General features: G+C 35.5%; 1 pseudogene; it reads left to right on the plus strand.

Moving 5' to 3' along the window:
* The first annotated feature begins 99,916 nt into the window (after positions 1-99,916).
* LOC114048043 lies at positions 99,917-101,297 on the plus strand (annotated as a pseudogene).
* The last annotated feature ends 42,882 nt before the right edge of the window (positions 101,298-144,179 follow it).

A 144,179-nucleotide genomic window follows, 5' to 3' on the forward strand; every position in this document is an offset into this window, starting at 1 on the left:
GGAGGGAGGAAGGGAGAAAATTTGGAACCCAAAGTTTTAAAAACACATGTTAGAAAAGATGTTTTCACATGCAACTGGGAAATAAGAAATACAGGAAATGGGGTACAGAAATCCATCCTGCCCTACAGGAAAATTGAAGGGGAAGGGGATAAGAGAAGAGGGGGGAGAGATAGAAGGGAAGGCATACAAGGGAAGGGGTATTCAGAATGCATGCCATCTTGGGGTGGTGGGATGGGTGAGATGGGGTGAAAATTTGGTAAATAAAAGTTACCATAAAAAAAAAATTAAAAAATAAAAAAAAAAGAATGGCAGAGATAACAAAACCCCACAACACACAAACACATCTATGATTCAGTGACCTTTCTGGGTTTGGGTTCCCTAACTGATAAATCATACCTGCCACTGGTACTAAAGGATCAAATGAGAGAATGTATGTAAAGTGCTTTTTGAGAGAGAAAGAGAGAGAGAGAGAGAGAGGGAGGGAGGGAGAGAGCAACAAAAAAGGAAAGTAGTTATTTTCAGTAGTGGGAGTAATTTAAACACAGGTATCAGGTTATCCCTGTTTTCTTTTTATTTATTTTTTTTTTTTGGTGAGGCAATGGGGTTAAGTGACTTGCCCAGGGTCACACAGCTAGTGAGTATCATGTGTCTGAAACTGGATTTGAACTCAGCTCCTCCTGACTCCAGGGCCAGTGCTTTATCCACTGTGCCATCTAGCTGCCCACCCTGTTTTCTTAATAACTCACTCCTTTATAATGAACCTTCAAGATGTTATTTCATTAAAACAAAGGCTTTCTGAAAAAAGAACTGATGATGTATGTAGGGTAAATATTATTACACCCATATGATAGAAGAGAAAATTGAGGTTCATAGACACTAACTATTTGATGTCACAGGCACAATGTAAAGCCAAGTCTCCTCTGTCTCCAGGTCTGAAATTCTTACTTGTTTTTTTCTTTTTACCCATGAAAAAAAAATCACATTTTCAATATTTGGCTTTTCTCTCCTGGAAGTTGGTTTGTATATAAAAGCTTTTGATAATTCCTATTTGACCATTTTGACTATAAAGCAGCCCATCAATGTCAGATATTATTGATTTGTGAGGTTCCCAGCTTCAATACTGATGTATTCTGGGTTTTCTCCAACTCTATGAGAAATGCCACTAAGTTGCTTTGCAAATGGCTGAAGGCTCAAATTTAGGCTAAAGGGAATGCCAAATTTCTAGACCAATTCCATTTATATAGAATTGTCTCACTAAACATGGTTGGCATAAGAACATGTTGATGATGTTACTCTTCAAACATGTGAGATATACTCTAACTACCAACTCCATAACTTGGCATGAATCTAAATAAATTTATTTGAATTTTTTAAACAAGTCTATAAGAAAGTTCCTTTCTAAATGTTACCTACTCACTTCATTCCTTTATTTGAGGGGGAAAACATGCCCCCAATTAGTGAATATTTTTCACAACCTACTATACATAGACTTACTCACCCATAGAATGAAGAGTGTAAGTTCTTTCATAGAAAACAAACTCCTTGAGATCAAATACTATTTGATTTATGTCTTTGTATCCCCAAGACCTAGCACAGTGAATTATTGATTGATGGCCCTAGTAAGAATCTTCAGTGTATCTATGTAACTGTATACAAGAACAATATTCAAAAAAAGTAACATTGGTTTCCAGTACAGGAGGTTATAACAATAATGTCCTATCATACTAAGCCATTTAGACGCGAACGTTTCCCTAGCAAGGAAAAAAGGGAAACAAATTAGTTCTTCTGTTCTTATTCATTATACACTATTGTGGTCTATCAGTCATTTTTAGCATGCTTCATAATCATCCTAATAGGTCACCCTTATAGAGTTCTTTAACATTTACAAATTACTTCTACTTGACCAAATATAAAACGGTAATTTTATGAGTTATCAAAGATGTAGCAAGAATAAGACATGACAGACAGAATACTTCTTAATTACCCAGCAGTCGATCTCCAGTATCTTGGGTACAGCTTTGATTGGAGATTTATGGAAAATATAAGATAGAAAAAGCATAAACAGAGTGCAATCTACTTTAGTGAAGGGATTACCCACTTCTATACAAGCCATTAATTATATGGGAATAATAATAGTCTTCTGAATCATAGTTTGAATTATAACAAATAATACTTCAATCATTCAATCAACAAAAAATATTAGACATAAATATGGTGCGAATCAAAGACAAGAAGAAGGACACAAAGGGAAAAATGAAACAGTAGCTGCCACTGATAAGCTTAGATTATATTAGGCAACATCACATGCACATATATAGGCACATACACAGTATATATAAAGTATTTTTTGAGGGACAGTATTAGGAGCTTGGGAGATCAGGTAAGTTTAATTTGAAAGATGGTATCGTTACTTAAACTGAATCTTAAAGAAAATTAAGGATTCCCGGAGACCAAGGCTAGCATACTTTAGGCACATGGGATATTCTGTAGAGGCATAGGAAGATAAAATGGGTCCTAAACAAAAAACAGTAAAAACAGTGTGATTGAACCTTAAAATGTGTGATATACAGTAATGTGTCTCACTCAAATCAAAGTCAATTGCAAGTCATATTATCATCTCCCTGATGTGATGGTCCTCTTCGAGAATGAAGGACAAACCAAAATAAGGCTGGAAACGCAGGCTAGTGTTGATAAAGCATGTTCTCCAGGATGGATTCAAGATGCAGATTGAGGTATATTTTCTTAGACAAGGCAAATGCAGGAATGTTTTACTCAGTTGTGTATGGTTGTTACAAGCATTTTTTTTTCTAATTTGGGGAAGGGGAACCTGCAGGAGGGAACGAGAATAAATTATGTTAACTGAATAAAAATTAAACCAAAGTCAGAGAAAAAAGATAGGTTTTAAATGTCTAACAGTGGAGTTTCTATCTGCTTCTAGAATTAATAGGGGCCCACTGGAGTTTATTGCTTAATATATAAATATAAAGTACATGGAGTATGCTGATGTGGCACAAACAGTTGACAGTATATACTCATTTTTTTGGTTCAAAATCCTTTCCTACTTCCATGAAAAAAAAATGCACTAGCAGACTCAAGTTAGTCATCTAACATGGCCTATCATCTTTACTTTTTAAATGGAACAATAGATAACAACAGTTTGCCACCTATCCACATATTCTTGTCATTTAAAAAAAGAAAGAAACTCAGCTCTGCATCTGTCTCAGTTTGCAATCAATACCCCAGTTATTCTAGGCACACATTTTTTTAAAGAAACATTTATTTTATTGATTTCCTCTGCTCTTTATAACTAAGACCCATCTACAATATACTTCCTAACAAAAGAGCATGTTTACTGGTATCCATACAACAATGCATTTTATAGGGATTGTTACTGAATAGAAGGGTTAGCCGTCTCCACCATGGGATGAGGACTTCTACTAGAAAGAAAAAGGGAACCCAGGGGACATTTGTATATTTACCAACTGAAAGGCTGATTACTTTCACCATGAAACACACTATTTCGGATCTTGTAGCTTTTTAACAGCTAGTTAGTTTTGATTAAATAATATACCCAATGATAATACTTATATGAACAGGAATTTCATTTAGGTCTGTTCTTGTCATCAGAAGTTGGGTGGGTGGGAGTTTTGAGTTCTGAGTGAGTTGAGAAGTATGAGGAAAAGAAACATCTTCATTCCCTTTGTAAATACCCCATTTAAGTTAGGAGACCTGCCACCAGTGATGAAGGCAGCCTAGAGTTGATCTAAACAATCAAGCCATCTCTTGATTTTTATACTTCAGCAAGTGACTGGCATTGTCACATTTCAGAAAATTGAATTCAGCTTTATGAAACATATGTTAAAAAGCTGTACACTTTCAATAATTATGCTATAACATCCCTGTTTTTATGCAAAGCTAACTAGATATTGTCATATTAAAACAGCAAATCCAATTCATTGCTTATGAAACACATGTTTAAAAAAAATAAAAGGACCACTTTAATTATTTCAAGAGTGTTCAGGCCAGCTCGCCAGTCGACTGGATATTGCATTTGTTTAAAACTCAATCATGCAAAATGAAGACTCGATTTGAAAAATTTTAATAAAGATAACCAGCCTATCATTATATCATTTGAATGCTAATCGGCACTTTCATTCAGTGGAGGGAGCACTGATAGTGTCAACTTTGCTGGAGGCTCTTTATTTTGCAATAAAAACATTTACATTCTAATGATTTTATTAAAGCATAGTAGCTGTCAGCAGCCCCAGATGACTCACTGGCAAACTGTATCAGTTATCAACTCATATTGCCTTTATCAAAACCACCCAGTGGTGAGCCTGGGCCTGCCACAATGAGATGTCTATTGCTAGGAGAGCTGGTATTTAATCATTTCTTCCACAGTATTGTTCTGCTTACAGTGCATAAATAAGTGCTTCAAATAACCCCAGAGTGCTACTGACAATGAAACAAAGTATCGGCCCTATTTATCTTTCTTTCTCACATTCTTCAGAAACTGCCTTCTCCTCCTCCCCCGCCCTGTTTATTTTGTTGTTGTTGCAGGCACTTGTCTCTCTCTCTCTCTCTCTCTCTCTCTCTCTCTCTCTCTCTCTCTCTTTCTTTCAATCTCTCTCTTCACTAAACTGATCATCATTCAATAGCTGGGAATTTCTTCCTTGACAAACAGTAGGACTCAGAGATAGAGTCAGAAAGGTGATGTTATTTGTTCCAGAGAAGCGATATAATGAATAGTGGAAACAACAGAATTAGAGGTGAGGTGGGCTGTGAAGAGATGTTGACCTTAACATGAATGGTAAGAGAAGCAGGAGAGAAATTGGTGACTGTCTTTTTATTTTACCCCAGTCATACAGAGAATGACCCCCTTACTGAAAGAAAGGAAGAAAAGGAGAGAAAGATCACAGACTTGTAGACCTTCTGTATGGGGCTTGTCAGCTTTCTGCAAAAGGCCACTTTAAAAAAAATGCTCTTGGAAAAGTGTCAGGATGTCTGACTTTCCCCACCCCCACCCATGTCTAAATCTGGAGTGAAAATGTATTTAATTCAGTCAGTGTAAAATTTTTCTAATCCTAAAAGTAGGGTTGTTTTACTTCAAAAATATAATCAATTATTCTCTCAAATAATTTTTAATCTAGATGTTGTCAAAAATTCTTTTCCATTGTAATCATTTGTTCCTAGAACATGCGATGTGCAATAAGTACTCTTCTATCTGCTATGATTTGGAAATAAAATGTTCTGCAAAACTTAATTTTCTACATAATTGAAGCCTATTTCTTCAAAGGCTGAAATATTTAAGCAGGTTTACAGGAACCTTTTAAAGATTTATATACTTCTTTACCTTCTTAAAAATATCGACTGCAATTTTAAACTTTTCTTGATGAATTGAGTTAATAATTGTAAACATCAATTACTGCATTATGTATGAGACTGCATTATTACATTATGCTATATTATATTATTATATTAGGCTAGCTATTTCTGCTTTTAGTAACTGGCCTTAACCTTCACAATTCTGATATGTTGTTGTTGTTATTGTTTAAATAGCTTTCCAATTACATCCAGGTCTCTGCTATGGAGGTAAATTGTAAAGCAAAGCTTTTGTGCATGGGTTTTGTGAAAGCTATTTTAACAGACTATTTCTAAAGATGTCATCAAAAAAATGCAAGACCACCCCCCCCAAAAAAAGGGAAATGGGCTATCATATAGCAATAGCAAACAACAAAAAACAAGCCCATTACATAGATCCCTGTGATGGATTTACAAGAGGAAATGGAAAAGATTATAGCTGAGAAAGTATGGCTGGGAAATATAGTAGGTACTTAATAAGTGCTTGTCGATTGATTTATTATGGGTTGCAACCTATACCCTTAAAGAAGTACACACAGTAAAGAGATCACAAAATGTATGTCCTCCTGGTCCTTGCCTATCTGAATGAATGATCGATTCAAAAAGCATTTATTAAGCATTTTCTATTTGCCAAGCATTTTGTTAAGGACTGGGGTTAGAAATAGAAAAATCAAGACAGTTCCTGCTCTCAAGAAGGTCATACCCTAATAAGAAGAGACAATACATTTGTTTTTAAATTTCTGCTCCAGGGCATATGGAAAAGTCCAAAAGCCCTAAGGGTTTGGCAGAGGGGTAGATGGCAAGGCCCAGGGGTCCTCAATTTATGTAAGTACGTCAGATGACAGTGAGTACATCAGATGACAGTGATCTAGAATAAGGGCAGATGTCAGTCAATAGACATTTAAGTGCACACTGTGAGTTAGGCATTGTGCTAAGCACTGGGGCTACAAATACAAATTTTATTTTTGTTTGTTTTTGTTTTTAAAGACAGTCTTTGCCTTCGAGGAGTTAAAGCCAGAAATACCTTAGGAGCCAGATACATGATAGACACCTGGTGGCTTCCCATCTGGCTGGAAGGACTGTGGACTTTCATCCAAGATTTGTAAGTAATTAAGCAGTCTGTCATTGAAAGCTGAGGAATGGAGGCAGGATACCCCAGGTGGTGGTGTTCTTTCAATTACCCAGCTGTATTCAATGTTCTAGGACAATATAGAGGCAGAGGATGGGCCAAAGGAGGGAGCAAAAGAGAAAGTCAAGGACCCTGGTAGTGGTTGTCCTTTCCCCCATCTCTGGTCTATTGACTGTTTTGAGCCTTCTAGTTGCTGAATGTGCTAGTTCTGGCTTATCTCCCCAGTTCTGAACCATGGCTTTGTTCTGATCTGTGCCTGCATATGAGTAAGAGTTTTGGGAAATGTGTTTTGTTTTGGTTTGGTTTTGGTCTGTTAGCTTTACTTTGACCATTAACAAGTTCTTACTTGGATCCAATCAGTGCCCACTCTCAAGACTTTGAGCCTAGATTTCTATTCATTCCCTCAATCTTTGTTCTTTCTCCACTCTACAGAGGCTAGGGATACTAAAATAAATCAATAAATCAATAAATAAATGAATGGAGAAGGGAGAGTGTGGGGTTAGGGGGTGGACAGAGTAAATGTAGTCCTTGCCCTTGGGGGCATATTCTAATGAGTGAAACAACATGCAAATAACTGTACATGCAAAATGTGTACAATAAAATTGCAAGTTAAGCTCAGGAGGAAGGCAGGGGAAGGGAGGGGTGGTGTTTGAGTTTAGAAGATTAGGAAAAGCCTCTTGCAGGAGGAGAGCCTTGTGCTGAACCCTAAAGAAAATCAGGGAAGTCAGGAGGTGGAGGTGAAGAAAAAGAGTTCTGCTGTAATGGGGAATATTGAGCAAAATGACATGCTGTCAGGAAATGGAATATTGATTACAAGAACAGCAAAAAGGCAAGTGTGACTGGTTAGCAATGTGGACAGGAGTAGAAAAGTAGGAAGGGCCTAAGTTATGAAGGATTTTATATTTGATACTGGAGGTAATAGGGAAGTTCAGGAAAAGGGAAGGTTTTCAGGGAAAGATGTATAAAGATTTAGGTTCAATCCTTAATATGTCACTTACTACCTGTCTTCCCTTGGGCAAGTTGCATAACTCCTCTAAACCTCAGCTTCTTTATTTGTAAATAGAGGGAGTTGGTACTGCATGACTTCTAATTGTCCTTCCAGCTCTAAATTTATTGTCTTAGAATAATAGATTTGGTAACTGTTGGCATAGTGGATAGAACCCTAGACCTAGAGCCAAGAAGACCGAAGTTCCACTAAAGACTCTTATTAGCTGTGTGACCTTGGGCAAATCACTTCACCTTGCTTTGCCTCAGTTTACTCAGCTGTGAAAAGTTCTTCTAGGAGGAACTTAGATCTTCTGAAGGAAGATTTACATGAAAACAATTATAAAGAAAGGCAAAAAAGATAATATAGTAGAACAGTACAAGAAAGTGCCATAGGAAGGCAGTAATGAATGGTCCATTAATTTTACAAATGAGAAAACTAAGAAACAGGTAGTTAAGCTTCTTGACGAGCATAACACTATTCTGTTGTATCTCCTCAACAAGAATACAGACACATGATAGTTGATCAGTAAGGAGTTAATTAAACCAGTTGGAAAATGTCTCTAATTATTGGATTGGATGTTTGTTTGTGGTTTTTTTTTTTTTTGCCATTCATTTACTTGCTATGGGATATGGCTAGCTGGATAAGGAGCTTCTGTGGCTTATGTATAAAAGAAATCTGGCTTCTGTTCTTAATTACCCACTCATTCCCTTGCTGGTTGCTGTGCGGAAGCTATTTAATTTTCTCTAAGCTTTGGTTTTCCCATATTTAAACAGAATGGTTGAACTTGTTTCTTATTGAACACTAGTCTCCCAATGGTAAGAAAACTGTGTCTATCTTAGAGCAACCAATTACTGAAGAAAATATTAATCGGCTTTTTGAGGCATATTTAATCAGAAGTTAATCATTAATCAATTACAATGATCAAGCAAAGAAAAGGCCAAGCCCCTCCCCCCAAAATAACCCACTATTGCAGTGATTCAGTCACAATACATAACTATACTATTAAAATTAATTCATTATCCAAAAAAAGCAAATAATTTAGTATTACTGTTTAAAGATAACACCTAGATATGGTGATTCAAGGCAAGTATCTTAAATTTACTTGAACCTCTTATACTGTTTGGAAAATATAGCTTAGCTTTCATGGTCACCTAATATTTTGGCATCTCTTCTCAAATGTGACATCTTTCTTGCCACTCAACTTTCTGTCTTTGGCCTTTTATTACTTAAAAAAATGCTTTGCATATGTCAAGACAAAAGATAAATATCTCTGCCTACTCAATTTGTTATTTATGTATTTCCTTCAAGCAGTCATATATCAGATCACAATGGAAACAGAAAAGCAAACCTGTACTGAAAAGTATTTGAATCTATAACATTATATATTAATATAGCTTTCTTCAAAAGGAACAAAAAAGAATTTACAAGCATTGTGCCTAATTCCTTCCAATTCCTAGGGCTAATCTACATAGAAGGACTTAAATGGATAATTAAAAGGTTTTCAACAACATTTTCAGCAATTTTCAATAGTCAATTTATATATAATCATTAAAAATTACCATATCAGATGTCAGAACAGACTCATAACATGATCAAAATAATGAGAACCAAGATTTGGCTAAATTTAACTTGAGGTGCACAGCAAGAAAATTATTCTTATCAAAATATTTCTGTTGCTTCTGAAACTATCCGCAGCTTCTCTTCTATACCTCCCTGCTCCGTCCTAAACTATTTATCACTTATCCATCCTTTAATACACAACTCAAAGGACACCTTATTCAGGAAGCCTTCTGTGATATCCACCTGACCCCATAGATAATGACCCTTCCTTCAGGACCGCACATAGTAATTCACTTTGTAACTCTTTAATACACTGATCACGTAATGTAGTACGGAATATTACAGAGTGTTTGTGTCAAATCCACCTTCCAGATTATAAATTCCTTAATAATCTGAAAAATCTGAAACTGAGCTATTGAAACTTTATTTCTCCTCCAGAATATAACACAGGGCTGTCCATGCAGATATTTAAAAAAAATTTGTGTTATTCTGTGATATGGTATAGTATGGTATTGTATAGTGAGATACTGTATCATGTCATATCATTTAATACTATGTATTCAGTAATTATGTTGCCCCACTATAAATCTACACAATAGTACTTTGGGAAAAATGAAGTACTCTAAACTATCGCTCATACCTTGATGTTTTTGCTCAATACCTCTTGTCATAAATCAATTTCTGATTTCTAGGCACTTGATCAAAAACTTGCCCATTCAGATTTTCAATGCCATAGAGAACCTGACTGTTCTCTATCATGTTCCCTCCATCAATGATCAGATGAGATAATATTTTTAAAATGCTTAGCCCAGTGCCTTACACATAGTAGGTACTTAATAAATACTTGTGCCATTCCTTTCTCCCAATCCTCAAAAACAACCTCCCCTACTGCACATCTTCACTTGTCTTGATTACTGGCATGCCTACTGAGGCTGCAAATTGCAAACTAAACACAGATTTTCTTACACAAGTCACCATGGCTCCAAGATCCTCACATTACTTCGCATTCACTAGTTCTTTCAAACCACCTCTGTTTCTCTTGAATGTACCATGATTCTTTCATATAAATTAACCACTTCCAATGAACATTCTCAGTTTTCCTCACATAAACTCTGACACTGTTTCTTAAATCCCAATGCTATCTATTAGGCAACCTTGTGTTAAAATTGCTTTCACATGCACTAAAATTACTTTTCATATTTAGCCAGCTAAGTGACTCAGTGGCCACCTAGGATAGAGAGTAGAAGGCCTGGAATAAGGAAGACCTGAGTCCAAATCCAGACTCAGACTAGCTGTATAAGTATGAACTAGTCACTTAACCACTGTTTTCCTTCACACACTGGAGAAGGAAATGGCAAAACACTCCAAACGCCAAAACATTTTGCCAAGAAAACCCTGTGGACAGTATGGTCCATGGGGTCATGAACAGTTGGACACAACTAAATGGCTGAACATCAAGGACTAATTTCTGCCAGAAGAGCTAACACCTTCTTCACTAACAGTCTTATATCCTGCCCCTGTTCTGTGAAGTTTGGCTTCAGTCAAAGAACCATACTTGTGGCCTTGAGGCCACAGGTTCCCCACCCCTGGAATAGAGACTTGTTGAAGGCAAGGATTGGCTTGGTTTTGTTATCTCTTTTCAAAGTCACTGATTCTTCAGATTTTCTGGCCATAACCACTTTTGATGGTGTCTTTTACATAGCTTTGTGAATGTACTTCATTGTTCACAATGTTGCAGGCTATTGATATACATCACCTGCCCACAAAGTGTGACAAGTCTTCAGTTCTCTATAAATGACATGTTTATATCAATTACAGTAATGGCAAATTTGGGTGTCGTAGAAAGAATACCATGTTCTCATTTGAAAGAATGGAAAAAAAGTATTGTCTTGGAAATCAGGATTCCTGGGGTTCTTATCCCAGCTGTACCACAAACTTACTCTGTAATCTTGAGCAGGTTACTTAATCTCTCTAGGCCTCAGCCATCAACTCTATATCCCTGCCGTAGTTACCAGAATATAATATACACTTTTTGGAATAACTCAGTATCATTATTATGCTATGATGTTATATACTCCGTCTTTTGAAGTGTCTAAGAGACAGCATGGCCTTTCACTAGATACCTCATGGATTGTACAGCATAACTTAAGAGGTCTTCAGCATGGACCTACTGAAAACATGGAGATGTGTTATCAGGCTACTGAAGGTGATGGTTAGCTTTTCCCTTACACTGAATGAATTCCAATTCTCAACGGGTTTATGTTGTTGCTGTTGTATCATTGTTTGCTTGTTGATTTCTTGAGAGGCCAGTTCTTTCCCACAGTCACTTTGCCCTGCTGGTACAGGTCCTACTTCTTGATGCCATCACTGTTATAATCACTTCAACTCTATCTCGCCCCTTTCAGGGCTTCTCTGATCTCTTTCTATTTTCCTTTTTTACCCTTTCATTTTCTAATATCTCCTTCCTCCGATCTCTGCCATGACAAATGTTCTCCATTTTGGTTCCAGGAGACTCAGGCATCACCATTCAGTAGGAAGAGTCTGGAGACACCATGGCACAGTGGTAATAGCACTAGATTTGGTGTCAGGGGACTTCTGTCAATAGCATTCTGTACTTTGGCAAGTCACTGAATCTCAGTTTACTTCTCTGTAAAATAAGGGGTTGAATTAGACAACTACTAAGTTGCCTTTCAAGGTCTATGACTAGAAGCCTATAATTTTATTGTTTTGTGAACAGGCAAATCATATTGTTCTTTTTTCTCATTGGTTTCTGTTTAAAGGCCCTCTATTTTTGATATTTGAGCTTCCCTGAAATGTGATTATTATAACAACGGGGTGTATTCTGATTGTACAGTGTCTTGGCTAAGAAATTATTATTTGAGCTTTTTGACAATAGGAAGCCACTGAAGATTTCTGAACAGAGTCTGTGTATATTATTATGGTAAGAGTCTATATTTTCATGCTGAGTTTTGAGCAGCATCAGGTGGAAAAGATTAAATGTAGAGTAAAGAACAGGGAAACAAACCATATAAAATGTGGATGCCAAGTATCAATGAGATCAGAAGCCAGCTAAATAACCTAAAATCAAATGGAAGCAGATATTAGCAGGCAAACGGAAACTGGGAGTCTAATGTTCACACAAAATCAGAAACTGTAATATGTGTAGTATTTGAAACAGTAAAGAAACATGTTCCTATCCCCTTAATTGTCATTCATTGATAAATCTCCTTAATAAAAGGATTTTTTCTGTGAAATTTGGATTCAGTCAAAGGGCCACATTTGAGGACCTTGAAGGCCACATGTGGGCCTCAAGGATATAGGTTCCCCACCCCTGAACTAAGGGATGGTCAGAAATGAGGAGAGTCTCAGAAGACCTGGAGTAAAAGGGTTAATGCAGACCAGAGAAGAGGTGAATGGCATTGGTAACAAGGAAAGGAATGGAGTGTATACTGGCTCATTGATTTAGGACAGCGAAAGGATCAGTGAATCTCTGAATGGAGTCATAAGAACTTTGTAATGTCTATCAAACAAGTTTATTCCCATCCACCTCACCTCCATTTACTTGAAGACATTTTGGTACCAAAATGTCTCATACCAAATAAGAGAAACAATCCTACCTCAGTATAGAATGCCTTGGTGATCTCCGAACTCAGATTGCATAGAATGTGTTTTTTGAAATTCAATGAGGTATATGAGATCTCTTCTATTATATTTATAATTTTTTGGAACTCTTCTGATTTCAGTGAGATAATAAGTTCATTATTTATTGTGAAAGAAAGTAAGGAAATACATTTTTGCTTTTTGGTTGTATCCTTTTTACAATGAATGATCACATGATCATAGATTGAGAGTTGGAAGGGACCTTAGAGGTCATCTCTTTCAAATATTTATTTTACATCTGAGGGAACTGAGTATCAGAAAAGTTAAGGGATTGTCCCAAAGTCACACAGGTAATGAGCATTAAAGCAAGGACTCAAAGCTCAGGTCTTCTGACTCCAAATCTAACACCCACTCTACCATGCTAGATATCCATTTTCTCTTCTTATACACAGAGTGCAGTGAGCAACTCTAAGCTCACATTCTCACATTAAGAAAAGGATAGGACCCAGAGGATTTAGCAATCTCTTAGATACCTCATGGATCCGTGAGTTTGATCATTTTAGTGTGCTAGATTCCTTATTAAATTATTTTATTTATTTTGTCAAATATTTCCCAATTCCATTTTAATCTTGTTTTGGGTGACACTGGGAGCATTGTGAGCTACATATAGTTAGTGAGGGCTGAGTATTTAACACTTCTCACCTAAACTACATTTGCCTTAAGGTAATCACATTTTGTACATGAGTGGTTGACCCTATAAAAGGGCACTCATCTTATCTAGCCCTGCTTGAAAGCAGGTGTCCCTAGTCTTTTACTTAACTTTTAATGTTACACATTTGTAGGACTGGAGTTGGTACCAGCTCTAATCAACTCCTCAAATTCCATTAGAACGCATATATTTTCATTGTTGAATTCCTTTGGGTATCTTTTTTTTTTTAAAGAAACAATGCCCAAACTTACCTGAGAATTATCATACCTACCTAGATGATACTGAACTCTACATTTTTCCTCAAACCAGTCTCCCCTTTTTGTACCTCCCCCCCATGCTAATCTGACTTTCTCTCTATTAACTGTCAATTTAAAACCTCAAATTCCCTTTAATGACTTTGTTCATCACACCTTAAAACCGTCGGTATGTTAGCACATGCAAGCAGCACCTTGCAGCCAATTCTGACCTTCTCAAATATAATATAATCTCAGCAACCTCACCGGGACCATATCAGGCTACTATACTTTCGAGTCACTGGGAAGATCAATGCTAACCTCACATGGTTCACATTTTGTCTGACTAGCACCTTCCATTTATAATATGGTCACTAAGGTATTAACAGCCCCTGTAATACTGTTTAATATAAAGTTGTGGTTTTCTGGAACAAATTAGCAATGTTACTTGTGATAATGTTATGGTATCATTATAACCTGCTCTCCTTAAGACACAATTATAATCTAGCCAAAATGCTTCTTGCTGTTCCTCATACGTGATGTCCTATTTTCCATTGCCATATATTTACCTAGCCCAAGCAACATCTTCTGTTTGAGGTCTTTCTTCATCCACCCAGCTGCTAATGCATCTTCCTATCAGCAAAAGAAAAAAAATAAAACTGGAATTTGCTTTGTATACATTTTCTATGTGTGCATACATAAATACATATATGTACGTATGTATTGTTTACCTCCACAGAATTAGTGATATCCTTGAAGTCAGAGTCTATTTCAATTCTGTCTTTGTATTTCCAGTTCCCAGAAAAGCAACTAACACATAGCAGATGCTTAACAAATGTTTGTTGACTGATTGATATACTTATTGATTGCTTATATGCAGAAAATTCCATAAAGAACAGGGAAAATTCTTTAAAATGGGGGGTTAATTATTAGGCCTGCATCATCTAAATTGAATGCCTATGTTATGATCAAATCCTCCCAAAACCTTCAGAACCCTTCGTTTTGTGTTGAGACATAATTCAGACTGTAGGTTTTCATTGTAAATATTATTACTAAATAGGAGAGGAAAAGTTGAGTATTGGGAATTAAAACGTATAGCATGTCTTGGTTCAGTGCACAAGTTCAATTCACCCCTTAGCATTCAAATCAATACCAGCAAGTTGTTTGATTTATAGAATGATGGAAAAGCAAAATTTCAGAGTTGGAAGAAACCTCCAAGACCATCACATCCAACCTATACTTCAACAGGGTGGGACAAGGATATTGGGGCTAGTTGTCAGGACTCCATCTATCATTTCTGATGAGTTGAGAACAGGAGAACTAGTCTACATTAGCCATAAATATAATTCTTGGGCCTGTTGGACCTGTTGCTGTTTCCTGGCTAATGGGGCATAATGCCAAAAGTGTAAAATGTATAGGAAGTCCATTCAAATGGCAGGGAAGGGAAAAAAAAATATAAAACCTGAAATAGTATAAGGGAGACATATGGAAGGTAGAACAAATCAATTAGGCAAGTGAAAAAACAGAAGAGAAACAAAATTCAATGATACTAGGAAAGATTCTATGGAAAGACATAGCTATCAAAGAATCACGAAAGAGACAACACTTAACTGTGTAGCATTATTGTTATACATTAACATATAAGGTCATTTGGACAAAAATATTTGTTCTTTCTGGTCAGCATGGCACAGAAAGAAATAAAATCATTTATTTGGAAATAAATAATTTATTCTAGACTATACAACACATAGAAAGTTGAATTGTATATTTAAATATGTATGTATGTGTGTGTGTAGTCCCGATCTATACTCACCTGAATTATGAGAAGACAATCAAATTAATTAGCCTAAATTGTCCAGGAAATGGACATCACATATTCTTTGTGTTGCCTTTGTAGATTTTGAATGTAGGCTATAATAATAATAATAAATTTCACCTCACTAAATGTTGGTTATACAAAAGTAATTTGACATCTAATGAATTTTGTAAACCTTAAGAATAGAAATCTCTATTTTTCTGTTAATTTCATTCTATCAAAATTTAGCTTTTAAGAGTCAAGTTCTTATATATTTGTTTGTTTAAATTGTCAGCTAGTGAACAATCCTCTTTTTAAAATAGAGAAACAATTTTATTTATTGATGTGTATTAAGTTAAAAATAACAAAGACTCTCTTTATAATATATAGATAATATAGAGATAGATACAGATAAGTATAGAGGTTTGAGTGGGGGATAGTGAGGTGATATTAGCTCCTAACATAAAACAGGAAGTATATGATTCTGAGTCCACTATCTGCAGTTCATTTTTTCTCTACCATAATTTGACAACTTCCTAAAAATGTCCCTGCCTCAGAGCTATAACTAACAATTTTTCTAGCTAGGGCAAGTGGCTAAAAATGGGGCTATGTGTGGTTGGAGCAGGAAAGAGAGTACAAGAAGAAAGCTTACTTGGGGTCAACTGCTATGGGGAATAAGTGATTCCATCTGCTAGCTTTCCTTTTAAACTAATATTTCCCTTTAAGTTAATTATTTGTATTAACTAGAGGCCAAACTGTTCATTCTAAGCTGTGGAAAAACTACGAGCCATCTCAGCATTTTTCAATTCAATGCTCTGGGGCAAAGCCCTAGTCACCCTCATTTAGTTATGGGTCTGCCCTCCCTACTCCTCAAACCCCAACAAAATTTAAGGTCCACTAAGATGACATTGTTATGGGATGAACATCTCCTGAGTTCCTGTGATGGGTAACTGCTGCCGAATATATATGTTTACCACAATTTGGAAGTCATGGAGGTAAAAACTTGGGTTTTATTATTATGCTCAAGTATAGGTTTATGCCTCATAGAAAACCTGAACAATCATGAGAATTCTAAGAAGGCTTCTTATAGTCAAAATTGTGTCAAGTGACAGAGAAATAATTCCTTTACATATTACAATCTTGTACATCCCTCTTAGGTCATAAAAGTTAAAGAGAAGATAGATCCAGAACCATAGTCCTACACTTCTTTCAATGTCATCAAAGTTGGACTAACTTTTATCTCATATATCCCCTAAGGTAACAAACTTTGTCCATAGATAAACTAAATCAGGTTACAAATTAAACTACATTTAGAAGATTCACAATAGCCTAATTGAGGAGGAGGATTTATATATCACCCAGGAGTTAGGGACAGTTCAGATTCTTCTGCTAGCTTCTTATCTAAGGAATACTTAAGGCTTTTAAGTAAATTCTTACATCCTGTGGGACAGCTTTTGTTCAGTTGAGGTTAATATTAACCAAATTTGCAGGAGGAATTGCCCTGAGTCTTGAATAATAAAACAAAATCCAAAATTTCCATAACAATACTATATTCACATTCCATGTAATTCAGTTTTTGTTTATGAGCATATATGAATAACTGAATATATATATATAACATATATAACTATACATGCAAGAATTTCTATATACAGACACATATACACATACATACTTACAAACATGGATACATATGTATTTACCCCTTTTCATTCAGGGCTCTTATTCCTTACTATTTCTATGAGAAAAGGAAATAGGAACACAGGAGGCAATAGGGAAATAGCGATTGTACGCCTAATGCTTTACTTTGCTTCTCCATCTGTGGTTACTTTTATTCCCATGCTAATACCATATATTCTTTAACTTCACCTACTTCTTAACACCTTGGCTTTGATCCTTTACACAAACAGCACCCGAGTCAACAAATAAACAACTCCTGTCTCTACCACCGTCAGAAAATCAATCAGCTACTGGTGAATGTACTTCACATTTTTCCCAAGGTTTGTAGAACAAGGCTTTGAGTTTCTATTTGAACCTGTCCTACTCACTTTATGTTGCAGTGCTATTGGCCTGACCTTTTTGATATATCAATGTTGGCAAGCATGCAACCTGACAAGGCTCCGTCCAGATAGAGAGTCTGTCAGACACAGAAGCTGTTACTCCAGTCTATTCCTCTCCACCTGTTATTCAAATGAAGACATTGGCATAGAAGAACACATTTTTATAATGTGAAGTAAATGTCACAATGAAAAAAAATCCCTATACACATGAATAATAGAGGGAGAAGCTTCAAAACCAGCATAAATCATTATTTTGGCAGGTAATTTTTTATATCTTTGTATGGTATCTTTTTCTATTGATAAATTTATCAGTATAAAATATAGAATATTTTTATGGAATGAATACATATGAATTTAAAACAAGGTACAATTATGAAGCAAGAGCATCACACAAGCAATGCTAAAAGTACATTTGAAATGAGATTTCTTTTTCCTATTTAAAGGAGCCTATCACTTTCCTCTCTAAATTTTTTACATTATGACTCATAGTATTTTAAATTTCTTCAACTATAAAGTAATTTTGTGTGGATAAAAACTGAAAGGTGGAAAAGATAAGTGGTGGTGAGAAAAGGAGAGAAAGATGCAGAGAGACAGAGACAGGACAGAGGCGCCAATGGAAGAAGGGATAAAGGGAGATGGAGGAAGGGATACAGAGAAAAACAGAGACAGAGGCAGAGATAGAGAGAGAGACATATATGAGGAGAAGGATAAAATTTTTAGTTTGTGGAACTGTCTTAGACATGAATTCTACTGTATTAACAAAAGTAAATCATATTGAGGTTAAAAAATACAATTAAATGAGTTACAATCAAGAATTCTCATGTAATTTGCTTTTTCTTCCAATTTCTAATACGAATCATGAAGCCATATCTATACATGGAAAATGAAGTGGAAAATCTCCTTGCATATGATATGACAGCCCTTCAAATACTGTTAGATACTCACATGATCTCCCTAAGTCTTTTCTTCCCCTTCAAATCATCATGATATGGCATGAACTCCAAATCATGATTGCTTTAAACTCAGCACTTCCTAACTTTTCAACTTCCCTACAAAAGTATTTTATTAACTCAGCTAAACATTCTGATTATTCCATAGTATAGTCTTAAGTCCTTACAATCCTCATCAATTCCCCCATGTTCAAGCCAAGATATCAGTGTTATCCCCAAAATGTTGTGTCCATAGCTGACCATGACACTTTGGGTCTGACCTATCATTACAACATACAGTGAGATTGTCTGACACCTCTCTTCCTCTGGCAATACCATATTGTGCTTTGGCACATTTGGCATGTATCAAACTTCCAGTCCTCTAAAAGTCCCAGGTCTGTTTCAGATGAACTCTTATCTAACAATGTCTTTACCATCATTGTGCAGTTCACTTTTAGAACTCAAATAGAAAACTTTTTTTTCCCCTTGTGATCTTCATTAAACTTAATCACATGAGATTCAACTAATCATTCTTATCTATTGAGGAATCTTTGAATCTGAATTCTGTTGTAGAATATGCTAGCTATCCCTCCTATCTTTGTTATCTGCAACACACATACATATACATAATATATGTATGTATGTATGTATATATATATATATATATGTGTGTGTGTGTGTGTGTGTGTGTGTGTGTATAATCTATGCCTTCATTCCGGTCATTGATAGAAATGTTGAACAGCACAGGGCCAAGAACCTATCCCTGGAGCACTTTTTCCACTTGATATCTCTCTCCAGGTTGACGTGCATCCACTAATCACTCCTCTTCAGGTACAGTAATTCAAGCAGCACTGAATCCACTTAACTATACTATCATTTTGTCCAGAGAACACTTCCTTTTTCTACCTTTAAACACTTACTCTTGTGGCCTATGTGTCTAGAATGCATCCCACCTCATTTTCCCTATTGAAATTTTTATCTGTTTTTCAAGGCATGACTTCACTGAATCTTCGTCCCTTAAGCCTTCTCTTTTTTCCTCAAGCTGAGGGAAATTTATGAAATCACCAGGATAATTTGGGCCAAACTCCCTCCCAAGACAAACCAAAAACCTGACATATACACCTTACTTTGAAACCAAGAAGATTATTGATATCAAAACACTTTAGGCAGGAGAAAGACAAGGAAGTAACCCTGGGACCCAAGGTTGTCTTTTTTGCTTTTTTTTTATGTTAGTTTATTTGTTTTAATATCCTCCATAAGTCAGCTTTTCTATTTGTAAGTACAACTTTGGGAAGCTTTCAGAAGGAAGATCATAGAGAGTTTTTGGACTATGTCTCTTTCTACTTCAAGATCCTATGACTCTATGACTTCATAGATTATGAATAGAGAGATTTATCATCACATATTTGAAGGCTTTTCATGATGAAGTGGACATTAGTTGATGAGATAACCAGATGGAGATGTGAACTATGGAGATGGAGAAATACAGCTGGTGTCAAGGAAAAAAAAAACTTAAACCTAGAGAAACAGATATATGAGTCATGAACATTAGTTTAACCACTAAAGAATTGTATGACTGTGGGGAAGTTACTGTATCACTTCTAGTCTCAATTTCCTCATCTCTAAAATAAAAGGGTTGGACTTGTTCAGGGTTGAGGAACTTGTGGCCTTTTAGGTCCTCCAGTGTGGCCTTTTGATGGAGTCCAAGTTTTAAATTCCGTAAAACTTGGATTCCATCAAAAGGCCACACTGGAGGACCAAGAGGGCCACATGTGGCCTTGAGGCCACAGGTTCCCCACCCCTGGACTAGGTCGTAGCATTTTATGATTCTTTGACTTATGAAAATAAACCAAGATTATATTTTAAATTACAAAATTTGATGACATCAGCAAGAATATAAACGTACCAAAGGAAAAGAATAAGAGCAGGACTTAGAGGAACTTTTATTAGAAGAGCTAGAGGAAGAAGAGGAGCCAGAAAAGGTGAGGAGGAGCCAAAGAGATCACAGGTGAAGAAGAATTCAAGAACTGAGTCAATGCCATGAAGAAGGGAATGATCCAAAGAGAACAATTCGCAAAGTGGGCAGATGATGAGAAATAAAAAATAATGCATTGTATTAACAATTACAAATTACTGATAATCTTTAAGAAAGTGGTTTGAGGTAGAGTGGGAAATTAAATATAAATAAAAACTTCTAAGAAAAAGATGATAGGACACAAACAGCCTCCAATGTGTCAGAATGATTTGATGGTTACAAAACTTTTATATTTATTATGGTTGACCCCAAATAAATGAACTACGAGCAATGGATAAAAGTTATAAAGAGTTAAAAATTTAGACTCTTAATGACTACATACTTCAGAATAGTTAGAAATATCCCAAAATAGAATGGGAAGCTTCAAGGGGAATTGGAATCTCTTTCATTGTTCCCAAGCAAAAAGTTATGTGGCTACATGTCAGGTATGATATAAAAGGGATTCTTACCATTCAAAATATCTTTCTTCTTGACTCTGGGTAATGTGAGTATTATCCCCATTTTACTAATACGGAAATAACAACACTGAGAGTTAAGTGACTTGCCTAAATTCACAGAACAAATATCCTAAATTTCTCTTCTTAGTGTTCTTCTTTCTGTCTGCAATCATCCCCTTGTTGGATTCATTAATTATCATTATTTTGAATATAATATTTGCTTATAGCAATCATTCACAAAATTGTAGAATTTTTTTTTGTATGGAAAGGACCCTAAATATCATGTATTCCAGAATTCTCACGCATCCACTGAAACTTAGATTTTCTGACACAAGATCTAACTCTTAGTTTTTTATATATTCCTTGTTAGAAGGACAAAGGGGCTGAGGTGGGGGGAGGAGCTGCAAGTTTAAAAAAAGTGCTAATTTCTTCATGGATATTTTATAAAGTGAAGAACTGTTAAAACATAAGATATGCAATACCAGAATTAAAAAGTAAAAATTAAAAACAACACATTTTTATTGTACTATTATGGAAATGCTTGTTTTATTTCATAAATTTAAAATAAAATAAATTTAAAACCAAAACAAAATCAAAATAGTGATAGGCAGGTCATGTAGCAAAAAGCAGGAAAGAAAGATGGCATAGCTTAACAATTGTCTACTTGGGGGCCCACAAGTGTCTGCTTGGAACACCAAGATAGGTTTATCAAGGGGGGTAAATGGGTGAATGCAAGAGAAAAGATCAAACCTATAAGGTCAAAATGTTGGTTTGTATTCATGGCAAAAGAGGAGGCAACTAAGGGGATAAGGGACATAGTCCATAGAAATTCAGCAAAGGAAAGAGAGATAGCGGAGATCTTGACTGACATCTTTTTTTTTTTAATCATGTAGGAATTTGATCAGCCTGACATCTTAAAATTACTATCTCATTGCCTGGTAATACCTATAAGGGAGAGATATGAGAACATATCCCATTGACAATAATATTATTTCCTTAGCAACTTGGGTTCATTTTGGCAATTGGTTAGTCACCCCAATATACCTGAGAACTTTTGATTGGTAGATACTACAGCTTGAACTTTCTAGTCAATGAAGTCAATGAAAAATAATTCTGTTTGAATATCTACACACTATCATCCATGTTAGCTGTCACTAACCGATTTTTGAACCTGGTCATACATGGAACACAAATCATTATTTCTTTATTTGTAAAATGTGGGATCCTTGACAAGACGATTGCTATAAATAAAAATTGCTCCTGACAACATAAAGGGATGGATGTACTAGTAATATATTACCAAAAGCATTATTTATAACCATGATGGCATTCTTGTTATGTGGATTTCAATGTACTCCAATGTCTTTTCTGTACTTCAAAAGATCTGATTTCATTAATGCGGATACACCCTCTACTGACCTATAGCCTACCCCCTCCTTACCCTTGTAGATAATCTTCAAAGTTTCTGTGCTGAAAATATTCATCACCTAGGGGCATGTTTCTAGAGATGTGCCCATCTGAATTTAGCTAGGTTAGTCCTTGGATGACAGACACATAGTACATTGTTAGACCCCTTACTCAAAGTCTTTTCAACTTGATAACAGCTGCCAGATTTTTCATTCCACTGGCATAACATTCAGTGACCCCAGGCCACCTATACTCCATGATGAAACATTGGAGTAGAAGTTTAGTGGAGGTAATTTCAATATACTAGAGATCAAATCACCTCCACTGAAATGTACTATTACAGAGGGTAGAGCCTGATCTAACACAGCTGACCTATAACATAGGTGTTATTTTTTTCTCTCAACAACAGTGTAATAAAAGGAACTTCTCTATTTCTAGGGCAAGTATTGTCCTTATAATAATAATCTGCTGTAAGAAAAGGAAAGAAGTTTTCTTTAGGTTAAGCTTCTAGCAAAACCACTAAGATGATAATTTTCTAGAGATATCACACCATAATATGTACTAATAATACATTTTGCCTTGCATAGAAGCAAGCTCACAAAGTCTTCCAGAATTTAGGAACCTCTTGGAAATTATTTGTGAATATCAGTGAAATGTTGGATCAGCATGGTGTTTTCAAGGGAGAAGAGAATTAAGTATTGAATTTTGAAATTATACTAGAGAAATAAAAATATTCCTGGTGATGTAGAAATAGTTTTCTTTTCCTAACTATCTACAATGCAAAGCTTTACCTGTGTGCCTTACTGGATAGAGAAAAAGATGATATATTCTTCACCAATACCTAAATCCTATAGACCTCCTTCAAAGACTTCAATTTAGGAATACTTATGGCTGGGGGAGGGGCCTGGGAAAGACCAGCCTGAGTGATCTGATTTTTTTTTTTTGGGAGGGGGGGATAAGGTGGGCAAAAAGTAACACAATGCTGATTATTGACCAACCTCCAAGCTCACACAATTGCTATCCATGTTGTAGCAGTCTACTTCTCAGAATCATAGAATATCAGAGTTAGAATTATATTGTCAAACTCCCTCAGTCCACAGGAAAATGAGAAGTCAAATAACTTTCTCAAGGCGACTCAACTAGTAAGCAGAAGATTTGGTTCCTAAGTCAAGGCTTTCTGATTCTTCTGACTCCAATCCCAATGCTTTTTAATTTTTTTTTTACCATTATACTATAGTGAATATTCATTACCCAGGCTAATATTCCACTCTCTCAGTATATCCGCTTACAAAAGAAAGGCTAAATTACTATTCCTTACTTTTTTCACATAAATGATTCCATTCTTCCTCAGTAGCTAAGTGTCTATTTTCATAATCTGTGATATTTATTATGATATCTACTACTACAAATGCATTCCACTCTCTTACATTCAATCTTTTTTTCATGAAATTTGATGCTTTTCCTCCCACTGTTTTACCCCACAACTCTAATAAAAATGTATATCTAACAAAGTATTGCATTTTTTTGTACTCATCAGCAATACTTTTTTTTAAAAGTTTTTAACTTTTAAGATGACTATATTCCCTATGGGAGCTCAGCATGAATAAAAGCTACTGTGATAATGAGACAAATGAACTACCACCATCCATCACCAGATTATATTTTATCACAGTTTTAGCTTCTAAAGAATACAAAACCTGATTAAAAGTGGCACTACTTAGCTCCAGTTTCATCATCAAAATGCTTAGATAATGAAAGTGGTACAAAGCATTGGGCTAAAGAGCCATTTTTTTTCTGTTTAAAACCTCAAGAAACTAAAAAGTTGAGATTATATTTGACTTACAAACAACAACTGCTACTATATATCTACTACTACTGCTACTTTTACTACTGTTACTACAGATACCCCAAACCATGTCAGTAATTAATTAATTTAGGCTATTTTCTACAGAGTTGGCATGTATACCCATTCTTTAAAGTGGCATTAGACTTTGTCAGAGTTTAGAAAATATGGGAGGTTAGCAATTAAGTGTAAAGAATAACTTTAACAATGATCAATTGACATAAAAAGAAAGGAAAATATTTGACATATGCAGAAAGTAATGTGGTAACAAGTAAACTGTGTTTGAAAAAGCATGTTTCTGAGATCAACCAAGGCTTTGGTCTCTCTGACTAAAAGCTGCCTGTCATAGGTTAGCATACTGGAGAGAGTGAGGACAAATGTATCTGTAGTCCAGATGGCCCATTTCTGCTTGCACAAATTGATTTGACTGGCTCCGCATTATTTTTTTGTGAGGCAACTGGGGTTAAGTGACTTGCCCAGAGTCACAGAGCCAGTGAGTGTTATGTATCAGAGGACGGATTTGACCTCAAGTCCTCCTGACTCCAAGACCTGTGCTCTAGCCACTGCGCCACCTACCAACCCCTGGCTCCACATTTTCTTCTTAACCAACATAACAGAAGAGATGGAAGCAAAAAAGTCACATGTAGAGCTGGGAGGGATCACAGGATTACAAGCTTAGAGCTCAAAGGTCATCTAGTCCAATCCTCTCATTTTATATCTGAAGAAACTGTGTACCACAGACATTATGGGTTTTGCCCAAGATCACATGACTAGGTAAGTGGAAGAGTTGAGGGCTCCTACTCAGATCCTCTAACTACAGATTCAGCATTCTTTCTACTGTTTTAAGCTGCCTCTTTAGAGGTAGATGTTTTCATCTTACTGAGTCTAAACGTGTCGATTCATAGGATCATAGATTGAAGAATGGGCTTAAGAAATGATCTAAGCCAATTTTAATTGGCTTTTAATACAGAAGAAACTAAGGCTCATGAAGATTGAATGACTTCCCCAACTTCACACAATAGGCAGAGTTAGCATTTAAACCTGAGTCTTCTGACTTGGAGAAGTCATTTAATATAGTTTGTACTATACAGTTAATATGGTTTGTACTATGCAAAAATGTAGAGGATGCCAAGCAATTATTATCTTCTTGGGTCTCATTTACCTCATCTGTGAAATGAATGAGTTAGACTACATATTTTAAGAAGCTTTTATTGTTAACATTCTATAATTCGACGAACAGATTTTAAGTGCACACAGACATAAATGTGTGAAAGAATTAAATTGATCGTGTGTAAGAGTTAAATTTATGCAACTTGGCTGAAAGCAGATATTATTTATCTTTAGGAATAATTATTCTTAGGAATTACTCTCAAGTAATATTTTTGAGAAAACTTGAAGTGAGCTACAAAATTCCTCTTAAAAGATTGAATTAGAAAATATTATTTGAAGAATCACTAATATTTAGAAGATGCTGCTTTGGAGGAAATATTCTTGTATGCATATACATTTTTAAAATGATTTCTTAAATGAATGAAAAAATGATATAATCTAGGATGTAAATCTTCTATATAAATTCATGATTCTCCTTAATGATTCTCTAGGGCAATGTTGCCTTTGATCTTTGAAAGCATAATCTAGTCAGATACACCTTCCAAAGTCATACTGCACCTTTTGGCCCAGGAATAGCACTTCTAGGGCTATATCCCAAAGAGATCATACAAATGCAAAAAGGACCCACATGTACAAAAATATTCATAGCAGCTCTTTTTGTGGTGGCAAAGAATTGGAAATTGAGAAGATGCCCATCAATTGGAGAATGACTGAGGAAGTTATGGTATATGAATGTGATGGAATGCTATTGTGCTATAAGAAATGATGAACAGCCTGACTTCAGAAAAACCTGAAAAGACTAGTATGGTCTGATGCTGAGTGAAGTGAGCAGAACCAAGAGAACATTGTACACAATAACAGTCACGTTGTGTGATGACTAATATTGATAAACTTGACCCTTCCCGGCAATACAAAGATCTAAGATGTCTCTAGAGGTCTTGTGATGGAAAATGCTATCCTCATCCAAAGAAAGAACTATGGAAGTTGAATTGCTTTTTTTCCTCTTCTGTTGTGTTTTGTTTCCTCTTTCTGATGGTTCCTCCTATTGGTTTTAATTTTTACTTATAATATCACTAATGTGAAAATATGTTTAATATGAATGTAAATGTATAGCCTATATCAGATTGTGCACCATCTTGGGGAGGAAGGGGGAGACAAATTTTAAACTCAAAAGCATATGGAAGTGATTATTGATAAATCAAAATAATTAATAAAAAAAGAAAAAAAGAACAAAGTCATACTGCAACTTCATGAAATCAAATTAAAGCAAAATACTGGACTGCCACTTGAATTGAAGATCCACAAGAGTCTGGATGACAAAGTGTATTTAATTGTCCATAAATCAAGTGCTTTCTGCCACCTTTGTAGTTACTAAATGCCACAGTATGTTCTCAGCAACTAGGCAAACAAAATCTGATTAGAAGCACAATTGCTAACCCAACACCAAATGACTGCTCAAAATGTTCCTATACAAAGCCTAGGCACGACAGCCAAGCAAAAGGAGGGGAGCGTTGGGCCAAGGGTCTATTTATTTTTATAATTTAAAGTTATAAGTCTGAAGATATTAAGTACTTGTTAATTCTTGTTTCAAAAAATGCTAACTTGTTGAAAAAATAATTAGTGAATAATTCCTTTAGCTACTTTACTTTTTTCTTGCCCATTGAACTTGACCTTACTGTCCATAGGAAGCATTATAAATTTTGAAAATCTCCTATGAATTGGACATTTTAATGAACTCCTCACAGCAGTCACCTGTCAGTGGTCGGCATATTGGAGAGAGTGAGTGAAAATTTATCTTGCCTGCACAATATGTAACGCTGCTTTTCACAGGGATCTGGACTAATTTAACTCTGCAGTTTTCTGAATTAACAAGGCTTGTCTTCAAACCTTTTGACATTGGAGCACTCTGTTCTGTTATTATTTTATTGCTCTCCTTCCCACCCTCCCTCAGGACGCACATTATTTAATCCACCTGGAGCCTCAGTAACCAAGTTCTTTTATCCCTGACCCCTGTGATTTATGTTTCATATTTCATACTGTGGTTGGTCTTTTACCATTTACATTCCCCCCTCCCCCCACCCTTTTCTCCTCTTCTCTGGGTCAATTTTCCTCTTTTTTTTAAGGGGAAAGGATAAATATTTGACATGTGAACTGTTTGTCATGCAAGCCCTAACACAGTTACAGTTAGAGAGGAGAATAATTCAATCTGCCAGGACCTAAATGCTGATAGATCATTGGCTGCTGCTTAGGCCAAGGGTTGTGCCACTCATAATTTTTTCCACTGATACAACTATTTTATGGAATATGACATACATCTTTAGGTGTTAAATCATCCCTATTATAATTTGTCTGTCAAGATTCTAAGTGAAAGGAAATAAAATACCCCAGCAGCCTCAGTGTGCTATAATCTCTGGTACAGAGGCTGGTCCTCAACCCTCTGTGTGTATGTTTCTTTAAGAAAGGAAAAGGAGAGAGAGAGAGAGAGAGAGAGAGAAGTGAGAGAGAGAAATACATTTACATTATGAACATTGGGCTGGCAATCAGTCTCCCTTCATTCTGTGCATTCCTTGCTCCATGTTCATATCCGTCTTATCAGATTTCACATTTAATACCCCTGTTCCCCCCAAATCTGACTTCACACAATAGTGCTGATAAAACGGAAGCAAATTTCTTCTATTAGTGACTGACAGCAATTTGAGCGAAATGAAGTTGTACCACGATATGGTTATATATACAAGGTGCAAATAACCTAGTTTGAATAATCACAGCCTGTGTCCTTTTAAATGATTTTTCTCCCCCATTTAAAGGAAGGCCTTTGATGTGATAATATTAATTCCCTCTGTGCTGGAAGAAAAGTGGGGGGAGCTCAGAGAAGCGGAAATTAAACGAGTAATGCGATGTCAGTCAATCTTTTAAACCAAGGCCTTATTAACTGCTAATCATTTTGTCATTTTGTCGCTCAAAGTAATGAATTTGATAGGAGGGGATGGGAAAGTCTTATGTTTATTTTTATTAGTTTTAAACAGAAACAGTTGTGGAAATATTACATTATCAAGTCGTGTGGTATTTAAGTGGTTTCTGTTCAGCATATCACCATTTTTCTTCCTTGCCAGTATCTGATTGCCGTAATTCTGAATAATCTAGTTGCCTAGAGGTGTGGGATGTGGGGCAGAGAACAGAAAGAATATTCTATCCAGATCTTTCCCAACATCCTAGCAGTGGAGTTCATTAGGATTATACCAGGTTTCTGATTAGATCTGTTTTTGTTCAAAAGTAAGTAGTCTAATCACCATCAAGGTGGTTTTATTCTCTGAAATATATGCTGCTGCATAAGTCCAAGAGATCTCTTACTGATGTTCAAACATAGCATGCTTATGCCATCATATGAAAATGAATTAACTTTGGAAGCACTTCAAGTTTTTCAGTAGTCCTAACCAGGCTGGAACCTACCTTGGTGGCCTCTTATAAATAAGGTTTGCCAGAATGTTGTATCATATGGATATTCTCCAAGAATGTATCAGATACTGTTTTGTCTAGACATTAGAATGGTAAAATTATAGGCTACACGTACATCATGCAAAGGCTTAATGTTCTGTCTAATGTGTGCAGGTTGATGTTCCTATTTGATAATGCATTGGCTGAGAACATCTATCTCACTGGAATCCCAAATTGAAAGTGCAGTTTTTAAACCTCCATGCCAAGAGTCCTGATTTTATTAGAACACGATAAATACAAAGCAACATCTATGGACCTCTTCTCAATATATGTGGCAACATTCATGTATCTTATACCAGGAACAAAAGCTCCAAAAAGGCACACCAAAATCAAAGGTTGAATTGAAATTCAAGATGCATCCATAAGTTTGAACACTGTCTCAAATTCAACTGAGAACTGAGACTGTGGAAAAAATGGATTTGTTCATCAGAGTTTGGATTGGGCACTAAATATAGATGATATACTCATCAGCACATTCTGAAATATTTCAGGATATGACTCTATCATTCCTTAGGTCTAGGCTGGAGTTGGTACATTTTTAAAAGAAAGTTTTAATCAATAAAATACATTGAGAATCAATGAAAATGCCAGGTTTGTAATAAGAGGAAATGGACTCAAATCCTGGCTCTGTCACTTACTGTAAGACCTTGGGCAAGTCACTTAACCCCGTGAGTCTCTATTTTTTTAATCATAAAATAAGGGTGTTGGACTATATGAAATTGAAGGGTTCTTCTATCTCCACATTTAAGACCTTATGACCTTTATCTATGTTACTATCCTATAATATTAAATGAGAAAAGATCTGTGTTGCCATTAGTGTATTCTGGGCTTCCATGTTGTGTCCAAGATGTTGCTAGGTGAAAATGCTGGGAATACCAGGCATTGATCTTTATTTGTTCTTTTTATGTTATAACTCAGCTCCACCCAACCCTCCCCTCCTTACTCCTTCTCTCTAGGAAAAACTGATTATATTCAAGATATTAGTGTTCAAAGATATTTATTTGAGCATATTCACTGTTTAGGATGTTAAGGAATTATGGGGTTAGACGCTGGCAAACTTTTTGCAAGTTTTTCTTACCCTTTAGAAGCAGGGGTCCCATGTGTAGCAAATACATATGGGTATTTTGGGTCAGTCTTTCCTCTAGCAGAATCAGTGCAACAAAGAAAGGTTCCCTTCATTTTGTAATATTCTCAGGTTTACAGCTTTATAGAATAACTAATTTTTCTGACAATTTGAAAAATCTCTAGTATTAGACCTTTTTTTTTTCTTATATTCTACAAGTTCCTTCAAGTTTAATGGGAGCAGTGATAGATGAAAATTTGAAAAGGCAGAAGCAAGATAAAGAGAAAGTTTGTTCCTTGAAAGTAGGAATTATTTAATTTTTTTGAATTTAAATCCTTAGTGCCTTGCATAGTGCCTGGAAAATAGAAGACATTTAGCAAATGTCTGTTGGTTAAGTATAGAGTGATGCTAATGGAGGCCACTTCACATCTGAGGTGCTTTTCTAAGAAAAGGAGAGGCATGGAAAGCTCTCATTTCAGCTAAGCAAAAATATGTGAGCATGTATATGGAGAAGAACTTGGAAAACGATGTCCAGGTGCAATTTGTCTTGGTGGAAACACTTAGCTCTCTTTGTCCCCTTACCTTTCTCACATACAGATGATATAACCCTAAATACCTCACTTAATCCTTCATGGTTCTAGGTAACTCTGTAAGGCTAGAAGTTGCAGAAAAGTTGCAGACTTGCATCAGCAGAGGGAGTTATCTTACCTTGGAGTTCTCTATAATAATGAAATCACAAGCACAGTCCCTTATCATAAATTTAACTTAGAAATTCCTTTTCTAAATGACTGACTTTATGTCAAATGAAGTTGAAAGACAAAGATTCCCCTGTTTTCTAAGGTGCAGTCTACCTGTAAAATTAAACTCTAATCCTGACCTCATGGAATTTTCCTACCATAACTACTTATATTTTGGTTGAATAACCCCTATTTCAAGTCTATGCTTTGGTCTGAACACTTTCAGTCATTTGAAAGTCTTCAGATGTAAATGTGAAGATATTTCCTCTTTACTAATGTACTCAGAGGATGGAAAATTGTATGGGTGCTAAAATGGGACAAGTTGCTAGGGGAAGCATCTTGACTAGCTCTTACTTGTATAAATACTAGCAGTTAATACCACAGATATCCTATTTGTGTGTGCATTGCTCAAAATTGCCTATCATTCCCCATTGTCAAATCTGAGGAAGAAATATAAGAATTTCCTATTTTGCATAATGACTTCCCTAGCAACCCAGTCAGCTGGTGTGTTGCCAAAGCAGCTGAAATGTTAAATGTGATCTTATTTGCTGAAAGGTCAAGGAACGGTATTAACTACTCTTCACATAACTCTGAGTTTTCTCTCTGAACCTCCATGGAATCTCCAGAGAGAAAAATTCTGCTCTAGATGGAAGCACAGTCTTTGAGGAAAGTGATTACAAAGGTTTTTCAGGGATGACTATGTCAACCACTCACGAGAAACAATTTCCCATCCAATGTTCTATTACCCTAAAAAAGATGTTGCAAGATTTTATATAGATATAGATAGAAAAGATAGTTAACAAAACATCATGCAAGTAAACGTGAAAATTACAGATGTGGAGATTTGTTTGAGAGCATTCTGAAGTTCTCATTTTGGCCCAGGGAGGGGATTATATCATAGGGTTTTTATAAATTACGTATGAGAAAGTATGGATCAAGTGGTATACAAGTTAGACTAATTATTTAAGGGAAAGAAAAGGCAGATGAAAGAAGTTTGAAGAAGAAAAGACACAAAGAAATAATTATCCCCGTAAACATGTCAGCTCTGACTGTGGCTGAGGAAAACTATTGTATTTGTAGATATTACTCATTAATGGGACAGTAATTAGACAAGGTTCAGTGTTACTTACCATACCCATCTCTCAGTTACCTGAAATGATTTCCCTAGTAGGAATCAAAGCAAGTCTTTGAATAGAGTGTGATCATCCTAAAAAAAAAAAAAATGATGACTACCTCAATAAAAGATTAGAGATATCTTCTTTCTCCTCAAGGTGAGAGTGAAAACCTGAAATCTTATAGCAACTTGGGTGCTAAAATTTTTCCTGGACAAATTTCAAGTGTTTCTAAGGCTAGCGAAGCCTTGTCACAGAAATCTTATGTAGGTGGCTGGGTCAAAAAATATAAAAATGGTCTGAATAGCGACCCATTAAATTGATCATATGTTATCCTGTTTAATAGCCTGGGTAGGGGGGAGTATCATTTTGCTTTCAGGCCATACCTCACGCAAATATCACAGAGAGTGGAAATAACACTTTTGTAAAATATCATACGTAACTATAATGATATATACATAAGCATATAAAATTACATATATATATGTAACTATATATAATGGTTATATCTAAGAATATATAATGTTATATATACATATATGTGTATTATATATATTTATATTTGTATGTATGTGTATATGCATGTGTGTGTCTGTATGTATAAATTCCAACCACACATTCATCTGCCTCATTGCATGACAAGAACCTTATCCATGTTATTCTTTAGAAAGTACTAGGAAGGGACTCACATCTATCTTAGTTAAATGCTTGTTATAGCCTTGGAGTCGCATTGCTGCACTCTCCTTGTGAATTATTACTTGAAGCTTGGTTGCTTAAAAACCTTTTATGTCCCTGTGCCACATTCAGGACATTCTAAAGCTTTTGTAGTTTGCACAGATACAATGAGACCCACATTTGAGGTGTGCTGCTGTTTTTATTCACTGAGCAACTTATTTGGCTATTTTGACTGCATAATTTTTCACTACAAACATTTCCTTCTGCCCACTTTCTTTTCCATTTGGCAGATGATGATAGGACAACATTTCAAAGTATTCTATTCTATTGTATGTACATAATTTAAAATTTAATTTAAATAATAGCAATGCTAAGCAGTGTGTGCTACTTAGCCCAGATGATAAAGCACTCAAAAAGATATGTATATCAAGCTTAAAATTTGTATGTGAGCAATAGGATTTCTTCCTTCCAAGTGGGAAAACTGAGGCTCAGTGAAATAAGAAAGACTCTAAGTTTCCCTTCTCTTTCATAATGGAGAGATGGAGTAGTTTCTAAAGTTAAATAGGAAATCTACATACTAAAGTTGCCAAAGTTTTTAAAGTTTCTTAAAAAACTACCTTTACTTCAAGTTTAGTATTCAAACTGTCTCAACTTTTAAATTGTCATTTGTTAAATTTCTATATAACGATCATTGAGTATGATCCTCAGGGCACAAAATGGACTTTCCCAGTATAAAGAAGAAAAATTCTCTGTTGGTTCATATGGAATGAAGGTGGAAGAGTGAAGGTGGTGATGGATATGGTTAAAGAATGAATATATAACTTTATACAGGAACACAATAGTCTCCCATACATCTGCTTCACTCCTATTTTCTGCATTTCAGATGAACTCATGTTCACCCCAGGCATTACTTAAAAGGTTGAGGAACCGCTCCAATCTTTCCCTGCACAATTTTTATTCTATGTCTTACATAAGAGCCAACCAGCATATCAGTTCATACATACTGTTCACAACCAGTTCTTCCAGAGAGGAAGCACTAGGTAGTGGAGAAGTGACTAATTTTGGAGTCAGGAAGACTTGGCTTCAAGTCTTGTGTGTAATGCATCCTATCTCTGTGACTATGGACAATGCAACCCCCCCTGCCCCACCCCACACACGTCTTTAAATTTGTAAATTACAGGTGACTGCCCGAACTGCATTGGTGGATGGCATTTTCCCAATGGGAGTTCCTTTACTAATGGTATGGTACAGTAAAATGAGGACTGCATTTGGAGACAGTAGATATCTATTCCATTCACCTCTCTGCTATTTACTACCTGGATGACCATGATCAAGGTACTAACCTTCTCTGATCCTCAGACCTTCATCTATTAGAGTTTATCTAGAGGCTCTGTAAGGTCCCTCCCAGGTCTAAAGCTATGAACCTATGTCATGAGAGGCCCATACCTCAACCCTTGCCAAAATTAAACAAAATATTAATAAAATAAATAGATGTTTTCCAAAAGTTCATTAAAAATAAAATCAGTCAGAATGACTGTTAGTCATTGCATCAATAAAAAAGAAAATAAACTCAGCCTTCAAACATTCCTCTCCCATTTAGCCAGAAGTCATTTATCCTTCTATAAGACAACACTTCACATATTCTACTATAGGTATTTGTGTGTCACTTTTATACCCCCCCCAACTGTATGTACTATACCAATAGGTTACATGAAACCAGGGACTATAACTACTTTTTATATTGTACAATGCCTAGGAAAATGGCTTATACCTAGATGATATTTAATCAACATTTCAATTAAATGAATGTTTTCACTTTTTCATTGATTGTTTTGGTATTGTATAAGCCTGTGGAAACACTTGAACCCCATGGCACAGGGACAGTTTAAGAGATATTTTCACTGCCAAGACAATAATAACATCACAACACTAACAGTGAAGCTAAATTGTACAGTGTCTTATTTTATAAAGTGTGTTCCTCACAACAAGTCTTTGAGAAAGGCAGTATATTTGTATCCATATTTTATGTAGGAAGAAATAGAGGATCAGAGAGGCGTGCCCACAGTCCCATGCATTAACACAGGAATGCTCCAGAGATATTGCAGGTTTGGTTCCAGACCACTGCAATAAAGAGTCACATGAATTTTTTTGGTTTCCCAGTGCATATAAAAGTTATGTTTACACTATACTGTAGTCTGTTAAGTGTACAATAGCATTATGTCTAAAAAATAAAAAAGTACATACCTTAATTAAAATACTTTATTGCTAAAAATGCTAACCATCATCTGAGCCTTCAGAGAGTTGTAATATTTTTGCTAGTGGAAGGTCTTGACTCATTGTTGTTGGCTGCTGACTGAGCAGTGTTTTGGTTGCTGAGGGTTGGTGTAGCTGTGGCAATATCTTAAAATAAGACAACAATGAAGTTTACCTCATCAATTGACTCTTTCTTTGATGAAAGATTTCTCTGTAGCCTACAATGCTGCTGGACCACATTTTATCCACAGTAAAACTTCTTTCAAAATTGGAGTCAATCGTCTCAAACCCTGCCACTGTTTTATCAACTAAATTTATATAATATTCTTCAATATTGTTGTGTCTAAGGGAATAGGGAGGCCTGAAGAGATGGAGAGAGAAGGACAATGGCTTATAGGTAAAGCAGTCAGAACATACACAATATTTATAGACAAATTCATCACCTTATATGGGTCCATTTTGTAGTGCCCCAAAACAATTACAGCAATAACATCAAAGATCACTGATCACAGATCACAATAACAGATATAATAATAATGAAAAAGTTTAAAATATTACAAGAATTATTGAAATGTGACACAGAGACTCAAGTGAGCACACGCTGTTGGAAAAATGGTGCTGATAGCTTGCTCACCTCAGGGTTGCCACAAACCTTCAATTTATAAAAGAAAAAAATGCAATATCTGCAAAGTGCAATAAAGTGAAGGGTAATAAAATGAGGTATGCATGTGCATATTTGTTGAATGAAATGAGGGAAGTGCCAGCGGTAAGAATTGCACTTAGCACATCTGAGTCCAAGACCCATGTTTCTTTCTACTACACGACTTTTTTATTCCTGATTTCCCCCACTTAGAGGTACCCCAACTCTTTTACTTTTGTGAAAGTGGAGTATAAAGTAACCCGAGGATTCAGCCCTAGGAGGAGTCAGGGCTACCTGATCATGCTGCCAGGACTACATCCTCATTTGATAGCGGCCCAACCCTTACATTTTGTCATATTTTGTATCTATTTACATTATCTATTTTGTATCTATTTACAAAGTACTTTCCCCAGTAGAATGTAAGCTCCATGAGGTCAGGAATCATTTAGTTTTTGTTTTCATATCTTCAGTGTCTTTAACAGTGACTGGCAGATAGTAAGGGCCTATCAAGTGCTTATTGAATAGAATTAGTATACCATAGATAGAATTCCATTTTCTTCAGAAAGAAAAACAACAAAGCAAGTTGACTCTTACATGTATACAATATGAAGACAATTCTAGTAAATATTGGAGTTTGATGTATATTTCATCATGCTGTAGTGAATTTCTGCCATGAAGTATGCTGTTGTTCTGTTAAATGGTTGTTTTAAGAATCAGAGTTTCTAAAATTATTTATCCCCTAATTAATACTAAATTATAGTTGGCATTTTAAAAAACATGAATAAATAGTATCATTTCATATAAATACACAATTTATGCAAACAATGATTATCATAAATTGCACACATAATGAGAGAAATATGTACATTTTCCCTAAGAAAGATATGGATCCTTTTTTGAATTATCTACAAAACTATAATAGTAATCTTCAATTCATTTTTCCTCAAAGAATTTTATTTTGTAAGTGTATATATAATCATTATGTATCTTATTGCTATTACTAATATAATAGGACTCTATTATTCTTTTTCCTTCTATGGACAACACTAATAGCAATCATCTTCATTTTAAGTATAGGGCTTCTTAAGCACAAAGCAATTAAAGGATTTGCCCAAAGTTACAAAATGTGTCAGTGTCTGAGCTAGGAATCGCATCTAAAGGTGATAGTTCACTTTCTGTTACCTTGTGGATTCTGGCCTCTGGACAGATCCAAGATCCAAGGTGATTATTAATTGATTGATATTTAACAAAATCAAAAGTCAAAACTGTATGTACTACAAAGGGGAAAGAGGGAAAAATAAAAATGAAAACCAGCATAGATATCTGCATGCATATATACTAATTCAAATTTTTAAAATTAATTAGAAATACTTTTTATCATTAAACATTCTTCACTAGGGACTGAAAACTTTATTAATACCTTATTTTATAATTAATGAACGTATTTCTACAACAACTAATTCTGCTCAATGTTTCAATATTCTAATGAGAATTGGATTTTTTTTCCAAAAGCAACAAAAGTATCCATAATATACTAAACGTCATTACTTCAAACTGGCAGTAATGTACCCTCGACATTTAATTTATAGATAGTAAGTGCTACTATAATGTCTTTGCCCCCATTTAACCTACTTAACCATTGGTACTGTTTGCTACTTAATATGACCTTGGATCTGTATGATAAAGGCTGTGGAAGAGCAGTTAGATCATCATAAGTATTCTGCATTAATAAAGACGGGAGACGTGATGTTTCTCTTACAGGGCATTTGCATTCATCATCAGCCCTGTTGTGGTATGAATGTGTGTGTCTACGCATGTGTGTGGGTGTGGGTGTGTGTTTGTATGTGTGTATGTGTATGTCCTCTGTGTGTCAAGGCACTTCATTAACATCTAACCTCATTACAGGGTAAGTTAAAAGGTATGATGAAGGTGATATCTGCTTCCAAATGTGATCTTCACGCTTTATGATTTATTAGAGTAATATAGCATAGAGAAATATCACACAAACATAACATATTTAATCAAAATTATCTAACTAGCTTAACCTATGAGCCCAAAGAAATGAAATTTATATATTCACATTAGACTATTGATGCTCATACAGTTAAATGTCACTTGGGAGACGTTGCTGAGATTTTGATATGAGAAGGGGTGATGGGGAATGTGTGTCTTTGTTAATGGAGATTGGGGTAAGGTTTTTTTTTTCTATTCTCTTGAAATTAGTGTTTTCTCTTCTTCCTTCTTGCCCTCACTTCTCCAGACCTTTCACAACATTCCATCAATACCTCCTACTGATGTAATTCAGTGCAAGTAACTTTACATATTGTTCACAGATATATGGAGAGGGGGAGAGGAAGGAGGGAGAACAACTGGGAAAATGGCCCCGATACAATTTTTAATTGGTTGAATATGCATTTTAAGTATTTGTTTATGCTGCTTTAATAGATTACAAAAGTCTTGTAAACCTTTGGTGAGAAAGACTGATGATAAATTTCATACGTGGCCTGAATCTGAATCTTGGCACACAGATAACAGGGATTTTTAGGATCTTAAAAAAAAAGTTTTGCTCTTAAGAACACAATTTTCTCCTTCCAGGGTACCACACAATTGCTAAAAGCTTGTGAAGCCTTTGCACTGTAACCTCAAGGCCTAAATTAAGCCTTACCCTGTGATGCTTGTATATTTATAAATAGTTTTTAGCATATTTCTGACATCAGTTTCTCATTTGTCTTATAAAGTCATAATATAATATGGAATGAGAGAGTCTCAGAGATAATCCTGAGTGGCCTTTGGAGTCATATACCTCTTTGCTGTAAAGAAAAAAAAAAGGACCTTTAGCTAAGGCCTTCAAATAAACATATTAAGATAACCAATCCTTATACTTCATCACTTGATTCACCCTTATTGCATCTTGCTTTAATTTCTTATGGGGAAAAAAGATAATGAAGTATATTTGAGTAAAAAGACTTGGCTCTTTCTACTTGACCTGAACAAGCAATGAGAAGTAAATGTGTGAGATCCCTGGCTCTTTTAATGTTGCATTTTTTTGTCGTTTTGCATTGGATATACATTTTGTTATACACTATCACTAGCCCACTTCTAGTACAACTAGAAAGCCCATTCTCTTCTCCCAAGACTGATATCATTCCATTTGCCATCATGATTAAGCTATTAGCAAATCTATCCAAGTAACTTGTGGCTTTGTTGAAAGACAACTTTTAATGTTTCTCAAATCCTCTCTTGCTTGATAGGGTTTTAACATTTTCATTTCTCAATAAAAGTTGTCATGACCTCCTTCCTCAATTGCTTCCCTTCTTCTGTTTGCTTGTTTGCTAGAGAGACTACATCTCTGGGCTGGGTACATGACAGTCATTACTACACAGCATTAGATTATAATGTCACTAGTTTGGGATTGCTTTTGACTTCATTATAAAACCTGACAGGAAAATAAGATGGATTACATGGCAACCAGCTGAGCTAAAGTTTAGATTCCTTCTAAGCATCCAAGGAAATAGTGTCCCCTCTAACCTCCCCCAACAATTAAAAAGCAAAGAAAAAGGAAATAATCTAATGCATTATCATCTAATTTTGAATTTCTGAGTGGTGATTAGAAAATTAGTTCCTTGAAAACATCAGATGTTCTTTAAAGCTAGCAGAAGATGTCACAGTGGTGTGGGTTTTCAGGCATTAAAATAGGCAGGTTTGAATATTGATCCTTTGAAGCTCCATTAGCAATATGCTGAGCATTGCTGACATCATAGATTGATGTCTCTTTAAACTGGGTCTCAGACTGAACCACTTGGGAAATCCAGCTATTGACTTTGGATGTTTGTACCATGCTTCCACAGAATGCTTTCTCCTATGGCTTCCTGGGCCTCCTTGTATTCAGTCTCTCTCTCTCTCTCTCTCTCTCTCTCTCTCTCTCTCTCTCTCTCTTTCTCTCTCTCTTTCTCTCTCTCTCTCTCTCTCTCTCTCTGTGCCTGTCTGTCTGTCTCTGTCTGTCTCTGTCTCTCTGTCTTTCTCTCTGTTTCTCTCTCTCTTTGTCTCTGTCTCTCTCCCCCTTCCTTTCTTTCTCTCTTCCCTCCCTCTTATTCTATCATATTTTAACAGAAATTTCACAAGATGAGTTTTTTTTCGGTTGGTTGAAATTGTTATTCTCAGGTAAGGCATAGGCTTACATGTTTTCTGTTGTCTACTAGTTCTATTCATAATAACAATAGCAATCACTTCTCAACTCTTTATCACTCACATTTTGTCTAGAGCTTTGAAATTTACAAAGCACTTTCCTTATAACAAACAGCCCTGTACCATTCCTGTTATATTGACTAAAAATTTCCCCAGTGCTAAAAATTTCTTAGTGCTAAGATATAGAAATTACTTTTTTTTCCTTTTCAAAGCTATAGGGACTTTACTTTGTGACTGTTTTAAATTGATTCTTAAAGAACATTGGGCAAAGTGTTCCCCATAAAAATAGTTGACTTTGTTGTAGTAGTGAACGTTAAGAAGTGTCTTCATACAATTGTTTGGAAGATGTGAGTTTGTGTATGTCTATATATACAAGCTAGTGAGGGGCATTACCTGCTCCTGATGAAGAAGAATGCAAATGTGAGCAGCATTGATCAGGGCTCATCTCTGCCTCAACCTCATGCCCTCTGCTCTATCAATACATTGGAAACATAATTTGTATCAGCAGTTGTTTCTTTAATTAAGATCTCTCCCAAATCTTTCTCATTGATTCATGCCATTAACTTATTGACTGGATTTGCTTTGCCTGAGAAGGTATTTTTTGTTGAGGCCACATCTCGATAGATGATGCTGGAGTATGTAAAACCTCTGGAGCCATGCGATTTAGAATAATGTGGCAAAGCAGATGACAAATATATCCTGTGTGCAACTGGGAAAACAGTGTCCAGTAAAAATATCTAAGTAGTGTCTAAAGTCCAAATTGGAACGGATGATCTCTAAATATAAGGCCTAATATAAAATTGTCATATTGTTAAATGAATGATGATGAGGTAAAAGATTCCATTTTTTTCTGAGTTGAATGAAATCAACTAGGAAGTGGAGAATTTTGCTTTTGGAAACACTATGACTTTTGGGTAAATGTACAGTCACCGAATCTGAGGTAGGACTAGTTAGCACATTTAATTTAAAAGAAATTTGAACTAAATTTTGGGTGTCAACTATGTCTGAGAATACTGCTTCAGAAATTGATGGAAATAGGAAATTTAGCTAAAAACTATTCTTTGTCCTCATGAAACTTACAGTCTAATGTGGCATAGAACACATACTCTGATAATTGAACTTTTTCATCAATTTGGGTATATGATATCATCACTATAGGTACTCACTCCAATGGCACATGATTCAAATTATCCATTCTGCACTGTGTGTAGCTTTTCTCCATATCTCAAATTTTGAGTTCTCTGGAAAAGGTCATTACCTTGGCAGTTTACTTTCTAGACATGTCCATATAGATGACAATGTTGATGTATGCATTGCCAGAGCTAATTTAGTGTTTGGGAGGCTCTAAAGGAAAGTGTGGGAAAAAAGAGATATTAGACCACCTCCCAAACTGTACAGAGCCATTATGCTGACCTCGTTGTTGTATGCCTGTGAAACCTGAACAGTATGCCACAGGCATGCCAGGAAACTGAATCTCTTCCACCTGAATTGTCTTAGGAAGATTCTGAAGATCACCTGGCAGCATATGGCACCAGACACTGAGGTCCTCTTTCAAACTGAACTGCCAAGCATTCAAACCCTACTGCAGAGAGTGAAACTCTAACGGGATGGCCACATTGTTTGAATGCCTAACAGATGTTTGCCTAAAAATGTATTGTACAGAGAATGCAGACAAGACAAACACTCACATGAATGTCAGAAGAAGCAATACAAGGACACTCTCAAAGTCTCTCTGAAGAACTTTGGTATTGATTGTGACACATGGGAGACACTGGCACAGAAACATCCAGCCTGGCATGCCTGCATCAAAAAGGTGCTGTGCTGTTATGAGCAAGGCAGATTGCAGTAGCTCAAAAGAAATGTGAGATGCACAAATTTAGAGACATCTCCATTCTAAATGTTCATATGGACAATTTGTGTCTGACCTGTGGTAGAGCCTTCTGAGTTTGTATTGGTCTGATCAGTCATAGTTGAACACACTGCACATTGACACTAATGTGGTGATGTCATTTTGATCCTCTTTGATTACAAAGGAAAACAACCAATATCCATATCTTCCCACAAGTTCTCCATAAGAGATCCCTTCAATAAGTTAACATTACTTGCATACAAGTGCACCATCTATCCCTCATATTCTCTTCATGGTTGACCCATTTCATTTTCCTAAATGTGTAGTTTCTGAATTTTATCCTTTTTTTGCAAGTCATCACTTGCAAAATGCACTACATAAAATGCTACATTTCCATTCACTTTATAATAAACTGCAACTTATTTATAGTCAACAGATGTTTCATATACTGTGAGGCAGCTTTGTATAATGAAAAGGAAATTATCTGAATTGAGTAAAAACCTCAGTTCAAATCCTGCCTCAGATACTTATTAGCTGTGGGACTCTGAATAAGTCATTAACTCTGTGTACCTCAATTTTCTCATCCAGAAAAATGAGGATAATAAACGTACCTACCTGATAGAATTCTCAAGTGGACACAAAGAGATAACACACATTAAGTAGATTCTAAACCTTAAAGCATCACATACATGTTAGCTATTAGCTCTCTGTCCATTAACCGTTAGATCCCCCACAATTCTGATTCTTTGGTGAATATGTTGTTTCACAATTCTCAGTCTTGTAGTGTTGCCAAATAACATCGGTACTAAAGAGTTGTGAAGTTGTCTGGCTAACAGGAACTGTTTCCCTTTGGCCACATGTGTTTCAAAACTTGAGCCCCCTTTCTCTGGACTCAATATTTTCTTGTAGGAGAATATGTTCTCAATTTTTTGGGAGATGTCTATTTTGTACTATTTATACTATAGCCTTGGTAATATCCGTTTTTCTAAAAGTCAATTGTGTCTATCTAATTGATATCAAACAATAATCAGTGAAGGAAAGCAAATTGATGGGTGTTCATGATCAATTTTACTAGAAAAACCACCTAAGCTCTCAAGGTTACCTCCTAGAACCCTGAGATTCTTTGATTCTTTGTAATCAAAATTAGCTGAGCTCTGAGGACCTAGCATGCTGGTGAAAGGAGGTTGCAGGGAGAGGGTTGAAACAGTAACTCCATGCTTGGGCTACACAAACACGGATCCATATAACCTCCATTTAAAAATCTCCAAGGTGGAGAAATCTTCTCAAGGCAGCCAGCTCCCCTTTGGGTTTTTCTAATTGTTGGAAACTTTTTTACCCCCTGACATCACAACTAAATTTGTCTCAATGCAGTTTCAAACTACTGGTCTTGGTTCTGTCCAGAACAAGTTTAATCCCTCTACTTTAATCCCTGTAGCCCAGGGGTGGGGAACATGCAGCCTTGAAGCCACATGTGGCCAGGAGGCTGCAGGTTCCCCATCTTGCTCTAGCCGTTCAAATACTTGAATACACTTGGTATGTCTCCCCAGTGAGGCTTCTCTTCTTTATGTTAAATATTTCCATTTTCTTTAACCAAAACTCATGTGACTTAGACTAAAGTAGCTAGATGGTGCAATGGATAGAGAATAGGGCCTAGAGTCAGGAATATGAGTTCAAATACTGCCTCTGTTTGCCTCAGTTTCCTCAACTGTAAAACGGGAATAATGGCACCTCCTACCTTGCAAGGTTGTTGTGAGGCTCACATATTTATAAAGCTGAGCACAATGCCCCAAAAGATCTGAAAGAAATGAAATATAGAGAGACTGCCATTTCCTCATTCTTATAAAATATGTCTCTCTTAATTCAGCCCAGTTCACATTAACTTTTTTGGTGGCCATATTATATCCCTGCTCCATCTTCAGCTCACAATTCATTAAAATCCTTAGATTTTCTTCAGACAAAACTGCTGCCTAACCAGGTTTCCTTATCCTGTACTTGTGAAGGTTATTTTTTGAACCCAAGTGTAAGACTTTACATTTATTCTTAATAAATTTCATTCAATCAAGTACCACAAAATGCTTGGCCTGTCAAGATCTCTTTGGATCCTGACTGTGATCCAGTATAACAGCCATCTGTCCCAGATTTCTATCATCTGAAAATTAGATAAACATAGCATTTGTTTATCTAAGTTATTGATAAAACTTTTTGAACAATGAAGAGCCAAGAACAGTTCCCTGGGTCTTCTACTGAGTACTTGCTGCTACTCTGAGAGTGTATCTCTAATAATATGAAGTGATGCAGTGGTTAGGATGTTGGGCCTAGATTCAGAAAGACTTGAGTTCAAAATCTGACCCTCCTTGAGAAAACTACTACCTATGTGACCCTGAGAAAGTCACTGAACCTCTTTTTGCCTCAGTTCCCTCATCTGTAAAATGGGGATAATAATAGCACCTACTTCCTAGGATTTTTGTGAGGACCAGATGAGACAACATTTGTAAAGTCCTTAGTATATTGTTTGGCATGTGCTAGGTAATAGATTTTTTTTTTTATAATTAGTCATTTACTGTTATTGTTGTTGTTGTTGTTGTTGTTACTACTACTACTACAAAAATGACTGCCATGACTACTACTACTATTCTTCAAGTCCATGCATTCTAATACCACTCAATCTTTCTAATTATATATTTCTAGTCTCTCTTTTTCCATCTTTTCCAAAAATGTTTTAAAAGATTCTATTAATTGTTTCATTGAAAATCTAAGTATTGTAAACTATATCTGCAAAAAGATGGTTAGACTAGGCTATTTTTTATGAGATCATACATATCTCATTCATTTCCACCTCAAATCCAGGTACAGAGGGAGGGTTACATTTGCTGATTTACAGAGGAGGGGAGCAAGTATTATAAAAGCACTTGAAATCATGTCACCCAAGGAATTATTGAAGGAACTGAGGACATGTAACATATGAAATAAGAAAGCATATAGGTATATGTTGTGGAAGCCAATTCAGTTCAATTAAACAATCATTCATTGAGCACCTACTATGTGAGAGTTATTTTGATAGTCATGAGAATGGGCATATTCACATCTTACAATATTTGAGGAATTGCCAAAAAAAATTGAACCTTTTTCTTTATTGCTCCTGGGAGCAGAAATAGGATTAAAGGGTATAATTTATAAGGAAGGACATTTTGTCTCAAGAAAATACCTAACAATTAAAAGGGTACGAAAATGAAATAGTAATCCTGTAAAATAGTGAGTTCTTCATTCCTGGAAGTATTTAAGAAGCAACTATTTGACCTGCTCCTTGATTCCCCCTTGAGTTGGAAATTAGATTAGCTGATTTCTAGGCTCCCTTCTAATAGTAAGATCTTATGATTCCATAACTAAAATCAGCATTTTTGGCTTCTTTAGCGAATATTTTCAATTGGCACAAGGAATGAGTCACTATTATTATCATTGAAAGCATTTATAAGAAGAATTTCTGTCTTCTTAGTGATTCACAACCCTGGGTATGTTTTCATGATATCATGGATCTGTGGAATCCTGGCAAAATATAAGAGTAGACAAACAATGCACAGTTATTATAGAAATTTAGTTTTTTTGTGAAAAAAGTTTTACAATGAAGAAGCAAAGCTTCAAATATTCATGGACACTAGAGACATCTCGAGAGAATTCTTAGGATCTCAAGAGGTACTGTGATCTCAAACAAGGTTAATTTTAGTAAAATATTTTATTTTTAAATGTTGTATGCTCCATTAAGTGAGGTAAATAAAGAAAATGGGAAGAATAAAAACAATGATGAAACATACATTTAAACAAGGATTTTTTTTTTTGGCACTGGGTCTGTGATCTTTTTCTTAAAATATACTTCAACAAATGTATTTCAATATAGTTAATTTCCTTTGTAATCTTATTCATTTTAAAACTTTTTTTTTTTCTGAGAACTGGTCCATAGGCTGCACCAGACTACCAAAATGGTCTAGGACATAAGACAGGTTAAGAATCACTACCATTCTCTAAATCACTATTGATTAAAGAAAGGCAAATTAAAACAGCTCTGCAGTACCACTTCACACCTCTCAGAAATGATAAATGCTGGAAAAATAGGTACACTAATGAACTGTTGGTGGAGTAGTAAGCTAGCCCAACCATTCTGGAGAACAATTTGAAACTAGGTCCAAATGACTATAAAACTTTGCATACTCTTTGACTCAGAAATATCACTACTAGGTCTGTTTCTCAAAGAGATCAGAGTGAAAAGGAAAAAGACTTATATGTACAAAAATATTAAAAGTAGCTCTTTTGTGGCAGCAAAGAACTGGAAATTGAGGGAATGCTCATCAAATGAGGAATGGTTGAATAAGTTATGCCATATGATTGTGATGCAGTATTATTGCGCTGTGGGCAATGAGGGAGGTGATTTCAGAAAAAAAAAAAAAAAGCACGGTAAGACATAGGAACTGAAGCCAAGTGAAGTGAGAAGAGCCAGGAGCCCATTGTGCACAGTAACAGCAGTGTTCTAATGATGATCAACTGTGAAAGGCTTGACTCTGATCAATACCATGATTCAAGACAATTCAAAAGGATTCATAATGAAAAAAATGCTTTCCACCTCCAGAGAGAACTGATGAACTCTGAGTGCAAATTGAAGTACAGTTTTCTTAATTTCTTTATTTTTCTGTATTTTTAATAATATGGCTAATATAGAAATATGTTTTGCATGATTTCACATATATAATTGAGATCATATTGTTTGCCCTCTCAGTGGATGGGGAAGGCAAGGGGAAGGGGGGATAGGATTTGAAACTAAAAATTTAAAAAAGAAAAAATATCAAAAAGAAAAAATAAATATATATTTAAAAAACAAATAAGTCAGATTAAAGGTTTTTTTGTTTTGTTTTGTTTTTAAGGAGTCACGGCCTTAGGTTATTACAATTCCAAAAGCGTTAGGAATATGACAGTCTTGGCTAAAGGTAGATCTCAGAGGAGTGGGAGGAGGATAACTACTTCCCTTCTAGTATATTTTACCATACCCTAATTATAATAGTTACTATTAATATTCTTGATTTTCTGAATTATAAATCAATCTGTGCCTTTTCCTGAATTTTTCAGTATATAGGTTAATGTCCTTATAGAAAGCTACATTAGATACACATAGTGGCCATTTTATAGTATTCTTGATAGAGTTCTGTCTTTGGGTTTATCCATTAGGAAATGTGATAAATACATATCCTTCTACTCACTCTGTTTACCTTCCTTATATTCAAGGGTCTTCTAAAAAGGTACACAGTATGGGGCAGGTAGGTGGTACAGTGGATAGAACACTGGCCCTGGACTCAAGAGGACCTGAGTTCAAAAGTGACCTCAGACATATGATACTCACTAGCTGTGTGACCTTGGCCAAGTCACTTAACCCTGATTGCCTCGAACAAAAAAGGTATTCAGTATGCTAGAAGAATAATTCTTTCCATAGTCCACAATGATAAAGCTCATCTTCAGGCATATGACTCTTGCTCTTCCTTGAAGAGCCATCACTATTTGTAACTCTCCTTCTTCACTGTGAAGCCCTTTCTCAATTTGGTATAAATGTTTTGTAATGACTACTTTGTGATGGTTGGTTTGTGTTTTCCAAGTTCCATGTATAAAACAGTGAACAGTGAATCTTTCTTTCCATGGTGTGCACAGTATTAAAGGTGTCCTTTGATCACATTATGATGGTGTTCTGGGATTCTTCAAACCTAAATTTTGACTTTCTTTTAATTCATGTTTCACTTAAATCAAGAATCCAAATTCTGAATATATAAATGACAACAAAAAGAATTCGGCAAGTGTATATAGACTTGAGATTGCTTTAAGCTATTATAACTTGATCAGAAGTCATTTGTAAGGAAAGAAAAATCACTCTTGCTAATTAACTGTTCATTTTTATGTTTCTTATTCTCTAATTTTTCTGTCTCTCTTTTTTGATGAGTTTCCACAATTTCCTTAAACACTTTGTGGTATTGATGTTTCCATTACTCTTTGCCACTCCTCTCATTTCTGTGTGCCTCTCTGTCACTGTCTGTCTGTCTTTGACTTTCTGTCTTTTTGTCTTTCTGACTTTATTTCTCTCTCTGCCTTTTCTTCCCCCACTCTGACCTTTGTGCACATGCACACACACACACACACACACACACACACACACACATGCACACACAAAATCATAAAATACAATTATTGCATACTTTGGTTATACATTAGAGTATATACTGACAGCGTAAGTTATCACTGATATTCCTTCTAAGTCTACTTTGCAGTATAAAGTACAATTATTTTTAAAAGAATTTATTTCTTTGAAATATAGCAGTAATGACATTCATCTCATTTTAGTTTGCTGCACATATGGCATTAATGCTGCTTTGCATCAATAGCTCATATAAAGGGTCTGTTTTTGTGACTGAGGCACCACAAAACACAGATCTGTACTTATTTTAGATAAGTTAGATCAGTTATGCAACTTTTCCACGTAATTTCCTGAAGTAAACAAGAAGGCATCTCAGAGTATATAAACCAAATAAGGAAGATATGCAGTTGTATTCCTCTTCCCTATTATCCCCCCTACCTTCTGGGAAGGAAAAAGCAAGGGGGGAAATGTTTGTGAAGTTAAAAAATAGAAGACTGAAATTGACTTTTTTTAAGTGTGTGAACAATTTCGAAAACCTAACATTTCTATGTATATTAAAGCTGACCCTGTACAAATAACTTCATCATCAGTTTTGAGGCTTTTTTTCTTCTAACAATATAGCATGCTCAAGAGACTTGTTTCATCATACATTCCAATCAAATAACAGTTAAGGATAGAAAAACATGTTTCACCAAGGTTAAAGCCCAGCTGAACTTTTAGTTCTGATTTGTAAAATAAGTTTCAATCTCATTGAGATTATAATTTATTTTTAAAAGATGAATTTCTCTTTTTTGAGAATAATGGTTCATAAGAGAACTCAGGGAATTTTGGGGATGTCATATAGCAGTTTCCTAGAATTATTTTATCATGTAAAATGGATCAATAAAATATGATTTTAAAAGTAAAATCAAAAATGTTTTTGGCAAATAATTTCAAATTTGGATTTCATAAAACTATATATAGATAGATTATAGATAGACACACACAAATACACACTTTATTTATGGATATTTAGGTTTTTATGTCTGTCTAGAGGGAAAGAAGATTTTTCTTTAATAAATGTATATTTCAGTGATCTTAAATTTGTCACAATTGCTAAAAGTGGCAAAAAAAGTTGTACTATACTAGTCAATCAGTTGAACAACATGCATTTATTAAGTACTTACTATGTGCCAGGCATTGTGCTAAAGACTGGGAATACAAATAAAAAGCAAATCAAACAAATTGGGAGGGGGGACAGGTTTTGTCCTCAACGAGTTTATTTTCCAATTAAGGAGATAACATGAATGTGAATAGGTATATAAACTATGCATACAAAGTAGATAAAAGGAAGTCATTTGCAGCTGTGAGGACTGTGAAGGATCTCTTGAAGAAGCTGAGGTTTGGACAGTCTTGAAGAAAGGCAAGAATTCAAAGGGGTGTTTTGAGGAGGGAACATTCCTCATGTGGGAGACAAGTAGAATAAAAGCTTGGGTACACCATATGAAAAGATGGTCTTTTCTGAAGAACAGAAAGTATTCAAGTATGGTTGGATACTAGGATGAAGGGAGTAGAGTAATGTGCAAGAAGACTGAAAAAGTAGGTAGAACTCAGGTTATGAAGGGCTTTAAGTGCCAAATAAAAAGTTAATATTTGATCCCAGGTTTAATATGGAACCACTGGAATTTATTGGGTGGGAGATGACATGATCTGACCTATACTATTCTCTTGAAAAGTATTAGGGAATTTATGTGGAGGATGGATTAAAGTGGAGAAAGACGACTTGGAAAGATCAGTTCTAACACTGTTTCAGTACTTCAGGTGAAGAAAGATGGGGACCTAAATGAAGATGTTAGCTGTGTGGGTGGAGAGGAGAGGACAGTTATGGGATATTTTCGATATAAAAACAACATGCATTGGCAATTGATTGGATACATGGATTAAGAGTAAGGTATCAAGTATAACACCAAATTTGCAAACCTGGAAGGCTGGGAGGATGATGGTGCCATCAGATCATGTGCAATCTTTGTTGGCAAGTCCATAAAGAACTGAATCATTGCAGATTCACTGTGTGAGTCTTGAATCTCCATGAATTCAATGATCATTTCTATAGCAATGGCAGTACAGCCCTAACTTTTTCTTGACCTTCAATTTGTCATCACCTACTGCACATTATAAATATTGAACTAGATTTCTAAAGACATCTCAAATTCAAAATGTCCAAGATTGCTCATATCTTTCCCCAAAACTCTTTCCTCTTTATTGCCCTATTACTGTCCAGGGTACTGCCATTCTCACAATCACTTAAACTTACATCCTCAGTCTCATCAGCTACTGCTCACTTACAGTTACCCCTGACATCCAATCCCTTGTCAAGTCTTGTCATTTTTACTTTCACAACTCACATATACTCTTACTTCTCTGCACTCACACAACTGCCACCCTCATATAGGCCTATATCATCTCACACCTAGACTATTACTCTAGCTTTTTGGTTGCTCTCCCTGCTTTGTCTCTCCTATCCATCCTCTGCTCAGCTGATAAAACTACAATTCTGAACATGTTACATCCCTTTCAGTAAAATAGTTATCTCCTTGTTACCTCCAGGATCAATTAAAAAAAAAAAAACTCAGTTTGGCTTTTAATGTCCCTCATAACCTGGACCTTTATTTCTTCTCTAGTCTTCTGATAATTCAGTCTTTTCCTCATGGATATAGTGACATTGGCCTTCTTGCTGTTCCACATATATGACATTCCCTCTCCCTACTCCTTACCTTTTTATTGTTTGCTTTTTTCCCCCATGCAGGAATGGTCTTTATCATCACTTCCACCTCCTGGATTCCTTCAACATTCACATAAAATCCCAATTTCTGCAAAAGGTCTCTCCTGCTTCTCCTGAATACTAGGTCTCTGAGATTACTTCCCATTTATACTGTATATATTTTGCATATACATCATTTCTGCATGTTGTCTCCCACATTAGAAAGAGAGCTCTTTGATGGCAGGAACCAAGTTATATTTTTCCTTTCTTTGTATCTCCAGTACTTTTTTAGCACTGTGTCTAGCACATATTAAGCATGTAGTGAATATTAATTCACTAATTCTTGCACAAATGCGTACACAATCCAGGGGAACATGCTAAAGCTTTGATCTTATGGAGTAAAGGAATAATTCAGAATTCATTCCTTCTAGAGTTACTGGCGAAATTCACCTCAGGCTTGGGAGTTGCTTTCCTGCTGGCCTCCTCCTAGAGTTCACATAGCGGCTATTCCTCAATGTGTCTAGTTTTTCCCCACAATGTATCTAGTTTTTCCTCACAATGCAAATACTTTGTTACCTTTTCCAAGGATATTGCTTGGAGGAGGACTCTAAAGAGGAAGTCCAAAATCCTTCCACACTCTGAAATTCACAAGATCTTTCTTCAGTCAAGGAGGTATGAAGGAGATATAGGTTGAAACTGATGTAAGGGGTTTTTTCCTCTCTAGCCCCCGAACCTCAAAAGATTATTTTTTAGGGCTTGGCTAGAATGACTCTCATTTCTGCTGCCAGACATTCAAGTCTCTAGGTTACATTTTGGTTTGCTGTTTTTGCGAAACTCACAAAAAATGACCAGACCTCAAACAATCAAGCAAACTTACTCCATTCCATTCAGTAGCTTTCAAGGATGTATAACTTGTTCAAGGACTTTTCTCGCCTGCTCTGAAGTTTTTGATTCATTGATTCAATAGAGGAGTTCTCACTTGATTAAGTTATAAATTAAATAGCATCTGCTTATTTATTTGAAGTAAGATGAGATTGATGTATGTATGTATTATGCATATATACATACACACATACATACATATATACAAACATACCTGTCAACATGGTACAGTGGAAAGAACATTAATCCTGGATTCAGAGGCCATGAGTTCAAATTTCACCTCTGATTATTTTTATTTTCTGTGTGACCCTGGACAAATCTCTTAATTTCCCTAAGTCCCAGTTTCCTCTTCTCTTAAATGAGAAAATTAGACTACATGGCCTTGAAAAATCTTCTCCAGCTTTAAATCTATCTTTACATATATAGATAGAAAAATAGATAGATGGGGGGGGTTAGATCCATTGTTTTTATATAATCATTGAAAAAGAGGTTCCATATTATGAAGCTTTGCAACAAAATTGGTAACTGTCCCTTTATGGGGTATTAAAATGTCTTTTAGAATTCACATTTCATTCAATTTTCTAAATTGAAATATATAAATATATAGTTCTATAATCCTAATCCTAAATATATAGTTCTATAATCCTTTGGTCTCTTAGGAGGAAAATGAATTATTAAAACTAAGTTCATGATCTAATGAAACTTTGACATTCTCTATAAGGTCAACATTTCTAGATGTAGTGAAGGTTTTGTATAATTTACTCTTATCTCCTTTCTTCTGCATTTTTATATTGTCCAAAAGAAGACAGAAGCAGGAGAGATCTCACTATCTTTATCTACACATGCTAGTGCAATCGGTGTATTTTGTCACCAAAGCACTCAAATTGCTTGATACTTTTTCTGGAAGATCAGCATGATTTTTCTTTGTTAAATCATATGTGGAGTACTACAAAAATGAGCTTAATTCATAAATGCCAATTTTCAATAGATCACTTGAGTATAGAAGTTTTTAAATGCTGGATTGTCTGTAAATTAATATACTTTAGAAAATAGGAAGAAAAAATATTACAATATGGTGGTAAAATACTGCTTTTTTAAAGGTGAAAATGAGAAATTTTGAGTTATACAGGACAAGAAAGATTTATATTCATCAGTCTATATCCCGATATTCCCCAGATTTTCCGCTCCCTTCTTGAGTGTGACCATTTTTTATCTCCACCCCTCCCACTTCCCAGTATTTCCTTCTTTAAGTGATAGAACTAGTAATCATATTCAACCGTGCCTTGAATCAATGTCATGCAACTAAGAAGTCATGTTAATGAATCCCTAATTGTAGTGATGGTTGTCCATTCAAATATTACTCTGATTCCTTCTTACAATGTAAAGGCAACCTGAGATTCTCAAAGGCTATGCCAACCCAGCACAAGGTCTGACTGGTCCTACTAACCTATTTTTTAGGTTTAACCTAAAATTTTAACCTAGTTAAACTCAAAGAGGTTCATCACCATAAGAGTATATTACTTATAACCATCTAGTTATTTTTTGGGGGAAAGAACTCAGGAAGTTATCCACCTATGTTGTGAGGAACATCACTCTGCCCTAATGGAGGGACTATCCATGCAGAATAATGTAAGAATGCTTGAAGCCTCAAAATGTAGTGATGACAGCATCACTTCTATAATTACAGTGGGGACTGCAATCCTATAAGATATTTCACATCTTCCACTTTAAACTCCTTTAGCTAGAATTATACACTCTGCTGTTCACAAAATATTTCAACCAAAGTATGTGTAATTGGCCCAGCAAAAAGCAAGATCTACTAGAATATGGTGGCATTTAATAAATGCTTATTGATTTATGAAGGACTTGATCCCTTCCCTCAAGAAGCTTACAATCCGGTTATATTTTCTATATATCAGAAGTAGGAGTACGTGTATGTATATGCATATATATACATGCACACATACATATGCATATATGCATACATGCATATATCCATATATACATACATATGCATATATGTGTACATATATATATATATATATATTTACACAGAGAGTTGCAGCAACTTTCAAGGGATAACTGTCTTGGCTAATTAAAAGCAAAAAAATAAAGTATTTATTAAATTTCTACTATGTGCCTGTGTTTTAGGGGAATATAAACTCTCTTTCAGGAAAAAAAAAAATCTGAGATGTTAATGAAATCCTATATATCAAGCCTGCAAAGTGGTCTTCCAGTCTTTATTTTAAGGCCTTGGGTAAGAGGGCCCACTGCCTCCTAAATCAGCCAATTTCACTTTTAAACAATTCTAATGGTGAAGAAGTTTACCAAACTTTGATGCTAAATATTCCTCTTATAACTCTTAGCTGTGCCCTTTGAAACCAGCAGAACAATTTGAATCTCTTGTTCACATGACAGTCTTTCAAATAATGAAAGATAGCTATCTTATCTATCCAAAATGTTCTCTACCCCATGATAAATATCACATCTTCCTTCTACCAATCCTCATGGGACATGGTCTCAAAAGCTAACATGCTTCTCACTCTCCTCTAGGAGTTCTGTAGCTTACAAATAATTTTTCATTAAATGTAGCACCCAGAACTAAATGTGATACTTCAGATATGTTCTGGGCAGGAAACCAAACAGCAGGGCTGTTACCTCCTTGGTCCTGGACATGCTACATCTCTTAATTCAATCCAACCTCACATTTACATTTTTGGCTGCCATATCATACTGTTGACGAACATTGTCTTTCCAACTATTTTTCAGTCAAACTACTGTCTAGCCCACCTCCTACTGATTTACGCTTGAGAAGTTGATTTTTTAACCTAAGTGTAAGACTTTGAATTTAGTCCTGTTAGATTTGATATTACTCAAGTTTGGCCAGTGTTATGTCCTCTCAGGATCTTTCTGAATATTAAATGTCTTCCACTCTATTAGATATCTACTCCAGCATTGTATGATACACAAATTTGATAAGCATTATAACTATGTGTTTTTTCAAGTCATTGGGAGAGATATTAAACAGCATAAAGCCAAGCCAGGATCCCTGGGGAACTTCAATGAATTCCTATTTTGAAAATAACATCAAACAATGAAAATTCTTTGGGTTCAGACAATTAATTAATGTTGATTCCACAGAGCTGCTGTCATCTAGACCACATCTCTCCATGTTATCCATAAGAATAGCATAATAAATGTTGTTAAATACTTTGCTGAAATGTAGGTAAAGAAAATTTATAGCACTGAATGCTCTACTAGTCTGTAAACCCTGTCAAAAGAAATAGCTGACAGGGACCTTCCCTTTGAGGAGGCCATTTCACACCCAGCATGGAAGCCCTTTCCTGACTAGTTACTTGTGTATTCTGAGTGTCAAATCATCCTTTGAATGGTCCTGCAGTTTTTCAAGTCAATTTTATGTACCCTCATCTCAAAGCAGCATAGTAACAAGAGAAAAGTAAATGTAATTGCTATAATTCCAAAATTTGGTAATACTTTTCCCTTCAAATCTGGCATTTTTTTTAAATAAATGTTCCAGCACAATGAAAACCCAAATTGGGGAGTCCAGGAAAGTGGTTGTAAATTATAATTTCATATTATTCAAATTTTGACTTTGCTTCATGTATTATATAGAAATCCCTTCTCTTGTCTTCAGTTTCCTTATCTTTAAATAGAGAGGTTGGAAGAGATGATTTCTCAGGTGCCTTGCAGTTCTAAGTTAATAGCACTTACCTCTTTTTGCTACTGCTATTCAAATCTTTGTGTTGTTCCACAAAGATTTGTCAATCCAAAGACATATTTGCCTGAATGAAGAGACATTGGACTGTATAATATACCTTAGGGGGATGCACACAGCTTGATTTTGCCACCAGGCCCTTGAATTTGAGAGCTCTGATGTGGGAAATCTACAATCATAATCACCATTTGTGACTTTGCCACCAGAGTAAACAATCGTGTAGAAAGTCAATCACTTGCTGCATGAATGCACCCTTTGATCCAACTTAAGGCAACTGCATACATGGTTTGATCACATGTGAAGCAACACTGACAGCTTAGAGGAAATATTCACTTCAATTCCTTGTTCAGGAACACAAAATGGTGCCTACAGCACAAATGGTTTTTCTTATTTTTTTCTTAAGTATGCATGATGTGGCTAAAATGTTCACAGGGACAATGTCTATAAATACAGAGTGAATTTTCTAATGGAGATAATCAAGGTCACAAAACACTTTTGCCTGAAATTTTAAGAACTACATGCATTTTTAATGGCCCAGACACGTAACTCTCTATTTAGATTTAATTAGATGCAAGCTAATTTGAATAGACCCATGGCCATTCAGTTCATCTCTGCTGCTTTGTGTTCAGGTTATCATAGTTGATAGTATATTTTGTTGACTTCAGTGTAGCTTTGATAGCCTTTGTTGATTTTCTGGTTACCTGCCTATTTTGACTTCAAAATGGAAAAAAAAAATTAAACTATGCCATCCTCTCCAATGACTATCTGGATGGTATAGATTGATTTTGTTTGTTTGTAAAGCAGCATTTCCAAATAATCTCTATGTAATGTTGAACTATTGCTCTAATTTTCTGAAGAAACAGGTAATGAATTTATATTTTGACAGTAAATTATTTGTTAATTGGTTGCTAAAGAAAGACTTTTGGTTGTGTCTTCCATTATGTTCATTTTTTGAATTTACTCATTTACCCTTCAGTGTCTCACAAATAAATCCCTTGAATTACAAAGATATAGTTTACATCTAGATTTGTATTCAGGTCATCAATTCCCAAGCATGGTCTGATGCCTAAGGAATAGAATTGAAATAAGAATATTTTACATTTAGAGTGCATCAAAAATCTTATGGTCCTAAGTTTGTTGTTGTTTTTTTTTTTAAAGCAAAGCTCTATCTTGGGAAGTTTTAGTTGGTTTGCTTTTAGCAGAAGGAGACTTTTCCTTTCTGAGATAAAAGGTTGAAAATGGCTTGTAAATCAGATTCTAAAGGTTTCTTGGACTTCAAAGAGATCTTACAAATAAACATTTTAATAAGTTAATTGTAAATGAATTACAAACATATGGTTTACATTGTTCTTAAAACACACATTTTTTAACAAGAGCAAATATTCTTGGCAAAATGCATTTTAGATTTTACTGAACAGAAAATACTTGAATATAGTATGAGATGTTCAGTGAATTTAAATCATAACCAATTTCATACAGCAGAGGAGTAACTAGCCACAATAGCATGGTACCATTTAAAATTTATTTTTAACACAAAGAAAACATGATCCTTGCAAGCAATAAAAGTGTTAGATCCATTTCTGAAAGGATATCACCCTTCAGCTCTCTTGCTTGGCTATATAAAATGGCTGTTCTTATTATTCTTATTGCTTTATTTTATTTCTTATGTATCAGATGTTTTCTTCTGGGATTTTTTTTACTTACATTATGGTTTTATAAAAATAAAAAAAAATCAAAGCTTATGTCAATCTCATTAATATGTCTTTGCTGAAAATAACTAATGATTGTGATAATAGTAATGCTATTAGTCTACCTCTTCACTCACATAGCCACCATCTTAGTTCAGTTCTTCATCACCTGGATTACTGTAACAGCATCCCAATTGGTCTCACTGCTTCAAGTTTTGCCCTTTTCTAATCTATCCTCCATGTAATTACCAATGAGATTTTTCCTAAAGTACAGGTCTGAGTATATCACTCTCATACTTAATGAGCTCCAGTGGCTTCCTATCATCATTAGGATCAAGTATAAAATACTCTCTTTGACATTTAAAGCCCTTTACAATCTGGCCCCAAACACTTGTTAGCCCAGATGATCTCTCTGCTCTTCACACAAGACATTTCATCTCTCCAATATATGATTTTTCTTGGCTCTCTCCCATATCTTGGATTCAAGCACTCCTCACCTCTGCCTCTTTGAATTCTTATTTTCCTTCAGATCTCATCTCAAATGCTACTTGATCCTCCATAGCTATCATAACTCATCAAAAATTACCTTGTAATTGTTCCATATACATATGTGTGTTTTTATCTGTACATATATACATTTTTGTGTGCCTATATATAATATAATTTGATTAAAGGATATATAATTAGAATAAGAGTATTTAAGAAACTCCTTGAAGTTGGAAACTGCTTCATTTTTGTCTTTGTATAGCCAACACAGAGCCAGGTGCTGGACAAATGCTTGTTGGTTGATTAGATCTGTCATACTACAGCAACTAGCACAGTCCAGAGGAAAATCCTAGGCACTGTGGAGAGACTCAAAAGAAAAGAAAGCCATTACTGTTTCACACTAGCTTAGAATCTAATCAAAAGGAAAGATGTCATGTATCAGGAAAAATATTAAAAATAATATGCATAGTACAAATTAATACAGTTTAATACTTTACAATTAATACAAATTGATACAACTTCAAGGTATATATTTCCCATAAATTTTAGTGAGAGAAATGGAATAATCAGGTCATTCTCAGACTATCCAGATAAGTAAGAATAGAGGTGAGTTTTAAGTGAGATTTCAAAAAAGCAAAAAAGAGATAACTTTGGAGACATGTCAGAAGGAAATTAAAATTGTAGGAGAAATGTTATGAGTTAAAAATCATAATGCTGAAGACTGAAAAAAACCTTTAAAGGCAGCTTGGCCACTTGCTTCTTTTTATAAGATTAAATTCAAACTCAATATGATTTCTCTTAGGACAGTCTAAATTTGAATTCAAGTCCTCAGATTTCAAATTCACTGATTTTTCCACTCTTCTACAATTGCCTCAGAATTTAAGAGTGAGCAAGTGATGTCCAGGCTACTTAAAGCACCGCTGTAGGTAAAAACTCAGATGAATGAGAAAACACATTCATTCTCATCTATAATATTTAAATATTCATGTTAGGTACCCACACTAGAAAGATGAAAAACAATAGCACATCCAGTTGGTCGGAGTACTCCAGGAAGTAGGAATATGACACAAGTACACAAATAAATGTAAACACAAATAAGTATACAATACACAAATAAGTGTAAAATAAGGTAGAATATGAGAGAAACAAAGGAGAAATCAATAACAAAGTGGTCTAGGAAAGTTGAAGAAGAGAACACTTTCAGTTGGGGGAAATCAGAGAAGGCTTCATGGAGGAGGTAGCACCTGACTCAAGCTCATCAGGAATAAAAGGTCGGGGTAAAAAGGTAAAAATCAGGATTCAGTGGAGCACTGGAAGTGTAATAGCTAATCTGCATAAAAGAAACTAGTGGAAAATGGTGAAACAAGATCAGTAAATCCTGGAGTTTGACTGGAAACTAGAGTGTGATTTAAAAAAAAATGTGACTTATTTCTGAAAAGATATGTTGGACTCAGATGATATGGACCTTAAATTCAAGGCTAAGGAGTTTGTGTTTTATTCTATAGGCAATAAGGAAACACTGAAGGTTTATGATCAAGAGGCAAGGTTGCATTTGACACCATCCCATCCAAACTGTCCCATTCCAAAAATGATGCTGGGGAGCAGGCTGAAGTAATTTCTATAAGCTTGTCAATTTGTTGCCCTAGAAAGTGGAGTCAATTGACCATTAGGAGAAAGGTGAATTAAGGAGCTTTGGCAATCATCTAGACTTATGATGTTGATGCTAGCAGAGGGTTCTGGGAAATAGTGGCTAACAGACTGCAAAATTACCCTGACCAAATCTTTGAATAGATATGGAAACCTGCTTGGAAGATGAAAATGGTGTTATGTCCCAGAAAAAAAAAAGGGATCAATGATCCCTGGGCAAACTTCCATGAACCAAGAGAATAGCACTTTACAATATCTCATTTGAGCCTCACAACCTTGGGAGACAGGTGCTATTATTTTGTCTATTTTACAGTTGAGGAAACAGGAGCACAGAGCTTAAGTTTCTTGCTCAGGGTTATATAGCTAGTAAGTGTCTGAGGCTGGATTTGAACTCTAGTCTTCCTCACTCCAGGCCCAGCACTCTATCTACTCTGTCACCTTTATGTCTCATTCTTTGCTTCTCTATATTTGAATGGTTTTTATTCTTTTTTTTTACAACATAGTAATATTCTATTACATTCATCTACCGTAAAATATTTATCCATTCCCCATCAATGGGGATCTATTGAATATCCAGCTATTTGCAACACCAAAAATGCTGGTATAAATATTTTGGAGTATATTGGGATTTTTTTCTTACATTGGCCTCTTTAGGGTATAATCCTAGTACTAGAATCTCTAGGTCAAAGGATATGAATATTTTAGACAATTTATTTGCTTAATTCCAGATTGCATTCCAAATGATTGTACCGTTAAACCCTGTATATTGATACAGAATCTCTAAATATATAGCTGAGGGAGTAAAATGAGCAAACCTCAGAAATATGACATTTGGAATTGTGTGTTGAGATTAGAGTGCCAAGGGGTGAAAGGTAAAGGAAGGAATCTCAGAATAAAAAGCCACCTTAAAAGTCATTTAATCATACGTGACATTTGAATCTTTTTCCAATATGCCCAGTGAGTAATCATTCAGTCTAGGCAGCTTTCCTGAAGGAAATCTACTAGTCAGTTGCTAAGGATGGTTTCATCTTTTGAGCAATTTGGCTTACCACATACATTGGTCTAAACACCTGACCCTGCTTCTTTCTTAGGGTCATATAGTTTTAAATCCTGATGTATTGGTTACAATTATGTTAGAGCCACTTTCTTCTTTGGGCCTTAACTAGAAGAATTGTCTTTTTCTGGTTAAGGCCTATGTACTTTCCATTATCTTCTTATCTATGGGCCACCTCTGACTTGTGGCCCAGTGTCATAGGGGCATAAGAGAACCCTTAATAAAACCCTTTATCACAGCTTCCAATGATTGAGGCCAGGGAGAAGCCCTGACATTCAGAATTTCATAGCATCTGTGCAGGGATATAGGGAGAATATCAAAAGGCATAAATGTAGAAGAGAAAGAAAATAGATGAAAGTAGAAACCATGCCTGTAATAACTTTTGATGAAAAGATGGTGAGGAACGCTGAGGGTTGAAGTTGGGATAGGGAAATGACGCAAGGGAAAATAAGTGGAGCTCTTGCTATTGCATCTTCCGATCTGGATAGACCAGTCAAATTCTGATGCTCATGGAACCAAGCTGTAAAGCATCAGCAAATTGCAGCCTGCCCCCATAAAATTCTACAGAACTCTGAATCCTATTCTTACCTTAGACCTATGAGCTCTCAAAGGTCCATTTTTCATAGGGGATTGGTAGGAACTGGCATAGCTAAGGACAGAATTAAATAATGATCCCTTGGGACCCAATGAACAGGTTATTCCCAGTCATGGGTAAAGCAGAAAATGGTCTCCTTGTCGACTCCCTCTTGTTAATTATAGGGTTTTTATGTGGTAATAAGGGCCAGAATGTTATTACAGAAAGATTCTTGGGCTGAGAGTCAGGAAGAGTAAGATTCAAATTCTACCTCTGACTTTTCCTAACTTTTTAACCCAGATTGTTTATTGTTGTTGTAGTTGTTATTGTTGTTGTTGTTCAGTTGTTTTCAGTTGTGTCCAACTCTTTGTGACCCCATTTGGGTGACTGAAGTGGTTTGTCGTTTCCTTCTTCAGCTCATTTTACAGATGATGAAACTGAGGTAAATAGGGTTAAGTGGTTAGACCAGGGTCACATCGCTGGTGTCTGAGGCCAGATATGAACTCAGGAAGATAAGTCTTCCTGAATCTAGGCCCCGTACTCTGTCCACTGCCCCCCCCCCAGCTACCCCAGGACCAATTATTTAATTTCTCATATTACTCAGGCAGCTCCTAAGGATTTAGCCACTAATTCCATAAATAGGTTGCCAAGTGCATCATTTGAAAGGGTTCTCCTACACCTAGAGTTCTCTAGGCTTACAAAATGAGATTCTTTCTGCACTCACATTATGTCAATTAAATTTTCTTCTCTGATTTGTGTTTTATAATGTCAGGAAACTAGAGTATTGCATTGATGAGTGGGGAAAGGGGGATTGTGACTCACACATAATGATTAACCAAATCAGCTCACACTGAATATGGGGGAAGGAAGCAATTATTTCCTTGAGTTGTCATCCCCTAAATATACCTGGCTGAACATAAACAACATACTGCAATATTATGTTCAAAAAGAGGTTGTGTACTATCAGACTTTGCCACTCAACTCCTTGTCTACACAATGAGACAGCTTGTTATTCTTCTCTATTGCCCATGGATTGCTTTGATTCATTTTTCTCAATTCCAGAGTCTCCTTTTACTTGTCTAGTTTTTCTTGGTTTTCTTTTCTTCATCCATCACTTGGCATGTCCCTCACTGTATGTCTTTTTTATTTATCTAGATCCATAAGAGCTAGCCATTTTATCCTTCCTTGTTCCGTTCTTACTCCAGCTGACTTGCCGTTATATCTCTGATGCATACTAGCAGCTCTTGGAAATGTTTTCATAGTCCCAGATTTGATAATGGCTCTTTAATCCCACGAATTCCTCACCCTCTCCTTATTACAATTGAACCCTATAGATTTGCACTTAGGAGTTGCATCTTATTTCATAGATATTCATCTACATCTTTTATTACCTATAGTAGACTGTCACCATAATCTCTTTTGGCATGCTCCTTATGAGGAGTTTTGTAGTACCGACCATCACAAGCCCCCAGGAGGAGTTGAGAGTGTTCACATCTAGTGTGAATTGTTCAAGATATTCCCTGATTCAGGACATCCAAAGGCCTTAACTGGAAAATCAAAGAGACTCTCTCTCAAAATAAGTGTGGCCCATGCTTGCACTGAGATCAATTCTTATTCCGCTAGGAAGGAAAGAAACATTTATTAAATGCCTACTATGTGTCAGGCACTGGGCTAAGTGCTTTACACATATTTTCTCATTTTATTCTCACAACCCTAGGAGGTAGGTGTCATTAATATCCCTACTTTATAGAGGAAATTGAGGTAAATTGAGGTTGTGACTGAACAGATCTATGAAGTTCATGGTGTCTCCTAGATAAACTAAGGTCCATTGGTTTATAATTGGTCACATAGTACATGCCATAGGGCAGATTTGAGCCCAAATCTTCCTCACTCTAAGACCAGCACTCTATCCACTAGGGGAAACAAATGCAAAGAGGTCAACATGAGTCTAGGAGTACCAAGAGGATAGAAATGACTGTGAAAGAACTTGAAAAACTAAGAAATTATAAATGTTGCATGAAATAGATGATGAGTTATTTTTATCTTGTAAAATTTGGGTATTTCTGAATTATTTAGGAAGAGTTGTCCTATAGACAACTAGTGATATGGATCTAGAAAGAGGATGATTGAAGTTAGCTGGATGTCATCAAAATAAATGGTAGTTGAAACCAGCTGGATGAAAAAACTCTTCAAGGGAATGAGCTCATGATACTTGTGGAGAAGATGGATAGATATAGATTAGTTGATACTACAATCAGATAGTGTAAGTAGTGTTTAGATGGCCAGTATCAAAGAAGATCTGTTAATAACTCAGTCTTAACATTACAGAAGTATCAGTGGAATACCTGAGCCATTGGTACTTCAGCCTGTGCCATCTTAATGACTTGCATAGACATAGATTGTGTGTCCAACAAGTTTACAGATGAATCAAAACTAGAAAGGACAACTAATACACTGGATGACAAACTTAGAGTCCAAAATGTCTTTGATAGGCTAGATAATTAGGTTTGCTCTAATAAGATGAAATGCAAAATGTAAAGTCTTTTAATTGGGAACAAAAAAGCTATGCAAATAAAAGAGAAAGGAGGTATGGATATACAACAGTTGTTCTGAAAGGAATTTGGTAGTTTTAGTGATCAATGTGAGTCAACAGTGTGATGTGGCAGCCAGAAAATCTCACACAGTCATAGCTTCCATGAACAGGGTGATAATAATTCCATTATATTCAGCCCTTGTCAGAGCTCATCTGTAATGTCATGTTCAATTCTGGGCATTCTGGTTTAGGAAGAGTATTGATAAGCTGGAGAATATCCAGAGGAAAAAAAAATAGGATGGTGAAAGACATTGAGGTCATGACATATAGAAAGGAATGGACTTGTTTAGCCTATAGAAAAGAAGACTCATTGGTGACCTGATAACTGGGGTCTAGTGAGTGAATGAATATCTTATAGAGTGGAAATGAGACTTGATTCATTTCCATTTATCCCCTGAGAGAAGAAGCAGGCACATTTGGTAGAACAAGGAGGTCAATTTAATCTTGAAGTCAGGGATAAAATAAATTTCCTAACAATTAGAGCTGTCCAAAAGTGAAGTAGATTTCTGAAGGGTTGGTGGGTTTTCCTGCCTTGAAAGTCTCAATTAGGGGCAGCTAGGTGGTACAGTGGATAGAGCACCAGCCCTGAAGTCAGGAGGACCTGAGTTCAAATCTGACCTCAAACCAAACATTTGACATGTACTAGCTGTGTGACCTTGGGCAAGTCACTTAACCCCGATTGCCTCACAAAAAAAAACAAAAAAAAAAAAAAGAAAGTCTCAATCAGAGGCTGGACAACTACTTGTCAGCTATGTTATACTGGCAAATTCTTTATGTATGAGTGAGGGCAGATGGCCACTGAGGCCCCTTCCAATGCTCACAGTATGTGGCTTTGAGTGCTGAAGGGGAAAATGAGAGGGTCCAACACAAGTTTTAGGTAGTAAACAGAGAGGAAAAATGAGGGACACAACTAGAATAAAGACTTGTAAGAGAGGTACAAGAAGAAAATAGAGAATAATAACTAACATTTACAGAGTGTATTAAGATTTATATAGCATTTTCCTCTCCATAAACCTGTAGTATAAGTTCAAAGTTTTATTAGTACCATTTTACAGATAAGGATATAAGAGTAAGAAGGTGGGGGGAGGTATATTACTTTTCATAAAGAGAATTAGAGAAGGATTTATAGAGAACAGGTGGTATTTGGTTGAACTTTTAAGGATGACTAGGAATTGAATCCATAGAGTTAGGGACAAGTCTAAATCCCTGTAAGAGAAAGACCATGAGCAAGGCATAGAAATAAGAAAACAGAGGCTTTCCTGCAAGAGCAGTACACAAGTGATTTTGGTATATAAATCAATTGAGTAATCAACAAACATTTATCAAAGCACTTACCAGGTGATGAGACTTAAGCAGATCCTGGGGATAAAAAGAAAAAGCTAAACAGTCCCTTTCCTCAAAGCACTTGCATTCTAATGTGAGAGACAAGTAGATAAATAAGTACATATAAGATAAATACAGTAGTGAAAAGTAGCTTTATAAGGGAAGGCACTAGCAGCTGGGGGGACTGGGAAAAGTCTTCTTGGAGAAGATGGAATGTAGGTCTACTCTTGAAGGAAGACAGGGATTCTAAAGAGATGTACATGAGAAAGATATACAGCTATGAAAACTGGACTAAAGTTCAGACAGTACTTGGTAGGGTAAAGTGGAAGGACAAAAATGAAATATCTTTGAAGTAAATAAAAATATGTATAAATATCAGTCAGGAGGGATGAATATAGGATTCAATTCAAATTAATAAGCATTTATTGAATGAGTCATGTTATTGGAGATAAAGACTAAAATGAAACAGTTTGCCCTCAAGGAGGTTGCCTTAATCCTTCACCAAGACAGTATGGAACCAAGTACATGGGAATAAAGATTCAATTTTCTGAACAGAAGGAATATCTCCTTTGAGACTGGAGTTAAGGATAACATAGTGATGGGGTACTTGAATCCTTCAGTTTTCTAAATAAAAAAGTACTTTTGAATATCCTCTGTAAAAATTATGGGAGAGGAAAAGACTGGGAGCTCTTGAAACAAATACAACTGCTTAACTAGTATATTAGTTACTTGTAAAAGAAAAAAAAGTATGTATATACATATATATGTATATACATATTATACATATAAATATATAATGTATAGTTTAAATTATGGACCCCTTCTAACTTTTTGGGGGGCAAGGGAATCAGGGATAAGTGACTTGCCCAGGGTAACACAGCTAGTGTCAAGTGTCTGAGGCCAGATTTGAATTCAGGTCCTCTTGACTCCAGGGCCATGCTCTATCCACTATTTTCAATTTATAGCTGAGAAGGAATCAACCTGAAAATTTCTTGCTGCCTATAAAAGCCAGAGAGTCAAATATTTGTAATAAGACAATGCCTCAAAGAATTAAGAACAAGAATAGTTTATATGGTTGTTGGTTTAGGAAATCAGGAACAAATTAGTATGACTCAGAGCCAAAGAATGACTGATTGAAGGCAGGGAATGGATCACTGAAATCTGTACCTTAAATAACACATTGGGGGAAAGAACATTTCTAGTTTAGTGGAAATATATGGATTCCAGTTATTCCTTTTTGAAAATAAATTCAACTTCTGATAAAGCCTTTCTTCACATTTCTCACTCTTCTCCTGTTTTCCATGTTGCTGCTATCAAAGTACACATATGTTGAACATCCATTCTAGGCACAGTTTAACACCTCACTAAAAGGAGAAAATGAAATACAGGAATAGTTATGAATTTTTAATGAAATTATTGCAAAGCAAATTTCAATTATCACACACAACTCTAATGATTGCTTAGCAAATTCAAGCCATATTGAATCTCCCTTTCTTTCTTAGACCTCTTAATTCTAATAATTTGACATAATGTGAAAGGTTTCGTATGTCTTTATTAATGATATGTGCTTAGTGGTTTATCTTATTCATAAATGAGAATACACTTGCTATATTAATCCTGTTTGCATAAATGTGATTTATACTGTATCTGTCTACCAGAATATCTAGAAACTCATCCTTTCCTGCTGAACTCCAGTAAAAAGGCAGGGGTGGGGAGGCAAAGAGGGAAAAAGGAAACTGACAACTGCAGGTTTGATAGATAATGAGTGCTTGTCTTCTGGTATAAACAATTTTGCCAAAAGAAAACCTGGAAAAAAAAAACAAGGAAAGAAGGAAGGAAGAAAGAAAAGAAACAACCATGTGCTAAGTGCCTCTTATATGCCAGGCACTGTAGAACGTGCTTTATAGATATTAGCTCACGTCAGCCTCACAACAACCCTGGAAAGTAGATGCTATTATTTCCCCCATTTTAAAGTTGAGGAGAGACAGAGAGAGGTTAAGTGACTTGCCCAGATATCACACAGCTAGTAAATATCTGAAAGGTCAAGTTTGAACTCAGAACTTCCTGACTCTAGACTCTATCTACTATACTACCTCACTACCTATGTAATGTAATATAATGTGAAGGATCAGGACGAACTATTATATGGGCCTTCTTTAATCAGTTTACATCTTTTCATTAAATTATATTCAGATACCTTTCTAGGGATAATATGACTTCCAAAGGTACTCACCCTCCAAAACTGAAGGACCTCAAATATGGGTACTGTCTCTGCAGGCCTCTCCTAGTTTATCTAGCTTAGAGAAATGTGTCAGTAAGTATTAAGAGTCCCTCATCTGTTGAAAAAGCATTATTGATGCCTTTGTTTTTTTTTTACTTAAGTCATTTCTCTTTAACCCTTTCCCTTGCAACACAAACACATACATTGAACACTCCCTTGTAACGAACACATACATATATGTACAAATATACATGTGTGTATGTGTGCATGTGTATGCATACATATGTGTAAATGTATGTGTATATATGTATGTGTAGGTATACATGTGTATAAATGTGTATACAGATATAATATGTATGTATATGTGTGAATATATGTATACACACATATGTAACATATCTGTCATCCTCTGGGACAGAGACTGGCCATTACAATTAATCAGAGTTCACTTGCCCTTTAGTGTGATTATGTAGTCATTGTGCTTGTATACATATGTATATGTACATATATAATATATGTGCTTATTAGATCCACATGATTCTGCTTATTATGATTTGCATCACTTGTGCAAAAATTTCCCATCTGAATTCTCTGAATTCCTCAAATTTGTCATCTCTAACAGCAAAGTAAGATGGTATTTTGTTGCTCAGTTATTTTTCAGATGTGTCCAGCTCTTCATGACCCCACTTAGGGTTTTCTTGACAGAGATACTAGAGTGGTTTGCTCTTTCCTTCTCCAGATCATTTTACAGAAACTGAGGGTGAAGTGACTTGCCGGGGGTCACAAAATTAGTAAGTGTCTGAGGTCAGTTTTGAACTCAGGAAGATGAGTCTCTCAGAATCCAGGCAGGACCAGCGCTCTATGCACTGTGATGCCACCTAGCTGCCCAACTCAGTATCAGCTTAGTGAATTGAGAGTAGACCCTATAACCATGGTGGCCAGGGTTCAGGTACTTCTTGATATGCTGGCCATGTTACCCTGGCTAAGTGTCATATAGTCTTGGTGCTCTAGGCCAGGGGTATCAAACTCAAATAGAAATAGTAGCCACTAATCCATATATAAGGATCCCTGCAGGCTACATAATGACTAAATTCAAAAATGAATTATCTGTGTTTTGTTGTATTTAGTTGTTGTTGTTGTTAAATATTTCCCAATTACATTTTAATTTAGTTTTGCCAGACTCAGGAGTGCTGTGGCCTACATGTTGCCTGCTGGCAGTGTTTGACAATTCTGCTCTAGGCAATTCTCTAAGCGTATGAGTTGTAGACAAAGTGCTGACCTGCATTGATAGAGGAACTGTCCTCATTTGGAAGTTCCTTACGTTAATGAGATGCCAGGTCCAATCCTTATATGTATCTCTTACAACAGAATACTATTCCACTACCTCCATATACCATAACTTATAATCACTGTTCAAGGACACACATTTTGTTTCCAGAATTTCACCTTTGTCTTTGACCTCCTTGGAGTGCATGTCTTGTAGCAGGATCAGTGGATCAACAGGTTAGTGAAATTTCTTTAAAAATTACAAATTGCTTTGCAAAGTTTAGACCAGGGGTGGGGAACCTGCCACCTGGAGGCCACATGTGGCCCTCTAGGTCCTTGGGTGTGGCCCTTTGACTCAATTCAAACTTCACTGAACAAATCCCTTTAATAAAAGGATTTGTTCTGTAAAACTTGGACTCAGTCATAAGGCCACACCCAAGGAAACAGAAGGCCACATGTGGCCTCCAGGCTGCAAGTTCCCCACCCCCAGTTTAGACCAGTTCATCCCGATATTAGTCTTCCTGATAACCTCTCCATTACTGGCTTTATCATCTTTGCTGCTTCAAAGGGTACAAGGCAGAACCTTGTTGTTCAGGGTTGTTTTTAATTTACATTCCTCCTATTATTCTTGATCTGAAGTAATCTTTGATGTGATTGTTTGTAGATTAATGATCTTCTTTTGGGAGCTACTTGTTCATAGTCTTTAGCCATTTATCTAGTGGACAATGTCAACTTATTTTTAAAATGTACCCTCTCTCCTGTTCTAGAATACAGATCCATGCAATGTCAAGAGATCTAATAAAGTGGTTTAAACCTTTATTCTATAATATATGTCCTACCAATAGATTCAAAAGGCCTATCTCAACTGCTGCCATCAACTTCAGAATGGAAGTAGGAATGGCATCAGTTGGTTTGTAGTATAAGTGAATAAGTAAGCTACATGAACAGTGGGAAAAAACAAGTTAAGCAAAAGTTTTATTCTTTCTCCATTTTGCTGACATTACATCTATGTCCAGAACTTCTAAAGACCATTTTTTAAACACTTAGCATACAGGCATACTTCATTTTATTTTGCTTCACTTTATTGCACTCTACAGATATTACATTTTTTTTTTTTTTTACAAATTTAAGGTATGTGGCAACCCTGCTCTTAAGCAAGTCGATTGGTGTCAATTTTTTTTTCCAGCAACATATGCTCACATCATGTCTCTTTGTCACATTTTGGTAATTCTTGCAATATTTCAAACTTTTTCATTGTTATTATATCTGTTACAGTGACCTGTGATCAATGATCTTCAATGTTACTATTGTAATTGTTTGGGGTGCCACAAACTGTACCCATATAAGAAGGTGAACTTAATCAACAAATGTGTGTATTCTGACTGCTTCAATAACCCGCTGTTGCCTGTCTCTCTCCCTCTCCTCAGGTCTTCCCATTCCCTGAGACACAAAAATACTGCAATTAGGCCAGTTAATAACCCCACAATGACTTCTAAGTGTTCAAGTAAAAGGAAGAGTAAATTGATGGGACAAACTTCATTGTTATATTATTTTAAGAAATTGCCACAGACATCCCAACCTTCAGCAACCATCAGTCCACAAACAAAAAGATTATGACTTGTTGAAGGCTCAGATAATAGTATTCTTTTTAGCAATAAAGTATCTTTAATTAATTAAGGTATGAACATTTTAGATGTAATACTATTGCACACTAATAGACTACAGTATAGTGTAAACATAAATTTTCTATGCACTGGGAAACCAAAAAAAATTTGTGTGATTTGCTTTATTGCAATACTTGCTTTATTGCAGTGGTCTGGAACCAAACCCACAATGTCTCCAAAGTATGTCTATATTCAAATCATATTGAATTCTCATTTCTTCTTTGAGCCTCTTAGTTCTAATAATTTCATATAATGTGAAATATTGTTTGCCTCTCTCCAACTACACTTGCAGAAATGATTTGGTTTAAGTATATGTATTACACCAACGGTTTCAAGGAAAAGTAAAAAAATAACGAATGGTGCAGATATGTGATAATAGCCTCCAATTCAAGACCCTCAATAACGAATGGCCCCTTTATCTCATGTTTATCTCATATTATTCCTATGTATGTACATTGTGTACTAGTGAAATTTGGATTACTTACTGGCCTTCAGTCTTGTCCACTGGTTTTCCCCCTTCTGTATCTTTCCTCACACTATGTTCTATATCTAGAATACCCTTTATTCAGCACTCCATTTCTATCCATTCAAATCAAATTCATTTTTAAGACTCAGTGAAATGGGTTGGACTAGTTGACCTAAGAGATTCTATTTAACTCTGAGATAAAATACTATTGTTGCTATTGTTGTTTTTATTATATGATACTACTCCCTCCTTCAGAAATGCTTTTTCTTTTCTTGGACTTCACAAAGCATATTGTTCCTCTCTTATGTTCTTATCACATTCTACTCTGCTTCATAATTACTGTATGTATATGTACCTGTCATATTATCCCTGCTAAACTGTGGTTTTTGATTAGGCAGGAGCCATATCTTACTTTTCCTTCTATCCCCATCCATGATGGACACATTGTTTTGCACATCTCTTAATACATGACTGTTGTTGAACATTCATTTTATTCTACATGAATCAAAGCATCCAGACATTTGACATAATATATCTCCAATAAATTAATGACTCATTTCTCCCACATTTATCCAGATGTTATCCCTCCCTTATCCTGTACATAGAACATTGAGTCCAAATTGAAGGAGGCTTGTTGATAGATGAGGTCCTGCCAACCTCCATTTTTTGCAGATGACATGGGGCTGACCTTACCTGAATACAGCTTGTTTGTACTTAATTGTTTGTTTGTTGTCTCCCTCATTCAATTGTGATCTCCTTGAGGGCAGGGACTATCTTTTGTCTCTCTTTGTATCCGCAGAGCTTCGTCTGTAATATGCTAGGTACTTAATAAAGGCTTATTGATTGACTAAATAAATTAAATCCATAATTACTCAAAAGAGTTTGGTCTAACTATATTCCTAGTGAATAAAGTATTTCTGTTGGCAGACAATGATGTGTAGTTGAATAAATATCCCATAAAGCTAGCACATGAATTAATATACTTTGGAAAGATACAACAAGTGGAAAACAAACTGGACTCAGATCTGAATAGGAAGTTGAAGGTGTCTTGGAGCACCTTGCAGAAACTTCACAGTGTTTTAATTACTCTACTACATCATTAAAAAATATTCTGATGATGTGACTGTTATGACTATGACTCGTGGTATACCATGATCTCTGACACATTAAATTTGAGTCACTCCAGCAATGGGGAGACACATGGTAGGCATAGGTAGGCTGCAAAGCCTTGCAAAAGAACAACTGAGCCACAGAAGTAATTCTAACAGAGAGGTGAATGACTGGGGGAAAGAAAGTATGAGCTATTTATATAGTAGGAGTGAAAAATATCCAATGGGTAGGAGAGGGGGTGCTCTCCTATAGATAGATCTCTTGACATTGTTTGAGAGACCTATAGGAAGTCTCTCCCCACCAGCCATGATGGATGTACTCCCACCCAACCCCCCCACCCCATGGAAGATTTCTGCATGAACCTAGACAAAGTTAAAACAGGATAGGAAAGTGTAGGTGAGTCTTAGTCTTTGCTGTTGCAGAGAATTCCTAAATTAATAAAGTGCCAAACAAATAAGATACTGAAGTATCCAGATGTACAGACACTGTTCTTAGATTTTGAATTTTTCTGATGAAAAAGGTTAAGTTGAATCATGTGAAATATCTGGTGCTCTGGAAGCTTACTATAAGAGCCGCGACATAGTTTCTTATTGAGTTCATTAGCAAATGCCCATGGCTTCCTGAAACACTCCATCTTGAAAAGTCGTTTTCTTTGCAGTAATTTGTCAGAAATCCTGACATTTAATCATGATACTCAATAGTTTAAATCAAAACCATATTCCTTTTAATCTTCACCATTGTGTGAAACACTGCATTTTCATCCAAAACACTTGCTAGTTTTTCCCCCCACGTTACAAGAGAATGCAGAAGTCAACGTATCGTATTTTAGAAGTCTTTCATTGAATTTCATGGCTGGCGCATTACAAATTGAATTTAATATTTTAAAATGCTTTGAATTACATTTTCTGCATATTTTCCCCATTAACTGAGTGATCTCCCATAACCAGCTTACATTTTCATCCTTTGTTTTTAGTAGTCCTTTATAATATTATCAGGGTCAGTGGTAAAATACTAGCATGAGCATGAGACTTTCTGGACTCATAAATGCCATGAAAAACATATTCAAAGGTTTTCTTTTTCCTCTGAATTACAAGAGCACTATTCTGTTCTTTCTTTATAAGAGTACGTTAGTACTTCCTTTTTGCCATTACAATTTGCATTGCTCATAAATCTTAACAAAAGTTCCAAAATGTTTCTCAGATAAACATTCCAAAATTTTTAAATACAAAACTTAATGCCAAATGGCAGTATGATTGACTCTGGCACAGAACAATCACTTAAAAACATGCAAGTTGATTGACTGATTGATCAGGAAGATTTTCCTGAAATCAAGCTTTAATTTGCCTCTTTGAAACTTTCACTAATTATTCCTGGTTCTGCTCTCTGCAGCCAAACACAACAAGGTTAACCCCTCATCCTCAGGACTGCCCTTCAAATACTTAAATGGAGCAATCAAGTTCCCCCTGGGTTTTCTCCTTTTCAAGCTGAACATCTTTAGATCCTTCAACTAATTCTTTTATGACTTAAAGAGGAGGCCCTTCATCATATTTATTGCCCTTTACTGCATTCCCTGAAGTTTCTCAATGTCCTCTTAAAACTGTGTCATCCTAAACTGAACACAATACTTTAGATATGATCTGATCAGGGCAAAGTTCAAAGGGACAATTGCTTCCTTATTCCTATAATGTTTTCTATTTTTAATGTAGCCCATGATTGAATTAGTTTGTTGTTGTTGTTTTTAATGGTAACATTCTTCTAAGAGGTTGCACTTAGAGACCACCAAAACTCCCAGATGTTCTCCAGGCAAATGTCTGTCTAAACATTTATCCTCATCATGTACTTGTAGAATTGAGTTTTTGAAATAAGTATTACCCTTTGTATATAATCCTATTGACTCTCATCTTCTTAAATTCATAAATAAATGCCCTAACAAGATATTTTTGAACTTGACTGTTATCCTGTTTGTTAGGTATACAGCAGTATTCTGGTAAATGTTTGAAAACTAGCTTTCTAGGGGGAAAAATATTCAAGGAACATTTTAGAGTTTAATTCTCATTATTAACATTTTCTCCATCATTTTCTGAAGTTTAGACAATTAAAATCATCCATCAAGTTCTGATTTGTAGTATTTGTGATTTCTGAAGTAAAAATGCTCACAATGAAAATTTAACCATCAGTTTTCAAAAGCCAATTTGATTTTGCTCCAACATCACCTTTAGGTGCCCCTTAATCAATGTCACTGATAAATGTTTTAACAGTATAGGCTCACACACAGATACCATCTACTAGTCTCTACTAGAGACCATCTACCAGTTAAAATTGAACCATTAACAACTAGCCTTCAAATCTAGCCATTCATTCAGTTCCCAGATCTACTTGTACTATCACCTATTCTACATCTTTCCATCTTCTCTACAAGAAAAGTATTAGATATTTTACCTAGTGTTTTGCTAAAGTCTAGGTAATCTACAGCAACAGAATAATCACAATTTACCAGTTTAGTAAAATTTAAAAAAAACACCCTGAGGTTAATCTGGTATGATATATTCTTAATGAAGCCTCCTTGGTTCCTTGGAATCATTGCTTCATTTTCTAGTTATTCATTAATCATCCCTTTAGTTATCAATTCTAAAAATTTTCTAGGACTAGAGTTTAAGCTTACTCGACTAAGGTTAATAGATTCTGTTTTCTTCTCTTGCCTAGAAAGTGGCACATTTCCCCTCTACTAATTTTGTTGTACTTTTGCCATTCTCCATGATCTTTCAAATTTTCTTGACATTTTCTCAGCAATCAAATCTGACAATTCTTTAAATACCTAAGTATGTCGTTCATCTGGACTAGGTGACTCAATTTCATTAGTTGTCATTGGGTGGTTCTTATTGTTTCCTACTTGTTTTTATTATCAGCTCTCTATCAGAAAAAAAAATATTTTCATTTCCAATGCAAGGATTCTCCTTGGCTGAGAAAACAGAAGCAACATTTTTTAAAAAAAGTTCTGCTGTCCTTTTCAGTTATCAACCCATTCATCCTAAGACAAAATCCTATCCTTCCTTCTATCCTCCTTTTTCCTCAATATAGTTCAAAACAAAACAAAAACATTTTCCCCTTTATGTCTTTAGATTCCCTCATTTCCCTAAGCTCATTCTGACTTTTAATATTCCTACCACTATCCATCTTGTTTCCTGGCCTTGCTGCTAACTTCTGTATATATATCTTAAAGAAGTAAGTTGGTTGATGAGGTCTTTTCATCCACATCAGCCTCTTCAAGCAACCCATATTTTTCTTCCTCACTAGAATTTTCCACTGGGTGGCTTCAGAACTTTATTTTTGAATATTTAATAATGAAAGAGGGAGAGAGAGGGAGAGAGACAGAGATAGAGAAAGACAGAGATAGAGGAGAGGAAGAAACAGAAAAAGAAAAGCACAGAGGAAGCATGCATGCATATATATTTGGTACAGATTTAGTCCTAATTGAAAAGAATAACAATATCTGAAGGTCTTCCTAGCCTTTAGTAGAAAATTGGCAGTTAGCTAACTTTTGGCTATCACTAGACAGATTTTTACTCTTTAAAAATAAATAAAATACAAGGTAAGAGTAAATCAAATCTTCCTCACCATGAAGCTCTCCCAAATATTGGGAGACATTGAGCATAAATAAATGTATACTAAGGACTTAGCAAGAAAAACTTTTATAATATTGCTGTCCAATGGAAACAATATTTAAATTCACTTATTCATTCATTGATAAAATATTTATTGAATGCCCACTTGTACAACACTTATTTGACAGGTAGGATGAGGCAAAAAGCAAGAGAGAGAGAGAGAGAGAGAGAGAGAGAGAGAGAAAGAGAGAGAGAGAGATCTGCTTTCACAGAACTTACAATTCAGTTACATAAGATTTTAATAATATACAATAACATTTATTCTATATTAGTTATTGAATAATTATATCTTTAATTATTATACTCCAAAGTGATTACACTGGATAGCAGCCTGCATTTGACAAAAGTAATTAAGGCATGCTTAAATCCTTAGTAAAGTTATTCATTTGCATATTTTTTCTGCTTTTTTATTCACTTGGTTTTAATTAACTTTCCCCTAGGCTTGCAAGTCTGGCAAGATTTTTATTCTGTTTCAAAATTTTTTTAAAAAAAGCAGCATTGCCCAATATTGGCATTTTCCAGAAATTTCCTCACTCTGTTTTGCAATTATAAGCTACATTGTAATTAATATCTTTACTAAATTCTAATGATTTAAACTTGACCAGATAAAGTACCCTTCAGTCAAAGACTAGATCTTATACCCTTTCAGGATAGTAACACCATTAATGATATGAATGAACATTTCATATTTTATATAATCTTTCAAAAATGAAAATTGAATATGAAATATACAATAAATAATAGCATAATAATTCTTATCAAATTTTCTCATCTAGGAGTAAGCATTCTAGGGAAAAATAAATGCTTACTTCCAGAAACAGAATTCATTTCTTTCTCCATTTTCATTAGGCTATTCCACTGGAGGTGTTCAAGTCCAGGATCCTTATCCTTTCTTTGCAAGCATAATTAAATCATCATATTCTCTCATTCTAGACTAATCAATGACTTTTGCTGATCTAAGGATCACTTCCCCAAGGCTTTCTCTTACCATCACTTTATTTCTTTTATAAAAAAGTTGTTTCCTTTCAAGATGGAACTATGTTTTCTTTCTCAACTAAGATCAGAGTGTAGGCCTCCAACTGGCTATACCTACTTTCTAACTAGGTATGAATCTGACTGAAGGGGAGATTCATGAAGTGAGGGGCCAAGAATGTCCAGATGTATAAGCTAATAAGTTGAATACCTTTATGCCCAAAGAAGCATACATTTACTGCCCTGCCATACTCAAAGCAGTGATGAATGAATACTTCCTACCTCCTGTGTTATGTGCATGATGCTTACCATCTTATATCTGAAAAGATGATGCTGAAATATTTGTCTTATTGAAAATGAATGCTTCCCTATTGTTGTGCTGTGTACAATGAGAGTTAGGCATCAAACAGTTTTACCAATTGAATAAACAAAATAAGTCATTCTCCTTCATAAAGTGCATAGAGGGCAAAGAGCCTCAGTGGTTGAGAAGCTAGCAAATGCTAATCATCTAGCTGGGCCTTTGCTTCAGCATTGAGAGCTATGATCATAATTCAGGCTTGGGGTAGTGGCCAGAGGATAATCAATCTCTTGATAAAAAGTTCCACCTGGTATGCCATTGCAGATACTTTGTGTAACTCAGGGATTTCTGCAAAGAGCAAAGGAATTTGGTTTTCCATCTCTCTACCTTCCCCCACTCCCCTAATATCCTAAGAGGGATTTTTTTATTTGAAATCCATCAGTCCATCTGATACTGGAACCCCTGAAACCTCTAAAGTGTTAACCTCTTGCTTTTGGAGGAAGACTTTAACTGGGTAGGGGGAAGGAGTAGCATGTAGCACGATGGTCAGGAAAGGCTGGGGTGGGGGGAGGTACTTTAAAAATAATAGTGACTTGGGATAAAGGGGAAAAAGGTTGATGGTTTAAATCTCCATGGGCCTTGGAACCAAGCCTGTTCCAGTCAGATTGTGGCCCTGCTAACAAATCCAATACCAGTTAATCTGATCATCTCCTCTCTAGTTTTCATGCTGTGTTTTCTTCAGAGTCTCTTCTCCTAGTTCCAGCCTGTGACAGTGTGATAAGACACAAGAAATTTAGTCATCATTGCTGCTGTAAAGAAGCTCAGAGAAGGGATTATGATATTCCATAACCCTTACATTAGACACGGACAGGGGCAGCCACTGCTGGGATTACAGACCTGAATGCTACTATTCTTTTCCCCACCCCTCTTCCTCTTGGTGTCCCCCAACCCCTGTTTTATTTATATATTTATTTCTTAAGGAAAGGCTTTAAAAAGATTAGCTCAGAAATAGTCATCATCACAATCATCCTCCTAAATCTGGTTTTGCAGAACTCAGAAGTTGGGCAGCTCAGAAGGTTGTTACACTTCTAACCAACATGGGTGAGATAACTGTCAAGTAAGTTATCAGAAACACTCATCTGCTATTCAGTCATTATTAGGAAATTCAAACAGTGTAAGCTGAACAAATCAACCTGGAATACAGAGAGGGTGCCACAGGGAGCAGTGATTTAGGAAAAATAGAATTTGTTGCCGAGGACATCCAGCAATTCTGCTTCTTTCTATCGCACACAGAAGCAGCAATGTTTTGCCAGGAGGCCATTCCTAACAACGGACGCTGCGTTCTGACTTAAGTGAATTCAGAACATAAGAGTTGGACCAGATATGGAAATGCCTCTCTACAAGCCTCTTATTAGGAGTCCTTTGCTCTGCAAGGCCTGCAGCTAAAGCAGTGTGTTCAAAATGGTCTTTAGAGCCACAGATCAGTTTATAAACCAAATAGTTTCAACAACAACAATAGGAGACAGAAACAGAGAAAGAAGAAAGAGAGCAAAGAAAGGGAAAAAAAGATACAAACCTAAAATGTTTAAAAATATATATATATATATATACATATATATATATATATATATCAAATTTAATGAAATCTAGACCAGAACCAATTGGAGAAATTTGAGATAGTTTTGTTAATTTCACATTTTCTCCTGTGATTCACATAATGCACAAGGAAGATTTACACTTATAGGAAACTCATGACTCTGTATGAAGCCAGTGGAAAGTCATAATTGAACAAGAAGCTCTATACATAAACACAAGTATCAAGGAAATTAGGAAATAGGTTGGATAATATACAGGGTGATCTAAAGGTCTTAGTGTGGTTTTAAAATATTAAAGTTTAAAAACTTGATGATGCTAGGCATAAACACAAAAAATGAAGATGTGCATTACTTTTGAAAAAAATGGTACTCCTTTACTGATATAATAAAGCAACCATAATTAATTAAGATCATATTATTCCAAGCACTGTACTAGGCATGGGGGATGCAAAGGATGAATTTGTTTCTGCTCAAAGGGAACTTACGTTCATCAAACAGGTTTCCATATCTACGTCTACATAGAGAGGGGAGTAGTTTAATTTAACTCTTTTGTCTGGGTTCAATAGGAATCTCTCAGGAGACAGACTAGTAAGTGAAAACTTGATGTATTTTTGTGGGTTTATTTTTGTTTCATTTTAAAATCTATACCTTCCCCTTCCTTCTTTGTTTTTTTTTTCCTACTGACAGACAACTTATTGGCTTTATTAGACAAAATAGTCAAACTGATGACTGTGGACATCCAGGCACACAGATTAACACAATTTCTCTCTTGCCTTGTGAACAACTGTGAAAATGACCACCTTGTTCATTACCCAAATATTTTAATCTTTTCAAAAGTTTCTTTTATTTCTTAGAATTTTTTCCACAAAAGTTACTATTTTTTCAGATATTAGCAGAATCATTTTTTCCCTTCCCCAAGGCAAAATCACAAATGGCAAAGAACAATATAAACCTTGAAACCCTGTAAATGACAAAATTTATCAATGTTCTCTCATTTTGTCTGAATCATTAATTTGGGCCTTAATTGGTATGGTTTGTTTGTTTCTCATGGTTTGTTTTCTTCTGTCTGAGTGAAATTTATCACAAAACCAAATATTATATCTGGAATAACTTTGCAAGTTCAAATATCGCGTGTGTGTGTGTGTGTGTGTGTGTGTGTGTGTGTGTGGTTGCTGCTGAAAACCAAATATCAAAGGTCAAGATTGGAGACCACTTCCCATTTTCTAAAAGTAAAATAAAATTTAAAAAGCCCTCAAACTTTTAAATCATCACCACTGGAATTTCAGGCAAGAATTGTAATGGGAATAAAAGCACACTCTTTTGCTTCTGGGTTTCAGGAAGGACTTTAATGATATCATGACACTGATCAGCAAATTCAAGGTCATGGTCTTGTCCACATTAATGCCTACCAAATATATTTTGATTGCACAGCGTATAAGTATACTATAGGTGAGGAACAGTGCATAAAATAGTTTTAAGCATTATAATAAGGCATAAGAAAGCTTTCTGTTATCCAAGTATACTAAGTTTAGACAAGTAATTGTTAATTTCATGCAATGTGAATCTGTACGAACTCACAGTGGGTTCTGAGTCTTATTTACATTCTTGACATTCATTTATGTTGCAATGAGCCTTTATATTCTAGAGTCAAAATTCCTGAAAAACAAACTGCTTTGCCTTTCAGGAAAAGTAAGTTGCCTAGTTTTGGCCTAGTGAAATATTGATAAGGCTCCGATTTGCAATGATTTTCTGTCTTTGATGATTTTCTCAGTTTATAGTCAGTTCACATTTCCCTGTGATCTGCACATATCCCAAGTCAAATGAAATTAGGCCAAAGCTGTTTCACTGAAGCCTACAGTGACAGAGGTGTCCCTGGATATAGGAGTCTGTTGTTCATTGCTTCTTTCCTGTCCAGTATAAATATTCCAATAGATCACTAAAGAAGTCAACAATACATTTTTTTTTACGATGGTTTTGGTTTCACTTCATTTAGAATGGCTCAACTCAGCTAAACTATTTCTAAAATAAGTCTTTTGACTCTCAATATGAGGAGCTGTCTTTCCAAGGATGTAACTATGTGGCTTTGTAGATTACTCAAAATTTTTGTAAATCATATACTCATTCAGATGTGATTTAAAACAATTTGAAAGAGAACCTTGCATTTGAATTGACACAAATAATAAAATTGTCATTTTTTCAAGCTTTAAAATGGATGTTTAAAATTTTTGTTTACATTTTATATAGCAAATGCTAAAAGCATAAATTATAAATAAGAAGTTGTGTTTGCACATTTTTATTTATGAAAATGAAATACAACATTGTAGAATATTGAAACACAGGGTGTTGTGACTTCATGGAGTTTGATGATATTAGATTTCTACAGGAACCAACAAAATTTGGAAATATAAGTATATATAATAACTGACACTGATAATAGTCTTTCCTCAATGCAACCTCATTTTAACCATTTTGCAGATGAAGAAATTGAAGCTTAGAGAGGTGTGGTGAACAGCTCAGAACTACAAAACTAATCATTGACAGAGCTAGAAATAGTTAAGACTACAAACTATTTTTTTTCATTATACATCCTATAGTAACACCAGTGACTTTCTAATAGATGATCGCTCGAACATTTTCTACATCCAGATAATGAGAAATTTTAAAAATCAGAATTCCAACTGGTTATACAATCACACTACATAACTTCTCAGTTTCTCCACAGTTATTATTTTCAGAGTTTTCTTGTGACCTTGCCCATTAAGGCCTAGAAGTTGCCAATGACAGGTCTGCTCATGACAATTGGAAGAGAATACAGGGATTTCAGTCAATAATGTAATCAAGAGATAATTTATGAAAGACCTATTCTATGCTAGATGCTGCTGATGCAAAGAAAAAAAAAACATAAACAATCCTGCCTTCAAGTAACTTACATTCTATCTGATGAGACAACATGTGCACATAGAAGGGTGTGTAAAATAAATATAAGGCAACTTTGAGTGAGATGTGATAGTAATTAGGTTAATGAGGGTACACCTAATGTAGAAGTTAAGACTTTGAGGTGAACTTGGGAAGAAGTGAGGGAGTCTGAGAAACAGAAGGTGACATGTCCCCAGATACATGAATCTTCTTTCCAACTATGGGGATCAGTCAGTGCACAAGCACTAAGATGATAGATGGACAAATGAGGAATTATAACAAGTCCAGTTTGAATATAACATGTTTTATTATCATAAAATAATGAGAAAAAGAGATCTGTACATCTTCAGAAATGGAGCTGAAGGGCAATCACATCCTAAACTTTCTTATCATTGAAACTTCAGAAATAATTGATTCTAGGACAAAGAGCTCTGATCCTAATATAAAGCTGCAATACTGGGTTATACAAGAGCTGGAGGACAGCCTAGGATCAAGATTGCTGAGCTAAATTATGAAGTAAAACTTGCTGCTGGGAGTTGGGGCTCAGGTTACCACAGGGTTGGAAGCCAGAGGGATGACAGCGATTTGAGAGCTCAAAGCCTGGGATTATAGTCTTGTTACTATGGCCTATAGCCTATCATGAGCTACTAAATTAAAATTACTAACTAATCAAGTAAAGAATGTTATTTTTTTTTTAAAATCAAACCTCTAATTAGCATAGAAACAGATTAATCCATAAGAAGATCCCTGTAATTTCCCCTCTGCCTAAGTTCTATTATCATGCCATAGTATCAACAGATCATGGAACTAGAAATGGAAAGAACCTCAGAAGACATCTAGACCAACCTCACATTTTCCAGATGAAGAAACTGAGGCCTAGGGGGATTAAGTGACTTGCCTAAAGACAAAAGGATAAGTGTCAGAGGAAGGACATGAACCCATGTCTCCTGGTTTTATAACAAGTGTTCTTTCCAGCAGGCCATACTATTAGGAGGGGATACAATCTTCAAGTCTCAACGATGTGATATGGCCTGCTTCTTTACCTTGCATTCCAGGTTTCATCACACAATGTCTTTCATCCACTCCCACCCCCACTTCACCCTGTTCCATACATACGTACATACACACACGCACGCGCGCACACACACACACACACACACACACACACACACACACACACATTTTGTGGCACATAATATGACACATGACAATGATTTGAGGGCCCAAGATCAGGGTCCTCAAATTGTGAGTCCCTGTTAAATTCTGAAATTAGTTGGTAGAGACAAATTAATCTACATTTGCCTGAAAATAAAGGAAATAGTCTTGTACTGGGGAGTCTTCAATTAAGCCATCATGGTGGACTATGTAGCCTACCGATGCCTTGTTCCAACTTTTGAACCAAGGCAGCATAAAACACAACAAAATGTCAAAATTTAAGCTGGACTTTTGTTTTATTCTTCATTCCAATCACTGATGAAGTCCTTTATGTGGAACCCTAGGGGATGAATCAGGGGGAGTCAATTACTTCAAGAGGACTTTAGTCTTTCTAAAGCTCACTTGAAACCATGATATGCTGTGTATTTCACCTCACCGTTTGAATTAGCTGGGTGAGGGTGGGGTGGGGAACAAAATAAAATAAAACACCACCAGCCTAGGGAGTAGGGTTTAGGTTTTTGCAAATACTTAAGAAATCATTTGCTATGTTTACATAGAGCCTAATCCCATTGTACTAACTTCCACAAGATCTGTAGCATTGGTGTCTGTGAGGACTTGATTTTAGTTATTATCCAGTGTATTATTGCCTAATCAAAAGCTGTCACAGGTAATAATTGTGTTACCTTAAAGTCCCTGGGAAGTCACATAACTATTGGTTTTCTCATTGGGTGGTTTTCTACTGGTGACACAGATCCCCAAAAGGTTTTGGCGGGACAGTCGAAAGCTATTAGTCACAACCTGATGCAATAGCAGTGCAATTACATTTCAAAAATCACTCTCTGGTTCCTAATGTCAGTTTGCAGATCTAGATTCCAAGATTGGCAATGGTGATTTTCTTAGTGAGGCATGGGCCTCAAAAGCACATGGAATACTAACAAACCCAGGGTCCACTTGGCACTTTGCACAAATGCTGCTATAGATACTTGGCCATTAGTACAGGGAACTAGGATCCAGTTTTTATATAACTTCCATACATTTCCATAATTGTTGCTGTATGCCCGATACTTGCTTGCTTTGTTTTTCATTCCCATTTTATAACAGCATGCCTAAACCCCATCAATATTCAAGTTAGCACTCTGAAATGAAACTATAAATTTCAATTTGGAGAAAATAAGCCCTTATTTGGGCTCATAAGTTTTAAATAACACATTACCATTGGCTACATTAAGTTTGCATTTCTAATGTTATTTTATGCATTTGACAATAGATGTTCTACTCTGCTCAGGAGCGGAGAGTAAATGCATGTGAAATGTAAGTCTGCTTAAAATGTAGGAATTTATTAGAGCTGTCAGTCAGCACTGACATGAGAAGTAAATTATTTCTGAAGATATTTTAGACTTTTTTTATATGCTCCTCATTGTCTTCAGACTCTGAAGTTTCAGAAATTGACATTAAAACCATTTCAAAACATTTTCTTACCACTTTCTGGCCCTAAAACTGAAGTCATCAAATACAAAGCCACCGTACAAATATTTTAGGAAAATAGCCCCATACCAGATTCGAGGCAGCACCTGTATAACCTTTGTAGAGGCTTAAGTTGAGGTTTTACTTACATTATTAGTTGGTTCTGATAAGCTTCACACCCCAAATTGTTTCTCTCATTTCTAAGCAAAGAATGAGGTAGGTGAGTTCTATAGACAATTGGTCTATGAATTTGACTCATCTGAATCCTCTGGATAGGCTAGGAGAATCATTCCACTAATTGGTCAGGTGTACACCATAAAAGCCAAATAAAGAATTGAATAAAGTGACTGTTATTTAATCATTCTGAAGAAGACATTATTTATAGTAAAGGAATAAGGGAGAGTGAAGCATAACCTTCCCTCTGCTTGTATATTTTCCATCCTAAGTAGTATGAACATACCTACATAAATCATCTAGCAAAAGCAGAACACTTGAATGACTTGCCTGTTGTTGATTTTTCTCATTTTGTAAATTCTTATACAATCTTTATGTTCAGAGTAAAATTACTGTGTTTGCTTAACAAAACTATTCTTTACATATTTTGAAGTGTCTCAATCTCTGCAAATTGAATGTGTGCTTATCTTGATTCTTTTCCATATCAAAATCATTTCTAGTATATATATATATATATATATATGTAAATTACTGTGTAATAAACTTATAATGATGCAACACATTATGACTATGTCTGAATGCACCCAAGCTCATTTGTGTATACTTAGCCATCTGATTAACAAACAAAAAAGTAGATATGTTTTTGCAACTGACTTTGTCTCTTTTAGATAAATTGGTCATTCAAATTTTACAGAATCAGCATGTCACATTTAAAAGAAAATTAGGCCCAGACTAGATATCAGGAAGACATGAATTCAAATCTTGCTTCAAGTACTTAACTAGGTGTACAACTGGCTAAGTCAATGAACCGTTTTTTAGCCTAAGCTTCCTTATATGTAAAATGGGGATAATAATAATATTTCACAGGAAAGGGGAAGAGAAGGGAGAGAGGAAAGATGCAAAGGGACAGGGTTAGGAGAATGGGAAGAGTGGAGAAGAAAGAGAGTTCCACACCTACTCATATTCTCCTACTTTATTCTTCATACTTCTGCTTTGACCATGTAAGACAAAGGTTCCCAAACTTATTTGGCCTACTACCCCCTTGAAAATTATTCAATACCCTCTGAAAATCTACTTTCTTTAAACTTTTAATATTTTTTTTGAAATTTGTGTCATTTAAAAAAATATACATTTTTAAATGACATCTTAAATTTAATAATTTATTGTAAATTTGTGGTTTTTTTCATGCATGGAAATTTTGATGATGCAATATTGCATCACGTAGCCTAGTATTGTATTGTAAACAAGTCATTATATGCACATATTCCTGCCAATGCATGCTGGACTTCCCAACAATGTGTGACATGCTCACCTGCCAACACTTGCTTGTGAAGACCTGTTGGCAGATTTGACCACTGATCAGTTATAACTTGCGTTTTGTGTGTTTATTTGGAAAATAATCACTACAACTTTAACTCAGTTGCACAATATTTTTTTTCTTCAAAATTTCCTTATCCTCTCTTCTTTCCTTGTGCCTTCACTGCCTGCTTATTTTTATTCAACTCCCCCATGGATCATTCCAGTGCCCCTCAGGGGGTGGTATTGCCCACTTTGGGAACCCATGGTACTAAGAGAATGTGACCAAAAAAATAATATTTTCTAAAAACTTCTCTATGGCCTATTGCCTTTTTGTACTTTCTAGAAGGCTACAAACTATATCATCTATATTTTTAAGGTAAGCACAACAGTCTTTTAAGTTTAATCTACATTCTTGATATTTTCTCCATCACTTTCTCATGTCTAGATGATCAACAAAACAGTACACTAAGCCCTGATTTGTAGAGTTTGCTGGTTTCCAATGCGTAAATGCTCATATTGAATATTTTAACATTTGATTTTCTGAGCCAATATTAACTGGTTCTAGCATATATCCCCTGCCTACTTTCCACAATGAGTAAATGGAATGATCTCCAGTGGAAAAGTTTACTGATACAATAAACACATTAACTTTGAAGACTTCACCAAATAAAGGTAACAACAAGGTAAAAATGGAAAAGATCTGAGATATCATCCATTTCAGTCCCCACATTTTATAGGTGAGAGATAGCAGGACTTACTGGATAGAAAGAGTAGGGAAGTTTTGGGATTAAGTCCTGTGTCTGACATATGCTGGTTCTATGATCTGGGCAAAGTTGCCCCAGACAACTCTCTATGGTTAAGTTGACTAACAGGTACCAATATGCATGGCAGAGTGGAATTACTTTATTTTATTTTTTTAAATAGTCTTTTATTTTTTCCTACTTACTTGTAAAGATAATTTTTAACATTTATTTTTAGTAAAATTTTGAGTTCCACATTTTCTCCCTCCCTCCTCCCTGAGATGGTAAGCAATTTGATATAGGTTATATGTGTTCAATCAGGTAAAACCTATAATTTTCAAATGGAAAAAAATCATGAAAAAAATGTATACTTGGATCTGCATTCAGACTTCATCATTTATTCCTCTGGATATGGATAGCATTTTCCATTATGGGACTTTTAGAATTGTCTTGTCTCAATGTATTGCTGAGAAGAGCTAAGTCAGTCACAGTTGATCATCACACAATGTTGCTGTTGCTGTGTACAAAGTTCTCCTGGTTCTGCTCACTTCACTTTGCATCAGTGCATACAATATTTTCCTGGTTTCTTCTGAAATCTACCTGCCTGTCATTTCTTATAGCATAATCATATTCTGTTACATTCATATACTGCAATTTAGGCATCCATTCCCCAATTGATGGGCCTCCCCTAAATTTCTAATTCTTTGACACCACAAAAAGAGCTGCTCCAAATATTTTTGTATGTGTAGGTCCTTTTTGGTGGGATTCCTTTAATAAAATCTATACATAGATATATTTTTTGAAGGAACAGGGCAAACAAACAGGAAACTCAGATCTAGAGCAATTCAATAAGATCACACAAGTAGTTAGCTGACAAAATAGGAGATGAATTCCTTCTTCTTCCCTCCCATAACCATGTTTTTTCTCACTTACACTGTTCATGTTGCATTTGACAAGGTCCTTCAATTCTTCAATTCAAGGAATGACTAGTGTAGGAATTTCAGGTAACTTATACAAAGTTAAAAAAAATGGATTAATGGGACTCTATCAACTTTTTAAATTATATACACATACAAACTACTCTGCTGTGCAAGAGTTTGTGATATAACATAAAACTAAACATGAAATGTATTAGAAAGACCTAGATATTAACATCATAATAACTAAAAATCATAGATTTTGCAATATATATATGTAATATATATCACACTTTCAATCCAGTAAACTTTCCCCTTTAAATTTGTGCACAAAAAATGAATGTATATCTGCATCTCTGTAACTATGGTAGTTTTAAAAATTTGAGGATATGTTTTCTTATTTAAAAAAGGAACTTCCCAGAAAAAAATTAAGAATATCTTATTTTGTGCAAAAGGGTACATTATTTCCCCTGAAGAAATCTCTGTGGAAGAATAATGTAATTTCATCTTAAAGGAAAACCACAAGTTGTGATATTAATTTGACTATCTTAATTTTAGCTGACACTTTATAATGTCTTAGTTCTTTATTACCCATATAAAGAAAGATATAAATACTGAAATACTTGTTTTATCACTTTTTAAAATAAATCAGAGCTTTCATAGGAAATTGTTATAAAATAAAGTCATGGAGTTTGATATTAAGAGAGTAATTTCACCATTTTATGTCTGATTGTAACCTTTTTGATGATCAACCTCCAAAATATCTTCAAGTAATATAATTCCATAATCTGTAGATTGACCAGATTTCACAGGCATGCAACCAGGTCAGCACAATGCCTCTGTAGACCTTCAGTTTGGTAGGCAATCTAATACTTCTCTCCCTCACTTTTCTTCAGAGCCTTCCAAACACTGACCTAGTTTTGGCAATGCATGTATCAACCTTATTATCTGCATGTACATCCCTGGAAATTATACTATCAAGTTAAATGAACTTGTCTACAATATTCAGCATTTCTCCTTTAGCTGGAACTGATGGTCCACATATGAATGGTGTGCTGCCGGCTGGTGGTGAATCTTTGTTTTCTTGGTGTCAATTGTTAGGCCAAAATTAGCACAAGCAGCAGGGAACTAATCCATATTTTGTTGCATCTCAGCTTCAGAGGTTGCATGGAGTTCACAATCATCTTCAAACAAAAACTCATGCACCAACTCTCCCTCCAGTTTCGTCGTGGCTAGTAGCCTTTTCAAGTTAAAGGCTATTTTTGTCCTTGTTGAAGGTGTCTGACAACATTGCTGAAAACATAATGATAAAGAGCAAGGGAACAAGCACACAGCCCTGTTTTACTCCAACGGTGACTTGGAAAGCATGACAGCATCACCTATTATCCAGAACCTGTGCAAGTATGCCATTATGAAAATGGTGTACAATTTCTTCAGGAAACCAAATTTTGCCATGATTTTCCACAAGGCCTTATAATTGACAGTATCAAAGACCTTGATCAGAAAGACAAACATTGTGCACATCCTCTATTTTGCTCCTGGCATTTCTCCTGGAGTTATCAAGGAGAAACATCATAGCAACTGATCCTTGGCCCTTTATGATGCCGTACTGGCTCTCAGATAAATGGCCATCTTCCAGGCTAAGGACCTGAGGCCAGAGGCACTATCACCCACATCTCTAGGATTAGAAGTGATTATAAGAATAATATGCTATTTTAAAAATAAATGAGCAGGCAAAGGAGAAAAAAAACCCATCATCAACAGTTACTACGGGAACAGAGAAGACTAGGGTTCATCTTCAGAGGAGGACAATGAAGCAAAATAAATGTCTCTCCTACCTCAAAGAATAAAGTCAAATGGTCACCTGCCCAAAAATAATTCATAGAAGAACTCAAAAAAGACTTCAAAAATCAAGTAAGAGACATTGAAGGGGCAAAAAAGTAAGAACGACACCCCCCCCACCAAAAAAAAAAAAAACACAGGAAGATTATGAAAAGAAACCCAACCAACTAGAAAGGGAGATTCAGAATTTTAAGAAAATGTTTCCTTGAAAATTAGAATTTGACAAAGGGAATCCAGTGAAGTTATAAGAGACCAAGAAATAATAAAACAAAATATAAAGAATGAAAAACATAAAACAATGTGAAACATCTTATAAGAAAAAACAACTGATCTGGAGAACAAATCAAGAAGGGAAACGTAAGAATAATCAGGTTACCTGAATGCTATGATAAAAAAAATTAAGAATCTGGATACAATAATAGAAGTAATAATTAAAGAAAATTGTCCTGAAGTGTTACAACAAGAGGGGAAAAGTAAAAATAGAAAAAAAATCCACTGATCACTACCTGAAAGAGATCCATGGAAGAAAACCTACAGGAATATCATCGCCAAATTCTAAAACCCCTGAGTTAAGGACAAAATGTTATAAGAAAAAACAAAAAAATAAAAAAAAAACAATTCAAATATGGTGGAGCCACAATTAGAATTATGTAACAGTTAGCAGCAGTTACACTAAAAGACCACAGGTCTTGGAATACTATGTATCAAAGAGCAAAAGAACTGAGATTAAGGCTGAAAATAGCATACCCAGCAAAATTAAGCATAATCCTGAGTGAAAAAAAAATAGACCTTCAATTAATTGGCAGACTTTCAGGATTTTATTCCAAAAAGACCAGAACTGAATAGAAAATTTGACATAGAAGATCCAAGAGAAATATAAGGTAAATATCAAAGACTAATTACAAGGGACTCAATAAGGACAAATTGTTTACTTTTTATATGTGGAAATGTTAACTGTATGTCTGATTATCATTAGTAATTGGTTACTAATTGAACTAAGTTCAAAAGAAAGAGTGGGGTAGAGTTGAGTATGATGTGATTCTAAAAAACAAAATGATGTAGGAAAGGCAAAAAAGAGTAATTATCTCATCAAATTAGGAGTGAGAAGAATTGATAAAGAGGAATTAGTTGGGGAAGGAGGGCAGGTAGTTCTGGAACCCTACTCTTATCGAGAATGGGTTAAAGAGGGAACAATACATATATATCTAGAACGGCATAAAAGTCTTCTAAATTCTAAAAGAAATAAGAAGGTAAGGGGATAGTGAGGAGGGAAGGGATAGGGGGAGTTATAGAAGAGTGTGTAGATTAACAGGAATGTGATAAGGAGAGAACAGCATATATATTTTGGAGGGTATAAAACTCTTTTAAATTCAGAAAAAAATAAGAGGGTTAGGGGATAGGGTGGAGGGAGAGGAGAAGGGAGGGATTCTTAGAGAAGGGGCTAGGTTAAGAAATAGGACAGCAAGGCAGTGGGTAGAAGGAAAGTAGAATAGTGAGGAGGAATAGGTGAGAAGGATAGTGAGGAAAATAGGAAGGAAGAAAATATACAGGTAATTATATTTAGAATGCAAATGGAATGAATTTACCCATAAAATGGAAATTTACAGCAGAATAAAAATTTGAATTCAACAGTATGTTGTTTTTAGGAAATGCGATAAAAATGATACATACAAACATTAAATAAAGGTCAGGAGTAGAATTTATTCAGAACTTAAACCATATTCTAAGGTGAGAGCAGTGTTGAAGTGTAAAATGGATAATTTTTATTATTTTAAATTAAAATTTTCCTGTATAACATCTATACAGCCAAGAATAGAGGGAATGCAGAAAAATTGGGGGGAAAACTCACAGACAATTTCCCAGATAGAATGTAATTGGGTCAGAATATTGTTTTGGTGTAGTAAATAATGAGCTGGTGGATTTAGAAAAATATCAGAAGATTTGAACTTATGAAGGAAGATGCTATTCACCTTCAGAGAAACAGATGACAAGTGGAAATAAGCATAACGTGGTCTAACATATATGTGATTGTATAATTGTATATATTTGTATTTTTAATATCTATGTATATGTATGTATATATGTATATGTATATATATGTGTGTATATATATATAGATGTATAGATGTATAGATGTATAGATGTGTGTGTGTGCTTAATTGTGGCCTTCTGGGGGAAGGAAGAAAATTAAGTAAAAAGTGCACAGCAGAGGACAAAAGAAAGCATGTAAAGAAGCAAAGAAAAGGTGAACGGCTTTGAAAATAATGTGTGAAATTTATTATATAGGTTTTCTTGAAATGGAAATTTATTCCTTTTATTGAATCCTCTCTTATGTTATGCTGTGTACATAGCAATGTTTTTATTTTATTTTCTTATTTTGTATTTAAATTTAAAATACATTCAAATATAATGAAGAAATGAAAAGAAAAGAGAAAAAAGAAGAAAGAATAAGCAATGCAAATACACTCTCAAGGTCTCTCTGAAGAACTTTGTAATCAATTACAAGACATGAAAGATAATGGCAAAGGACTGCCCCGCATTGGCGTGCCCTCATCAAAGAAGGTGCTGTGTTTTATGAGCAAAGCAGAATCTCAGTAGCTCAAAGCAAATGTGAAATGTGCAAACTTAGAGGCATCTCCTCTCCAAATTCTCACATAGATTATTGTGCCCAACCTATGGGTAGAGCCTTCTGAACTCATCTTGACCCCAACATCACCTTATGTTGCAGGTTTTATGAGAGTTAGTGAAAGTAGAAAAAGAATGAAACAATACTTCCATTCAAGAAACATATCCTGTCAGAGAAAATAAAACATATATAACATACAAAGTAATTTTTTGAAGGGAAGCCATTTTCTGTTAGGGAGATCCAGAAAAGTATCGTGTAGGTGGTACTTGAACTGAAGTTTGAAGGAAATTATAGATTCTAAGAGGCAGATATGTAGAGGAAACGAATAACAGGTATGGAGGACACACCATGCAAAGGAATAAAGATGGAAGATGGCTATGAGGAGCAGAAAGAATGCCAGTTTGACAGGGACATGTGTGTGAAGGGACATGATGTAGAAAAAGTTTGTAATGGGAGGTTGCAGTAAAATTATGAAGGATTTTAAATGCCATGCCTCAGATTTTATACTCATGATAATTATAATCCATTGGAGTTTCCCTCAGAAATACCATCAATCTACATGTTGAAGCAGGGGTGTGCTTCAACAATTAGTTCTCCAGAAAGGAAAAATGTACAGAGGGCACATTTCTAAATATGTTATTAACATATTTATTCATTATTTTCTTAAGCCTAAATAATCTAAAAGATAATAAAATATCAAGCCCTGATTAGTAGCATCTGTCTATTTCTGAGGTGTATAACAATGAACATTTAGCAATTGGTTTTCAGGAGCCAGTCCTTAGCCCAGCCCTATTGAAGCACCCTGAATTTTCAGGATGTCTAGGCTTAGATGAACTGCCTGAGTCAGATCCATATATCTCATATGAACAAAACAGAGGAGAAATCATCAAAACAGAACAATGAGGTTTTTTTTTTTTCTGAGTCCATTTTGACCACACATAAAAGAGAAAATCTTCTTTCTGACCCTCCTACCATGTAATTCTGTGGTGTAGAGCAACTATAATCTGAAATCTTATGTCACATAAGGTTTTTGAAACCACTGTGATATAGATACAGCCATACACACAAGGTCAGTACACAGGCAAAATGTGTCAACCGGCTGGGTATCAAAAGACTACATGTCAATAAGATAATCATTGACAAAGAGCTGCAGGAATTCACTTTTTGGTGTTGATCATTAGGGCATGATTATCATCCTACTCATTTGAACTCTGTCCACATTGATATTTTGTTTTATTTTGTTTTGTTTATTTCTCAACTTTAAGCAGGTGTTTTGTGGTTGCCCGGCCATGAACAGAGCCTTATGCTGGAATCTTTCAAGTGTGCTAGCTGTGAAAATGAATTTTGCCTATAAACTTTCCTCAGGCAATGAAATGACTAGTGCAACATGCTCCCAGCAATGCTAATCTAGCTCAGGGATATGCACAGTACATGAAAGAAAAAATTGTACTCATAATTTTAATTGATATATTTTTGCCCACTGCAGATTTATCTTTTTTAAAATTTTCCTTTTTATTCCTTAAAGTTGGTAAATGGATTGTGTAATGAGATTAAAAAACTATAATAGCTGGTAGAGAGAGAAAAAAATTAAGGAGAAGTTAAATAAAATATATGATTGTGAATATTTAGTTAAGAATTTCCCTTTGATATAAGAAATTAAATCATGAAAAAAATAATACCCATACAATGTAAAGCAAAGAACTGCAATGCATTCAAACTGTGGCTGGCTTCATAATAGTATTTATTTATTCTGTTTGGTATGGAAACTATTCACAGAGGCTTAGAATGTCTTCTTGAAAGGACCTTCCCTTCATTTTTTATTCAATTTCATAACTAAATTTTCAAAGAATGTGTTTTGTTTTACAAGAGTAACACATGTGAGGAATGTGTCCATTTCCTTATTTTCTTTTTTTGAAAAAAAAATTATCAGTAATACAATACTGATTAATCAAAATATGGTAAATAATAGGATGAATACTTTATTGAACTGGTCCATCAGTGTACAATGCAGATGTATGTGTATGTGTGTACACCCATACACACATACTACTATATATGCGAACAAACATATGCGTTTGTACATACATGTCTTGGATACATCGATTGGCTGTCATCTTCTCTCATTCTATTCTCCCCTAAGCTCTTTGAAAAAGCCATTTATACTCAGTGCTCCCACTTCCTCTCCTCTCACTCAATTCTAAGGCCTCTGCAATTTGGTTTGTGATTTATTCAACTGAAATTATTCCTTCCAAATTTACAAATGTTCTCTTCATTGTTAAATCAATGACTTTTTCTTGATATTTACTTTTCTTAACTTCTATAATATTTCACACCATTGGTCATATTCTCCTCCTGGATACTCTGTCCTCTCTGAATTTGCATGATAACACTCTTTCTTGGATAACCTTCTACCTTCCCAACTTCTTCATAACCTTTTTTAATGATCACCTATGTCATGCTCACCCTAGTTCAGGTCCTCATAATCTTTTATGAGGACTATTGCAATAATTGACTTGTAGCAATATTTCTCATCCTCAGGTCTCTTTCCCATTCCAATCTACCCTCCATGTTGCTGTCAAAGTGATTTTCTCAAAGCTCAAGTCTTGCAACGTCATATTTTTCCAACATACATGCTCAGCAAACTACATTGGCTTTGTATCAATTCTGGGAACAAATATAAAGTATTTTTTCCATCTAAAGCTGTTGACAACCTGGCCCTAGCTTCTATTTATAGTCTTATTAAAGATTCACGTCTATCCACTCTATTGTCCAGCCTTCTCCTCATCAATACTTTTTATATTAAGTCCTATAATTCTCTCCTGGAATCTTGGTTGCTTTTTTCAATACTTAGCTCCAGTACTACCTTTTTCAAGTGGTCTTTCCTTCTCCTCCAGATACTAGTTTCTCCACCTACAAGATTACTTTATATATGCTTTGTGTATCTGTGTATTTTGTATATAACTATATATGTACCTATTTTTCTCTTATTAGAATGTAAGTGCCTTGAGAGTAAGGACTGTTTTAATTTTGTCTTTGTATTCATAGTGCTTTGAACATATGAGGTATTAAATAATGTCTAATTGATTTACATGACAGACCATGTACATGAATGATGATATAAAGTCAGAATTTCAAAGGATAGCAAGGTATAATGACTTTGGAAACTTAGTTTTATTAGTAATTCCAACTCCTCAATGAAACATATGGCCATCTTTTTAATACCAAGGGTCTTCCAGTGATGTTGTACATCTGCAGTTCAAAGACTAGTACTTACAGACTCCAAAAAACTATAGATGAAGATCATTGAGAGAGTAATGGAGAGATGCAGGGTAAGTCTCAGCATACTGAAACACATTATCAATGATATGCAGAAGTGATATGAAAATGTATGACCAGAAAAAATGTGGTCCAGTCATATAGCAAGAGTGAAAAATAATCAAAAACAACCCCAGTTCTTTATCAGACTACTCTACTCATCAAGATGATGAATAAAAGACCTCACTACTTTGGATCTTCTGCTTTAGATATTTGGGAAGGAATGGAAAAAAAATCACCCACGGTGACTGGGGCTGAATGGGTTCTTTCTTATGCCAGTGAAGGGTATACCAATGTAATGGGATTAGAGATTTATTCTAATGTAGAAAGATAATATGTTATTATTGATATACCATAGGTTATCGATACATGGCAGGTACATTGTTCTTATGTGTTATCTTCAGTTTCCTTACTAATCTATTCAGAGGAGTATGAGCATATTTTAATCTCTCCTATTTTAACAATCTCTTGACAAAAATAAAGTTAGAAAGTTACCTCCCCTAAACTTACAAATGACTTATGTTCAAAAATTGTTTGGAAAACTTATTGTGGAAAGTTTAGTATAAACATTTTTCATAGAAAAAAATGTTATTCATAATGTTATTCATTGTGGTTAGTCTCTCAAGCCAATCTTCAGGTGCCTACTTAATCCATTGTATTGGTGAATGAAAATTATAAATTATGGTTTTACTCATGGTCCTAAAGCTGACTGATGGAATGGCATTGGAAAACTCATTTAATCCCTCTGATGCTCAGTTTCTTCATTTATAAAATAAGAGGGAGATTATTTTCTGTTCCTCCATGAGGTGAAAAAAGAGAGAAACTATGGTCCCAAGCAACAGGTAGCTGTGGGAAAAGAATCTATAGAACTGGTAGGAAAAAAGGGGAAAGGGTGACTACAAAGCCAAGTGGATCTGAAATATGATCATGTAAGAGTTTATAGTGGTAGGGAGCCCTATTTTCCTTCCACCATAACTACTTATGCCATAGTACACCCCATCCGCCAGCATAGTTCATCACCACTAGCCTTCATCCTTCCAGAGATCCAAGCCAAGGGACCCACAACCAATGATTTAGAACTGGTATAGAGCTTACATTCACCACTCGAAGCAGTCCTGATTCTGTTGTGGTACGGGTAATGTGCTTTTCTTGTTCTAAGTTAGAATTCAGAATGGATTTTGTCATAGAAATATTATACTTCATAGAAATTATTTTCTCAACATCTTTAATACAAAAAAAAATCACAGGTTGCAGAATCAAAACTCTGTAAGAGACCATAGAGATCATCTAGACCATCTAAATTTTTATTTTTGGCATATAGGTGGACCCCTTTGTTATTCAGTTAAAACTCATGTACCTCTTCTTTGAAAAATATTTTTAATGCATAAAACAAACTACACCAAATTACAAAGGAAATCAAAGATTTGTGAAAGTAATGATTTATTTTTCCCCTCATTCAAGTTCATCAATCCTCTCAAATCTATCCATGCACCCTATAATGATGAAATCACAGGTCTGGCGAAAATCACAAACAACAGCAGTAATAACCATGGTATAAAGGTAAATCATTTTAAGAGAACTACATCTATATTTCCCCTATATTAAATAAATATTTAGAAAGTGCCTACTATGTGCATGGTTTTATATAGCATCTAAAAGTGAGGTGCATTTACATTTTAACTCCTGCCACAAAGAAAATATTCTTAAGATAAATAAAATTTCTCATTCTTACTTTAAAACATTAGATACAGTTCTTCTCTTCAGATTTCTGTTTCTAAGAGTGTAGTGTATGACTAGAACCAAATATTCTAATTCCTATGCATTGATTGCACTGGGAAGTTCCTTGTACTGTATCTTGAATGCATTGCTTTATGCAGCATTATTTCCTGGTTTCTCCTGCACTGATATATATTAAACAGTTTCTTATCTGTCCCAAAGTGAATGAATTAAGGGAACTAACTTGCTGCATAGTAGTGTTCATACAGATAATGTCTTTCTAACCTGAAAATAATTAAAATGTATAATTTGTCCTTCGACCTTATTTAAAAATAATAAAATTCTACTGAGTTAGTCTAATGGATAGTTCTTCAGGGACTGCCTAGGCTCAAATGAATTAGAAATTGGAAATCTTTCAGATGGTGAAAGGAAGCAAGAAATTATCCCCAGCAATATAATTTACACATGATTGATATTCTCACTCAAGGAATACCCATTCTGAGGATATCAAGATTTCTTGTGAAATACCTCATTTAACTAGATTGAGTCAGCATAGATTAATAAAATATAGTTGCTTTATGTGCATTACACAGTTTTTTATTTGTTTATTTTTCTTTGGTTTTGTTTTGTTGTACAAGAGTCATGATTTCTTTGATTTGGGGACTGGATTGAGTCAACATGGAATAATGTGATTATATTTTATGTTTGTTGTACAATTTTTTTGGGCCAGAGCTATGATCTCATTGGCATGGAGACTGCTGATAAATTAATTCCCTCTATGAATGCTTATTTGCACCCTTTCTGAAATTTATAATCTTAGAAAGTTTCCAGGGACACTAAGAAGTTACATGAATTGCCCAGGGTCACAGAACCAATATGTGTCAGAGACAGATCTTGAACCTAGGTCTTCCTGACACGAAGGCCAGCTCTCTATTCACAATGCAGAATTGTCTCAGAATTTGACAGTTTGTCCTCTGCTACTTTCTCTACCTGAGTGATCCAAGCAGACCTTTTAACCAATGAGCAAGCTAATTTCTCAATTGCTTACTTTCCAGGTAGTGATTGGTTCAATTCTTTTTGCCTTGCATATAGTAAGCACTTAAGAAATATTTCCTGCAACTGAAATTATGCACTGTCCCTTTACAAGTTAAGGTATATCTGCCTTAGGAAATAAAACTTCCAGCAATACTTAATTTAAGACTATTGAAAACATTAAGCTCCCGAATTATTGAATTGAAAAAAAAAAACTCTGTATACTATTCCATGTTTATAGAAAGGTCTAGTATTTTATATCCACAAATAACTTAGTGATTTCTGTAAACTTACCTTTATCATTGGTAAAGGAGAAGGAGGAAAGGAACACACATTCATTAGTACCTACCATGTGTCAGGCACTTTGCTAAATGCTTTAGAAATATTATCTCATCTCATAACAATCCTGGGAAGTAAGTGTTATTATTATCCCCATTTTTTTTTTACAGTTGAGGAAAATGAGACAGACAGAGATTAACTGACACTCACAGGGTCACAAAGTTTCCTTCAAGTATCACCTGAAGTCCTGACTTCTGCAAGCTTTTCCTCATCTCTCTTAATGCTAGAGCCTTCTCACTATTAATTACCTCCAATTTATCACTTTTATATCTTGTTTGTACATAGTTGTTTGCATGTTATGTTCCCCATCAGACCGTTAGCTCCTTTTAGAGCACAGATTGTCTTTTGTCTTTTCTCTATCCCCAGTATTTAGGTCAGTCCCTGACTTTAGTGTGCTTGTTAACTTAATAATCATGGGGGTGGGAGGCAAATAGTCTGTCTAAAGAGGTGTGAAATGGCTCAAATCAGAAAAAGAGGGTCAAAGTTTCTGTCAAGAACATCAGTGGGTCACTTCTGGCAAATCGAGCGATTTCTTGCCCTGTTCTCAACATTTCTCACTCTTTTGCTGCCTGATCATTGCCCTTGTGGTTGACTTGTATGCTCCTGGGAAGGTTGGCTCTGCTGCAGTGCTGCAGGGTGCCAACGGGACTGAAACTCACCTTGGACGATGTGAAGGAGCACATCTACAAGCTGTCCAAGAAGGGTCTGACGCCCTCCCAGATTAGTGTGATCCTGAGGGATTCTCATGATGTGGCACACTCTTTTTAATTAGCAATGAAAAGTACCAAAAAATCTTAAAGTGTTTACAAAAGCTAATAATTTTAGCTTTGTGCTAATAATTTTAAAATTCAAGTCATCTCACTAATTGAGACCAAATTTTCTATGTAGATTGGATTGACACAATTCTCCTTCCAGCTTCTCCTAGGAGTTGAAATAACACTAAATATGAATGAACTACTCACTTAGAGACTACTTTTAGGCTAAACTGGATTCAGTCTATATTTTCCCCCTCCAACTGATCCTCAGAATGCATTTACATTCCCTAGGAAGTTTTCAGCATTTTAGAATGGGTGAAGAAGATCTGAATTACATTAAGTAGAACATTTCCAATATGGTGTGAGTTTCTGAAATATAGATATTGATACTAGAAGTCCCCAACTGCTCTTAGACTTGTGGCACAAGCCAAGAGTGAGACAAATCAATGCAGCTGCCGGGTGACAATATTTTTGATGCTACCTAGATCATGGCTAATCAAAAACATCTTCAGTTTTAGGAAGTTTCCACTGGCAACTGGCACTTACTCTGCTGATATTATGCATCCACGAATGTGTATATCTGTGAGTGCATGTATGTAAATGTGCACGTGTGTAATATATGTGATTCTATATCTCACATTTGGAAAATGTACATCTGTTCATACATACAATGGCTCACAGGAAGATAATTCACTTTTTTCTTATGATATAATATACTAATGGCTTGTGCAAGTGAGGTGTAAATGGGCAGCAATCTGCAGCATGAAAGGAAGCATTCACATGAATGAGATGAAGGAATAATAGAAATGTTGGAGATGCAATTAAAGATGTTACTATCTCCTAGTAATAATCATTAGAAGCTGAAAGATCATGATGAAGAGTAGATTTCATAGTGTCTATTATCCATGAGAGGCAGTGTGATATGAAGCCTAGAGTAAGGAAGACCTGGTTTTTATTCCTTCACAGATACTTACTATTAATCTGGCCCTAGACAAGTCAGTTTAACCCTAGTTTCATTTTATAAATTAAGTTTATAATTTAGGGCATTGGGCTTAATGATATCTAAGGTCTCTTCCAGCTCCAAATCTATGATTAATCCTACTGTATTACATGTTTCCTTTGGTTTAGAAATTCTAGCCATAGACTGTTCATTCTATCATTTTATCTATATTCCCCCTAGTAACACTGTTGCAGATTTTTCTGGTGGAAAAATCTCAGCAAGTCACTTAACCCTGTTTGCCGCAGTTTCCTCATCTTCAAAATGAGCTGGGAAAGGAAATGACAAACCACTTCAGTATCGTTGCCAAGAAAACTCCAAGTGGGATCATGAAGTCAGAGGCAACTGAAACAAATGAACAACAAAATTATGTTCTAGCTATTCAGCTGCAATTTTTCTACATTAGCAAGGTGACAATAGATACTGAAGAATATCTGATACCCTACTGGTGAATAGTTTCTAACACACCATAGGGACAAAATGGTTTAGAAAGAGTTGTACCACAGATGTATCTGTGTGCTTTATCTCTCTCTCTCTGTAAGTCTTAAAGTGATATGATAATATGAGTTTTTTATTGATTGTTCTTATTATTATCATCATTGTTATCCTCATCTGAAACCTTACTTAATATTAAATTTCAAGAATAGTAAAATAGCTAGAGTAATAGATTTGGAGTCATTAAGATCAGGGTTTTGATCACACCTCAAAAGTTTACTAAATATGGGACTGAGGATTAGTTTTTGAGCCTCAGTTTCATCCTCTATAAAACAGAGATAATAACATCACCTATCTCACAGGATTGTTGTGAGAATTAATCAGTAAGAAAGCATTTATTAATCACCTACTATATGACAGGCAGTATTCTATACAAAGGCAAAAGCAAAACTGTCCCTACCATTAAGGAATTTATATTATTATCCACAGAGAAAAACACACACACACACACACACACACACACACACACACACACACACGATCAAAACACATGCTCAGAAGAAGACAGCAAAGTCAAAGCTCCTACATCCAAAGCCTCACAGAAAAATACAAATTGGTCTTGGATTGTGGAAGAGCTCAAAAAGGAGTTTGAAGATCAAGTAAGAGAGGTGGGGGGGTGGATCGGGAAGGGAATTGAAAGTGATGGAAGAAAATCACAAAAAATAATTCAACAGCATGGTAAAGGAGACACAACAAATACTTAAGAAAATAACACCTTAATTCTGTTTGTTCCCTCTACAGCTGTATCAATAAAGCTTAGCCAGGAGTTACTCCCTTTTTCCCGGCAAGATGGCCGAGTACGATCTTACTACTCGTATCCAGCACTTTTTGGACTGCCATCTGGTCTTCCCGTTGCTCGAGTTTCTATCAGTCAAGGAGATATATAATGAAAAAGAATTACTTCAAGGAAAATTGGACCTTCTTAGTGACACAAACATGGTGGACTTTGCAATGGATGTGTATAAAAACCTTTATTCTGATGACATTCCTCATGCTTTGCGTGAAAAAAGAACTACTGTTGTTGCAGAACTAAAACAGCTGCAGGCAGAAACTGAACCTATTGTCAAGATGTTTGAAAATCCAGAAACAACAAGGCAAATGCAGTCTACCAGGGATGGTCAGATGCTGTTTGACTACTTGGCTGATAAACATGGTTTTAGACAAGAATATTTAGAAATACTCTATAGATATGCAAAATTCCAGAATGAATGTGGCAACTATTCAGGAACAGCAGAGTATCTCTACTTTTTTAGGGTGTTGGTCCCCTCAACTGACAGAAGTGCTTTGAGTTTACTGTGGGGAAAACTAGCATCTGAAATTTTAATGCAGAATTGGGATGCAGCCATGGAAGACCTCACAAGATTGAAAGAAACCATAGATAATAATTCTGTCAGTTCTCCACTCCAATCCCTTCAGCAGAGAACATGGCCGATTCATTGTTCTCTGTTTGTGTTCTTCAACCACCCAGAAGGTTGAGACAACATTATTGATCCCTGCCTTTACCAATCACAGTATCTTAATGTAATTCAAACTATGTGTCCACATATTCTGCGCTATTTGACTACTGCAGTCATAACAAACAAAGATGTTTGAAAATGAAGACAGGTATTAAAAGACCTAGTCAAAGTTATTCAGCAGGAGTCCTACACATACAAAGATCCTATAATAGAGTTTGTTGAATGCTTGTATGTTAACTTTGACTTTGATGGTGCCCAGAAAAAGTTAAGAGAATGTGAATCGGTTCTTGTGAATGACTTTTTCCTGGTGGCTTGCCTTGAGGATTTCATTGAAAATGCTCTACTTTTCATATTTGAGACTTTCTGTTGCATTCATCAATGTATTAGCATAAGCATGTTGGCAGATAAGTTGAACGTGACTCCTGAAGAAGCTGAAAGATGGATTGTCAATTTGATTAGAAATGCCAGGCTTGATGCCATGATTGACTCCGAACTGGGCCATGTGGTTATGAGTAACAATGCAGTCTCATCCTATCAGCAAGTGATTGAAAAGACTAAAAGCCTTTCTTTTAGAAGCCAGATGCTGGCCATGAATATTGAGAAAAAACTTAATCAGAATAGTAGGTCAGAGGCTCCTAACTGGGCTACTCAAGACTCTGGTTTCTATTAAAATACTTTGGAAGAGAAACATATTGGAAAATTCCCACTTAAATAAACATTATACAAAATATTTAGTTCTAGAGAGAACCTGAAATATTGTGAATTTGAATAAAATTGGCTGTTTCATTTTATTTTACTCTTAAAAAAAATAACACCTCAAAAAAAAGACTAGACCAAATGTTAAAAGAGGTACAAAAAGCCAATGAGGAGAAGAATTCCTTAAAGAGCAGAACTGGCCTAATGGAAAAGGAGGTCCAAAAGCTCACTGAAGAAAACAATTTCTTAAACATTAGAAGGGAGCAAATGGAAGCTAATGAAACAATTAAGCAAATCCAAAAGAATGAAAAAAAATAGAAAACAATATGAAATATTTCATTGGAAAAACAACTGACCTGGAAAATAGATCCAGGAGAGATAATTTAATAATTACTGGACTACCTGGAAGCCATGATCAAAGAAAGAGCCTAGATATCTTCTTTCAAGAAATTATCAAGGAAAATTGCCCTGATATTCTAGAACCAGAGGGTGAAATAGAAATAGAAAGAATCCACTGATCACTTTGAGAAATAGATGCCAAAAAGAAAACTCCCAGGAATATCATAGCCAAATTCCAGAGTTCCCAAGTCAAGTAGAAAATATTACAAGCAGCCAGAAAGAAAAAAAAATTCAAGTGTCGTGGAGCCACAGTCAGGATCACACAAGATTTAGCAGTCTCTACATTAAAGGATCTGAGGGCTTGGAATATGATATTCCAGAGGGCAAGGGAGATAGGATTACAACCAAGAATCATCTATCTAGCAAAACTGAGTATAATCCTTCAGGGGAAAAAAAAAGGATATTCAGTGAGATAAAGGACTTTTAAGCAGTCAGGATGAAAAGACCAGAGCTAAATAGAAAATTTGACTTTCAAGTGCAAGACTCAAGAGAAGTATAAAAAAGTAAACAGGAAAGGGAAATCCTAAGGGACTTAATAAGGTTAAACTGTTTACATTCCTTCAAGGGAAAATGATATATGTAACTCATAAGACCTTTATATTTATTAGGGTAGTTAGAAGGAATATGTATAGACAGAGGGCAAAGATGTGAGTTGAATACGAAGGGATTATTTCTAAAAAATAAAATTAAGGGATGAGAAAGAGATAGGGAGATGTAGAATGGGGTAAATTATTTCATATAAAAGAGACAAGAAAAACTTTTTACAGTGAAGGGGAGAAGTGAGGGAGAATGAATTTCACCAGAATTGTCTCAAAAGAGGGGATGACATACACCAGGCCTGCACAGCCTATGGCCAGCAGGCTGCTTCTGGCCCTCAGGTTACTTAGAGCATGCCAAAAGCTTTTAGGCAGTGCATGAAAAATACAGAGGAAAGCATCTTTTTTACGCAGAGAAAATCTTTTGGCAGGCTGCATGTTTTGCAGGCCTGACATATACACTCACTTGGGTATAGAAATCTATGTTACCCTACAAGAAAGTAAGAGAGGAGGGGAATAAGAGAAGGTGGGGTGATAGAAGGGAGGGAAGATGAAGGGAGGGATTATTCAGAAGCAAAACACTTTTGAGGAGGGAGAAGTTGAAAGGAGAGAAAGAATAGAAGAAACAAGGCAGACAATAAAATGGAGGGAAATGCATTTAGCAGAAGTGCATGTAAAAAAAATTGTAGCAAGTTTCTCTGAGAAAAGCTTCATTTCTCAAAAATATAGAGAACTGAGTCAGATTTATAAAAATAAGAGCCATTCCCCATTGATAAATGATCAAAAGATATAAACAGTTTTCAGATGAAGTAATCAAATTTGTCTAGAGTCATGTGTGAAAATACTCATTATTGATTGAAGAATTGAAGAAAATATTACAAGCAACCAGAAAGAAAAAAAAATTCAAGTGTCATGGAGCCACAGTCAGGATCACACAAGATTTAGCAGTCTCTACAATAAAGGATCTGAGGGCTTGGAATATGATATTCCAGAGGGCAAGGGAGATAGGATTACAACCAAGAATCATCTATCCAGCAAAACTGAGTATAATCTTCAGGGGGAAAAAAAGGATATTCAGTTAAGAACTGATTCTGTGGAGCAATTTGGAACTATGCCCAAGAGGCTATAAAGCCATGCGTACTCTTTGACTTAGCAATACCACTACTAGGTCTATATCCCAAAAGAGATAAAAAAAAGAAAGGGACCTATATGTACAAAAATATTTTTAGCAGCTCATTTCTGGGGGCAAATAATTAGAAATTGAGGGAATGTCTATCAATTGGGGAATGGCTGAACAAGTTATGGTATGTGACTATTATATTGTATTATATTGTATAATATATATATTATATATGTGAATACTATTATACTATAAGAAATGATGATCAAGATGCTCTCAGAACAACCTGGAAAGATATGCATGAGCTGATGCAAAGTGAAATGTACTGTGCACAAAATAATAGCTTTATTATAAGATGATCAGCTGTGAGTGATTTTGCTATTCTCAGCAAAATACAACAATCCAAGATAACTCTTAAGGACTTATGTTTAAAAATGGCATCCATCCCCAGAGAAAGAATTGATGGTGTCTGGATCCAGATTGAAGCACTCTTAAAAAAAAAGAAATCTGAGTAGTTATCTTGTATTTTTCCTTTCATTATGGTCTCAAGTATGTTGAATTATCATTTTTTTTCTGGGAGACCTAAGACACTTATGTTGTATCTACACATTCTGTCTTCAAGTATATTATCTTTAACTTGAATAGAGATCATGTGTTCTTATAATAACTCTGGTTTTTGCTTCTCTTCTGCATTTTTCTCCATTTTTATATTCCAAATCTGTTAATTATACTTTTGCTTCTTTGGACAAACTCTCCCTCAGGGATACATTTTTTTTTTTTATTTTGTAAAACACTATTTCAAATTTGCACTTTAAAATATTAGGTTGGATATACTTTCTTTTCAAATTTCTTGTATTATGAATTTAATTTTTGTTTTGAAGCATACTGTAGCTCTTGTTGTCTTTATTGTTCTTGCTGTTTCATGTCATCTTACAATTCCATAGGATTCTGGGTTTCATGAGGTACTGTTTTATTTTTTACTATCTTGTGATATTTATTAAAGGAGTTATGTAATCAATTTGAGGATTTAGTACTCATCTTCCTTCTAGTTTTAAGATCTTCTGTTGATTTATTAGCTTGTGTCTGGATTGTTATGAGTATTCTTTCTCATCAAACACTGTATATGTCAGCTTTTTTTTCCCTTATATTCCATTCTCATTCACTCCTCTTTCTTTGCAAGTGAGAAAAATCTAGGGGCTGGACTTCAAAGCTTCCTCAGCTTTCTACCATGTGTTTTTTTTTTCATCAGGTTTGCTCCAGGTCTAAGCAGCTTCTGGAGGGACAACAGTATAGTCATTTAGGGTTAGTGTTTTTTTCTTCAGGCCTGATATGGTTACTCATGAAGGAGTTTTGTCTCCATTGCTCCTTTCCTTCTTTGACTGAATCAACTGACACTTTTTAGAATGTTAATGGAGAAAAGATAAGGTGTTCACGCAGATTATAAGCAGGATTGTGGGATTATAATTTAGGGAATTACCTAGGAAGTACACCCTTTGTCTATATAGATTGGTGGAATCAATGTCTGCTATTTGTATCAGGAAGAAGGATGGTCAGAGCTGAGATGTAAAAAAAAAAAAATTAACTCTATATCATGAGCTCACAATAAAGCATTAGGCATAAGCCTGGAGACTGTGCATTCCTACTAGAATGTGGAGATGGGGGGGATGGTGATGAAAGGTTTTAATGATTAAAATTTTCTGGTGTTAATGTATAAATTTTGTACTTTGTTAGGGTCATCCTTTTTGTCTTCTGGATTTAGCTGCAATTGTTCTATATCTTGCTTATAATTATTCTTTGGAAGAGATTTTGTAAGATAGAAGGAATGAGTAAAATTCGCAGTTTGTAATCTTTTTGATCCTTTGATGCTACCTCTGCGTTTCTTTTATAAAAATGTCAACTCATTACATCTTCTCCATCTTATACCTGTGCATTTTTTTTTACACAAAATGCAACCCTTTGCATTTATCTATATTGAATAAAGCGTGGCTTTTTGGTTTGCCCAGCTAAACAGAATGTTGAGATGTCATTTGATCTCAATTCATGAATTATTTCTAGTTAATAAGCAGTCATTTCCTATATGGTAAAACATAATCAATTTAACTTTCTGTGGTGTTATTTAGTGCTCACAATGTCCAGAATATCCTGATTCTCAATTCTTACTTCAGAGACTGGTTTGCCAACATACATTGTATGAGCATATTTCATATACACACACCCTCAATTTTGAAGGGTCCAATAAAAATCATCATTTTTAATCTCCTTTTTGGAAGACATATCCATGTTATTTGGTGTATATATTTTATGTGTTGAAATAAATTAAATGTTCATGTTGCCTTTCAGGAAAATGCAGTTTCCCTCTTTATTTCTTTTTAAAGAGGTTTTGTTGTTATTGTTGATGATGTCTTGTCTAATATCATAATTGTCACACTTACTTTTTTGTGTTCAACTGAAGCAAAATACATTTTGCTGTAATCCTTTATTTTAATTGTGTGAATCAATATGTTTCAAGTATGTTTCTCCTAAATACCCTATTTTTTGGATATTGCTTTCATATACATTTTGTTAACCTCTTCCATTATATGTATGAGTTCATCCCATTCCCATACCCATTTAGTTGCCTTATTTGCAGCCCTTTCCTTTCAATGAGGAGAGAGAACATGCAGATCTTTTCATTAATCCTTGGTGAAATCAAAGGTGCCCTCCTCCGGCAAAATAGATCTGGTTGAAACATTTTCTTGGAAAGGTAGAGAATTGAAAAAAAAAATTCTATTTAGCTCACTATCTTAAAGAAGGCTCTATTTTGACACAACCTGTTGAGGCTATCATTGTCACCCTCTTTATCTTCATCTTCATGTTGTTGTTGTTGTTGTTGTTCCTCTCCTTTTTCTTCTCCTTCTTATATTTCACTTGTTTCTCCTGCTCCTTCTCCTCTTTCTTTGCCTCCTTTTCTTCCTCCTTTACCATCTCAGTTTCCCCTTCCAAACAGTTCATTCAATTTCACCTTAGTCTGAAAGGAGATTTTTTTTTTTCTCTCTGAGGCTTTTTTTTCTTCATTGAAGCTTTTTGTTTTCACTCCTTACAGGATTTGAATCATACTTACCACTTATCCAAAGAGGTAAGTTGGTTGCTAATTGGATTTTTAAATACTCAGATAGAGATAAGAACTATAGTTTCCTTTGACTCCACCATCTTGCTCAGTCCAATATGATCCTATCACTTCTCTTCTCAGAAATCAGTAGCAGTTACTCTTAGGTGTCTCCCAACCTTGAGATTCTGCAAGAAACCCTAATCCTTCAAGATCATTGAGTTTTTAGCCTACTCTCTTCTTCCTCATTGGTATAATTTTCCAAATGCTTGCCCTATATGTGAAGCAAACCATCTGTCTCATACTTCTACCTTATTCTATTGAAATCTATCTCTTCCTTTAAGTTCCAAACCACCTCTTTCCTCCATGACACATTCCCTTATCACCTTAATTAGGTGTGCCTCTTATGTCACACTGTATAAACACCAATATTTAGTTAATAATTTTCTAACTTATGCTTCATATGTAGTAATTTACAGCCATGTCTTATCCCTTTCATTGTATTATAAGTATCTTGAGAGTAGGAACTGTCTTTTTTTTCCCCAAATGGATTAAGCACAAAAGTAGGAATGAACAATAAGTGGGGATATTATGAGAGTTTGGCTTAACTGAAATAGAGAGATAGAAGCAGAGCCAAGGTTATGCAAGTATTGAGCTGATCTTAAACCCTCATCTATTTAGCAAGATATTTAATGTGAGAACCTTAACACAAAATAATTCAATTCTACCACAAAACATCTATGAATTGTCTACTTCATGCAAGTAGGAATTCACTTTCATTCAAATCTACAAATAGATTGCTTAAATTTTTAGTTACAAAAAGGCAAATAGTGTTGAAGTACTTATTATTAAATATGGATTCCCATTCTGCATATTTAAATCACAACCTGTCTTTTAGGAAGCAGGCAGCATTCTTCATCGTTTGGAATCATTGTTGTTCACTGTTTCGTTCAGAATTTTTAAGTCTTTCAAAGTTCATTTTTACAATGCTACTGTTTATATTCTCTTAATTCTTCTAATTTCATTCTACACTATTTCCATTAATTATACATATCTATCACAAGGGTTTTTTTTTCTTTCAGTTTAGTGGGAAAGGATAGATCAGAAGAACAAATATGAATGTTTGCTAATTGAAAAAATTAATATAAAAAAGAAAAATAGGTTCCATTTCTATCAATTATATTGTCAATGACTTCCATCCCATCAACTTCCATACATAACAAGATTCTTACCAGACAGAAATAGATATACTATAGCAAAATGGCACTACTTAAAATGTACTTGAACTTTTAGCAAAAATAAGTAAATAATATATTGCCTAAAAACTTAAAAATTAAAAAAATACAGCTTCTTAGGTTTTATGTTGAAGGTGTACCATTGCTAGAATTCTGTAATTAGTCTTGAAAGAGGCACAATAGCGCTGGGGCTGAAATAATTACCTAACTGGAGAAGGACCTGTTAAGATAACCTCCTGGGAACCTGTCAGAGAAGGCATCCTTGCTAAGGTTCCCTTATAGAATATTTACTAAATAAATCATACTTTTTAATTGCTCTGTCAGAAGGATCCTTCATTGAGCAAAAGGTGACTGGAGCTGAATATGGGAACTCCACAGGACAGCTGTTTGGTCTGGCAAAGGGCTCTGTGCTCTTGTACTATATATCCAGAGCGACCTTTCAGATTCCGTGTACATAGTAACAATTAAAAGTACACAATGACTTGACAATGTTCACTGTGACAGACTGCAGGTTGGCTGTTTCCCATAACAGCCTCCCAGGCAGACAGGAACAAAGAGCCAGGGCCCATCTGTACGACTCTCTGAATGCCTCATGTTCCAAAGAGCGCTCTTTGTTTCTCCAAACGCCCCAGGAAGCTCTTCAACAGACAAAACTCAGAGGTCCAGAGGAGCCCAGTCATGACATTAATATGATAATGAATTCAGGATTACTCTGACAGACATGACAAAGAAATGGGTTCTTTTGATAATAAGTTAGCATGTTGATAAAACAGAATTTTCTTAACTTTATATGTATTGTTGATGTGAATATTTCAGCCAAGTCACTGGTCCATCTGGATTGCCAGGAATGTAGTGCTTTGCTCTAACATTCTTCTCCCAGCCCCTAAAGGAGACAGAAGTTGCTCTTCTCTGTGGAGGTAATAAAGAATTCCATTTTCTTACCTGTATGTGTGTGTGTCAACCCTTGCCACATCAGATGTATAGGGGATGAGAGAGAGGAATGTAGTTGGGGGGCTATCAGCTAATTCAGATGCATGACTAAAAAACAAAACTTTTTCTCTAACGCTTTTAATGACTTTGCTAAGAAAAGTTGGTATTCCCATCCACATGTCTCTCATTTCTATCAAAGGAGAATACAAAGAAAAACATCTTTGGTAGGCTTTTGTGAGAATGACTTCCAGTAAACTCAAACCCATAAGGTAAAATAGTTTCCTTCTTGGCTAATAAATGAAAATATGTTTCTCATTAAAATTGCATTGATTGTTTACTACTGCCAAAAAAGACATGAGATGTTCTTAGAGGTGTTGAAAAGAATTTTTAAATACAATGGGGAGTGGGGGGAGTGGAGTTCCTCTGTACAATTTGGTTTTAGTCAATATACAGGTGAATGATTTTTCTCAACATTCAGTTTTATGTGCTATGCCTATGCCTTTCTCTTGCCTACCCTTAATCATTACAATTGAAATATGCCTTGGATTCATCACAGAGGTTGGATTTCAGCAGCAAAATATGTGTCACTGAACTGGGGGGAGGGGACAGTGAAAGGAGTTTGAGCACCATGTCACACAAAGTTCCCAAATGGGGTGGCACCAGTCATCTGTAGTTAACAACTATTATATAAACATAATGGAATGCGCCCTGTGTTCTGACTGATGGAAAAAAATTGGTCATTAGCCACCAGGGAATGCCCAATTCCCCCCACAGCTTTCCAGCTGCGATCCAAGTGTGTTTAAATAAAAACTTAGCACACTTAACAAGGAGTTTGATGGAGTGTTAACAATCTTCGGCTTCACGTTGAGCTGTTAACCAACAAAGTAGTCATTAACTGCTGGTAATGACTACGTTTCTTGGGATTATTGCTTAATTATAAACTTGATAGAGAGGGTCCTGCCTCTGAGGAGGGGGAAACAAGTTTTTGTTTTTTTTTTTTTCTCATTGCAATTGTTCAACTACAATCTTCTTTTCTCTTTAAAGCATGTTACTGCATTTATAACTACCGAGTATGATTTACAAAGGAAAAAATTACCTTTAGATTTCATTGCTTATACAGTTTATGATAGTTTTCAATCCATAATTGGTCCTAGATTCAACTCAGTCAGTAGAGAGAGAGAGAGACAGAGACAGAGACAGAGACAGAGAGAGTCAGTCTGGGGTGAGGACAGATGATGCATAATTTTCCATCCTGATTGAGTGAAAGTGGCTTCAAATATAGGAAATTATTTCTTCACAAACCCCCAGTGACAAAAAAAGAATTCTCAACTAGAAATCTTCAAAAGATCTAAATCAAAGACCAAAGATAAGTCCAGATGCTGGTGAGTTCCTTTTGCAAAGGCAATGGCACTGTTCCATTAAAAGACACATCAGAGATTCCTAGGGTCACATCTGTAGAGGGCTACACGGCATGCAATAGCAAAGTTGCATCTCCTTGCATGCTGCTTTTCTTTATGTTTCCATGATTGAAGGGGATGCAGTTATCCAGGGGTTAACATCTTTTCCTCCATCTCCCTGTAGCAGTGAAGAGTGAGGTAGAAACATGAAGCAGCAGATGAAGTTAAACTTAGCCCAGGACTGCATATGCACATAAAATTGAAAAAAAGTGATTAGTTTTAGTATTCAGAAGCTTTGCAAAAAAGGGCTTTCCATTGCCAGCCCTAATCTTTACTCCCTTTGAAAAAATAAGGACAATAGTTTTTTTTTCTGTGACTATCTTAAGTATCTCTTAGTTAATTGAAATAAAAATGCATTCTCTAATTTAAGAACAAAACAAGAAATTTAATTATTTTCATTGGTTTTTTGTTTTATTATAATTACTCCATTTATTGTAACAATTCCAAAGAAACATGATTCACAATTTATTTTTACTTATTGATTCCCTATGTCTTTGAAGTAGAAAATTGCACCCATTTAACATGTGGAACAACCAAGGGTTAATATAGAGGAAATATTGCTTTGACTGGGCATTCACTCATCAATTTAAGAAGCAGGAAGAACACAGTGAATCCAAGAATGGGGTGGAGATATTTCCAAATTGAATCTTATGAGTAGTCTAGTATTTAGCTATGCACAGCACTGTTAGCAGTGTGAGGTACATAATACGGACTCCGTTAATAATTGCAGGTAGATTATTTTAACTAGTTTCTTGCTAATGGGTGTACATGTGTTTGTATACATTCGAAAGTCAAACATTTTATTTTTCTGAAACTATATTTAATCATTTTGGGGAAGATGAAAGACATAACTGATTTTTGTGGAGTATTTATAAAGAGAAGTTACTAAAATGTCCTTTAATAGGATTATCAAACTAACATAATTCAGAATAGAAATGTTAAAATGTATTTAGAGCATATTGCCTCACTTCTGAAGGAATATTTACAAAATCAACTTGGAAACAGGGTTTACTCCTACATAAGATCATAAAAATTCTATAAATGTGCAGCCAGTCTCACCAAATAATAAATGACTGTCTAACAATAACTAAAAGGTCTTCAAATTTACTCTTTGCAGATGGATTCCTGAGGAGTAGATTGGATTATGAAGATAATTTGATCTAGTCATTTTATTGGCTGAATCAAACTCCATAAACATATTTTAATATTTATAATGACACCAATAAAAACCTTTTTCCCCCTAGTCACTTTATACTCACTATTAGTAAGATTACAGAATCTATAAGAACTTCATGGAGCATAACATCAATACCCCTCTGAATTTTAGTGGATTGAATTGAATTGAAAAGTAGAATAATATAGAAGCAGCATGACACAAAAACAAAAACAAACAAACAAAAAGCAGGGACTCTTGTCAGGGGATGTGGACTCAAATTCCTCCTCTGATACATACTACTTGGAAGACCTTGGCAATCCACTAAACTTTCATGGGCCTCAGTTAAATGAAGAATTTGAAATATATTGTCTCTGAACAAAGTTTAAGCTCTTGAAATACTACCTAAAATATGACCTTTGGAAGTTGCCATAGTAGCAAAATGATATTGTTCTCTGTTGCAAAGTGAAATCATCTTATAACTTAAAGTCATTTTATTTCCAAGGGACAAATGAGTTGTTAAGGAAGGATTAGCATCTCCAGTGGGAGGATTTGTCAAACCATTTTCAGGGATGCTCATCTACCTTTGAGGTCCAACTGGTCATCCAACTCTGACCTGTGACTCCAAGAAACTGTAGAATGCACAGTGGCCACATACGAGTAAAACCATTTCTGAAATAGGCTAAACCAGGTTGAGGGTAAGTGACAGGCCTCAAATACATTTGTGACTTAGAGGAATGTTTACCCCAAGCATATGAAGACTTACCGCCCCCCCCCCCCCCAGCAGAATGGGTAGATGAGAAAAATTTGTTCCAATAGCCAAGGGAAACAGCTGAAGAAGGCATTGTGGAGACCTTAGAGCTTGGTTAGACATCAAGGACTCCAAGATTAGCCACTGCATTCCAGGCAATGGCCTGTTGTCCTGACATTTGTCTTGCCACTGAACTTTGATTACTCTGGAAGAGAGAGTGAGGGTTATGACTTTGTGCAACTGTGCCTCACTTAAATCCAATTCACCCACAAGTCAGGACATCACTCCATGATGTCATTGGTCTGCTTTGAAAACAAAAATGAAGGACAAATAAACAACAACATTTCTAACACTCATTTATCTGTACTGGTTGTATGTCAGAGATGGTGATTGACAGATTCCAATGTACTGTCATCATAAAAGAATAGACAAAAACACTCCCAAGAGTTTTGCTTAAAGAACATTCTGTGTCTCTTCTTTCTCTGTTTTTCAGATGCATCATATCAATTCATGTTTCTAGATTTATAGATATGTAATATGTTGTAGATTCTTCTTCATTCATGAGCTGGACAAGGTGGTGACTAAAATTCTGTGATTCTAGGACATACATATATACATACATGTATATGTTTAACTGGTGTGGAAACATTCTAAGTTCTAAATTGAGACGTTATGGTTTCTTTTTTACGCTATTTTTTCCATTTGATTCTTTGCTATTTATTCTAAAGACATCAGAAGGTATCAGCGATTGGTACTCACATTTTTATCTCAGACTATAAATAACCCTAGTGGCTTTTTGTCTGAGTTCAGCGTCATGCTTGCACATATTCCCTAGGTCCTTGTTTGGAGATCCCCCTCTGTCAACATAACTATACAAATTAGTCTCATATAAAGACGATTGTTTTTTTTTTAATACTTATTTTCCATGAAGTTTCCCATTATAGTGTAAGCATGAAGCAGACTATTTCTACACTTTTGTGATGATATATATATATATATATATATGTATGTATGTATGTATGTATATTTCCATATGCAAACATTCAGCTACTTTAGAAAGGGCAATGAAGATTCTATTCTCATTTCCCTTTTTCTTTTCTTTCTTTTAAACTTTTTTTTCTTTTTTTGGGGGGGGGTTGCAGTGAGGCAATAAGGGTTAAGTGACTTACCCAGGGTCACACAGCTAGTAAGTGTGAAGTGTCTGAGGCCAGGTTTGAACTCATGTCCTCCAGACTCCAAGACTGGTATTCTTTCCACTGCACCACCTAGCCAGTCTTCACATTCCTTTTTCTTTGTATTTTATTTTCTGTGTCACAAAATAAAATCAAGTGCTATTACTTGAGTTCAATTTTATAATTACTTTTGAAAGGTGAATCCAAATGGAATTTGGATTATTTGATGCTTAACCATTTGAATAATCACAGTTATATTCTAAATTAAAGTGACTTTATCCATAAATTGTCCATATATTATTAAATTATGATTCAATGCAAGCAGAGCTCATTAGATAATCTGGCATTTTCCCTCCCTATATTCTGAACACTAATTAAAATGAAAGCCCCATTTGATAGAGTGCAAGCTCACTGTGGGCAGGAACCATTTTGCTTTTGTTTTTGTACCTGTAGGCATTAGCACACACTTCATGGCACATAGTAGGCATTGAATATATTCTAATTGGTTGATAAATTGATTGGGTCTAAGAAATGTCAGCATGTTCTTCAGAAGCAAACAACAACAAAATAAGGATAATCATCTCTACACATGGTTAGGCAGCTAGGTGACACAGTGCATAGAGTGTCAGACCTGGAGCCAGGAAGATTCATTTTCCTGAGTTCAAATCTGGCTTCAGACACTTAGTAGCTCCATGACCCTGAGCAAGTCACTTAACCCTATTTGCCTTAGTTTCCTTATCTCAAATGAGCTTGAGAAGGGAATGCCAAACCACTCCAGTATGTTTGCCAAGAAAACCTTAAATGGGGTCATGAGTAGTTGGAGATGACTGAAGAAAAACAAAATAGTTTAAACTCTCCTCACAAAGGATTTTGACAAAAATCATTAGATCATTTGCTCAGGAGTGGAACATGTGTGGCCTCAAGTCCATGTATGGGCTCTAGGTCCTCAAGTTTGAATACAAACTTCACAGAACAAATCCCCTCAATAAAAGGATTTGTTCTGTAAAACTCAGTGAAAAGGCCACACCCAAGGACCTAGAAGGCCACATGTGACCTAGAGGCCACAGGTTCCTCACCCCTAATTAGCTCTTTATCATCTAGCCACTTAACATTTCATATTTAAGGAATATTTAAACCTTAAGTTTGTAACACTAAGAATGTTTGTTTCAGCAAAATAAAGTCACAATGAAAACACAAAGATCTCAAAATTTAACATCATTTGTGCCACCTTAGTTAATGGTTAGGAGATAAAAAGAAGTTGATGAAAAAAATGTTACTTTTACCATCTATATTTTAGGTTACATATGGAAAATAATAGGACTTTAAAACTTTATTGCTTTTAATTTTAATTACCTCCCCATAAAAAAAGCAGATACAAATGAGCAAGTATAGTTAACATTACTTTGATTTTAGTATTCATCCTGTTCTTATTCAATGATGACTATAATCCTTGAGTAACTATCCAGTCATTCCTAAATCATCAGACCATAATAGAAAGCAATTAAATCAAATTCCATGTCATTGATGGAATGCTTGTAGCTTTGAAACATCTCATATCTATGGTTGGATTTTTATATTTACAAAAATCAAAAGTTTAAAATCACATCTGTCTTTGGCTATGTCTACATACATACAATATAAGTGAGGTAAGTATTCACTGAACAATATTTAATGAGTGCCTACTATGTGGTGGGTGATGAGGATAGAAGGATGAATAAGATATAATTTATGATTGTAAAGAGTTTAAAAAAGTACAGTACTATAACAAAAGGTAAAATATGACTGTGGCATAAGTAAGAACATGAGACTGAGCTTGAAGACTTTGGTTCAAATCTTTGCCCTATCTCTTACTAGCTGTGTGACCTTGGTCAAACCAATTCACCACTTTAGGCTTCATTTTAAGCACTGTGTTCACTCTCAGCTCTTTCATTCTAAATACATAATAAAAGTACAAAAGTTATCAGAACTGAGATGAGGTATTTAGGGAAACATTTCCTACTGGGAATCACAGAAATATTCACCATGAGGTGGCATTTAAACTGAATCTTGAAGCATAGGTGGTATTTCAAAAGGAATACATGGTGGGGAGGGGGTTGGAGGATTAGAAGAGAGGAAGGAGAAAGTTTAATTATTGTTAAAAAAAAAAAAGAACCTGGGACAATTTGAGAGAGGAAAACCAACACACACATTTTTTTCCAATACACATTTTTCACTCAATATCTATTTTGGTCTAAGTTATCCCACTACTGCTTCAACTAAGCTTAATTATTATTATGTCAACCCTCCTTAATCTTTTCTAGTGTCAATTTTTTCCAGGGAACTTTGAAAAAATATGTCGATTAAAAGCCCTTGGGCTCACACCAAACATTCCAAATATGAACTAAAGTTTTTTTCTTTCTTTCCTTACCCCTTAATCCCTTACAAACGTCAGGACTCTAACCAGTTCCTCCTAATTCTGGAGATTAATCTAAGAATGTACTAGCAGAAGCCAAAAAGCTTTCCTGTTTATTGTGGAGTACTCTATTTTATAAATCTGGGTCAAGAAATTCCCTTTTTTGACTGCATTTACTATGTCTAGGACTTGAGAAATGTTGTTAATTGTTTCAACATATTCTTTAAGCAAAATAATTTTCCATGGGGAGATGAAAAGGAAAAAAAAGAAAAGGTATTATTTTTGTTTTTGTGTTTCTAAAATAATTTAGTTTATGCTCTTACAAGAATCAAACTCTAAATGGAAAAGGGGGAAAAAGATGTCTACATTTAACTCTCCTGGAATAGTGTTAATAATTCACTACACTATTCAGTGGGGACACTTATTTTTCCCTTGTGGGAAGGCAGACAATTTGTCATGCTATTTGTCACTAACTGTTGAGACAGGGAAAGGGCTACTAGGGACGTAACATCAAGATTGTATTCCTCCTTAAATGTTATGCCGTAGATTGCATCCAGGAGACTCCACAATGCAATAGATATGTAAGATTAGGAAAGAAAGAAGCACTATCAGCAGTCTACATTCTTGAAGTTTGATGTTTGTGGTCAAGTGAATCTGGTGCATCTTTTTTTCAATCTTTACTCGCAAAGGGAAAACAGCCCATGGAGAAAGTTGGGAATTCTGTTTTCTAAAGCCTTCCATTTCCATTCAGAATGTTTGACAATTTAGGTATCAGTGTTGGGAGACTCAGTAATATTTCCAAGAAAAGTGAGTGAGTCTGTGTATGGCTTATAAGTATCACAAAATGACTTGAGTCAGGAAGAAAAGGGAATTTGATCGCAGGACAGCGATCTCTCAGTAAAAGCAAGCATCCTCTTAGCTCCTCTGTGGCTGCCCTCAATCCAATTGTCCAGGGTGCCTGGAGACATTCTTTGCCTGGGTTCCAAAGCCTAAGGAACAAAGGAAAACAATTGGTTGTCACCTGTGCCTGTGTTCTGATCTTGGCGCGGCGCTTCTCCCCAAGTCTCTCCTTCTCCCCGCTAGCTAACGCGATTTTCCAGTGCCTTTCGGCGCCAGCACAATGTGTTATGCATCAGTGTTTAAGAGCATATTGTGCACTATTATTGCCCTCTCTCTAGAGGACTACAAACTGCATTAGTTTGAATTACCAAATCAAAACTTTATGTGCAGCAGTTCCCCCACAAGGGCTTTAGCATTTTTATGTCATAATCCCTCTATTATCCCCCTCCTCACATGCTTTATAACCATTAAGTTATTGAAAAATTCTCAACAGATGTCATCTTAAGATGAATGTTGCTGTGCCGATTGGTATCAAGGCTGGAATCTGGATATTGCTCAACTTTACTAAAAATGTCAGGGAAAGAATAGGCAGCTATAAAAATAGGAGATATGCCAGCACTGGTTGTTTTCATGTCAACTTCAACATGACTTGGAGCATTCACAAGTCTCGCTTCCAGAAGATGCCATTTTCACTTGATCTTTTGGCAGGAGTGGTCTGGGATAGGAAAGGAGATGGAAAAGGAAATAGAGTTGAGGAGGGTTTTTTTTCTCCCTCTTTTATGATAAAAGCATCTGAGCTTTTTATTTGTTCATTTGATGTAACCCTGCAGTCTTTCTGCCTTCTAATGTTAGCACTAACAGGTTTGCAAAACAAAACAAAAAGAGCACTTCCTTTTCATATGATTTTGGTGAAGATTAAAGACTGGTGCTCTGAGATTTGGGTATCATCTCCAAGACTCAATAAAAAGGAAACATCTAACAAAATGAAAAAAAAAAAGATGAGAGGTAATGCAAAGTCTACATTTGCAAAACAGCAGAGCAAGAATATGATTTTGCAAATCTACCATGAAGGTGTTAAAATCTAAAACTGAAGGGTGGACTATAGCATTTCTGAGGAGTCAGTTAAACAGCCCAGATTAACTTCCTGCCTTTGTTTTAGAACAGTTTAAGATCCAGCTTCCTCAGCTTTCCTGTTTGCACCTGGATCTTGCCTGACCCTATACTGCAGCCCTCTTTTGTGACAGATATTTGATTGTTAATAACTTAGCTAGGTAATGAAGTGGCTAGAGTTCTGGGTTTGGAGGCAGAAGAACCTGACTTCAAATCCTGCCTCAGACACTTATAAGCCAGTGGCCCTCGGCAAGTCAGTTAGTCTCCTGTTTCAATTTCCTCATCTGTAAAATGGGGATTTTAATAGCTTCTAGCTCACAGGGTTGGTTGCTATGAGGATAAAATGAGATAATATTTGTAAAGTGATCACCTGAATCATGTTCTATATTTTGTATAAATGAGCTCCCCACACACACACACCCCAAATTGCCAAACAGATGAACAGGGTGAGAATTCTTTGCAATAAAAGAAAATGTTTCACTTTACAAAATATTTACAAAAAACATCTTTCTTATTAATTCATTGTTACCTACTTGACAGAAAACTAACCCTGGCATAGTAACCAGAGACCCAGCCCCAGAGCCAAGAAAATATGGGTTCAAGTCACACCCATGGCTGACTTTGTGACCACAGGAAGTCTCTTAACCTTATTGCTCTAGACAACTCTCAAGTACAGTAACTTGTAGAGAAGTTACAATGAAATTGATTTCCAACTCTTATCCCTAACTACTTGAGGAAACTAAGGGGAAACAAACTGAAATTTTAGAAGGTATTCTCTGTTGAAAACCCATTAGAAATTATAATGCAGCCTCTCTGAAAATGCAATATATCAATGTAAATTGTTATTTGATTTATTAAAATTCAAAGAATACTGACCTTTTAATATCTTTTTTTTTTACAAATTGAGATGTATGTGTATTAGGTTCTTTGGTGTTTTCATGTGCATATGACTTTACTTTAGCATATACATTTTAAGAATATCTCAGCATTAGTCATATAAAGCTGATTAGAACAGAAAATCGGGAAAGATTCACATAGGTTTCTCTGAACATCGGATCATAGTATTTAGAGATGGAATATATTTGGAAGACAGGAAGGAAGGAAGGAAAGAAGGAAGGAGGGAAGGAAGGATCATTAAGCAGTTATTATGTATCAAGTACAGGGATACAAATAGAAAAAGTGACACTATCCCTGCTTTTAAAGAAAGATCACACTTAAATTAGCAGAGACCACATATAAGAGGGTTCAGGGGCAAGGTGGTGGAAAAACTCCAGAAGTCCTAAGGGGATTACAGCAGGCCTAATGGCAAGACTCAGAATACATTAGATATCATCTATTTTCACTTCTTTATTTTACAAATGAGGAAATTGAGGAAAACAGGTTTAAGTGACTTGCCCCAGATCATAAAGTTCATAGATGTCTGAGGCCAGATTCAAACTCAGGAAGATAGAGTCTTCCTGACTCCAGGCCCAGCACTCTATTCACTGTGCCACTTAGCCACCTGAGATAGTGCACGGACAATCCAAATGTCCCAATTATGCAAATAATTTATTTTTAAATTTTCCAAAGCACTTTATATTTATTGTCTCATTTGATTTTCCCAATAACTGGTAGCTGCTATCATTATCTTCAATTTACAAATGAGAAAACCAAAGAGGTTAAGTGACTTGCCGGTGTCACACAGCTAGTAAGTAGGTATCTGAGGGAGGATTCAAACTCAGATCTTTCTAACTCTCTATAATGCCATCTTGCTGCCTCATGACACAGTAATGCTGAGACCTAGAGAAAAGCCTTCAAATTACGGAGGACTTATGAGAAGATAGGTATAACTCACAGGTTGAGAAGATTTTTTTTTCATATTTCTCTTTACTTATTCCATAGATTACATCAAGAATGGTGGAAGACTCTGCAGGTTTGTAACAGAAGTTGTAGAGATTAATCCCTTATAGCCTCCAGTTGAAATTTGTGCACTTGATGTGATAATAGAATCATTAAAGTACTCAAGTGTATCTCCCTTATTATCTTTCTACGTGGGCACATGCTAATAATCATTTGGATGTTTATAAAATCTGGTTCTCAGCTTCTTCAAATGTCTGCTTAGGGTTTCATCCTGACATGGAAGTGGTCCTGGACTATCAAAGGACAGATCACAAGAGCATATCTTCCAGTCTCTCCTACCAAGCTGAAAAACTGAACATAGTCCCTGAAGCATAATCAGCTGCTACTGTTTTCCAAGAAACATCATAGCTAAGCATGGAGAAGCCAGTGACTGGGAGGCTGTCTCACAAAATATGGATTATCATCATCACTATCATATTATCATCATTTTTGGCCAGACCAATCCACCTAGGTCTTCTCCTAAGAAAGGCATAAGCTATTTGAAATTGTGGATCTTTTGAAATATTGAAAAAAAAATCCACTTTAAAATCACTTATAGCATTTTTATTGTTTGTTTCTTTTGATAATCACAAATATAACCCATTATCATACGGGTGTTTGCTACCTATTGTGAAAAACTGTTGGCAAACATTTAGCCATTCTCTCTGTCCCATTCCAGTTTCCAGTGGTCCTGTTTGCTTCTATTTCAATTCAGATTGGTTGAGTCTTAATTTGAAATACTTTCTGGGACTTGACAATCAACATTTCTCCTGTGCTCTTCTAATTATCCTTTTGACTTTCCTTTGCTTATTTGTATAGACCCTTTTCAATCTGTCGCTTTACCAGACTGTTTATATACAGTTTTGAAAAGCATTCCACTTATTTGCTCATTCTATTCTTCACATCTCTATTTAACTGCATTGACCTCTGTTACCCCTGCTCCTGTTTAGAATAACTGAGATGAATTTCAGTTACAGGGTGACCAACTATTGGTTGATCCTTTATTTCCCACTGTTGTTCAGTGTTTTTTTTTTCCTAGTGCATTATTAAATGTCATATGAAATGCCTGATGAGAATTCTAAATCAATCATGACATCGAGGCCATTAGTCCAAGGACAGAACAACAGCTGTATTTTTCATATTGTCCTTTGGTGATTTTCTCATATTACATCAAGAATGACTTCAGATTCTGCTCTTGAACTACCACCAGAAAAGGCTGTCCTTCTTAAATTTGCATTGTTTTTAACCTAATCAATAAATGTGTAATTAAAAACCCACAATCAAACTCTCAACTTCCTTAGAATTGCTCTATGCCCAGTTTTCGAATTTTTTCTCAAAGTGCCTTGGAGGTTGCTAGCACAGTCTAAGTATCGTCTGTCTAACCTCGTGGTCCTTACTTTCTGTTCAAACAGTTTTCTGTGTCAGCCAAAATATTTCTAACAGTCTCCATTCTATGCTCAATTTCATCCTTTCTACTACCATCATTTCATGGCATGCTGGTGTGGGAGGGAAGAGGTGGAGGGAAAAAGGGGGCAGTTCTTTGGGAGGGAAGAGGTGGAGGGAAAAGGGGGCAGTTCAAAAAATAAACCCTAGATTCATAATTGAAATTCCAGCATATAAAATGATTATAATTCAGGTATTCATTTTGAACAAAGACTATTTTCATTCTTCCTATCTTCATTGCTTAAATATTTTATTGTGAAATTTTTCATTTTAATCCTTATTAACAGTTTATTATAATTATTATTCTAAATTAATATGTTGGTAGAATGTCCTTTAATGACTTGATCACATTTCACTGCAGCTTATGTCTGAAGCATTTTGCATGGGTTCAGGTGGGGCTGATGATTCTTCACCATTTTTCTCCCTCTCCTTTTTTATAAATCTGCATGACAAAAACAATTAAATGAAAAGTGATTTTTTTTATCCATACATAACAGTGACATCTCATTTATCTGCCCTCATTGGGAAATGAGGGATTTCATCCCTATAAATGGATTTTCCTGATAACTAAAGTTTACCTCCTCAGTGCCAGAACTTGGATTATTTAAATAATTTATGATGTAAATATTTTTAAATTGGATTATACACTACCTTCTTTAACAGATGCTACTAAATATAATTTTAACTTTTTGAAGACTCAAAATAATTACAAAAAAAATCCTGTCATTGCACTTCAATATGATGTACACTATAGTTCTTTTTCTATTTTCTATTGTTCCTGATTTCTTCACTGTCACCTCTTCCTTCCCACTGCTGACCTTTTTGTCTCATCGAATATCCTGTGAGCTAGGAAAGCAAAAGATGAAGCTTCATAAGGTATGTGTGTTAATTGACGCTCAATGGCATTCTGAGTGAGGGCCTGAGAATTCTATTTCAGTAACAATGTTTACAAAAATAATTGTAGGTACTCAGATGCTTTTTTTCAATTGCCTTTATAATTGGGGCTATATTCCATAGTACTGAGGTTGTTAATTGTTTGACCTCTTGCTAACCAAGATGCTGTTGTTCATTTATACAACACATATTTTTGGGTCCCTGATTAAGTACAAGACAATATTCTAGGTACTAATACCACACTTTTAACAAAAAGTTAGACAAATGATTGACTTTCCAATTGTTCAAATAACTTTAAGGTTTCTTCAAAGCATGAAAACAAGTTTTCTGTGTGCCTTTCATTTCCTCTGGTGCCCTATTAGATAGGTCAATGAATTTTAGGAAAAAAAACATTCCAAGGTGTTAAAAACCCCACCATGTCTTTTAGGGCACAAGTCCTTGCAAATGAAAAGATCCAGGAGTCACCAAAAAATAATATGCTTTTCACTGGCTGTGAATGCTCATTTACTTTCATTCTCATACTGTCCTTATTCTGTTGCTGGCAGATTCAAAAAGTTCACAAGAAAATGACCCTTTTCCAAAGGAATTTAATTGGGTTCTGAGATGGGATAGTCCAAGTAGACTGCAAACAAACTACACATTGTACTGTCTAGCTGAAAATGATAGCCAACATAATGGTGACAGAAAAAAAGCAATACTCATCTCCAGGGCTCCTTGGTCTTTATCTTGTTATGAGTAAAATGTAGTTTTTCACTGATTGAATCAACAATTTTTCCCACAGTTGGAATAATGTCACCTTACATGAGTTTATTACAATATGGCTTTCCAAAACATAGGATGGTGTACACATGGTGGCAATGGCAATGGTGATACTAGTAACTGACATTTATATTGTGGATGGTTATATTATATTATTATTATATTACACTTCATTGTATTTGAGCCTCACAAGCAGTATTGAGAAGTAGGTGGTAGAGATATTTTATTCCCATTTTACAGATGAGCAAACCAGCTCTGATTACACAGTTATTGCATGGCATGGCCACTGATGTGAAGAGATACTTTAAAATGACCAGTTAGCCTCAATAACCTTTGGGGGATTGGAAGAATAACTTTGAATGGTCACTGTAGACTGTACTTTAACCTTCACACTCCAAAACAGACATAAACCCTGTTTCCAGAAGTGCTGCAATCTTGTATCAACCTTATCCTAAGACAAAAGACAATATTCATAGTTTCAGAATGGAATTTGAATTCACATCTCTTTTCTCAAGGTCCAGCCTTCTATCCACTACACTTGATCTAGCCTGGTATCTCCCTCCTACATGGTCACAGGTTGGTCCTTGAATGTGCCCAGTTGGTGGATGGGGCTTCTGCCTTTAGGATGCTTTTAGTTGCATCATTAATGGGAAAATAGCTTCAAGAAAATTGCAATAGAGGAGAAAGATTGTCCTAAAGAATAATTTTTGGGATGCCCTTACATTCCCAAATCTTGTGATCATTTGATGCTGTGCTTTTTTATAGGCCCTCACTCTGGAATAATCTACTGGCCCTATGAACTAGGCATGTGACATTCTCCTTTGCCTTCTTGCTCGTGCTGAAGCAGACCATTGCTTCTATCCCTCCAAGATTTTGCTATAGCCCACAATTCCCTGTGGGATGTGTGGATTTCAGAGGAAAAAATAAGGAACAGATTTTCATTTCCAGAAAATTCCTGGGGATTTCTTGTCTACATTGGATAAAAAACCAGAGTTTCCCAATTATTCAGATAATTTAAGCAAGGAAATTCATTTTGGCCTGAATTCTCAAAAGTAGCTCAATCTGCAGACACAAATTTACTACATAATTATTCAACACTTATGTTTGGCTAATGAAAATAGCAGGCTCTATACTTTTTTTTTAGTTTATCTAGACTATAAACGTAATAAAATAGTAGCAGAGATTTTATTGAGAATGAGTTGCAGAAAGGGATATTATACAATGGTGTAAACATAATGTGGAAATTAATTTTTCACAATCAAATCCTATGCCATACTTTGTTTAATGGCACTATTTCCCTCACTATTTAAGTCATTCCCTAATCTTTAGACTACATCTACATGCACAGCCACAGAACAATCTCAAAATCATTCCTCTTATAACTTGAAATCCGTACCCCTATGAGTCATTTTTTTTCCAACTGTATCACTCTGAAGACAACAATGATTATCTTGGAAAATGCCTAGGCCTGCACAACCCGAGTTATATATACTGCATCCTGCTTCTGCAAGTTGTACCCATTTTATTTTATTTTGAATCCTGTGGAGACAATACACAAATAATTATTCCTTTTTAGAATACACTGTCAATTAAACTCAAAGCTCTGAGAATAGTCTTATCAGTTCCATATTTAGGAATATTTAATTTTCTTTTTTTGTTGTTGATTGATGTCACAACTATAGTTTTCAATGCATTTCATATCACCAAAGTAATAATAATAGTTTTTTTATCTTGTAATGCTGTATCTTCTTCTGCAGAACAGATAAGCAAACTAATTGAAGGACTATTTGAGATATCATGGGAATCTTGGCTAATACATATGCTATGACCAGTTGGCTCCACATCGTTCCTGATATTATGCAAATTACTGCATAAATATTTCTATGCTTTTTGTGGTTTTTAAAAATGTAGTTTGAAATCAATTCTTTTAATTCAATGCAATAATAATCTTCATCACAGAAATCATTTATTTAGTCTTTCATTCGTAAATATTTGATGAGATACACAATAATCAAAGAGTGCTATGCTGTGGAGGCAGGGAAATATCCTCCTGTCTCATGGGAGCTTGCAATCTACTTAGAGAACTGAAGGAAAAGAAAAGGAACAGAACAAGAATTTATTAAGTGCCCATTATGTTTCAGGTAAACACTGTGTTAAGCACATAAGGAATATTTCATTTGATCCTCACAATTCTACGAGGTAGGTGCTATTATTATCATCCCCATTTTACAGTTGAGAAAATGGAGGCAAACAGAGATTAAGTCACTTGCTGAAGCATCACTAGCAGTGACTAAAGCCATATTTGAACTCAGGTTTTCCTGACTCCAGGCCCAGTGCATTACTTAACCAAAACAATACCCTCAAAAGAGGGAAGTGACACTACAAGGCAGGATATGATTATAGGGAAAAAATAACAGAGTCAATAATTATTATAGAACTTAAGAAGGGGAGAGAATTGATATTTGTTGACTGGAATAATCAGGAAAAACACTCCAGGCTAGAGCAGTTAGGTTGTGAAATTGCCTCAAAAGATAGGAAGGGTTTAGGTAGGTGGAAGAAAAAGGTCAGGATAGCAGTAGGAAGGGAAACATAATGAGAAAATGATTGAGTTGACAGTGAGCTTTACATATTCAGAAGACAATGACTAAAGCAAAGGGAAGTTAATCTGGGGAAAATTTTGACAGAATGAGTGGAAAAAAATATTCTTTCAAACACTTTTCCCCCTACTTTATTAAACTAAGCATAAATCACTAAGAACACATTATAAGCCTCAATTCATCAAGGACCTATTAGTTGGGGTGGACACTCCCTTCATCCATGTGTATTGCAACCCCTCTCTAGCTTTGTATGTGGTCTTCATTAGCCCATCACCCAAACTTCTGATCATAAACCACAATGAAATCAGCTAGACTGGTCTCCTCACAGCAGACAGATGGTCTGTTGCCTATACACACAGCAGTTGTGGGTATCATTTATGTCAGGATGAGACTTAAGAGTAAGATTTTTAGTAGTGGAGTACCATATGTAAATTGACTGGTTAGGATTTGATCCTATTCTGGAGAAATAGGGTAGTTTTATTATTCATAGTAATTAGAAGCCAGCTAGCTATATATCACAGCTATACCTATGTTACATACATATATATGCATATACATAATATACATATCTATACACACACACACACACACATATATATATATATAAAGACAAGTGTGTCTATACATATATATGTATGAGGGCTTGAATAATCTATGATGTACTTGACTTCCTCATATCAGCAGCAACTATAGTATTTTTTAAAAGTCACTGTTAAGCATTTCAACTTTTTCACATTCTCTTGAAGTGATATTTCTTATAAACCATAGAATTAAATACAATGAAAGAAAGCAATGAAACATTTGTTATGGCCCCAAATCTGGTAGTAAGTAAATTGACACTGAGCCAACTAAAGGTAAAGAAACCATTTTTGATCTAGTTTCATCTGGTCAAGGTCAGACTTTCAAAGTCAGGCTATTGTCAATAAAAGAATGAACAGCCACTGCTGTTACAAAATGTAACCATATCAAAATTATTGACTCTTTTAAGTAGTTTACACACTATTATTATGGAGCTATTCTCCAAAATTTTATTTGACCCAATAAAAATTGGACCAAATTGGGCCAAAGAAACAATTATATGCCACATCACTAAAAGACCCACTGCAATTGATTACAAGAAAAGACCATTTCCTCTCCCAGTTTGCACCAAAGTCACTAGATGCCTGAAGTGTCAGTGTCTATAAGGCAATTAATTAAAATGTTTTTCCTCCTGCTAAAAGCTGGTTAGATGACTGATAGCCAGTGATGGGGACGTATGAATGCTGGAAGAGGTTAAATATGCCCACATCTCCTTCTTCTTTGCTGGTACTCAATACTCCTTGCCAAAATCTCTTCTCTGGTTAACTAGATCATTCACTTTTCCTTGAGCTAATTATACCCCAGTTTGTCTCTGTGCAATCAACTTTTACTTAAACACTTTACTTGAATATTTCAGGGAACAGTGTGTGAATCTCGCTGTTTCTGCTGCATGATTCTAGTCTATATCCTCCCATAAATTCACCACAGGGAATCTACCCAATATTCTGAGAGTTTTCTTTGTTTCCCCTGGATATCTCAGACATATCAAGGCAGTACTGAGGTCATCTATTGGTTATCCTTTGCTCTGATCATATAATTGCTTATTTTTCCCCTCACATATGGAAGTGGAATACTTACATTGATGAAATAATTGATTGTGTGAAGACTGAAGAATCATATTTCTGATTTTCAGTATTTATTTCATTATATTAGAGAGCCATATGTTGACACTAAAAGAATATCGATATTAAAAAGATGAGTCTTTGTTGCAAGAAGTTTGGGGTCATTCAAAGTACTTTGCAACCCATCAAGGTATTGCAGCCTTCTCACTTCCTCTTTTTCAATTGTGGGACCCAATTAAACATCCATTTGCAGGATCTATCCAAAACTATATGTACTAATGGATGAACTCTATAGCTTCTCAAAACCAGCTACATTTCATAGTATGAATAAGAAATAACATGGGACATTCAAAACTCCAAGGAATCAAGTTTGAGGTTTTCCCAAAGGGGAAATGGAGAGGCACATCTAAGTGTGATCTAGCAGTGCATATTACATAGTACAAACAGGGATAATGTGATATGAAGAATGCTATCAAAAATGTATGGGAAATTGACAGAAAGAAGAGGATCCAGAAAATGTGGCGAAAGGGGAATTAGAAGGGTAGGTGGATAATCCAGGTTCTTCAGTGTGAAGGATGGCAAAGAAGAATTGAGTTTCAAGAACTTGGGGATGTTCAAACAGATCAAAAACATCTTCTTCAGGATCTAGTTACTGTCATTCAGCATTTTATTTGAACCAATCTAAACTTGGACTCTTGAACAGATTTTTCATAGTTACGTTATTTATTTCATAATGAAGGTGACATTACTATTCTCAATAGAAGGAAAAGCAGAGCTATGGGCACTGAAGTTTGCAATTTACAAAGCTATAATTGTGCCTTTTAAATAGTCACTGTAGGAGAAAAGCCCTTTGTCAAGTTAAAGTTCTCTTTCCTTCTATTAATTGTTCTGTCGCTAATAAGCCAGAGAACTACACATTGTTAACCCAAGTGCTCCTATAATGTTTTTATGAGCTATTTAATCTCCAAAGGAGTGAATACATACAGCAATTTTTACGTAAATCTCACTTAAAACACGATTTCAGTCTTTTCCATATTAATAAAAGCCCTAAAATTATTAAGTAGAAGGGCCTAAGCTCCTTTACATCTCAGCAGCTTGTAAGAAGGCAAAACAGAGGTGAATTTTATGCAAATGGTTCATTTTAATCTTTATATTTTGCTTTCTTCAACTAAGAAAAAATTATTATAATGAAAAACATTCTAACATTTGCATCATCACTTGTATTCACATGCTACTGCCAAAATCCCAGTATATGTCAAAGTGGAAAGGGAAACATATGTAGGTATGCTCTCTGTGTGTGTGTGTGTGTGTGCGTGTGTGTGTGTTGTCTTTTTGCTTAGTGTACATGACCTAGTATAGTAAAAAGGGTTCTTTATGACCTTGGGTAAGTTGCTTCACTTCTCTGAATCTTGCTTACTTCATTCATAAAACAAGGGATTTGAAGCTTAATTTGATGAGAATAGCTGAGAAAAGTCATCTGCCCCAGTTGATTGGAGAATTGGAGAAATATAGGAATGGAATGTTGTCCACACTGTCAGATAAAGTCAGTGTATTGGTTGAATTATTTTTTTTCCTTTTTTTAATTCTTTTTCAGAAAGGAAGGGTTATGGTAAATGTCCCTGTGCTATTGCAAACACTACCTGATTTGTCTTCCTACTTCCATTTTTTGTGTATTCCAATCCACATTTCTCATTGCTGCTACAATAATATCCTTTATTTGCATATTTCTCCTCGTAATTATTGAATAAATTCAAACTCTTTAGTTTATGGTGGTCATCACTATATCTTCCATTTTAATTTCATACTATTCCACTCAACTTTCTCTATACTCCAGTCAAATGAGACTTTTGTCTCCCATACAAGGCCCTTACTCTCCCAAAATGTTATTTTTTATTCACACAATTCCTTGTGTTTTAAATATTTTCTCACTACTTTTACCTGTTTTGAATGGGAATTCTTACATATAGTGGCTGATTCAGACATGTTGTTTATTAACTCTGGGATAAGACATAGGGAAGTCAAGGGAATCCATGTATTAAATGCTTTCTCTATTCCTCTCAATTACAGTGTCATTGATATAAAAAGTATATGATTCTCAATTCACCTAGAAAGTCTTTTCGTTTTTCTTTTTGGTGAGGCATTTGAGGTTAAGTGACTTGCCCAGGGTCACACAGCTAGTCATGTGTCTGAGACTGGATTTGAACTCAGGTCCTCCTGACTCCAAAGCCAGAGCTCTATCCACTGCGTCACCTAGCTGCCCCTAGAAAATCTGTAGACATTGTGCATTTCTTACAACATGACACAATCCCTTCACTTTTTCTTTCTGGAAAAAAAAATATAGGATCATAGATTTAGAGCTGGAAGGGAGCTTAGAAGTTATCTAGTCCAATCAATTCCTTTCACAGAGGCTAAATTATTCATAGTCACAGAGGTAACAATTTCAGTAGTATGCTCTTCCCAGTAGGCAGTATGTGTTTATGAGCTAGAAATGGTACATAAAATAACATAATCTAGATATGGTACTTTTCCCAATCTGCCATAAGATTCATAATTTATTACCTGCTTTTTCTTACCTTTACCTTACTTACAATAAAGCATTGGTCATGGGAATACTTTATAGTAATAAACATTTCAATATTTTTCCCTTCAAAAAGTCCATAATTTCACCCATCCCAGGGATCTCCCAACAAATGTAGATCCCAACACCCCACATATTCCATATTTAAATAGATAATTTTTTATGAGTTTCTATGACCCCCCCAAAACCTCTCTACTTCCTGTATTTTCTAGTTTATTTCAAATCCTAGCTAAAATCCTACTTTCTAAGAAGAAGTCTTTTGCAACCCCTATTAATTATAATCTTTCTTCAGTTGATTATTACTACATTATCTGGTATGTATCTTGTTTGTACATAGTTGTTTTCATGTTGTCTCTCTGATTAAACTTTGAACTCTTTGGGGACAGGGACTGTGTTTTACCTTTGTTTGTATACCCAACACATAGCACAATATCTGACACATAGTAAATGCTTGGTGCATGATTATTTACTATTTCTCCAAACAATATTATAAGTGTCTCTAGGATATGTCTTCTATATTTTATCCCCTCATGTCACCTAGTACATGGTTACAGATCAATAAATGTTTGCTGTATTGAGGATCATCACTATATAGTCAAGTAGATAGACATGTATAGAATATAATGCTATATTAACACAGCCATTTGGAGACATTGCTATATTTTGAGATGTAGATGGGTGAATATATGAATCTCATTTCCTTGCAAGTTGGCAAATAAGATGCTAAGCCTTAGATCTATGGACATATGAAAGTGTCTGTTGTTGCTCTAGCATTTCTGGGGCCATAGCAAGCATGTTTTATCAAAGAACCTTTGAGACCCCAAATTTCTGGGGCAGCTAGGTGGCACAGTGGATAGAGTACTGGCCCTGGAGTCAGGAGAACCTGAGTTCAAATCTGGCCTCAGACACATAATACTCACTAGCTTTGTGACTCTGGGCAAGTCACTTAACCCTAATTGCCTCACACAAAAAAGACCCCAAATTTCTCAGAGAAATGAAGATCTGTCTCTTTAGTGCTTCTACCATTATTACTTCATGGCTATGTGGCTTGGAATATAACAGTCTCCAAACAACTAGAAAATACTGTTGCACATATGGCAAAAGAAAAGCATATGGTAGGTGTTAGTAGGCTGCATCATATAAACACAAAAGCTCTGTTAGTTACTTCATAATGTAAGGAAAAGTGAGAATAGTTTCTAGAACATTGGGTTGTCCATTGGGGTGAACTTGTGGGAGGGCATAGACACAAGTCACAGATGATGGGCAAACATGGGGAGGTTTTAATCTTCATTATTGGAGAGAACATTCAAACAGATGAGATCACTGAGTCACTTGAATATTGAGTACCAACAAAGGGGAAGGAGAAGAAGAAGGCATATTTAACCTCCTCCAGCATTTATGCATCCCTGTCACTATCAGTCATCTAACCAGCTTTTAGGAGGAGGAAAAACATTTTAATTAATTGCTAGTTAAGCCTTATATACATTGACACTTCAGGCATCTAGTGACTTTGGTGCAAACTGGGAGAATAAATAGTCTTTTTTTTCTTGCAATCAATTGCAGTGGATCTTTTACTGAAGTGGCATGTAACTATTTATTTGGCCTAATTTGGCCTAATTTTTATTGGATCACATAAAATTTTGGGACATATTTTGGAGAATAGCTGCATAATCTGTAATGGTGTGTAAACTACTTGGGAGAGTCAATAATTTTGATATGGTTATATTTTGTAACAGCAGTGGTTGTTTATTTATTTTTTTTTTTACTGAAAATAGCCTAACTTAAGAAAGTCTAACTTTGACCAGATGAAACTAGATCAAATTGGGTTCCTTACCTTTTGTTGGTTCAGTGTCAACATATTACCAGATTTGGGGCCACAACAAATGTTTCACTGATTTCTTTCATTTTTATATTTTATTATGATTCTGTGGTTTATAAGAATACATATTACTCCAAGGAAATGGGGGTGGGGGTTGGAATACTTAAATAGCATTATTCAGTGTCTGTTAAAAAATGCTATATTTGCTGTTGGTATGAAGAAGTTAAGTACATCATAGATTATTCAGGCCCTCAATGAAATACAATCAGGCACGCTGAAACATATAGGGAGGTATGGCTAACAAATAAATAAATAATTTTAAAAAGCCTCCCAAACAGACAAACTATTGTTGTAACTTACAGCTGGCTGCTATTATTGTGAATAATAAAAACTGTTTAGCACTACTTATATACATTGGGCTAGAAGCAATTACAATATTTTACATAAGTATAACTTCAAATAGTATGAATTAAAATACATGTGAACACTTTGTGGGATTCATTATGTTCACTAATCATAACCTAGCTCTAGCCTAATTAATTGTCAAAATAAAATATTTTTATAAAAATAAAAATATTTTCAGAGGACAAGGTCACTTATTGATTACTCCACAGGGCAAATATACATTTCTTAAATTTGAAAGAACAGTAAGAAGACCAGTTTAAAAAAATAATAACTACTAACTGTAAGAAGAAAACACTTGTTCATGATCAAAATAATATAACAACTAGAGTATCAAAAGTTGGGGAAAATGTCATTTTTTAGTGATATAACTTACTTTTTACTTCAAGACTACACCAAAATTATTGTAAAAAGTTGTCCTGTAATACTTAGGCATCTTGATCAGATACAAAATTTTTTATCTCCCCAAAAAATGTTGGGGGGAGGGATTTTTTTTACTTACTTTGAACTTGAAAAATCTTGTCCCCCATTGAGGCAAGAATGAAATCTTATAAATATATTGTTATACTTAAAAGAAGAATTATTCCAAAATCACAGAAGTTTTAAAAATGGAGTTGAAATATTGGAATCTGACCTGGGACCATATCTACTGGCACAAAAATTTTAGATATTTATCCAGGAGATATAAACATGCTTCAAAATCCTGGGAACTTGCTTCATTTAAACCCTGCTCAAAATCTGAAGATTATCATCAAGGTTAGAAAAATGGACTACTTGTCAAATATGTACTTAATATCTAATAAGTACATTTTATGATAAATGCTAGATTTGTCAAAATTTCTGATTTAAATTTCAAATCATATAAAGCAAGTGATTAAATAAAAAAGATGAACTGATTGCATATTAAAAGTTATTCAGAGAAAGTAAAATTTGAAAGGTCTATTTTATGTTAATGAGTAATTATTTTAATTTGTACCATGTAGCTTGCACACAACCATAGAAGACATCATTTCACCTCTATGATCTTCATTTATTTTCCCTTTATGATGCAGTGGACATAGTGCTTGACTTGAAGTCAGGGATCCTGAGTTCAAATTCCAGACTATCATTTAACATCCATGTGACTGTAAGCAAGTTTAATTTCTTTGAGCCCTCAGTTAGCTTATCTGTAAAATGAGGGCAGTGGGCATCATCTACTCTAAGGGCCCTTTTAGCTCAAAATCTATGATCTTACGATCTACAAAATGAGTGAGTTGGACCAAACTCCATATTTAAATACAATAACACTTTATCTTAAAATTGGAAAAGAGCAAAAAAAGGAAGAAAAGAAGGGGAAAGGAAAGGGAAAAGAAAGGAAAGAACAAAACATATCCTTATCTCAGGCTGCCGGCCACAGTTTGACAATCTGCTACTAGAACTTCTCTCAGGTCTCTATAAGCGGTATGACTGTGGAAATTGAAGTGTGTCCCAATATGTTCTATTATATTTGTACTCAAATAAAATTATATGCTCCCATCACATTCACAAATGGGATATTTGTTAAGTGTTTAGCACCATACCTGGTACATAGTAGGTCCCAGCCCCTTACATTTAAATTATTTTGTGGTTTACTTCTCTTGTTGGAAGGGTTAGATAGCAAAGAGAAGAGAAATCAAATATTTATAGCTTCCCTAGTAGGCAATAGAGCTCTAAGTCATTTGTCTCATAATGAATTTGTTCCTTCTGGAAGAGTTGAGGTCACCTAACTCAGGGACTTTCATTTAATTTCATTTATTTTACTTTGTAAAGTTTATTGTGGCCTGATTGGCTTCAATACTTACAGCCTTATAGAATGGATGGGTGGGGAGTTTAGGTGGAGGAAAGGAAAGAGAGAGAGAGGGCTATACAGATAGTACTTGCAGAGGACAGCTCGAATAAACCATATCAAGTGACCCTGATCTGTGACATTCACTTTGAGAGTTGACTTTGAACCTCTTATTGTAATAAAAATTCAGGTGTACTCAGAGAAACATTTGACATCATTAAAAATTTTTGATAAGGCTTAAGAGGACTCATCATATTATCATCCCTCACTTAGAATATAGTGAACTATGTAAGATATAATTTTTTTTACCTCTTTCTTTATTCCCCTCTCATTGTGTGTGTCTGAGAATTTTATTTATTAATTTATTCATGCATTCATTCATTTATTTATTTATATATTTTGTGTATGCTTTGTTTTATTTATTTATTTGTTTGTTTGTATTTGCCAAAGCAACTCCACCAACCTTTGGCAAAAAGATTATGTACTTTCATGCAGATCTTCATATTTCAAATTTGACACAGACCTGATAAGAAAGGTGATTAAGTAGCTTAAGGAATAAAACTGAAGGGTATGAAGAGTATTTCCTCACTCTCTTGACAGATTCATCTTCTGTCACTCATGGGGTGACCTTTGCTGTACATACCTTCTTAAGATATGATGAGGAATTTAATACTTTACAACTTCCATTGTTCAACTCAGTGATTCAAGACTTTTCTGTAAGTTTGAATTGCCGGTTTCCACATTTCTGTCAGGTAAAAATCAAAGTCTGCCTATTTATTTTAATGGGTTTTTTGCCTGTCAGAATGTTTATAATCTAAAGATGAAGAAAAGAGGGTTTTTATTTTGGAGTTTGGGGGTGGAGGTTGAGGGATTTTTTTCTTTATTGGTTCTTGAAGTATTTCCAATAATAGATAATAATGTTTCTTTCTTCAACCACTACCTGTATAAAGATGCTTAAATTCTCCAGGTAGGCTAAAATAAATGAAATATATATTTAACCAAGTTGTAATTGGACCCAATAGTTCTTATATCTCTGTCAATATATTGCAAGATCATTAAACAGGCAGGTAGAACTGCGTTTAGAAATGTGCCTGATTAGGAGAACAGTGTGTGGGAAGTCAAAAAATGCACACATTTCCAGAGGGTACTTCCACCTGATGATTACACACAGTTTGGGGTAATGAATACCTGACAAAAATCACAACTGGCAGCAAGTCTTGCTTTTGTTAAAATTAAAACAATGTAGCATTTTCCCCACCTTCTCTTTCAAACTCCCATATTTTAGGCAATAGTGAGCATGAAGAAAGGACACTGCCTGATATTCCTGTCAAAACTTCTCAGCTTGCCACAAAAAAAGTTAATATGCTGGGGACAGCAGCAGATTCTTGTTTTGAAAGCTACCCTGCCATCCCATAAATTTTGTAGAGAGAAACTGAGGAGTCAGATCTGATTAGGAATAAGGTCAGCATGTATCGCTTCTGTTCAGACTGAGGACAGTAAAATTGAATGTATTGAGGGGTGGAATGATAACAGTATTCCGTACTTTCCAACTCATAATGGGCTAGAGCCCTGTATCCAAAGTTTCTCTAGTACTTGTTAGCAATCTCAGCAGCACACAGACTACACCAGGTACAAATGGGAGACAAAGAGCCGAAGGGCTCTCATGGAGACTTGAGAATATGCAAATGCTTGTTTCCCTAGGCCTTAGTTATTATGTTTGGGAGTTGAGGGGTAGAGATTGGAGTTGGGACATATCTACCCCCCACCCCCAATCACCTGTACTGATGGCTTGGCCTATATATTGTCCAGTTCCTTATTACTCAGTGTGCCCATTTCTGAACCACATTAGAGTGCTAGCAAATGTCTGAGAAAAACGGTTTCACTTGTAATGCTGAATGCTCTTATTGTTCCTACACATACACACACACACACACACACACACACACACACACACACTGGTAGAGTGAGGTACCACATTATGATTCTGAATAGTCTTAATTACCCCATCAATCAAGAAATACTTAATGATTTATTATGTCCCAGGTACTGTGTTAGTGCCTGGGAATACAAGTACAAAACTGAAATAGTTTTTAATCTTCAAAGAGTTTATATTCCACTGAGGGAGATATGTCATGTTCAAAATTAAGTAAATACAGGATATATAATTAGCTCAATCTTTTAAACAATCTACTATGACTGTAATCTGAAAAATAATCAGGAGTCCATATGATTTTTATGGAAGTTCAATAAAAAACAAAGAGAGGATTATAATCTTTTGGCTATTCAAATCTTCTCTAAATTATTGACTCTGAATCTATCTTTGGGAAACGCTGAAGTACCCACGTGTCAAATTATTACAATTTCTAAGTAAAATAAAATCTTAAACAAATTGGGAGGCTGAATCTTGAGGGAGGTATATGTAGCTAATATAGATATTTAAGTAGCTAATGTCGGCATTTTGAGGTGTGTGTGGGATTTTTTTTCCCTGTTCCATGTTAATTTGTTTTCTTTTATTTCTTACCATGTATCTAAGAAGTTTTAGATCTCAGTGAACTAAAAATCATTCTCCTGACCTTCATATTTGACTTTGAATACACATCAGCCATTCAAATAAGAAAATAGTAGTAGGCTGGTATAAGTAAGATAAAGCACACACCTTAGCAGATTTGTAAAATAGAGAGTAGACAACTCTGGTGTTTGCCACAGGCATATGAAATAGATAACAGAAAGATAAAAGCCTTTTTTTAAGGTGGAAAATAATGAATATAAGGGGAAAGGGGGGGAGAGAAAGGCTTTTTTTTTAAAGCACAAGAAAAAGTTTCTTTAAAGAAGAAAACCATTTTTCCTGAGAAGCAAGTACCTGATCTGTTTCTTCAAGCTTAATAAAGCATTTAGACAGAAGGAACTCTCTGCCACTTGAAGGGAGGTGCCACTGAAATGTTTTACTTCTGACATAAAGTCCTACAGTAGTGAGTTTCTGTATTTAATGGGATGCAGGGTCATCTCCCATGGGCTATTTAGTGGACCTTTGTAGCTTCAAAATGTGATTCTTCCTCAGAAGTGCCTAAAGCTGATTAGTAACCATGATTCATAAATTCCTCAGAAGGCCATCAAGTTAGGCTTGTAAATTCAGGCTGTGAGAGAAGGTAGCCTCTCCTCTAACTGTAAACACCCAACCCAGACTGCTGCAAGTGAATTTTCTTTTATTTATTTTTTTTGTTTGCAATGTCCTTTCTGAACAATAAAACAGCCATTTACATGCAGTTTAGTGTTTGAAAAGTGGAGAATAAAATGGAGAAGATAGAAAAACAATTGGCAATTATTGAGCTACTACCTAAATCCCAGGTTAAAGAAGTCAAAGATACAAGAGCACTGGGTAGAGGGTAGATTATTCTTAAATTCTGAGAGCAGGAAAGTGGTGCTGGGGTAGCAATGGGATGGGTGAATTAATAAGGGATGTTTATGGAAACTGCATTTGTGAATTAAGAATCATCCAATTCATTGTTTAATTGATGAATGTTAGTTATAGAAAGAAAATATTTGGAGGGAAACAAATTGCCTCTCCCACGGTCTGCTCCCCAAGCCCTAGCCTTCACCCCCACTTTAAAAAAAAAGACACCAAACAATCAGGGCTTTGCCCAAGGCAAGTATCTGTTTTTATTTCACAGAAGGGCAGCCATTGTTACTCTGGCCAAGCAAATAAAATAAAAGCCAGACAGAATATATTCATATTTGAATATTTATGCTATTTTTGTTTTTCATGCAACAACAATTATGAGACAGAAATTGGGGGTTATGTTTATTCTACTACCAATTTGAAGAGAGGGCTCAGACCTGAATGAACATCTATTCAAAAGAGTATAATATCGGACATATATTTCATGACAGCTGAAGTTGTGTCTGGGCTGGTCTGAAAATGATTTAACTTAAATTGCATTACAACCCCTTCAGGAACTAGGTTGTGGTATATCATCCAATGGCCTGAGAATCTAATAAGAAGCCAGAAATGTTAGAGTTCTAATCCTGAGTCTGATGTTGTATTTGAGTTGAATTACTTAGATCTACAATAACCCCATACATGAAATGGGGGAGATAATACAGATGGACCTCGGCATAAAAAAAGAAAGGAAAAATATACAAGAAAATAAAAGATTTTGGAAGGGGAGGTGGGTGGCACTAAAAGCTGGAGAGATCAGGCAAGGCTTCATGTAGAAAGTGGAACTTAAACATATTTCTTTTGAAGGAAACACATGTAGCTTTTATAAGCTGGGGGAGGAGGAGCAGGGAGTGTATCCCAGTTCTTACTGCCCTGATGCTCCTAAGGGGATAGCTAGCTATATCTTTTCCTCAGGCTACTAGAGGTATGACTGAGGAGCTCTGGGGTTTTCTTGATTCTTATCCATTAAAGATGACTTTCCTAATATCAATCACCAGTTGTTATCCCCTCAAACTCATCGATAACATTAATTAGCACCCCACTATCAATTCAACCAGTTGTCTTCACTTATCTTTTACAAAGGACTATCTACTGTGAAGAACACAAGAACAGACAGATGCCCTAAACTGGGTCAGTACTCTGGCCTACACCACCTTCGTCCTTTAGGAAGAATGAGCCCAAACTTAATGTAGTTACTGCAAAGACCTCCTCCCACAAAGTTCATTTACAAATGCAGTAAACACTAGGAAAGTTACTCCCTTGCTACAGGGCAAAGGTTTCTGTTAGAAGCTGATATTCTTCTAGGCATTTTGATATTCTGATCCACTAGGTTGCTCTTTAGGCCTTCACTGGCACACAGTGATCAGCCGCTGGCAAAGGCTCCTACATCCTCCAGTTCTAGTTCCCACTTTTCAGATCTTCAAACTTTACAAGACCGTATTTTTTTCTGATACTCCTTCGCTTGAGAGCAAGAAAGAATAGATACAACAGAGACAGAAGTAAGAAGAGGGTCAGTTGTTCCCAGGCTCTGGTAAGATGAAGGCTGAAGGCTTCTCTCTCAACCTGGAAGTTTTTAGCATTTCATCCTCCTCACTCAAACATGGCCATGGGAAAAGAGGCTGATTTGGTTGATGTGGTACAGGAGAATTTAGATGAAGAGCCTCGGAGCCACACAGAAATAGCAATGAACAAAAACTTATTATTGAGCATGAGGAAGGTGGAGAACAGATGAAACAGATAGCCCTCCTGACAAGTAGTCCACATAATCCTCAGCCCCTAGACAAGGGGAGCATGTGGTGGGGTAGCTATTGCCAGTGTTTAGAGTAGTGCCTGGTTCATAGTAGGTGCATAATCAATGATGGTTGATTAATCTTTTTTTAATTTTTTATTAATTTATTTTGATTTATCAACAATCACTTCCATATGCTTTTGAGTTTAAAATTTTTCTCCCCCTTCTTTCCCACTACCCTCCCCAAGATGGCACAAAATCTCATATAGACTATACATATACATTCCTATTAAACATATTTTCACATTAATGATGTTGTAAGTAAAAATTAGAACCAATAGGAGGAACCACCAGAAAGAGGAAACAAAACTCAACAGAAGAGAAAAAAATAGCAATTCAAATTTGCTAGTTATTTCTTTGGATGTGGATAGCATTTTCCATTACAAGACGTTTGGAGATGTCTTAGATCTTTGTATTGCTGGAAAGGGTTAGATTTATCAATATTAGTCATTACACAGCATGACTGTTTTTGTGTACAACATTCTCTTAGTTCTGCTCACTTCATTCAGCATCAGACCATACAAGTCTTTCCAGGTTTTTCTGAAGTCAGCCTGTTCATCATTTCTTATAGCACAATAGTATTCCATTACATTCATGTACCACAACTTGCTCAGCTATTCTCCAATTGATGGGCATCCTCTCAATTTCCAATTCTTTGCCACCACAAAAAGAGCTGCTATGAATATTTTTGTACATGTGAGTCCTTTTCCCATTTGTATGATCTCTTTGGGATATAGCCCTAGAAGTGGTATTGCTGGGTCAAGGGGTATGCACATTTTATAGCGCTTTGGGCATAGTTCCAAATTGCTCTCCAAAATGGCTGGATCATTTCACTGGTTGATTACTCTTATACTTAATACTGCAAGCTCATATTGCATTCAGAGTCCACTAAGACATATCTTTTTTTTTAAGTTTTACATGAGTTGCTTCCCAGCCATAAGTCCCTCATCATGTACTTATGCTGCTAACTTTTAAAAAATCAATCGCATAATACATACATACATACATACATACATACATATATACATATATATATATAAACTATATATGTATATAGCATTTAACTTTATTTTCTTAATTTCAAGACGCTTTTGGAGCTTCATGAGGTCTTTCTGGATCCAAATTCTATAATTCACTCTGTTAGATTTTTCGCTTCTCGTTTTTTGTCATCTTCAAATTTGATACGTATGCCATATATTTCTTCATCGAAGTCAAGCATTACATGCAAACTAACCCAAGGCCAAGTCTTGTGACATTCCCACTGAATCTTTCCTCCAGTTTCACATTAATCGATTAATCAATAATTATAATAGCTAACATTTATATAGCACTTACTTGGTGCTAGTCACTTTGGCAAGAACTTTATAATTATTATCTCATTTGATTCTCTTAACAAACCCTGTCTGGTAGGTGCTACTATTATCCCATTTTACAAATAAGGAAAATGAAGCAAACAGATGTTAAATGGATTGCCAAGAGTCGTGCAGCTCTTAAGTGTATGAGGCCAGATTTGAACACAGGTCTTCCTGACTGCAGGCCTAATGTTCCATATACTGTGCCACTCACTCAACTCTAATACTCTTGGTACAACTGGTTAACCAATTCTTAATTCACTCAATAGTGCACAACACTCCAATTTTTATTGTTAATCAATCAGCAAACATTTCCTAAATGCCTACTACTATAATTGTGCTACTTTAGGTAAGATGAAGGGGCTACATAACCATACCTGCCTTCAAGTAGCTTACATTTTATTTACTTACTATAGACAAATAGCAGGAAGGGGTTTTTTGATACTTGCTACTCTTTCAGCAGTATCTGTACTAATCCTTTACATCTAACCCAAAGTAAGAATACGAGGATGTTCTCCCAGGTAAGCACACAGAATATAAGACTTCCTTGGGCTGAGTGGCTTATTGGAAGTACTAGTATTTCTGCCTCCTTATAGCTGCTTGGTATTCTGCCTATATTTTCTAGGTTGGTATGTATCTATATGCCTTGTCTAGGGCTGGAGGACTTGATCATTGACACAAAATAAGTTGTTGTTTTTTTTTTGTTTGGTTGTTGTTGTTGTTGTTGTTGTTGTTGTTGTTTTTCTGTGTCTCAGGGAAAACAGCATCTTGGGATGAAGGCTTGACTTCTGTTTGTGCTGCTGAGAGTGAGAAGTTGGTATTTTGTGCTATATTAGTTATCAGGCAGCTAGGTGGCATAGTGGACACAGTGCTAGACCTGGATTCAGTAAGACATGTGTTCAGATCCTGCCTTAGACATTTATTAGCTGTGTGGCCCTGGGTAAGTCACTTTGCCTTAGTTTTTTCATTCTGGAAAATGGGGGTTAATAATAGTGCCTATCTCTCAGGGTTGCCATGAGAATAAATTGAGATAACATTTGTAAAGTTCTATGCTAACTATTGGTATTAGCAATGCCAACTAGAACAGGTTGGCAATCAATGATGAAATTTAACTTAGCAACTGGTCCCTGAGATAGAGTTATTCTGAATTTGTACCATGGGAAATAAGAAAGTTGTGCCTGGAACCTTGGCAAGGTATATTATCTACAGCAAAATGGCATAGGAATTGAGAGGATGAAGAGATCTGTATGGAATAGGATGGCTAGGGAGTATGTGGTGCTGAGCTAATCCTTAGATTATGAATTCAAGGAGAGGGGGCCAGGAAATTAATAGGAGGAAAACAATGTGTACAAAGAAGGAGAGGCAGGTAGCAAATATGGATATTAACAGAACTGTAACTAGGCCATTGTGACCAGAGTTTTTTCCTAGGGTGATGAATTTAGAAGACTACCACAACACTTGAACTCCTCCAGCACTATAGGACCAAGAGAGTCTAATACCTAGTTAGTAAGAAAATTTAATTAAGAAACTATCTCTCCCTCCACCTTGTGCTGCACTATACTCTTTAGCAAAGGTGATAATGGAGAATGGAGAATGATAGAAAAATTGTAAAATTCAAATGAGCCAAGCAGCAACTCAAAATTCTATAATGCTCTATATTTTATTAACTACAGCAACCCTAGGAGGTAGGCAGTATATATATATTATTATCCCCATTTGACAGATGAGAAAAGTGAAGCTTAGAGAAATATGTTTGGAGACATATAAAAGAATTCTAGTGTCTGAAAAAAATTAATTCAAGAAGGGGATACACATAGACAGCAGTACAATTAAGGCTTGAAGTCACAAGATTGGTGGGGATCCTTCCCATCTGAGATTCCAGCCTTAGCTCCAACAGCACAGCTGATGATTTGTCCAAGGTCATAATAGTGGTAAGTGGCAAAGTGGGTCCCATGATTCAAAATTCTGTGTTTTTTACATTGAGCCACACATGACAGCAAAACATGTGAGATCAAAGTGAGGAGAGAATGAATGTGTGGAGATTGGTTTGGAAACAATTGCAATAATCCAGGGAAAAAGTGACAAAGGCTTGAACCAAGATAATAGCAATGAAGGAAAGGAAGGAAAACAGAACAGAAACATTTAAAAGGAAGAATCCATATTCCTTGGTGACTGATGACATATGGGTATAATATATGCTTATGGGGGATGGGAAATGGAGTAACTAAAGCTAACTATAAGGTTTTATAGTCTGAATGACTTGGAGGATGTAGATACTACTGGCATAAATGGGGAAGTCAAGAAGTGATTATAGTTTAGGACTGGAGAAGGGATTGGTTTTAGACATCACGGTAGCATGGCACAGTGGGAAAAAATGTCCTACCTCTGGAGTCAGAGGTATTAAATTCAAGTTCCACCAACTTTTCTTAACTAGCTCTGCAGGCTTAGATAAGTCACTTAACCTAAGCTTCCTGCTCTGTCAACTAAGAAGGGTTGAATTGGTTGCCTTTGAAGTCCATTCTGGCTTTAGATCTAAATTCCTAAGTAGAATCAAAGGAGTTTTCTGGACAAAAAAGTACAAAAATCCAAAAGATATTGGGAGCTTTGAAATTCAGACTCAGGATATCAGCTTAACTGAAAATAATAATTTAGGATTTTTCCCCTCCTGACAACCCTGCAGAATTATTATCAGAGATATGAAAATTCAAGACCTCTACTCCCATCAAGTCTTGACTGTTGGAAAGAACTAAATGAGCTGTTCCTTCTGATTGCCTCTAGGGTAAAATGCAAACTTTTCAAAATCCTCAAAAATCTTGCTCCCACCTACCTTTCCAGATTTATTTCCTATTACTCCCCTTCAAGCACTCAGTATTTCAGACAAACTTCCCTGCTTATTATTCTCTAACTTCGATATTCTACTTTCCAATTCTGTGCCTTTGCCAAAACAAACAAACAAACAAACACAACAACAACAATAACAAAACTCTCTTGCCTAGAATCTTCTTCCCTTCCACTTCTTAGCTTTTTCAAGGCTGAGCTCAGATGTAAAGTCTTCTCTGATTCTTCTGGCTAGTGCTTTCTTTCTCCTTAAACTAATTGGTATTTGCCTATCTGTAAGTATATTATAACCATACTCATGCAAACTATATAATGTAAAGTCCTTAAAAAACTGAATATTTAAGGAGAATGGAGGATTCCCCACAAAAATGTAATTTGCCACCACCACCCCCAAACAAACAAACAAAAAAATCGAACATGATCTAGAGATATTTACCACTCAATCACAGGAAATGAAATTGAAATTGTAATAAGCAAGTTAGCAAAGAAAATGCCTTAGACAAAATCAATTTACCAGTGAATTCTATCACATAGAGATCAATTAGTACCTATCTTAGACAAGTTATTCTCAAAAATTGAAAAGAAAACACTACTAAACTTGTGTCAGTATGTATCAAAAGTGGTATTTGAAATTAGGTCCTTCTAAGTCAGTTCTCTATCCATTATACCACACTGTCATTGTTGTTGTCATTGCTGTTGTTTTAACTGCTTTGTCTTTGATGAAAAGGGTATAAAATTACCTCCATTTGTAGAAAATATAATTGTTTACTTAGAAAACCCCATAGAAGCAATAAAGAAACTGAAAGAAATAATGATTAATTTCAATTAAGGAGTAGGATAGAAAATAAATATGGCGGAAAAAAAACATCATTTCTATACAGCAATAACAAAATCCAGTTGAGCACAGTGGATAGAGAACTGGCCTAGTCAGAAGATCTGGCTTTTATTCCACCACTGAAATAAACCAATTGAGAGACCCAAATTTTTCTTTTAACTTCTTGGTGACTTAGATTATTTGCCAAACTATAAATGGCACAGAAGTTGCCAATTTGCATTGGTAAGAGGGGTAACTTTACTCAATGAAGCCATGAGTCTATACAGATATATTTATTGTTCAGTCATATTCAGTCACATCTGACTCTTCTTGACTTTATTTGGAGTTTTCTTGGCTAAAATACTGGAGTAGTTTGCTGTTTCCTTCTCCATTTCATTTTACAGATGAAGAAACTGAGGCAAAGTTAAGTGAATTTCCCAGGGTCATACAGCTAGTAAGTGTCTGAGGCAAAATTTGAACTTAGGAAGAGTAGGCTTTTTGACCCCAGCATTCTATCCACTACACCACTTAGTTACCCTACAAAGAGATAGATAGATAGAGAGAGAGAGAGAGAGAGAGAGAGAGAGAGAGAGAGAGAGAGAGAGAGAGAGAATAAATGAATAGGAAAATATGCAAAGAAATAATGCAAGACCAAAATGCATTTAAAATAACTTTA

The sequence above is a fragment of the Vombatus ursinus genome, unplaced genomic scaffold, assembly GCF_900497805.2.
Source record: "Vombatus ursinus unplaced genomic scaffold, bare-nosed wombat genome assembly UNPS02014791.1, whole genome shotgun sequence".
Classification (NCBI taxonomy): domain Eukaryota; kingdom Metazoa; phylum Chordata; class Mammalia; order Diprotodontia; family Vombatidae; genus Vombatus; species Vombatus ursinus.